Source organism: Lolium rigidum, chromosome 1 (genome assembly GCF_022539505.1).
Source record: "Lolium rigidum isolate FL_2022 chromosome 1, APGP_CSIRO_Lrig_0.1, whole genome shotgun sequence".
NCBI lineage: Eukaryota > Viridiplantae > Streptophyta > Magnoliopsida > Poales > Poaceae > Lolium > Lolium rigidum.
Genome location: NC_061508.1, coordinates 325,230,219 through 325,373,586, shown reverse-complemented (window position 1 = coordinate 325,373,586; position 143,368 = coordinate 325,230,219). Strand labels below are relative to the sequence as shown.

Here is a 143,368-nt window from a genome sequence, read left to right as displayed (position 1 = left end):
TGGAGTATTCTCCAAACTGGCCCAGCAGCCCATTGTCGCAGCCCATTGTTTTGCGCTCACTACGCACCGAATCCCTAACCAACGCTACGCACGCATTTCTCCTCCCCCACTCGCCCACCCACCACGCCGGCGCGGCCGGGCTTGCTCGCCGGAGCGCGCACGCGTGCGTGCATCGACGCGAGCGGCTCCGTCGACCTCGCCTTGCCGGCGTCGCGCGCGTGGCCGGGGCGGCTGCTGAACGCCGGTGAGGGTGCGCCGGGAACCAGGACGACGCGCCAGCGACGATGCGTGCCGCGGAGATCCGTTGCCCACCACGCGCCATCCTCATTCTCCCCGCCGGCATCGAATCACGGAAGAGCCGGCCACCAGGAAGAGATGGCGGCCAGGGGACTGCGGTGTGCTGCCGCACGCCGGCCACCAGCTCCAGGCCCTTCTCCACATCGCCGGCGGCGACATCGTCCGCGACGAGCTCGCGTCCACGGGCCAGCTTGCCCTGCAGGTAAGGACCCCTGTTTCCTCACTTCTGGTTCCTGGTTCGGTGCACTTTGGATCTGCCAAGGCTGACATTCGTTCCCTTCAGAATTTGACTCCTGCGTGTGTTCACAGCTACAAGATTAGTAGAGAACTGTAGGTGAAAAGTTCAGATTTTTAGGTGTCTATTTCCGTGTGAGAAAGATCACGCCCATACATTTTAGTTTAACATTGCTCAAAACATTGACACTTGGTGTGCAGAATTAGCTTGTCAGGGCTGTCAATATGCATGTATACACGGTGCTATTGCTACCCATTTGCTCTTGATTGCATCATAACAAATTCGAAATACTACATGTTTATATGAATCTGCTGAATAAACACTTGAGATCAATTTCTGCCGATTGCTATTTCATTCTAATTGGAAAAATGTAGTGCTATTTTAATGAATGCATCTGTTCAGAATTGTCCGGCACCAGTATTATTCTTGCCCCAGGATTGTAAGGTATCTTTATTTGTTCACTTTAGGAACTGAATTTACCTGTTATTTGTTTCCATGCCTGCAATGACCACCATGGGCACCGGGATATTATAGAACAGCTGCTGCAAGCTGGGAAGGCGGTAGTGGTATTTTACGCTTTAGTTATAGGTGTAGTGGTTTATTATTCTATTTTATATAAAAACTTACCTGTCATATACACTATCGGCAGGTTCCTTGATGGGAGCCATACGAGGTCGCAACGATGTCCATCACCTGCAAATACGAGGAGATCTAGGTGCCCCAGGTATGAACACCAATGCCTTGAATATGCTCATATCATTGATATAGTGTGTGTTTTCCATATAGCTTAATCGTAGTCGTTTCTTAGGTGCATAAGAGCATGTGGTGTGACTGCTGTTGGGCAGCCGTGGTGGTGGTAGTGTTATCTCAGTTTCGGCCACAATTCCCTCAGGTGATTCCTTGAGTTGATGCCCAGTCTCTGTCCATTAAGTCATTGAATTAATTATACGTGGAGCTTTTCTGGTACTGGTTTGTGCTGCTGGTGATGTTGTTTATATGGTCCTAATTTGTATTTTGCCTCTGATGTCTAATATGAATAACGGTCATGTTGCTGTCTTCTTAGTGCTTGTACTGATGTTCATAAATCTGGCACTACTTTCTTGATCAAGTCTTGCTCTAGTGTTTGTAATGTAATCCTGATAGTGGCATGTGATTTAATTGCAGCTATCTTGATTCATTATCAACAATATTGTACCTCTCAAGCATATGCGTCCAAGAGCCTTCAAAATCTTTAAGCCATTCATTATCAACAATATTGTAAGCAGATTATGTGGTGTGCTATTTGTGAATGTGCTCTAATATAGCAAAAACCGACGGATAGGATTGGAAATGTGTTAAGCAAGCATCTAGCGCACATGATGCAGTCCACATGTAGAGTAGTGTCTTTTTACTCAATCCATGCAGCTTATGATCTGGAGGAGTTATGTTTCTTCTCCTTCTGCCAATTGCAACTTGTAGTAGTATGTATTGCTTGATATATTGTTTATGGGATATATTCAATCATGGTAGTATTTGTGTGATTTTGATGTGCAATTTTCTGTTAACTAGCAAGAAGAGATTCTTATTCTGTAGATTCTCAGGTGCTGCCATTTTACAGTTGAAATTCTCTTCTTCTTTTGCCAAACTAAGATTCAATGACAGCAGCCATTAAATTACTTGTAGTGTGCCACTAGTAGTAATTTGGTAATGTTGCCAGGATTAGATTTGTTGGTGTTGCTCAGCAGAGCAAAGCTAGTTTATGTGGTTTGTTTGATTTAGAGCAGATCTTGTTTAGATAAACTAGTTCTTATCTTGACACTTGTGCTAATTCTGGTTATAGGATACATAAGAACAGAGTGTGCTGAACTAACCCTCAATTGTTTTTCTTCAAGGGCTAGGAGGACTAAATGACAGACAAGATGGAACCAGCAGACACAGTACTTAAGCTGGAGTACCTAGGCACAATGGTAAGCTTCCTGTAGCTTCTGAAAGACTATTTGAACCTCTGAGACATGTAGAATAACGTCTTACTCAAGCTAGACAGTTTATGATCTGGAGGAGTAATGTTTCTTCTTCTGCCAGGTGCAACTTGTAATAGTATGGATTGCTTGATATATTGTTTATGTTGATATATTCAGTCATGGTAGTGTTTGTGTGATTTTGGTGCGCAATTTTCTGGTAACTAGCAAGAAGAGATTCTTATCTTGTAGATTATTGGGCGCTGCCAATTTACAGTTGAAGTTCTCTCTTGTTTTTGGCCAAATTAAGATTCAATGACAGAAGCCATTAAATTACTTGTCGCCTGCCACTAGTATTAATTTGGTAATGTTGCCAGGTTCAAATTTGGTTGTGTTCTTCATCGTAACAAAGCTATCTCATGTGGTTTGTGATTCAGAGCAGATCTTGTTTTGATAAACTAGTTCTTATCTTGACCTCTGTACTAACTCTGGTGTGTTGTACTAACCCTGAATTGTGTTTCTTCAAGGGCTAGGAGAACTGAATGACAGACAAGCTGGAACCAGTAGGAACAACACTTAAGCTGGAGTATCCGGGACAACTGAGACATGTATCAGTTCTTCTTTTGCTTGTAAGCATCAGCTGCAAAATGGTAAGCTTCCTCTAGCTTCTGAAAGACGATTTGAACGTCTGAGACATGTTTAATGTGCATGAAATTCTTTTGTTTGGTGCAGCTACCATCTTAACCCTGGAATGCGTGTAGAATTTTGGTCTTTACTATATCCTTGTTTCTGCTTGTTCGTAATGTCAGTCCGTATAGAATCTTGATCTGTTACTGTTTCAAAAAGAAAGCCGTCTTAAAGTTTTGGTCTGTGCAAGTCTTTTCTCACTTTGTTTCTCTTTGGGACGTTTTTTATGTTCCCAACGTTGTGAATTATCAACTTTTGACGAGTTGTTGAAGACGTGTGAGACCAATCTCAAAACGAGCAACATTTTTGAATCACTATGCTAGTTTTACTGGCTGTATATATTGCATCACGGTCCTTGTTATTCACATGAAACAATCTGGTGGTGCGCATAGTACTTGTTTCCGGGACGATATTTCTGGCTATTTTGCAAACTTGCATCTCAGTGCCTCAAGGTGCCAGTAGGTACCCACATGCCGATCCATTCTAGCAGAATCTGATGCTCATTTGGTGTTTTTTACATCAATTGCACTTTTATCTTGGATAGCCATCATACCTGTTATACATCCTTTGCATGCTTTTGTTTGTGTTGTACATTTTCAATTAGCTCTAGTGAAGCCCTAATCGAGCTAAGCAGAGTGGCAGATTCCACTTGTGTAGGTACTACTTTTGATATTGCTATTGTGTCATGTTCATTTGGTTTTCCGTTGTTGTTTATGAACTGCAATCAGTCTTGAGACTGCAATTAGATCGAATCCAGAACATTTTGATACAAATCCCTCATTTTATCTGTCCATCTTTATCTGTCTGCATCTTGTTTCTGTCTACGTATGTGTGCTATACTAACCATGAATTGTTTTTCTTCAAGGGCAAGGAGAACGACTTAATGGCAGACAAGATGGAACCAGTACTTAATCCGGAGTACCCAGAGACAACTGAGACATCTATCAGTTCTTCGTTGCTTATAAGCATCAGCTGCAGAATGGTAAGCTTCCTGTAGCTTATTAATGACAACCTCTGAGACATTTTTAATCTGCACGAAATTGTTTGTTTGGTGCGGCTGCCATCTAAACCTTGGAAAGTGTTCAGAATATGGTCTTAACTAGATCCTTGCTTCTGGTTGCTAGTAATGCCAGTCTGTATAGTATCTTGATTTGTTATTGTTTCCAAAAGAAAAAGAGCTGTCTTAAAATTCTGGTCTGTACGTGTCTTTTCTCGCTTTGTTTCTCTTTGAGCCGTTTTGTTCATTCCCAAGTGTGGTGAATAAAGTTTTGCTTTATATATTATCTGTGGATTCATTCCTTTGATTGTTTTTAGCTGCCGCAGCTGATGGAGGACGAATGGCTAGCGGCTCGGCATGGTTTTGGTCACCGGCACCAGTAAACTGATAATACCAGGAACCCAGTTGCAGAGGACGGACGGCAAGCGTCGCTGGTAAGCGAGGACTAGCTGGTGTTCCTCAAACCCACGAGCAAAGGGCGGAGGAGCTGGTTGGTCTGCAGCATGGTGCACCCTTTTGTCGTTGCTGCATGTTGAGAAGCTATGCTGGATCGATTTGTGAGCGGATGATGTGTCAAGTGGGTGGTGTTATTATTATTGGTTTTGCTGTTTTTGATGTCTGACAGTGAAGTCAAGACCTCATATAGTTCCATGGTTTTGCTGTGTGACGTGGAGCTCCAAAAAAGGAGCAAAGGAAATTGGAAAATTTCAAGTTTCAAATTTCTTTATTCTTGAAAGAGAAGGACCGTTTGATGTGTGGCCCAGTTATTGAATATAATCAAAATCTGGGTGTCTTCTTTTACGGTTTGTTGTATTAGTCGTGGTAGTTGCTTGCAGAACATTGTTTAGCTCAATATATGGTATCCATGAAATGTTCGCACCGACCAAAAATCTAAGGCATCCATGAATTTGAACCGGAGGAGGAATCATCGTGACAAGGTGAGAAAAAGCATTAATCTGAGCCGGAGGAGGAATTAGGTTTAGTGCCTGAATCTGGTTCTTGGTAGAGAATGCATGTACGTTCAGTTTTCTCTTGGACCTTATCCTTCCCCGTCTAGAGTGAAGGAAGGCGATTCTTGGGCTCTCTCTGGCGCTCCACCGTGCTCGCCGGTGAATCGTGGGATTCATCTCCTCTTTCTGCTGCTCCGGTGGCGGGAGGGTGGGGGATCCCCGGCCAACAGCTAGCGCTATGGAGGCGGTGGGTAGTTTGGTGTCGACGTGTTCCCCTACTGCGGTAGCGCTCCTCGGGTTTTTGCTGCGACGCTGGGATTTCCCGGAGTTCAAGGACCGTTGGCGTGTTCGAGTTCCAGCTGAATTTGATTAGGCGGCGGATCCGGAGGTTTATGATGAAGTGGAGGATGATGCATAGGAGCTTCGTGGCGACGGCGTCGATTCCAGGGGTAGGTTGTTCGGAGTCGGTGCTCGGTGACTTGTCAGCAGCGGCGGTGGATCTAAGGCGTCGAGTGGAGACTCAGCAGCGGTGCGCCACCGACGGCGAGGTTTGGATAGGTGAATGAATTGTGTGGGCGGCATCGGAATCGGAACCAACGCATGCAGCAGGCAATTACGAGTACTAATTGATTTGCGGGTTTCCTCCGATCGACGACGCTTGGTTTCGTCCTTGCGCGCACGCTAGTGTAGTTACCGGTTTGTGACAAGGCAAGTGATTGCGCACGCTGGAGGTGGAGACTGGAGACGCGCAGGTCTCAACATGGTCAGCACATACACATATGCTCAATCAGAGGAGTCCGTGAATCCAGATGACCAGATGGACACGTGAGATCGAGTGTGGAGGAAGAAAAAAAAAAGGTACTCCATATTTACGCGGAACGGTGAAGTATCGGAAGCTCCTTCCGCGGGACCACGCGCGCTCGAATCAATTAATGCCGTCTCCATGATCGCGCGTCTCCCCTCATTCCAGCCGACGCCTCCGGACGCAGAAGCGGGGGCCACGCGCGGGAGACTCGGTCAAGGGCCCCTCGCGATGGGTTCCACTCCACTGGGCCGTCCGCGAGACCGCGACGGCCGCGTACTCCTCAACCAGCTCCAGTACCAGTAGGCAGCAACAGCAGCTCTCCTCCAGGGTTTCCGGCGGCTGGCTCCCCGGGCTGCAGCTCTTCCGCCGCCGCCGGCGTCTAGCTCCCGTTCACTCTCTCCACGCCAATGGCGACCTCCACCGCGCGCCGTCGGAGCGGTCGCAGGAAAGCGGCGACGACTCTGACGGACATCCCCGACCACCTCCTTGCGGAGATCTTCCTCCGTCTGCCCGCCGCAGAAGACCTCGCCCGCGCCTCCGCCGCTTCCGCCGCCTCCACGACCCGCGCCTCCGCCGCCTGCGTCACCTTCCCCAGGTCTCCATGGAGCTTGCGGTGTGCGACCCCTTGCACCGGGGGTACGTCCTGCTTCCCCCAGTACCTGACGACTTGCTCGCTTCGGTGGCGCACGCGGCCACAGAATACAATCCCTGGTGCGAGGCTTTCCTCGTTCCCCTGGAAGAAGAGGCGGATGCTGCATTTGGTGTGATATGGATGGTACATTTCAGTACTAGGTTGGCTGCTTTGGTCTTCTCTTCAATCAGTGGACAGTGGCAAGCTGCTGCATCCAAGCAATGGAGGGATTTGTTTCTTGAACGTGGCGAGTCGAACATTGTGTCATCGCCGATCCACCGCGACTATCACGGGCGCCATTACGCTTATGGATGCTTCTACTGGGAGTCCGCTCAGATAGAGAGGAAAGAGCTGCTTGTGTTTGACACCCGGAGTATGGAGTTCTCCATTTCTGACCTCCCACCTGGAGAATGTTTTAGGTGTGCGTCAGGTCTAGCCATTGTGGAGGCAGGGGAAGGCAGGATTGGACTGTTCGGTATACTTAATGAATTTTTTGCTAGAAAGTTTGATCTCTGTTATTACATCAAGGGAAACGCAGGTGAGAGTTCTAGCAAGTGGCAGCTACAGAAGACTGTGTCACTTTGTTCTGCATTCCGGTATGATATCAAAGCTGCAACTGGGACGTACCTGCTCCTAGGAATGATTGGATCCCTGCTACACACGCTAGAATGGGAATATATCTCAGTTGATGTCAAGACGTTGCGGCTTGAGAGGGTTTGTAGTAATTCTTCTAAGCATTCCTATTCCACGAAGTGGATATATACCAACTTCCCGCCATCCTTGTCTTCACCAAAAATATGAAGTGGTAAATTTTCTATTATTGCATATGTCCACTTGACAGTTCGCACGCAGCTTTATCTAATGCATAATAGTTCATTATTATGATTGGCAATTCTTGTTTATACGATTTAGCGCTGGTTGTTTTCTTGCGCTTGTGGGTAAGCTAATCAAGCTCGGGAACATAATTGTGATTTGCTGTTTTATTTGTTACAATCGCTGTTTGGAGGGAATCTGAGAAAACATCTTTCACATCGCTTATGTATCCATAACTTAAATGTTGTATATCACAACAATTATTTTCGATGAATACTTTATGTTCAAGGTGCTGAAGGAATAATAATATAAATCCAGTTTACTCTTTCGGTTGTTTTGCGCACCTCAAGAAAATTCCTTTCATCCAAGCGTGGTTCATCTTGTCTGCCTTTTCTTTTATACATATAAACATGCCAAAAAGAAAGCTTTATTTTAGGCTTTTAGTCATCTTAACATCTATATTCCACGTGGTTTTGAAATGAATCTGCATAATTGGTAATGTCACAAATTAGAGGCCGACTTAATGCTCTGTATAGCAAGAGTAGCTTGTGCTCACAAGCTGTTTGATTTGAATCAGCCTCGTAAGGCCAGTTATAGGGTGGGCACCCAGTCTTTATTTCATTTCCTTTTTAAGATATGTTGAACATTTCACCCGCCTCTTTCCGAGTCTCCCAGTACATGCCAAATATAAGCATTAATCTTTGTAGGATGGTAGAGAGCACAGACAGTTTGTCGGTTGTGGCTGCCAAGACCACCTGATTTGTTTTTCATTCGGTGGTATAAGTTCTAAGTTTTTTACTTAAAACCGACCTAAGTTAGAGGTCCTGCCACAAGGAGCTGCCACTTTTCCATGGTCCGAGTTTTCCAGGAGTTATTTTCGTATGCTTACATGTCTCCATATGGCTTTATGTTCCAACTTGCATTGTTAGATACAGTGCTAAACGAGTAAAAGTGTGTACTTGCAGTTACTTGTTTCAAATTCAGTTCAGATCAATAATTCAACATTATCAGTGGGACATATGCTACTCTGTTTCTGCTTGTAATATTGTTGATACTATGTAGCCCTCGATAATTTGTTCCATTTAGCTCAAACTGTTGTGTAAAATCTGTGATGAAAATTCTTATATGAATTGTCCCCCTTCTCGGCCCTAAGATTTTTTTTTTCGAAATAACAACGGAGAAAAAATTATAGATGTAAAGATGACTCAAAGTCCAAAAAGAAAAATCTCCGTCAGACACAGATTGTCGCCTTGAAGATATTTTTTTTTCCTTTTGGAGTCATATCTCTGTCAGACGGTGGAGAGCACACACCGACACACAGTTTGTTGATAGTGGCTGCCGAGACCCATGATTCAATTTTTTTCCTTCAGTTATTTTTTTTTTAGATTGACCTAGGTTAGAACTTTGTCACTTGTTAGACTCATTTATTTATGTCCACATGCCTCTGCCTGGCTGTGTATTCCAACTTGCATTGCAAAAACACTGCAAAATTAATAAAATTCAGTTACATATCTCAAATTCAGTTCAGCTCAATATTATTTCCAGCGGGACAAATGCTATTTAGCTTCTGCCTGTAATACTATTCAGCCTCTGTAGTCTGTTCCATTTTGAACTCTTGAATGAGCTGAAAATTCTTCTGCTGAATATTAATCCCTTGTCCTGTTTGCACAGATTCGACCGAGCCATATCCAGATCAGCACCTCCCATCCTCGGAGCTCCAAGTTTTTTTGTGCCATTCCGGCAGCGTGGACTTGGCGCGGATGCCATTGCCTTGCCTACAAGGCTACAAGGCGTCGTAGCTAATCTACAGTTGGCGACTCACATGTCCGTGCCCATGAATTGTGTCTGCATTGTTCTTGCTTTCATGAGCTCTACTCGTGTCTTCGGTCTGTCTAGTGTAACCCATATCGGTCATGTGGCTGCTGTCCCAGCCTAACCAATCTAGAACGTGAACACAGAAACTTGGCAGTTCTGAACAATGTGTTTCGGGAGAGTCTTGACACTTGTGTGTGGCAGGCTTGTAGTGATGAATTGAAAGGTCTGGTTCGTTAACCTTAGCCGACTTTATCTGCCTAGCTGGGATTCTGAGTACTGAATAGTGCATGGTGCGACGTGAAAGAAAGGTACATGTTGATTGCCATTCCTATCACGTAATGGCTTTGTGATGGACCGTTGGTTAGTTTATTATAACTGGATTATCTCTGGAGGTATGCTTTGGTGATCATGGAACCGATCCTTATCCCTCCCGGCCGCCGTAGCCGACGGATGGGCTTGAGCGCATAGCATTCCACTCACCTGGCGTTGGCGCAAGTTGAAACGCAGTTGCACTGACCAAATCAAGTTCCCACCAGGCCGAAGTGCCACTTGCAATGCAGTTTTATGTAAAGAAGACTTGGCATATGACGAAAAAGTTCAATTCGTCTGATGCAGATTAACAGTTACACTCTGTCCGGCTGCTCGTCTGACTGGGCGGCGTCACCGTCGCTGGTGCTGCAAAGGAAGACGCCGATCGTCACCTCCCGTCCCTCCGTCGGCCGTTGCGGCGAAAGCACACGCCGATCGTCCGTCCGTCCAGTCCGCCATACCAAACCTTTCTTTCGGGGTAGCATCAGGTTCGGCTCGCGTTCACATCGATTCATTTTTGTACACACATGCCCACCGTCTCAGCTGGGTGCTTTTGGAGCAACGGAGGAACGCGGTCGCTCCCTGTCCTTTTTGGCCTTCCTTTCGGCAGTGTGCTTTTTATCATGTCAGTTCCGCGTGAGCGTGAGTATCAGATGTTATTAGCCTCGGAAGAGAGGAAGTATCGGATGTTTGACACTGGACGTGATCTCTCCCGTATCGTATCGTATCATATCGCTGAGAGAGGGGTTGTGCTGAGGAGCACGCACGTACCTGTAGGACTAATTAACAAGGTTTATGCACTTAGTCGCGTGGCTTTCAGTCAATCATGCTAAGCAAGAGAAGAATTAGGGTAAATATGAATGAAGAAAACCAAAAGAATTCGGATAAAGGTTCCAAACCAACACCTTTTGATTTTCTTACTTAACCATGACTATTGAAGCGCCCATAATGGGCAACGATTAGCTGCTACTCCTTCTATTCCGATTTAATGAACTTCAGTCCGAACCATTATCTTCTCATTGTCTTGTCTCCCTCACGTCAATTTAAACGGAATGGAGGGAGTAGTTTATATCGCCACATTACACTCAGTTAACATCGAATCTGACAAATGGAAACACCGGTTAGAGTAGCGAGGATGTGATACAGAGTGGTGAAGTTACACGGCCAATAGGGGCCATGACATTGTACAACATGACAACTTTGGAGTTAACTATGATTTTGACAAGAATTTTAGTGCACATTAGCCTTCTTGCATGCACCCCCATCCTCCCAACAGATGATTAACATGTTTGGCCCTCGTTAACCCATAATCATGCCCTAGGTGATACCGAACATGGTAACGGGGAGGAGGTGAGCCCCATTGGCATGGAACATGGTAACGGGGAGGAGGTGATACCCAGGGGTGGACCTAGGCATAGCTAGCGGGTGTCACATGGCCCCTGGTAAGAGAATATTTCTTGTAGCATACACTTATTTGAGGACACCGGGTCAACTTTGTCCCGGGTCCGCCACTAACTATACCAATGATCACAACAATGGGGAGCACAATATCATGGACCATTGTGGTGTTCAACAAGGCGATGCCGAGCGTGGTAACGGACATGACTAAGCGTTTGATTGCTTGTTATGTTTTTATCGCACACAAGTAGTAACTCCTGATTTAGTCGGGCTCGACCCAATTTTCCAGTTTCGGTCCATCCCAACTACTTGTCCCTGTTTTCGTCTAGTTGTTGGATCAAGACTAATTTTTCCATGTCGATTTTGCTGAGCGGGAGGGTATCATCAATTGTAGAAATGAATCACGTTAATTATTATCTAATGGCGTTTGCAGGTACCAATTCTGTCGAACAACGAATTATATATATTTTTATGTATTTTGCTAGACTTGTATTGGAGTAGCTCCATTCCGAAATATAGATCTTCTTATAAGGCTATCGTCGTCGCCCATAAAATGTTGCCATGGCAGGAATACCTCGGCATGGCATGGCATTTATTTACTATTCCGTCAAAAAAAAATTTGAACAATTTCTTCGACAGCTACGTGTGACTAAGAACGTGATGCACGTCCCGTGACACCGACAGTAATAACCGAGAGAAAATTACCTCCTAGTCAGACTGAAAATACAACGGCTAGTGCTAGCTAGCTAGCACAGATACCGTTAACGGCGGCCCATGCGTGGGAGAGGGAAGATATCTAGTGCTACCACCTCTTTGCATGCTACCGTGCTACTGTAAAAAAAACATATTTTAGACATGTTAAAAAATTATACGAAAAAATGTGAGTACTCATGAAGCATGTCCCTACAACATTCCAAAATTTCATATCCAAAATCGACATGGACACTGAGAAACAAAAAAGAGAAAATCAGCATGAATAGTGCTACCTAGTGTCACAAAAAGACAAATCAGAAAATGACACTATTCATGCTGATTTTCTCTTTTTTATTTTTCAGTGTCCATGTCGTTTTTGGATATGAAATTTTAGGATGTTGTAGGGACATGCTTCATGAGTACTCACATTTTTTCGTATAATTTTTTGACACGTATAAAATACGTTTTTTTTACGGTAGCACGGTAGCACCTAAAGGGTGGTAGCACTAGATATGTTCTCGCGTGGGAGACAGCTTGCACAGCGACCGACCGTTGCCATCGTCCAGCTAGCGCGCGCGAGGACCGACCGTTAACGGCTCCCTCACGCTAAATCCCCAGACTGCCCTCCGACGTCGACCCGCACGCGCGCCCGACGACGGCGCTGCTTGCTTTCAGGCCGCCGTCGTCACTGTCCTTTTCCATCTCTCCCTATATAGCCTCGACCTGCCCCCGTCGTCTCCACGCAGCTCAGCCATACACCACCTCCACAAACACAGCCACATCGCCAGTACACACCACCAGCTTCTTGTACCTTGCTACGCCATGGACGCGGAGTCGTCGACGTCGGCCTACTCGCCCCCGACCCTGCGCCACAAGCTGCGGACCACCGTGTGCGGCTGCTTCGGCTCGCCCGGCAGCAGCGACGGCGAGAGACCGCAGACCGGCGGCGGCGGCGGCGGCAGGGCCAAGTGGAGGAGACGGGTGGCCGCCACGGGCGAGTTCAGGTACGACCCGCTCAGCTACGCGCTCAACTTCGACGACGGCGGCAGCGACGACAGCGACGAGGGCGCCGACGCCGCCGCGGCCGCGTTCCGGTACCGGGACTTCAGCTCCCGCCTGCCGAGCTCGCCGAAGCCGGCAGCCGCCCGCAGGCTCACCGCCGTCCCCATCGCCTGAACTGGGCTGCAGTGACTCTGCGTTTTTTTTTTTTGCTGTAACTCTGATTTGATTCTCTTCTCTAAGCGAGATTGACGCCCTTACTTACAAATGTAACTCTAAGAAATTTATTTTATGAGCAATTTATATAGCGGGAGGAGTATAGCAGTAGCGAATCGATATGGTTCCCCGTGTAATCGATCACTAATATACAGAGGAAGAATTGAGGACTTGATTGTCATGGAAATTTGTCTCTGCTCTGTCTGAGAAGTTCGTCTCTGTCGTTTCGATTAACTGAAGCTCTTGATTAAAATCTGCTGGGGTTTCTGGTTCGGGAGAACCTGATTACGGTTCATTCAGAGTTGAGCCGAGCTTGGATTGCGCTGCAGTGCGGCGACTGGCGGCAAAGAAAATACTGAACTTCACTCTGAGCTGCAATTCACTCTGTTCTCTGAACTTCGGAAGCACTTTGGACGATTTGGTTCTCGCGGAGGAGTAGAGCTAGGGAACTGATCAGAGCGAACGCAGCACAGAACGGCAGAAAAGGCGCGTGTGCGCGTGGGAATCCGATGCCGGAGAGGCGGCAAGTGGAGCTACCCGTTTTGGCCGTCGCTCCAAACGGTCACCTCTGTGCTAGCTGTGGGTACATTGTTACGGCTAGCAAAGGGAGAGTACTCACCATCGCAACAGCTAGCTTCGTTGACTGTAAAAATGTACATTGTTACGGCTCGGAAGAGGTGAAGCTTTCGCGCCAAATTGTTGTTCGTCTTTTAAACCTTTACCCACTAGGAATCGAAGCAAGTGGTGCAGAGAAACCATGCTAAAACACAGGTATTAGTGCAGCTAGCATTAATCAGTTAACAAGTAATGCCGAAAACCGTCTGGAAATTGCATGCTCTAGCCAGTTCAGCCAAAAAATTGATATGATGAAAGTGATTATGCAATTATATTCAACACCTCCCCTAGGTCGGTGAGTCTTTCTTTTTCTTTTAGATCTCGTACGGGCGGCCTTAGACGTGAATCATTTGATTTTTTTTTATGGATTCCGCAAATATTTATTTTTATTGTTGCGTTGGCTAGGATTTGAACCTACGACCTTATAGCTGTGATACCATGTGAAATTGCCTGCTCTAGTCAGTTCAACCAAAATATCAATCAGATGGAAGAGATTGTTGTATTGTGATCCAAATTCATATACTAAAGGGAGGCTAACTTCTGACGAGCGGAGCGAGGCCCGTCGCCGAAGGCTTGGGCCGAAGCCCCCCGCGGTACGGTACGGATCGTTGGCACCGCCTATATATACATCTTGTAAGCCGCCGGCTAGGGTTTATCAGATTATAAGATAACCCACGGCATTTGTAAACACACCCCGATATAGTGAAGTTTTGCTGGCTGGCGCCCGTGGTTTTTTCCCCTTCTGTGTTGGAAGGGGTTTTCCACGTTAAATCTCGTGTCTCCGCTGCGATTTCCTTTATCGTTCTTCGTTATTTGCTTGTCGCTTTTATAACAGAGATCAAGCAATTATATTCAACAGGATGCACGAAAAATAGCTTACAACACTACAAGAACCCATGCACACAAAAAAGTAAGAAAAAGAAACACAAATTGAAGAAGACGAAGTCCTCCGCACTCAAACGGCAAAGCAGAAAGCATACTAACAGGACACGTGTCACCTAGTAAACATGAGGGCATCACACAAAAATGGGTCCAGATGCCTAAGGAAACAGACCACCCCATCGCCAAAGAGGGAACTTAACCCCTCACCCTAGCTCGAAGGGCGTAGCCAGACGAAGGAGACTTTCACCCTAGAACTAGGATATGTGCACTGCAAGAGACCACCAAAAGATCAGACCACACACGGACCACTTTGCTGTGACGAGCACATCAGCACATCAAGTAGCTTCAGAGCCCAAGACGAAGAGGGTAAACCAGGGAGCAGGCGCCGATCACGAAGATGTAGAGAGGTCGAGCAGAGACGACAACAACAACAAGCATATGGAATGACTGCAGTGATGAGCCTAAGGAGCCATTCCAGATGCCATGGTGTTGTCACTAGGAAGGAAGACCTTGCCGCCTCCTGACGAGCAATAGCAGCAGAGAGCCCAATCGAAGGTGGACGATGCTTGAAATCCTCCGCGTTGGACGCATAGCGCTGAATTGTGGGGATGGGTCGAAGTGCCACTATCATACTCTCTCATATCCATAGTAATTATCACAGTTTTAGTTTAAATTAGTTTAAATTTAAATTAAATTTGTGACACTTATTTTAAACGGTGCTACCCCAACTCTCTGACGATATACGGGAGAGAGTTGGGGTAGCACCGATTGAAGAGAAGCTGGTCCAACATCGTCTCAGATGGTTTGGACATATCCAACAGAGGCCTCCGGAAGCGCCGAGTGCATAGCGGACGGATAAAGCGTGATGAGAATGTTAAGAGGGGTCGTGGTAGACCAAACTTGACATGGGAGGAGTCCGTTAAGAGAGACCTGAAGGTTTGGAATATCGACAAAGATTTAGCCATGGATAGGGGTGCGTGGAAGTTAGCTATCCACGTTCCGAAACCATGACTTGGTTTCGAGATTTTATGGGTTTCAACTCTAGCCTACCCCAACTTATTTGGGACTGAAAGGCTTGGTTGTTGTTGTTGGTTGTTGTATTTTAAACGGAGGGAGTAGTATAGAAACAAAATGTAAAGGCACACGAAGGTGTCAGGAACTTAGGATGTCTAGATATGGCCAATTGGACACGAAATCTACGCAGGTGGATGGCGGTCCCTTTCGGCATTGCGATGCGTCGCTCGTGGCAGATCGGCCAGATGGCGCGTGGAACGCGTGCTCCTTTCGTTTCCATGACTTGCCCAATTTAGCTTTGAGCCCATCGGCATCACCCGGCTCCGACCATTGCTGACCCGCCGCCGCCGTCCCGTCCCCGCCGTCCCTGCTATAAAACCTCACCTGCGACCAAGCTCACCCCCGCACATCGCCGACCAACCCGCACCCTACCAACCCTGCCCCACCTACCCCGGCCACCTTGGGCATGAATGGAAGCCGTCCTCAGCGCGCCAAAGCTTAGCGCCGCTCCCATCTGCGCCGCCGCCTCCGACCGCTCCCCTCTGCCGTCGCGGGTCGTCGCCCTCGCCCCCGCCGCCGCCCGTGCTCGCCCCCTCCGCTCCGGCCCCAAGGTGCGGCCTGCTCTGCCCTGCTCTGTTTATTTCTCCTGTCCCTCTGCACTGTTTTCAGAGGAAAACATCTGCAGTCTGCACTGCCCACCTGGCCGGATCTGTTTGATTTCGGTCTCCATCCCGGCTTGCTTGGATCAGTGAATTATCGGGGTACCAATTCAGAGTTCGATACGATGTTCTCTTATACGAAAAGGATTTCACCTTTATCTACAGAACACCGTTCATCAATAAAGCTCAAGGTTTCTCTAATGAGCTTTATATATGTGTTATATTATTTTATATTCCTGATTATTCAATTGTTTAATGAATAATCCATATTTGAATTATAATATATTCAATTGATGTTTGAATTTGAAATTCAAACACAACTTGTTTGAATTCAATCATGCAACTTAAGTTGAGAGGTAGGTTATCCCCCTCTCTTCTCGAAAACCCTACTTGAGTTTAGATAGGTTCAAGTTTATCGCACTCTCGAAACCCTAACCCTAAGTGGTGTCGAGAGAGAAACTTGTCCCCCCTAAGATGCAAGTTTTTTATAAAAGCGCAAAATTTTCCCAGATTTTACGATGCAATGCACATCCCTTTCTAATTTCTACCCCTCGATCGTCTCTAAACCTGGGATATTACAACGGCCCTCCGTCAGACACAACCCTCCGTGCCGTCGGCCCAGCGTGCTAGCAGACCCCCCTGGGGTGGCATGGCAGCCGCCGGGAAGGGCCGGGGCGGGTCAGTGCTGCTAGACCCAGATCGGGCCCCCTGGCCCAGATCCGGCCGGCGCGGCCGTCCAACCGCACCCCACACGCCCACCAAACCTGCTTGCTGCGCCAAGACTTCTGCGCCGTCGTCCCCCGTCGGGAGAGCCGGCCGCCGCCGGATCAGATCGCATCGGAGAAGCACCCGAGCCGCCAGCCTCCGCCTCCCCCAGAGACGGCAGCCGCAGCGCTCTCCAAGCCGCCTCGAGCAGCACGGACCTCGCCGGCCGCAGGCCGTCGGCCAGCCCACCCCGGATGCGCCGAGATCCGCGCGGGGACATCGCCTCCGGTCACGCCGCCCGCGCTTATGACCAGAGGAGCGAGGAGAGGAAGGTCCTCCGCCGCCAGCACCGGCCAGGCTTTGCCCGGCGGCTTCATAGTTTGTTGGTACTTTTGTTGTTTTGCTACTAAACTATATGTAATTGATGCCTAGTTAAAATCTTTTACTTTAGAAGTTGTTGATTACTTGTGTGCATGATGACTGCAAGTACACGTACACAGATCGATTGTAGCCAATTTCGAAATAAGAGCATCGAACCACCAGAAGCTACTAGTTACACTAGTGGAGAAGAGGCCTTTCGTGCCAAGTCCCTGGGAGCAACAGTCCCGGTTTTGAACCAAACCGGGTCGAATGAGGGGCACTGGTTCTGGTATGTGATACAAACCGGGACTAAAGGGGCAGCGGCAGGGAGCGGCAGGCTGTGTCAGGGGGTCGGACCCCTTTGGACCCGGTTTGTATCACGAACCCGGACTAAAAGTCTCCATCTGTGATGAAAATTCTTATATGAATTGTCCCCCTTCTCGACCCTAAGATTTTTGTTTTCGAAATAACAACGGAGAAAAAATTATAGATGTAAAGATGACTCAAAGTCCAAAAAGAAAAATCTCCGTCAGACACAGATTGTCGCCCTGAAGATTTTTTTTCCCTTTTGGAGTCATATCTCTGTCAGACGGTGGAGAGCACACACCGACACACAGTTTGTTGATAGTGGCTGCCGAGACCCATGATTCAATTTTTTTCCTTCAGTTATTTTTTTTTTAGATTGACCTAGGTTAGAACTTTGTCACTTGTTAGACTCATTTATTTATGTCCACATGCCTCTGCCTGGCTGTGTATTCCAACTTGCATTGCAAAAACACTGCAAAATTAATAAAATTCAGTTACATATCTCAAATTCAGTTCAGCTCAAAATTATTTCCAGTGGGACAAATGCTATTCTACTTCTGCCTGTAATACTACCATGTGCTACTCAGCGTCTATAGTCTGTTCCATTTGGCTTGTAAATGTGAACTATTGAATGAGCTGAAAATTCTACTGTATCGTCTGAATATTAATCCCTTGTCCCGTTTGCACAGATTCAATGGAGCCATATCCAGATCAGTACCTGCCATCCTCGGAGTTCCAAGCTTTTTTTGTGTGATTCCAACAGCGTGGACTTGGCAGGGATGCCATCGCATTGACTACAAGGCTACAAGCGTCATAGCTAATCTACAGTTGGCGACTCACATGTCGGTGCCCATGAGTTGTGTCTGAATTTGTTCCTGCTTTCATGAGCTCTACTCGTGTCTTCGGTCGGTGTAGTGTAACCGATATCGGTCATGTGGCTGCTGTCCTGGCCTAACCAATCTAGAACGTGAACGCTGAAACTTGACAGTTCTGAACAACGTTTGGGCAGAGGCTTGCCACTTATGTGTGGCAGTCTTGTAGTAATGAATTGAAGGGTCTGGTTGGCCGGACTTATCGGAGATATGTTGTGTTGTGCCTAGCTGGGATTGGACTTCATCAGTGCATGGTGCGACGTGAGTTGTTCATGGGGGCAGAAAAGAAGCAAGGCATTGTTAGATTGCCATTCATATCACGTAATGGCTTTGCGATGGACCGTTGGTTAGTTTAGTATAACTAGATTATCTCTGGAGGTATGCTTTGGTGATCTTTTTTTTTTTTTTTGAGAAGCACCGCGATTCATTAAAATATAACAGCAACCTTACAGAGACCACACACGCGGACACCTAGAACCCTCGAGAAGGACACGCTCCAGGCACAATTGCAGAAAAAACCTCCAAAGAAAGCAAGATTACAAATGAGAGCCTGGAGGACACGAATCCTGCAATCTCCGTCGTCTCCACGGCGCCAGATCGGAGCCAGCACCCTCGCCATCATCGGCTTTGTGAGTCGCAAGAGAAGCTCCCCACATGCGGAGGAGACAGATCCTTTGTGCTGCATCGACCGGGAACCATCCCGATGCTGAAGCTGAGATCCCAGATCCGCCGATTTGGAATCGGCCTGCCTGCCACCATCAAACCACCTCCCTGTACCTGAAACAGAGTCCTTGCACGACGATCCGCACCGCCACCCAAAGTGACGGCCACCACATCCAGACGCAGCACCCCCTTCTCCCTCTCCCCCGCCGCCACGGCCGACCAAGAAGAAGAAGATGGAACCACGAATCGAGATGCAGACCTCCTTATTATAGAAAAAGCTTCGGCCACCTCCGACCCTGCAATCGATCCACCATGGATCGGATACGCATAGAAAGGAGCGGCCTGGTTTCGGCGTAGGAGATCACCGGAAACCAGCTATGGAGGAGAGCAAAATACCGGGCATCCGCCACGAACACGCCAGATCTAGCAACTAAGGAAACATCAAAGAGAAAACCTAGACTACTAGCTACCCTATACACTCCGGCACCTCGCCTCAGCACCTCCCCGTCGGCATCGCCGTCGAGGAAGGCCTTGGGTCGGCCCGGTTCACCGGGAGCAACTCTCAAGTACTGTAGATGTCTGAGAGAGGAGAAGAATGGAGTGGGAGCCCTGGCATTTGGTGATCGTGGAATCGATCCTTATCCCTCCTGGCCGCCGTAGCCGATGATTCTGCGCAACCGGCACCAGGAAAGGAGAAAAGAAAAAGGAATTCGCGCGCGAACGGACACGCCTGGCCGGACCTTGCGATGCGAAAGAGCGTTTCTTTCTTTCCTTCCCCACCGCCTGAGCCGCGACCACCACATCCACGCCTGAGCCTTGCCATTGAACTTGCCCCTTTGTATATTCCACCTACGGCCGAATAAAAAAAGAAGAAAAATCAACCACGACGCGCCAGAGCTCCCGAATATAATCAATCGATCCACCCGCGCCTCGCCTCGCCTGACTTGCTCTTTATTGCGAATAAATCCATGGAGTTGGCCCCAAACGACGGGAGCAGGAGGAAAAACTCGTGCTAATCCAACCATCGCGCACGCTGGACTCCATCTGTGGCTTTGATCGATCCACTAATTACACGTACGGGAGACCCTCAACAAAATCAATTAAACGGAATTGAGTCCCTTTTCTTTCTACTGTACGTACGTGACCAAAAAAAACAAAGGAGTTTCTAGCCATGGAGATGAAACCAATAGAAATAGATTGAGCCAAACGTACCTGCAGCTGCATGCATCCATCAAACAGGAGGAGACCCAAAGAACGCATCCATCTCTGCCTCCTCGCCGCGCGCGCCGCCTCCGAAAAAATGATCTGGCGCGGGCTGACATCGATCCCTCCAGAAAAAAAAAATCATCCAAAGTTATATATCAATATCCAGATCTCACGCCCATGGACGGACAACGACAACAGCATATCATAATACATGAGAGAAGCATGGTTGTTACCTTACTTGCCCGCCCGATGGAAGAATGGATCAATACGAACAAGATCATCCCACTCCAAGACGACGTACGACTCCAGCGCGCGGCATCTAGGATGCAGCCTTCTTCACCATGGGTGGCGCGCGGCGGCGTCGATGACGATGATGAAGCATGGCGGCCTCCCCTCCCCTCCTCTCCTCTCCTCTCCGAGCAAGAGTCAAAGTCTAAGTCACAAATGTCACGCGCACCCGACACGCGGTATGCGTCTGAGGGCTGGTACTTATAGAGAGGAAGGCCTGATTTCAAATTTGGAGGGAGCGATAAAATAGGGCGGGAAGAGGATGGAATTTTGGTTCTGTTTTCAATCCGTGACGTGAACGATATATTAATTAGATGAGAGTGTTTTACAATGGAATATTTCCAGTGCCCCGGGAATAAATGTGATGCCTACCCTGTTTCACGGGACGGGAAGGGAAATCCTATCTCACTTTCCTTATCACCAGGCCAACAACAAATAAAACAGCATGCCCTCCTCTTAAACCCCCAGAATTCTAGGATAGGAATCCCGTGAATTACTCCCTGATTTTTTCCCTGGATTTAGGAGCACAACCAACGCGCGCCTTTGACTAGTGGTTGTGTACTTATATAGGAAAACTGTTAAGGTTTTGGAAGAGTTCAAACTTTCAGAGAGGCAAAACAGTAGGGCGGAAATAAGAGAAAATTTTGGTTCCAGTATCAAATCTATGAATGGTCAAACTCATCTAAATTATTCAAGTCTTGTTTAATTATGTTCCAATGGCATTCTTGCACGCATGCGGCGGTACTCGCTCCCAGTAATTCCCGCCTGCTCAGTTTTGCTAGCGTGTGATTATGATGTACATGCATGAACCTATTCTTCAGATCTAGGGAAAGGGACACACCATGCATATATCTATCCCTATGATTCATCCGTCGTTGCTAGGAATCAAAAAACCATCCTCCTTGTCACGTAACAAAACCAGCATGTTCTAATCATCGATTGTTTTAAATGTCTAAATGTTTATGTGGGCAACTACAAGTTGATATGTTTTTAAAACATAAATAAATTGCATTTGTAGATTCAGGAATCGCCCATCTTCAGGTATTTCCGGACAGACGGTCTTAAGGATTGGCAAACTACCAGAGGAATTGGAAAAATAGTTATGGGATGGGGTGAAATCCTAACAGCCAGTCCCCAAGTAGTAAATCACGGGCGCCTCAGTTTCCCATGCTTCCTACTATACCAGCCAAAATGAGACAACGGTAATTATACCGGTTTCTAGCTCTTGTACGTGCTTCCCTTATTTATAATACAGTAGCAATATTGACAACTTGGCGTGGTTTGGAATGCCTTTCTTTTCCCACCGCAGCTTGGAAAACCATATAACTTTCCCTATGATTTCTCAGCTGTTGCTAGGAATCAGTTATTTCAAAACCAGACGTTTGTGAGCCGATGTACGGCCTAGATGCCTGATGCTAAGGATTAGTGCCAAGGAGGACAACGAGACACACGTATAAAGTTTTTTTTTTGTAAATCATGGCTTCATTAGTTTGCGCTAGTTTCCTAAAAACGGCTTACTTCTGGAACAAATGGAGTACAAATTAGTGTTCTCGACTTTTTTTCCAAGCCATGAAATTTCTCAAAGGGTTTTCCTTGTTTGCTTTTTGAATCGTGGCATACCCTTCTGAATTTATATGCAGATTTTCCAAATTTATAGGTGCCCACACTTGATCTTCATTAATGTACATCAATGGCAGAAGAAAATAAAAGTCATGCACTCCATCCATCTTAAATTGAAGCTGTAAACCAAAGGAGGATATGCGGCTACAAATCAATTTTCCGCCCTAGCACTCCTACAGTACCATTGAACTCCCAATGTCCAGTTAATCACTCCGTGAATTTTTGCCTGGATTACGGAGGAAATTGTTCTATGCTATGTTTTTTTACTGACAGACGTAAGTATAACGTATTGGTCCTTGTTTTTCTGATGAAAGAATCAGCTGGATGTATAATGACAATTTGCAGCCGTGATCTTATAACCACAAGGCGTCAGCAGCCGAATCTTATAACCACAATGACTTACTCGAAGTCTGGAACCATCGATCGGACAACGCCCATTTCTATACTGCTATTTCTACACAGCGAGTACTGACCATGGGATTTTCTTTATAGTCAAGACACGGCTATGCTCATTGTCCAATTATTACAAGTTAATCAAAAAATAACACCTTTCAATTTAATTATTTGTACAATTTGACCACACAGCAAAATATTTGACACTAAAATTGCTTCGAGCACAACCCTTGTTATATAAATACACAAACCAACTTAGACTCGGAAGTTGGAACCAAAGACATAATGAGAACAACCATACATTATGACCGTATATTACAACTTCTGATCATTCCAATTTTCCAGCCACTGAATACCACAAGAATTTATTCAAACAATATCACACGGGAATAAGCCAACGCAGCAGTAGCAGCAGCGCGAGAGCATGCTGGGTGACGATGAACCCAAAGCGGTCGATGAGGGAGACAGTAGGCCAGGCCGCCCCATCCTACTTAAGGCTGATACACATCAGGAAATGCACCAGACTCAACCAGCTGAACCTGCAGGTCACAGGAAAAAACATATTATTATTGACATGTTTAGACAATATCTATTTAGACATGGCATCAAGGACCTCACCTGAATAGCTTGTAGCCAAGGCAGAGCATCACCACCGCGGTTGCGTCGCGGACCAAGGCGGGAGGCCAGGTAGTCGAAGCCAAGGGCCGGCTGTGGCTAGTACAGCAGCAGCCCAGTTGGAAGCCAAAACGGCTATATTCAGTAGCCATGGTTAGGTGCATGTGCCAGGACCTGCTTGAGAAAAAGGAGCATAGAGCTGTGCGCAAAAGAAATAACGCAAAATTTCTTATTTCACTTCAGTTTCATCATCTGAGCACAGCACCCCATCAAAACATATAAGCATGAAACTTTAATAATTCACAAGCCAAGGCTTAAAAGATGGAATCATAATCTGTAATCTGGAAACCCTGCATGCTGCTTATTTTAGATTTATACAAAGCCAAGTCTATATTATTTGGTAGAAAACATCTTGTAGGATAGGAATCCTAGTAATATCCTCCTAACAGCACATAAATAAGATTCCTACTCAAAACTAAATTCATAATTTTGATGAAGGACTTCACTGCAAGGATCCGTGATACTTGATAAATCAACAACAATTCGGGTTCTATCATAGAAAATCAATAGTTTTGACAGAAAAACACACAAGGACCGTCACTTGTCATCATGACACATGAACACTTTAGGACAAGCATTATTCAAGTATATTAAACGATGAACAATGACTAGCACCGATCGAAATAAAGCATACTCTGATAAATAGGCAAATCAACAACACATGAGGGGAGTAGGAGACAAGTACCACATGTTGCATTTATGGTCCTCGTTTAGAAAATACCTCGATCTTCTAAAACCAAGGCAAAACAAAATCTCATCTCTGGCCAGCCTCATCTTCTTCAGCAATCATTGTTTTGTAAACTATACTGTTGTTCAACTTGAACCGATTATGGTTCCAGGGAAAAGGCATGGTGGACAGGTAGCACTGCAATAGTTGATTTCCAAGGTGCAAGGTCAACCTCCATCTGCAACATGGCAGCATCAGACAAACCCAGATCCAAGTGAGATGTTCATGTATCGGTTGCATCAGTTTCCCTACACACAGAAGAGAAAGAGCAAATGTGGGATTCTGGAGATGGGAAAGTAATAGAATAAGGAAAACATTTACACAAAGTCAAACCTGGAATGATACGAACAAGAAGCTTCACTGATAAGGTTGTTTCTTTAGCAGAATTTGACAAAGACCTACCAGGAGAAAGAAAGAAAAAGCAACATATTAGTCATCCAACCCATCTTTCCAATTTGAGCCGTGCAACATCAGAGCAAAACAAAGAATAGGCTTGGTTACTCATTATTGAGATCATAGTTATGCAATAGAAAGACAAGGCTTCTTCACTACATGACAACGCATGATTCTGCAGTCCACAATCCAAAATAAAATAGCTTCCACTGTAAATAGTTAGAGGATAAATTTTTGCTTGTAGATATCAGGCTATTACGAGATGATGAAAACGTATTTTTATCCCACTAAAATGAGTGTACTTTCACTCAACGTGCAAAAGCCAAGGCGAGAGCTTCCTTGTACATCTTTTGTCCTATCATTTTAAGCTAGCTCAGCCATGTGAGAAGTGATAGCATGGTTTTAAAGGCATCCCTAAGGCATCGTCTAGGAGACGCTTAGGCGTCAAGGCGCCCGTCCTCCGCCTTGGAAAATCGACCGCTTAAGGCGCCTAGGCTTCCAACGCGCCCGCCTAGGCGTCGCTTAGGCGTCAGAGCACCCCCTGGCCGCTCTAAGACGCCTTAACGCCTTTAAAACCATGAGTGATAGACACTGACCGATGTTGTCACCGCTCCAGGATCATGGTAACCAGGAGAATGAATGAAGCATGAACACAGAAGGTAGGACACGAGTGACAAGTTCTCAAAAGCATTTACTTTTAAAGTCCAGCCAGCAGTAAAAAGGATGTTTCACAAAACTAGTACAAATGTTAGCCTTCAGACTGAACCAACAAAGCAACTACTGGTAAACGCTTTTCCTAGTACAGTTTAATTGTTTATACTCTAAATATCAAGCTAGGAAGATTCAGCCTTTCATGATCCATATTTCTTTCTTATTAATTGATGAAACAATTTCAATGCCAGGCAACAATTCAACAAGTATCCAATAAGGCAGCAAACTTAATTTATCCTAGGCAACATATATTGCCTTGAATCACAAAAGAGGAGTTTCCCAGCCGGCGACCTACCACCGCAAGTCCAAGAACAAGGCTCCATCGGCATCTCGTCTGTCCATCCGTCCACCACCTGCATCCACGACAACAAAACAGAAGATATCAACTAAATGAGATGAAGTTTTGGGGTGTTCCTTGGAGGTGAGCTACCCACACTGCTTTTTACATGATCATATCAAAAAATTAAATAAAATGGCAACGGAAACATCAGACTCTCCTTTCTCTCTTTCTCTCTTTACACGCATAAACATTCAGCCAACTACATGGAATTAATACCCAAGCTCTAGCATCCAACCAGTGAGCATGTCTTACAACACACAGCAGCAGCTTTACTTACACACACACAACAAATGATTGGTTTCCTTCCAAAAGGCTACAGCCAACGCCAAAAGCATTCCAAGCAACTACAAGAGAAGTGTGCTACCAGATGATAATAAAAGCAGCAAAGTTTCTTGAGCTTCTAACCAGCAACCATCCAAAGTAAAATGGTTTTGCATGTGATTATCAAGCTTTGATGCTAATTGATCAAGCCAATAGTTCTGAAATCATTCAGGAAACAGATAAAGACAACATCAACACAAAGCATTCAGGAAATAGAGAAAGACAACATCAACAATTTATACATGCTTCAAACAGAAATATGCATCGGGTCGCAATACTTGTTTGTATCTATCTACTAAGACATGGCATCAAGGACCTCACCTGAATAACTTGTAGCCGAGGCAGAGCATCACCACCAGCGCGGTTGCGGTGCAGGCGAGAGGCGAGAGGCCAGGTAGTCCAAGCCGAGGGCCGGCCATGGCTACAGCAACAGCACTCCCAGAAGCCAAAAGCCAGATCCAACAGCCATGGCTAGGTGCATATGGCAGGACCTGCTTGAGCAAAAGGAGAATAGAGCTATGAGCAAAAGAAACATCGCAAAAGACAACACTGTCAATCATGTGGTGATTTCTCTATACAACACCATCTACATGCATATAATCCTGTGACAGCATCTTGCTATTCAACAAGAGAACAATATTCATCAAGAAGCTGAATAATTAAAATGTTTAGAAGGGCAAAGAAAGTCATGGCTGCTTGATAGCTTCTAGCAAGTAGCATATATTTTTCTAGGCCAAAACTGATGTACAGCCAGAGGGAAAAGTGCGTTTTTTGTGCAGGAAAAGATTTTATCAATCCACGAGCAATCGGTTGAACTTACAGTGGAGACGCCAGCATTCTACACATAAGCAACATCATCTGGGTTGAACAGCCCTGATTCACCAACAACCTGAAAATACATAAAGATTGGGGAAACAAATCAGCAAAAAAATAATGACAAACATCTGCGGTCATAGTATCGAATGTTCCTTGCGAATTCATGAAACTTGCAATCAAGTCCAACAAAGAAAGCAGCGTTCGACTTTGAGGTGCGTGCAGCATTCAGCATCATAACTATGATAGAACTCCAGATAATATAAAGTTTATAACACCTAAAAGTTACTGTGTACAGTTTAGTTGTGAAGCATAATTTCTGGTACAAACATATGTTAATTCCTGGTAAAAAGAACCAAGTAAGAAAAGACTATAGATCAAACTGTGAGCATTCTGCCTATAATATAATTCCATGTCAAAACCTGGGAGAAGATGTGCTCAGTTCGTTTTCCTTTAGAAAATTTGCTGCCTTTTTTTGATGTTATGATGAGACATTAGCCTTTGTAGGAGGTTGTAAGGGATAAGCTGACATCTGATACTTTGTTGTTTCGTTTCTTGTGAAATGGAACGGGGCGAGGACGCCTTTCATCTAAAAAAATAATACAATTCCAATCTCTACTACTAGACCATCAACGGGAAGCATAAAAAATATATACTACCAGACCATCAAAGGGAAGCATAAAAGCAAAATGAGAACAGGACTAGCATTGAGATCATTATCATGTAGGAATAAAAAGAATATATCTGTAATCTACATTTAGTAGCCAAATTTGTTCTTATGCTATTTTCTTAACCAGAACTAGAACAATGTAAAATAATGGAGCTATACTCCCAAAACAGGACAAGATCAAAACCACACAGTACTAAACATTAGGATTGAGAGCGCTATAGAACAGCGAGCTGAGGCTACTAACACAAAATCATCAAGTCCATTAGCTCTCCAAGCACACAAGCATCAGGACTGCGAATAACCAGGCATATATATTAGCTTCCTAGCAACATAATTTATAAAGTTAGATGGCAAGGTAGCAATCAAATGCATAGTTCTAAGCCCCTGATGGCCAGAGAATAACATAGCCACGGTAAGTGCAAGGGACCCGAAGATCAAAGGGGTGAACCAAGAGCTCACCATAGTGGCTTTAACCTAGGCCAGACCACAACGTCCATGAGACCAAGCCGAAACACATCCACCTGACCAAGTGGAACCGGCAGATAACAGAAACAACATCATTAAATGTAGTTTACCAATACTATTCGGTGGCGCACAAAACGAACTAAGCAACTAAGCACGAGAACAAGAGGCAACACATTTAATAGCCAATAGCATCCAGCGATCAACAACTAAGCAACAATTGACCCCTCTAAACTAAAAAGAAAGCTCTAGGCTACAAAAGGGAACCCACTAAAACATGCTATACCAAGATGCTAAAATTTCAAATTTGCACAAACATCCCAGCCACAAGGAAATAAGTCATTCATCATGTGAAATCAACCCAGCCAACAAAGCCACTTGGCATACCAAAATAAAGCCATTAGCAACTTGAACATATAAGCAACTGTGACCAGAACCAAGTATGCATGTGGATCTAACAAAGACCAATAAGTGAAAGCGGTTCAACATCATGTAAGTGTGCTATGCAACTGATTCCTTGATTAAATGACTGAGAGTTTCCTTGTACACAACATTAAAATGAAATCTCCTGACTCGTAAATGGTAATCGCATGCAGCGATGAGGAGGTAGCAAATGCAAGTCAGTCAAAAAAACACCCTTTGCACTAAATCAGTTACTGGTGAACCATAAGAAGGTACAACAGTTGACAAAGGACTGAAAATTGGGACATCGGACAAACAACATGGAACTCTGGATGTGGGGCCCCAATTCGACAACTCATTATGTGAACCGAGATGAAAGTGCTATGATTGGTGAAACAGCAGAATAATGAACCATAATATAAAAAAGATCATGCCAAATAAGACATCATGGGTAATTGGTTTATGCTGGTAAAAAATGACACTTTTGCTTACGCGCATAATCAATGCCCCAAAATAGAGCTGAACTATCTGTGATGCAAGTACTCAAATTTGGAAAAAAAGGAAATCATGTGGCACTTCTCCCCCCGAGAGGCAGGGTAAAACATTAAAATAGAGAAGAATAAGAAACAAAAAAAGATTAACATCACAATGACCAAGCTTATCTAAAACTCACTAAAATGGCTGCAACTTAACATCATGCATAATCATCCTTTCTACCATAAAATAAATGATCTACAGGCAGAAAACAAACCTTTGCTGACATTGCGCCCAAAATTGTTGTTCTGCTTCAGTGGATCTACTAAACTGCCCTGTAAACATTTATGTACATTGTTCTCAGAATCTCATCCCGCTCAAGAAACAATCATCATGAGTGTCTGATGAGTCGGCTGTGCAAGAAAAGCTATGTGACGACCAATTACAACATGAAAAATCGATTATACACAAAGGTCAGGCTGCATTCACTTGCTATGCATGCTTTCAAGTTGGAAATTGTACACCTCAATCCGATGGTATATCTATCCTTGCACTATAATTGTTGAATGCTTCCTCAATCCTTATAAAAAAGGAAGAAAGATAAATAGAAAGTTACAGGAAAAGTAACAATACTGTGAGTTTGAATAGGAGGCATACATAACTAGGAACGAATTCTTGGGAATATTAGATGGTAAATATCCACCAAACAAGTAGTAAAAGTTAAACCTTCAGGCTGAGCTAACAAAGATACTACTAGTAACGGCTTTTCCTAGTATATTCATTGCCAATACTCTAAAAATATCAAGAGTAGGAAGATTGAGACTTTCATGACCCTGCTGGAGAAAGCATTCAACATGACTAGCTTAGCTAGAAAACTGAAGGAACTAACAAAGCATAGCATTTATTTTTTCATTGGCATTTTAACTGAGAACCAAATTTTTCCATATTTTGTCCTGCAAATTAACCATTCCAGTACGACAGGCCATGTATAGCCTAGATAGTGAACTGAAAGAAACATTTGAACATGGCAGGATTACACTTCTGCATTGAAGTAACAAAGAGAAAGAAGTTGCAAAAATCATACGGAGACACCAACAAGTACAAAATGTGAACATTGCTCAGTATGATCTAAGAAAACTATCTTACGTATTAAGTGCGTAAAGAATATGATGATCAATCTTAAATGAATAGATGCGTCAAGTCCAATCCTAAATGATGATCATTCTTTCAGCTACACTAATCATAAACAAAACTAGATAGTTATCAAAATATTAGCATGACATAATTACACCATGAAGGACCATATAGACGCACACAAGCCATAAAAAGCGAAGATAGTATAACCTTGGTACTGTATAAAAAGAGGCCACACGGGTCGTAAATCGTAATAACAAGCAGTATGTTTCCACTCTTCACCTTCACTTCCCTGGGAAGGGTTCACCTAGTTGACATGCCACCTAACAGTTAAATATATGATCTAATCAATCTTCCATAGCTGTAGATAAACTACCTCAAATCCCATTCTAGAACTCAAAAAACGTTGACCAACGGGGGAATGATCCCTCCCTTGTCTATACGTTGTTAGGTAGGATGACTCTCCCCGCGGATAGACGCTAGGATGATAACCCGGTTTAAATTCCGCCCCTCCCTGCGACCGCGAGATGGGGATTCGAACCTGGGTGGGTGGGCTAGCTGCGCACTCGCTAGCCTTGCCACTGAGCTAGGACTCAGTTCTCAAAAATTATAAATATCCAACCTACCGGATTCGAACCAGTGACCTACGGATTGATCTGCAAATACTACAGTCCTCCGCTCTACCAACTGAGCTAAGGTCGGATATTCATTCTAGAACTCAGAGTATGTAATTTAGTCACTTGAGCCTTGTTCCCCACTCACCAATACTAATGCAACAACACAATCACTGTCCCACACAGAACATACATATGTTATCCAGTGCAGAAGCGTCACATTTTTAAGTGAATAGATAAACACACCAGGAAATTAGGAGAGCGCATTAGATAATGCCAGTCAATGGATAAAGTAAACCAGTAAAAAAGTTTATCAACAATGAAATATACATAAATGAACATTCTTAATGCTGCCTTTTTGTTCCATGTTTCGATTCTCTATAGACAAACATTTCCAATCAAGCTATGCATCTAGATCGGTGCTCAGAATTATCAAACTTCGAGGTTCCAACATATACATCAGAAAAATACGGCAGAATTGCAGAAGATGCAGCAAAACATACCCTTCAACCAAATCTGAGCATGATGTCATCAGGTTCCTGGCCATCGAATCCCCTGGCCTCTTCCTCGTCAGAGTTGCATCTCCTAGACCACATGTCACCACCAAGTTTCCCGAAGGCGACAAGTTGAGTGACCTGGGAGCTCATGTGGCGGGGATGGTGCTCGACAGCTCCAGGATTATGGCTAGACACTCCATGAGCTTGTTAGTTGTTTTGATACAAAATATATTAGTAAGTGGTTCAGAAAATGAAGAATAGTTGGGTAATAATGTGCATAAAAATACTAGATTCCACCAAATTAACCAGATTCGTTAGTGTCACACAATTATCAATATCAGCAGCGATTACATATACATGAGCAAAGCATTTATTAGAACTGATTTGTTAATATGAGTATCATTACTACCTACAAAACCACGGAACTAGTAATTAAGCATGAGAACCACCAGATGGGGGGAAAGGAAAAAGCTTTTAAATTTAGCCATCAATAACCATAAGATCAAATAATACAAGCGCAAATTATCCATAAGTTCAAATTTCAGGCCACAAGATAAAACCTAACCAAGCTGGTTTGCAATTTGAGAAGAAAAATGAAACGACAAATAATTCAAAGGAAATACAGTAAACTCAAGCACCTGTACTGCAAGAAAGGTAAACAAGAGGACGATATTATCTCCTGATCTTTCAATTCCCAAAGTAAATCTAACAACGGCACAAACACACTCAATATTCACACCCCACGAAAGACTTTGACACCACAAGAGAGGGAAAATAAGTCAAAATTTTGACAAATAGAACAAAGAAATACTCAGCCATGGATCCCATAAACCAGCCATGAAAGAATACATACAATACCACAAACACATCACACATAAATCAACCTTGTGTGCAGCAAAACTTGAGGAGAATGACCAGCATAAAATCATCAGAGAAGGCATCAAGAGGCAATTACATGACACTAGAGCCTTGGCAATGTCTGAAAAGTAATTAAATTCACGTTGTGCAGAGGTCCAAAGATTGAAACTAGGGCCTCGGGAAATACCATGTATTACCGGAGACCTTATCTTGTACGATGCTTCCGTAGCAGATCAGGGCTGCAGCTACTCTTTAAGATAATCCTGCACATAACATAATTTAACTTGTAAAGATAAAGGAAGAAGATATTTATTTGGCGCTGAGATATAAAAATAAAGGTCAATATAAGAGTAGAATAAGCTAGTTTAGTTCATAAACTAATCAATTTGAGAAAAAAAACTGTCAGCAAAAGTACTTGACAGCAAACAAGCACTAATGCCAAGCAAAATAGTTGAACTTTTTCAGTCCGTGAATAGCAACTCCATAGTTAGTATTATTCAATGCATGCCTTAAACACAATAGTAATAACCTTTGTAAAGCATTAATAACTTTCTAAGCACATTATTAAGATAAGAAAGCAACCATCGTCGTAAATTACAGCCGACGAGTGAATATATACAATCAATAAAAATGTGATACTGACCTATGAGTTGTGGACATTTCATTAATTATCTGGGCAAGAAAGGGATAGCATTGTTATTTATGATGCAACCAGAAGAGCTACAGCTTATGTGATAAAGAACAATTACACCATAATATGCATTATGCATTGCCACTGACTCAAAAGGCATAACTTGAATTCTCATGCTCCTGAAATTCAAATTAGAATTCAGGGAGTAGATCTTGCTATATACAGAAAACTACATTCAGAAAAGCAAGACAAGTCTAAGCTTTCAATTAAATAGTAAACTATGTGGTGGTACAAATGACATGTCAAACTGTGCCAAAACCGTTTCAGACAATTTTTGTGTGAACCCAAGTATTTGAAAGCCAAACTTTTGTGCCACCTACATAGATGCAGATAGAGCTCCTCTTTCTAAGGATATACACAAAAGATGGAGAGAAAGAACCACCGAAACAAATCTATGACAATCTCTCATAATGCAAACCCACAAATTTAGAACTCAAAATAAAAACCATCATGTTCTTCAAACCATATTATTCACTTCCACTTCAACTCCACATGAACAAAATTAGATTGAAAAGAATGTGTAATAATTACACAAAAACCAAAAGATGTAGAGGGGATTTTGTTGCTGTTTGCCACTGGATTAATTAGAAAGCTCGGGACCAAATGCAAACACTACATAAACTGTTTTCCTGGCCCTTTCGACAAATATTCAGAGCTATAACTTTGCATCTAGCTAAGACATGGAAAAAATAGGAGCAGCGCTGATCAAAGAATGAGTGAATCACATAACGTGAAGTGTCAAACATCTGTACTAACAAAAATTACATGACTAGTTTGCAAGAATTTGGACAAAGAGAATTTACTAGAAATAAGTCACAGCAAGGCATGTATGCGTGCTACTGAATCAATGAAAAAAACAGATGAGTTAATTACTGTTTCCTCGGTTGCTAGCTAGTAACAGCAATGTATCTACTGACATAGCAGCAATTCATATACGTATCTTGTATGTTGTACAACCACAGGCCAGCGCCCAGTGGTATCATCCGAAGCAAAGAACATCTACCTATATTTTCAACTGAAACCAGTCCACCAAAATAGCCATCATCATCAAGTAGTATTTCTAGTAAGTAACGTGTCTGGCAATCATATTCAGGCCACGCACATTAGGAGAGGAACCTCTAGATATATGGCTGCAAGATACAAACTGAAACAACAAATTACGGCGACTAGCCATTATCATCGAGCCACAGACCAACCAACCAACATAGATAGCCGACGCAGCGGTAATTTAGGACAGAGAAAAAGGCGGCAGCGGACAGGATTTCACCTTCCTAACAGCAAGCCATACCTGTATCCGCTCCGTCCGTCATCGTCCGAGCGGTAGAGCAAGTTGTCGCCGCTCCCAAACCCGCCGCCGCCTCCTCAAGAAGCACCACCATCAATCCATCCATCCCAAGCTTTTCTAGGGTTTTCACCCAACACGTGCATACACTTACAGAGAAACAAAAACGCAGCACTCCATTAGCACGAGAGGAAATGCCGTGAGGTGAAGGGAACAGGATGGGCCACGTTGCGCTCACCTCACCGGCTTGTGGAGGGCGGCCGACAGGGCTCCGGTCAGCAGCCGGTCGTCGGAGTAGGATAGCAGCGCGATGGCTGGGTGAATTGAAGCGGCCTTTTTCCTTCTCCGGATGGGAGCTCGCCGATGGAGGCGTGCCCAGGGGATGGTACGTCTTCCCGGAGCGCGGCGCCGAGGGTCGGAATCCGCACGGTGAAGGACCCCCAGAGGACGGCGGAGATCGAGTTGACCTCCGGGCGACAGGACGCGAGGGTGGAGGTCGCCGGTTCTTGACGGCGCGGAGGTGGGTAGCATCCGCCGGCGAGGATCGAGGAGAAGAGATCGCGTGGGTGGTGGGGATGCGGCCGCCGTTGGGGGTTCTGGATGGAGAGGATGGGATGCGTTGGGGAGGAGGAGATGGAGGTGCGGTGGCCGGCGAGGTGCCGGGGCGACGGGATGGAGGGAGAGAGGAAGGGGGATTTGAGGGAGAGCCAAAGGAATTAAGTGAGGGCGTGCTTTGCGTGATTTTACTTTTCATTTTCATTTTCCTTTTCCTTTTCTCTTTTACACATACACGGAAGGTTTTGATTGATGATTTGCTCCAATCGAGGAGGCTGTTTATTCATCCCACGCGACCCGCTCTTTTGCGAGGCTACACACTTAATTTCGTTCCAAAATTATGCATGGAATTAAATAACTTGCCTCGTGCATGATTTTGGAATTAAATTATTGTTCATGTGTGTCACAAACGTACAAACCATGAGCACCTACTCCTTCAGCTTCATATATATACGACCATCTAAAGCTATTTTGGTATATGTACCTTTGCTCTCTCTCTCTCACTCTCACGCCAAGTTGTCGAAGACGGCGACTAACTCATCGGCGGTCGTTTAACTAATGAGTCCGCTGGCATGCACGTGTCCCGTCAACACCGCCATGCTGGCCGATGAAGAGGGATAAGCGCGCCTAGGTCTAGTGGTCATCTTCTCGCCCTCGTTAGTGGAGTATGTACAAATCATCGACATCGGCTTCCGAGTCGCCCTTGTTTTCATCAAGGCTATGGCATGCATGTCCGGTGTTGGACCGTCGTTCATGCTAGCTTGCTTGGTGCTAAACACACGCACTAATGGAAGTCCATTTGGCGGCCATCACCCGTCGTTGTCTCACACCCTCGGGGCCGCTACCTCGACAACTCACGAAGGAAACTATATTACGATGTTGACATCCTACTTGTCACCTCGACGAGAAGTATTACATCAACATTGGAGGACATCGCCAAAGTTGTTCTCGTCTCGAAGGATAGTCGGCCGTAGGATAAAAATCGTGAGAAGTTGGCCTCCGACTAGCCCAACTCTTGTAACATGTTAGCATCTTATTGTTTTATAGGTGTGGTGTAAAGATGAAAATCGAGTGCAAAGTCACGTGAAAATAACCTCTTTTAATGAAAAAAAACTAGGCTCACCGGACACATTCTCCTATATACAAGTATATAGGTGTGGTGTGAAGATCGAAATCAAAGAAACAAGTTTTAGATGACATATGCTTCACAAAAGAAGATACCTTGCACCCACTTCGAGTCCGCCGACCCAACTCTTCTAATAACTTGGCCTATTTTTTTATGTGAGGTTCCTATGACTTTTCTAACCTAAACAAATAGTAAAGTGACATGGAATCACCACTTCGATGAAAATCTAGGGGTGTACGACATGAGGCCCATGTAACATGGTGTCGCATGAAATCGCGTGAGGGAGGGTAAAAAGCACTTCCGTTTTGCATGGGTCCTAATAAGGGTATATGATGCTGTCTAAAGAGTAAAAGTCAATACACAACTTTTAAGCGTGGCACATCCTTTTTTTGACCATGGATAGCCTATTTTTCGAGTAGTAGAAAGAAAATGCTTCGCTCGCGCTCGCTCTCGCTCTCGCCCTCCGTGCGGGCGAGAGGGAGCCAACCATAAGGCCGCCGCCCGTCCTCCCTTCTCTTCGCCCTTCCCTCCGCTGCCGTCGGGCGTTGCTCGTGCGGTGCCGGCAGCGGCCGGCCATTTCCCACGCGCGTGGCAAGGAAGCGCGGAGCTCGGCGCTCGCGGCGGTTTCCCTAGGCTAGGTGTGGTACGGTGCGTCCGGGTGGCTCTCGAGGCGGCGGTGCTGCTCCTTGGCGACGGGGCAGCGAGGTGGCTTGGCGACGGATGGCCGGTCGCAGGCGGCGGGCCGGCCGCACCCTCCCGGCCCGGATCCGGGCCCTCCGGGCCCCATCTAGGTTAGGGTGGGCTACCTTAGGCCCGGTTGTTGATCCATGGAGGTGGGCGTGGGGCGTCGGCGGGGATGGGTGGTGGTGGCGCCGCACGCCGGCCAAGCTGCGGCGTGGCGGCGGAAACTTTACGGGCCGGGATAGCTCGGCCGGGCCGGTAGGGGCTCGGTGTGTTTCTTCTAGCACGTCCGGTCGCTACCGCGATGGCGATGGAGGATGTTCCCTCCCGCGTGGCGGTGGTGATGCTTGCCCCGACCTGTTGTGCCCTCCCTTCCCTCGAGGCCTCGTGTCTGGGACCATAGTGAGACAGCGAGGATGGCTTCTAGATTGTGGTGGCGCATGCTGGTTGGTGGTAGTTGGGTGGAGCACTTCGAGTTGTTTGGGGTGATGGTGGTTTAGGGGATCGGGAGAAATCCCTGTCGGCTTGTTCGACGCCGACGCGGTGACGCTCGCGGGTGTCGTCTTTCCTTCCCGAAGGGCGTCGGGGGTACCCCTAACCTATCCTCTCCACATACGTGGGGAAACCCTAGGACGAGTCCGGGCGCAGCAACGGCGACATCGCCGCTTCCTTGTTGAAGGTGTTGCTTCGTATGCGATGACTAGATGTGCTAGGAAGCGGTGGGACTTCCCGGAGGGTGCAACGAGTGCGGGCTATCTTCGTTTTCATCAATCTATCGGTGTCGGCATTAGTTTCTTTTATTATATTTTCTCTCTTCTTTATTTTGGGCTTGATGTGCTGTTTGTCCAAGCGGTGGTTGCTATCTTGTATCGGTTGGTTGCTATATTAATATAGCGGGACGAAAGCCTATTTCAAGGAGTGTGGCACATCCTTCACGAACAATACTATCTTGTAGGAAGTTTCTCGACTTATAGTCAAAAAGTCCCACTTCGAAGGAGAAGTTATTTTCATTTTTCATGCATGTTTTTGGGGTCTCGTGTAACTCCTTTGCGAATCTCTTGTTTTTACTATATGCATGAAATGACCGACCCTATCAATTCATGTGCCGGTTCAATAGGGATGGCACTCATGAAATCATGCCAAAAACCATCGAAACCCCAACTCCTTAGCATGTAGTAGGGGCAAGCCCAAAATTTGAGTATGAGTATTCAAAATTATAATATTTATTTATTATATAAAATAAAGTTTATGAAAAGAATTATATATGGACTAATGATCACACATATATTACATGTGTGAGAAACACACACAATGAAGGATACTTGTGCTTGAGAAACATATGAATTTACGAAAATTACAAGTAAAAGAAATAATATTTGAATTTTCAATAACAAAAGGACATGCAAAAAAAGATATGTTGAAAAATAAGAAAGTGAGCTAAATAATCCTTTATGACATCAAAGGAAGATTTATTTATTATCGTATATCACTATCTTTTAGAACATTCACATACGTGTGTTTTTTAAAATATTTGGGTGTTTAGATGGGTATTCTTCCGAATACAGATTGAATTGAAGTACCCCCCGCCCCCCACCGTTGTGGTAAGAACTTGGGTATAAAAGGTTGTCGTAAACAAGAAAATGCACAAATTACTTTGGCATGGAGATCTAGACCATTATTGTAGATCAATATCCTAGACTCCTAGATCTTAACCCTAATCCCGACCTTAACCCTAAACTTACACCCTAAGCCCTAGCTTAGACACTAAACCGTATAGCCAAGTAACAAAAAATCTTGCAACAAGTGACCATGGGCACACTATTGTGGAAAGGTCTTTTGACGTTCCCGTCTATTTTTTTTGGGGGCTAGAGGGAGTTGTTTTGGGATTCACTTGTTTTCATTTATGCATGAAATGACAGGTAGCTATTACCTATCATTTCATGTGTCGACCCATCGTAGTGGCGGCGTGCTAGGAATATGTGGTGTTCAAAGATTTCTCCATGAATTTCTACTTCGGCGAGCCGTAACTTGTGAATATGATCTTCGGTTGAGGCGGGTCCTCGAGGCAATGGAAACCTCTATTGGAGTTAGGGTTTCTCATACTTCTAGTTTTTGGATCTTGTTGCTCCATCGATCTCTACTTTGTCGGACGTCGTGGTCGAGGTTGACATATCGAGCCCCTCGCGACCGAGCGGAGGATATTAATATACGTGAACATGATAATGTCGACGACTATATATATAGAAGCCATTCCTACAGAAGACGAGGTTGAACCCTTCTACACCGAGTCGACGTTGTAGAGTTCCATAGCCATAAACACTAGATCACATCCCTAAACCTCATCGGGTGCATCTATGTGACCGTCGAGTCCATCTTCTAGTCTTCAAGTCGTGTATTGTTCATGATCACGTCGATAAGAAAAGTTTGAGAGAAGCTCATCATCATCATCATCATCATCATCATCATCATCATCATCATCATCATCATCATCATCATCATCATCATCATCATCATCATCATCATCATCACCGTGTCTTTGATCCAAACTTGTTGACACGAGCCCCTTGCCAAACAAATAAATATGTCTCCAACCCGCGGAGAAGAATTGACTTTGGATCATGAAAACATTCCTTCATCCGGATGTCTTGAGAAAGTGGTGGGTAAGGGAGGCATAAAATCAACTCAAAAGGCCGTGGTACACAAAAACTTATATGGACACTCGAGAAACACTCAACGATGGAGAGGATTGGCAAATATTTCGGGCGCAAAAGGGACCTCTCCATCGGCGGCGGCGGGCTCGAACACATGTCCACCATTGTAAGTGAAATTTAGGTGTATTGCTATCTCTCGATGACGTGTTATTGACACAACAAGATGAACATTAGCAATATAAACAGTAGGACCCCCCATGTGCCCTTTATCGGCCGATCTCGTCTTGATTGGGCATAGTACACGGTACGTCGATGGAATCACATCTTATAACTAAGCATAAGAAGATATTGTAAGCACATGCTAATTAATTAACTTAGTAGCGGTAGTAATAAAACTAAGTAATCCTTATAGCACATATAGTATTGGTGATGGTGTCTGATGGCTTATTTGGCGATTATATTCAAAGTGGACTCACATCGCTTACAGCTAACAATCACTCGAATTAATGTGCAGTTGCACTCGTAGTAGATGTCTTTTATCTTTATTTTGCTGAAACACACATGCTAATCTGCTTATTCATAGGCACCATGTCTACTCGCGCGGGAGGTCCAGCAGCGAAAACTCGGTCGAAATTCGTATCTGGAGTATTCTCCAAACTGGCCCAGCAGCGAAAACTCCGTCGAAATTCGTATCTGGACTGGAGTATTCTCCCAACTGGCCCAGCAGCCCATTGTCGCAGCGCCCAGCAGCCCATTGTTTTGCGCTCACTACGCACCGAATCCCTAACCAACGCTACGCACGCATTTCTCCTCCCCCACTCCCCGTTCTTTCCTCTCCTGCGATCAGAGAGGCGGCGCCATGGTCGCCCACCTACCACGCCGGCGCGGCCGGGCTTGCTCGCCGGAGCGCGCACGCGTGCGTGCATCGACGCGAGCGGCTCCGTCGACCTCGCCTAGCCGGCGTCGCGCGCGTGGCCGGGGCGGCTGCTGAACGCCGGTGAGGGTGCGCCGGCAACCAGGACGCGCCGGCGACGAACGCGTGCCAGGGAGATCCGTCGCCCACCGCGCGCCATCCTCGTTCCCTCCGCCGGCAACGAATCGCGGGAGAGCCGACCACCAGGAAGAGATGGCGGCCAGGGGACTGCGGTGTGCTGCTGCTCGCCGGCCACCAGCTCCAGGCCCTTCTCCACATCGCCGGCGGCGACATCGTCCGCGACGACCTCGCGTACAACGGCCAGCTTGCCCTGCAGGTAAGGACCCCTGTTTCGTCACTTCTGGTTCCTGGTTCGGTGCGCTGTGGATCTGCCAAGGCTGACATTCGTTTTCAGAATTTGACTCCTGCGTGTGTTCACAGCTAGAAGATTAGTACAGAACTTTTGGTGAAAAGTTCAGATTTTTAGGTGTCTATTTCCATGTGAGAAAGATCACACCATACGATTTGGTTTAGGCTTGCTATAAAACATTGACTCTTGTTGTGCAGAATTAGCCTGTGCGAGCTGTCAGGATGCATGTATACACGGTGCTATTACTGCCCATTTACTCTTGATTGCATTATAACAAATTCGAAATTCGAAATACTACATGTTTATATGAATCTGCTGAATAAACACTTGAGATAAATTTCTGCTGATTGCTATTTCATTCTAATTGGGAAAATGTAGCGCTATTTTAATGAATGATTCTGTTCAGAATTGTCGGGCACCAGTATTATTCTTGCCCCAGCATTGTAAGTTCTCTTTATCTGTTCACTTTTGGATCTGAATTTACCTGTTATTTGTTTCCATACCTGCAATGGCCACCATGGGCACTGTGATATTACAGTACAGCTGCTGCAAGCCGGGGCAGGCAGTAGTGTTATTGCGCTTTAGTTATAGGTGTAGTGGTTTATTATTCTATTTTATATAAAAACTAACCTGTCATATACACTATCGGCAGGTTCCTTGATGGGAGTGCAGCTCGCAGGGGTCTAGGCTCGCAACGATGTCCATCGCCTGCAAATACGAGGAGATCTAGGTGCCCGAGGTATGAACACCAAGGCCTTGCATCTGCTCGTATCATTGATAGTGTGTTTTTTCCATAGTAGCTTAATCGTAGTCGCTTTTCTAATATGCGATCTTCTTCTAATATGTTAGGTGCATAAGAGTATGCGGTGTGACCGCTGTTGGGCAGGCCGTGGTGGTGGTGGTGTTATCTCACTTTCGGCCACAATTCCCTCAGGTGATTCTTTGAGTTGATGCCCAGTGTCTGTCCATTAAGTCATTGAATTAATTATACATGGAGCTTCTCTGGTACTGGTTTGTGCTGCTGGTGATGTTGTTTATATGGTCCTAATTTGTATTTGCCTGTTATGTCTAATATGAATAATGGTACTGTTGCTGTCTTCTTAGCATGGTTTTTGAGTCGCCGAGTCAAGTCAAGTCGCCGAGGCTTCGACTTAGTGTATAGTCGACCAAAGTCGCTGTATAGTCGCCATAAGTCGCTGTATAGTTGCGAGTCGCCGTGATTTTTGGAAAACGACTTGGCGACTATACAGCGACTATTCACCGACTATACAGCGACTCAAAAACCATGCTTCTTAGTGCTTGTGCTGATGTTCATAAATCTGGCACTACTTTCTTGATCAAGTCTTGCTCTAGTGTTTGTAATGTAATCCTGATAGTGGCATGTGATTTAATTGCAGCTATCTTGATTCATTATCAACAATATTGTACCTCTCAAGCATATGCGTCCAAGAGCCTTCAAAATCTTTAAGCCATTCATTATCAACAATATTGTAAGCAGATTATGTGGTGTGCTATTTGTGAATGTGCTCTAATATAGCGAAAACCGACGGATAGGATTGGAAATGTGTTAAGCAACCATCTAGCGCACATGATGCAGTCCACATGTAGAGTAGTGTCTTTTTACTCAGCTGTAATAACCCAGAACATAGGAACAACGAAGGGTAGATTTAGAAATGGGATGTGCATTTCATCGCAAAACGGGGGAAATTTTCGCGCCTTATTGCAACTAAACCTAAGAGGGATCGAGATTCTCTCTCATCTTGCATTTAGGGTTAGGCAATGTGAGTTAGGGAAATTTCGACATGATCTCTTTTGTATCTTGTTGATTAGGGGAATTGATTTCATTTGACAAGTGTCATTACATTAAACAATAAACATTGAACAATACAAATGGAATTCATAATTCAAACAACTTATTAATTCAAATCACTTTGAATTTCAAAGTGAATCACAAATACAATGATTATTTCAGAATATAAATGTCACATAATCAAAAAGCTCATAAACAAAAACCTTGGGCTTTATTGATATCAACACAGATTACAAAGTCTTTACAATATTCTTGATACAAGAATCAATGAATAATAAACGAAATAAAAAGGAAGATTACAAGTGTATTCCTAAACTAAAACCTAAACTAAATGCTTGAAGAATATATTCTGGTCATATTCAACTTTAAAACTCCGCAAAACAAATCACAAACACTAGCCGAATATAAGTGTTAGCTCAAGATTCAGTTTAGACAGCTTAGCAAGTGACACAATCTTCGGCTTGGGCGAACCAAGTCACAAGACACTTGTGCTTGTCCAAAACCAGGGACAAGCACAAGATAGGATCGAGTGCGACCAAAACCGAGCAACTGCAGGGGCTCAAGTTTCAAGCATATAAGAGCACACAGCTCAAGTGTGTCGAGCAAGAATAACAGCAAGGCCATGCAAAAGCATAGTCACCAAGCATGCCAGGCTTGTGTGTCAATGCAGGAATAGAAGTAGGGATCATATAAAAGGAGCACAAACCCTAGAACCAGTGACCAGTCGACCAGATAAGATCACCAGGTAAGGGTGAAGCAAAAAAACCAGCATAGTTCATCCTGTTCTTGAGCAAGAACATAACCACACACACAACCACTCAAACCATCAGAAATCATGGTGACCTAGAAGATCATCCAAGATCTGGAGGTGAAGGGCTGTGAACAAACCACAAGTCTGCATCAACACAAAATCTCATACTAGGAGTCGGAACAAGGTATACCAAGTTCCTCGGAGCGGATCCAATGGATCTAATCCATAAAACATACATGACATAGTCATGGGGTTGAGCGAGATGCTCAACAGGGTGAATCATCACTTGGTTTTCACCAAGGATCACCGCTAGTCTAAAAAGCCACCAAAATAGAAACCACCCGGATACGGATCTTGTGCACTGAAGCAAGATCCGATGCACGAATAGCACCAGTAGATGTGTTGCAATAAATAGCGACAAGATAGACTACACGTAAAATCCTAGGCACATAACCATCGATAAAACCCTAGATTTCTTCACAGTGCAAGCATATTGGCATTCATACTTACTATGATCCCCTAATATGCAAGCAAAGATGAGTAACCACAAGATCCAACTAACTAAGTGAGCAACCAATCAGTAGCAAGGCTACTGAGGTCACATCACACTTAGCACCAAATAAGAGCAAGCCAAATAGACCACATCACTATCCGTAAATGGATTCGAGTTTGATTGCTTGTAAAAGAATCATGAACAAAGCAAACTCATATACAAGCAAGACATTTAAATCATCACCGCATAAGCAGTTCATCATAATTAAGTAATCTAAGCATGAATTTATCACGGATCCATGCTAAGCATGACAACAACGATACTCGTTAAGCAATACAACTTAATTCATAGCCACTAGAGCAAGTAAGCAACAGACACAGTGATGCTTGAGCATCGAGCATCACCAAATAAGTGAACCATATAACCACGAGTGTTAGCCAGTAAGCAATCACTGACCAACAATTGATCAAATTGATCAATCATAGCAAGCCAAGCTACACAAAGGGATTTGCCAACAAGCAAGAAATGATCCAATGGATCATTGGATTGCAGTAGTAGTACTGTATTATATCACAGGCACCTCTGGCACACACACAAGTGTCACGAGATGCATCACAAGTGCACCTAGACAAGCAAGCATAATAGTCCGAGTAAGCATAGCAAGCCCATAAGCATGAACAACAGGGTATATCAAGCCATAAGCAAGCTAGGAGTAGAAGAGAGGCAAGCATAGCATGAACGAGCAAGCAAAGAAGCATGTGCCGGTACCAGGAAACGGTAATTGAGCCATGAGCTTGCGATGAACCGAAGCACGATAAGATTGCGCAGCAGATAGCATAACTCTAGATGATCACAAGACCACCGAGAGAGCAACGAGATCATGAGGAGGAAGAAGAACAGGTGACAAGGGAGGCGCACGGTAAGAGAAGGAGGAGGAGCAAAAGACCTTACCCGCGCCCGGAGGCGTGAAACTATGGCATGGCGAGGCGAGTGCCCGCGCGGCCATAGCAGCTGCAAAGCCGGGAAGTCGCCGGCGTTACGCCGACGAACACCACCACAAGCAGACACAGCATGGAGACGACGGCACGAGCGCCGCGAGCAAGACTCGCGCCGAGGTCGGTCTCGGAGGCGCACACGTCGACGGCGAAGGCGAGAGCTTGTCGGAGACCACCGGATCGCCCATGGCGATTCTCCGAGAGATCCGGACCGAGGCGATTCGCCGGAGAGAGGACGAGAGGAGAGAAACGGCTCGGACGGATCGATAGATCCGCTCGAGGCGGTTCTAGATCGGTAGGTGACCACGGCGGAGGAGGCCGGTGATGGCCGGAGCAGGGCGGCGGCCATGGCGGCGACGCCATCGCCGTGGCGTCGCGAGAGAGATTAGGGTTAGGTCGAGCGAGTGAGAGGGCCGAGTGAGTGAGAGTGCGGTGGGCCGTTCGGCTCCACCAAGCCGCTATGGGCACGCCTTAGTGGGCTGTCCCATGGGCTTAGGTTAGTGGGGCTGGGCCCAATATGGGTCCAGGGGGTATTTTAGTATTTTCACAATTTAGAAAAGGCCATTATTTCACCAAATTTTAATAAATAAAATACAACTCTAAAAATCCATTAAAAATTGGATTGGTGAATGAAAAATTATTCTTAATAAGAATAAAATATGAAATAAAATTTGATGAACAAATTTAAATTTGTGAATTTTATGAATTTAAAATAAACATTTGGAATTTCAAATTATATTTCCTTGAATTAATAAATCAAGGAAAAATCCCAAATAAGTTCAAATACTTATTTTTAAACATTTCAAAATGAGATTCTATTATTCCAAATCATTTCTATTTGAAAAAGGTATTTTCCAAAGGAAGATATTCTATTCCTTTTTATTCTCAAAAATATAGAGACAACTCTATTATTTCAAATTATTTTGGAATAAATAATAAATCACCAACATAAAGTAGTTTACTTTGAATTATGTTACCTTGTGTGAATTAAAGTGTTTTATACATTAAAACAATTGCAAATTACTGCCAAAGGCATAAATCTTAACTCAACCCTAAATTGTAATAACTCATCGGGATAAAGGGATTCAACAAAAAAAATAATACATCCATGCATGCATCATTTGGATTTTATAACATTGTCCTTACCGGACAATGATGCTTCTTTACAGAACCCGAGGTCCAGGTTCCATCCAACGCATTGAACTGCACTATCTCGCAGTCCACAGGCAAGTTCACCCTTGCTCATGTCAAATTTGAGTATTTTCTATTAATTTAATGCAAAGCTATATGACTTATCATTCCCGCATTGAAAATGAAATGTTACTTTTCCAATTATGAATATGACTATGTGGTTGTCAATGGAACCAAGGTATGTGTTGATTGGTGGAGGTTCCATTGCATGGGTACTATTCATCTAGGACTAAGTACCAATGCCGTCCAGATGATTCTAGCGCCGTACATATCGCGTTGACCATAAGATCTATAATGGCTCTGGGAAGCCAGCTGTATCTTTTCCCTCTCGCATGCCAACGGATTGGTAATAAGGGTTGCCCGGATCGGTCTATCTTTGGTAAAGGTGGGGACATGTGGTCTCGCACGGTCTACCATTAGATACGGGAGAGGGTAGACTTATTATTGGTCTATGAAGGATTGTAAGGGTTGTCCGGATCGATCTATCTATGGTGTATAGAACGGGGCATATAAGTTGTTCGGCTCGGTCTACCTTAATGGTATAGGAGAGAACAAGTGCCTGGGTTAGTCTACCCATAAATATAGGAGAGGACAGACTTACAAAAGGGTGGGTCCGCGAGGTCGCGGAGAAGGCGGTGTGGGCTTGGATCTTTATACCCGGCCTCACACCAAGGAAGTGTGAACGGGGGCAAGTCCTCGCGGATGGCAAAAAGGGTGAGATCTCTTATGGGAAAAGTAACGCACCTCTGCAGAGTGTATTAAATTGTGGCTGTCACTCCCTGTTCGGGAAGGGAACTGCGAACGCGGCAGGAAAGGAACTCCGTGAAGTTCTAGTCAACTCGTGAAGACCGACGGGCATAGTTTTCGAATAAAATAAACCTTTTGAAGAAATGTTTTCAAAACATGCATTGACTCGCGATTTCTGATCAATGGTCGTAGCTAGTGCATCAAACACCTTTTACTCTTTTGAACTTGCCGAGTACCCCTGTACTCACTTTATTTCGACACCCTTGCTAGACCGTGATACGGAAGTGGAGGCCATGACCGATGGAGCACCGGGAGGAAGCTACGAGGCTGGTCTACGAGGAACCCGATCTTTCCGGAGGAGTTGAAGGCGTAGACTATGGGATAGTCTACGGACCCGATGACATGGAGGTGGAGGAGTAGTGATATACTCGAGTAGCATAGAGCCGAGCAGACGTAGTGGCATACTTAAATAAGTTGCTGAGCTCTTTTCATATCTAGTTGGTTTGTACTAAGTACCTTATGTTGTAGGGTGTTCTCATCGGACTCGTGAGAATACCAACTTGTTAAGACCATGATTGTAATATATTATCGAGTGTTATGACTCGCAATGTTTCTGTTGTACCACTACGAGGGATGTGATATTTGTGAAGAAGTCCCTTCATGAAGATCATATCAACGACTTGTATACTACAACATGCGGTGGTATGCTGGGTCACCGCAGCTGGTATCAGAGCAAATGTTGCGACCTTAGGTTGGAAAAACCTAGTATAGGGAAGAAACACTGTAGGAGTCTAGTAGAAATAGTAAAGGATTCTCTAGAAGTATGGTGATTATTCACTTGAGAATAGCAAAACCATATATTTTAGTGCGATAATTCTTTATTATAGCTATTATGATGCATTATCACTACTAATATTCTGTTTTTGTATACGACCATAATGGCGAACACTTTTCCCAAGAGGACTTTGAGGAAAGTTGAGGGTTGGCTCGGTGATTATGATGGACCAATAACAGCTCTCCTGTGTGGGATGTCGAAGGAACTTCATTGCGATCCACGGATACTCGTTATCAAGTATACTTACTATGATGGGGAAATCCTAGCCAAGTGCGAGTATCGGTCCAACTACGGAAAAACTGGCGATGAGTCGTATAATGCCATACGGAGAAGCCAAAACTATCACCACAGACCTTACCATATGGGCCTATTCAAGGCAATCCTTGAGATAAGGCAGACACAAGTCGAGTAGAACTCCTATGTTCGGAGTTTTCTCATATACCTCATGCCGAGGAAGATGAGGATCCCACTCTTAATCATTTGGTGTTAGCCCACGTAAGTCCCGAAGCCGCAGACACGGCACATGGATAGGCTGTAAGTCTTTATTGACCACGATGTATCTTTTACACATGAAGATGAGAGGTGAGATTGACCACATGCTAGCTGAGTTCACGGACCACGATAAAGTCCGAACTCGGATGCGTGACTTGAGGGCACAACCACAACATACTACACCCTTCTTTAACCCGAACGGTGATGTAGATTTGAGTGACCGGTGGTTCAAGAGAAATCTACCTACAAGAGACCCACTTACACCTAACTTTGTTCCGCACTATCCACATGTGTCGGCATCATATGATACTTGGATATGGGGAGACCACTCATGGAACATAAATTGCTCGGAGTCACCGATTGAAAACTCGACGGGTTGGCGTTTCGGGGAACCTTTCGGTGATGAGGAGGAGCCAATTCCATGTGATACGGGAGATGAGAGTGATGCGGTTAACCCAAATGTTAACCAACACTACGAGCGAGGAAGAGAAAGGTGCTGATTCCATTTCTTTAGATTTGGAGATGGGTATATCTAAACCATCGCGAGTACGAAGTAGGTGAGAGTTACGGAACAAAGAAAAAGAAGAAGAAGAAGATGAGGGGTCAAGTGAATAGGAATCCTCCATGGATGAGCTCGGAGAAGAGGCACTTGTATTCCATCGGGGATATGTATGAGTCTTTATCTAGTTACTTTGGAATGACGGATCTCTGTCTCGGCACTTCGTCCGATTCGGATTACATACCTACCGGAAGGACCTTTGTTCCGGACGGTGTTCGGAAGACTAGTCGCTGTCATCGGTTGGACCCCGGGGATGTACGCGGAGGCGAATGAAGACGATGAGGAGTAGAGCTCCAAGGAAGAATAAAGTAATCTAGGTGGTATTGTAATAGAACGTATTTTAAATTCCCGTTGGCTTGGGCTTGGAGCCAAATAAGTGGTTTATATGTACCACATGTAATATAAGTTTGTGAGTGTGTTATGTATTATACGGTGTATATACATAATAAATGTTTGTTTTGGATTTGCTTCTTGATTTCGTTGTGTGACTAGTTCTGGGCAATGAGTTGAGCTCAGAAAACATTTGCATGGTGTAATTATGAGTAATCGCTCTTTGTTACAGGACTAGGGGGAAATGGCGTTAGTTGAAACCGAAGATGCTCGGAGAGAGCGGGAGGCGAAAGAAAAGGAAGAAGCGGATGCCGCGGCTAGAGCGAGAGGATGCACCACCACCACCACATCCAATGATGCATCCAGATTTCCAACGAGTACATGAGGGCAATGGAAGAAGATAGGAGGAGGTACCGGGAGAGTCGAACAAGAACATGCAAGATTTCTTTACCCACGTCATCAATGATAGGGGTAATGAAGGCAGGGGAGTAACCTTATCGGACTTCCGAATGCAAGACCACTACCTTTTGCATCAGCCCCAGAACCAATGGATGCGGAAGACTCGGCTCATGGACACCGAAAGAAAGTTGAGGACCGTTGGATGCAATGATGAAGAAAAGATTCGGTATGCCACTTATTTGTTGTCGAGTCCAGCGACATCATGGTGGGAGAATCTTGTGGCGATACACCCTCCGAGAAAAGGTGTTCACTCGGGAGGAATTCAAGAAGAAGTTCCGGGATGCCCATGTTCCGGAGAGCGTGGTGGAGCTGAAGAAGAGAGAGTTTGACGAGCTGCATCAGAATCTCGCACCTATCATGCGAGTATGTCCGAGATTTTAATAGACTCGTCAAGATATGCACACGAGGAAGTGGACAACGATGAGAAAAGGAAGAAACGATTCATGAAAGGCATGAATCCATATATGAAGATGCAAGCGAGGTTGGCACGGACTCGCGAATTCCAGGAACCGATTGATTCGGCAATCACTTTCGAGGATGACTACGAGCGGGTCCGGGAGGATAGAAGGAAGAAGGCTCGTATCGAGCCAAGGAAGTACCCGGTCGATGAACCGACTCCGGATCGGAGTTTCAAACCCCGATTCCGACCTACCGGTAATCGGTATAACCGGGGAGGTCGAATCGGAACCCAAGAAATCGGATCATATGCAACGATCTGTGGGCGAGAGGGACATATTCAAAGGGATTGTCAGAAGCCCGGATCATATGCTATGGTTGTGGGAAAGAGGGACACATCAAGCCAGAGTGTCCAAACAAGGCGTCATGGAGTGGACAAAGCTCCGGAGGACGAGGCGGAGGTAACAACAACAACAACAACAACAACAACAGCAACCGGAACAACAACAACAACAAGAGGGGAAAGCCATATGGGAAGCTGAATTGCACAACTTTGGAGCAAGCAGGAGAGTCGGATCAAGCAGTCGTAGGTACGCTCAGCATCCTTACTCATCCTGGCAAAGTATTATTTGATACTCGGAGCAACTACATCATTTCTTGCACGGGAATTTGTGGAACAATTCGGGCTTAGATGTTCTAAGTTAGAAACACCTATAAGCTGTCTTATACGCAGGGGGAACGATCTTAGTAACCCACGTGAAAGAAGCACGAGTCATAACCATTTGTGACTGTGTATATTTCGCGGACTCGTTCATCATCCCCATGAAGGACATATCGGTCATCCTAGGAATGGACTCAGTTAACGGAGAATGGCGCGAGTAATCAACGCGTGGAGACAAGACAGTATCACTCCGAAACTCCATAGGAGGTCAGATAGTGTTTCAAGGAGACAAGTACACTCGGTTGGAGATAGGATTGGAGCTGAATAGTCTCGAAGGAGGTGAAGATTGAAGATATTCCTGTAGTGAATGAATTTCAAGATGTATTTCCCAAGGAACTACCGGGAATGCCACCCGATAGAGAGATCGAGTTTACCATAGATCTAATTCCAGGCACAGCACCAATAGCTCAACCACCATATAAGATGGGGCCAAAGGAGTTAGTGGAGCCGAAGGCTCGGATAGATGAGCTGGAACGAAGGGATTTATCCAAGAAAGTGTGTCACCATGGGGTACACCGGTTATCTTTGTGGATAAAAGAGATGGAGGAAGGAGAATGTGTGGAGATTACGGGAATCTTAACAATGTAACCATCAAGAACAAGTACCCTTTACCCAGAATACAAGATCTTTTTGATCAAGTTCAAGGAAGCTGGAGTCTTCTCGAAGATAGATTTAAGGTCGGGATATCACCAAATCAAGATCAAGAAGGAAGATGTGCCAAAAACGGCGTTTGTGTCAAGGTATGGACACCATGAATACTTGGTTGTACCATTTGGACTAACAAATGCACCGGCTATTTTCATGAATTTGATGAACAAGATATTCATGAAGTACTTGGACAAGTTTGTGATCGTGTTTATCGATGACATTCTGATCTATTCCAAAGATAAAGAAGAACATGCCAAGCATTTGAAGATAGTTCTGCAGATTTTAAGGGAACATCGGCTATATGCAAAGTTCGAGCAAGTGCCAGTTTTGGTTAGACAGGTGTTGAATTTCTTGGACATGTCATAACCAAAGAGGGAATAGCGATGAATCCAAGCAAGGTTCGATCGGTATTGGAATGGAAGTCACCTAAGAATGCTAAGGAGATCAGAGGATTCCTTGGTATGGCGGGCTATTATCGGAGGTTCATTGAAGGATTTTCGAAGATTGCAGGACCAATGACCAAGTTACTCAAGAAGAATACCCCATTTGTGTGGACTGATGAGTGTGAAACCGAGTTTCCAAACACTCAAAGAGAAGTTAACCACGGCACCGGTGTTAGCGATTCCGGAACCGGAAAGGATTACACGGTGTATTGTGATGCTTCCAAGAATGGACTTGGATGTGTTCTAATGCAAGATCGTAAGGTGATAGCCTACGGATCAAGACAACTAAAGCCACATGAACATAACTACCCGAGTACATGACTTAGAATTGGCGGCGGTTGTGTATGCTTTGAAGAGTTGGAGGCAATTCCTCTATGGATCCAAATGTGAGTTGTATACGAGATCACAAAAGCTTGAAGTATTTCTTCACTCGAAGGAATTAAACATGAGACAAAAGAGATGGTTAGAGTTGATTAAAGACTATGAGTCGACAATCAACTACACACCGAGGCAAGGCTAATGTAGTAGCAGATGCTTTAAGCAGGAAGAGTACTGAGAATCAACCTACAGAATGGGAGATTCCGAAGGAACTTCGGAAAGAACTTGAAGAAGCTCAGATTCTGTTTATCCAAGGTGATACAGTGGGAAGCATAGCAACCATGAGGATCATGGATGAAATGTACTCAGACCTAAAATATGAAATCATTCGGAAGCAAGTAGACGACTTATTCATCCCAGAAGAAATCAAAAGGATTGGAGAAGGGAGACCGTCAGAATTCAATCTTGGAGAGTTTGGTTCTCTATACTTTCAGAAGAGGTTATGTGTACTCGGATGATCCGAAGTGAAGTCAATCATATTGAAGGAAGCACATGAAACCCCTTACTCAATACATCCGGGAAGTACTAAGATGTATATGGATTTGAAGGAAATGTTCGGTGGAACAACATGAAAAGAGAGATAGCTCAATATGTCTCCGAATGCCATACATGTCGACGAGTAAAAGCAGAACATCAGAGTCCTGCGGGATTACTCAAACCACTAGAGATACCGGAGTGGAAATGGGATGAAATCGGGATGGATTTTGTTACTGGTCTACCAATGACTAGTAAAAAGAAGGATATGATATGGGTAATAGTGGATAGACTTACCAAGAGTTCTCATTTCATAGCCGTAAATACAAAGGATACCGCAGAAAAGCTTGTGGACATTTATGTAAAGGAAATTGTTAGCAAGCATGGAGTACCAAAGAAGATAGTCTCAGATAGAGGTTCAATTTTCACATCAGCATTTTGGAAACAACTCCAAGAAGCTTTAGGAACCAAGTTGGATTTCAGTACAGCTTATCATCCACAAACCGGAGGACAAACCGAAAGAACCAATCAGATACTTGAAGATATGCTTAGAGCTTGTGCTCTAAACTTTGGAGGCTCATGGGAGGACCATCTACCATTGGCGGAATTCTCATATAACAATAGTTATCAGAGTAGTATCCAGATGGCACCGTACGAAGCATTGTACGGAAGGAAGTGTAGATCACCAATTTGTTGGTTTGAAACCGGAGAGAACAAGGAGTTTACACCGGACTACATCAAGGAGAGACAAGGAGTCATCGAGGTGATCCGAGATAGACTCAAAATAGCCCAAAGTCGACAAAAGAGTTATGCTGACCAGAAGAGACGAGTTTGGGAACCAAAAGTAGGAGACATGGTATATTTGAAGGTTAGCCCAATGAAAGGACTCAAAAGGTTCGGAGTAAAAGGAAAACTAAGTCCTCGATACATAGGACCATTCAAGATACTCGATCGGAATCGAGAAACGAGCTTTTGAGTTGGAACTACGGAACAGTCTCAGTCTAATTCACAATGTTTTTCATGTATCACAACTCGGAAAATGTTTGAAGGCACTCGATGATCCTATTACACATGAAGAAATAGAGCTACAATCCGACTTAACTTATGTGGAGAAGCTCGAAAAGATTACGGAAGTACGAGTGGAAGAAGTTAAGGAATAGAGCAATCAAATACGCAAGATACAATGGCAACATCATCCCGAACGAGAAGCAACCCGGGAGACCGAAGAAGAGCTCGGGAAGTCCTACCCCGAGTTATTCGAGTACCAATCTTAACTTCGGGACGAAGTTTACGTTAAGGGGAGAGGCTGTAATAACCCGAACATAGGAACAACGAAGGGTAGATTTAGAAATGGGATGTGCATTTCATCGCAAAACGGGGAAATTTTCGCGCCTTATTGCAACTAAACCTAAGAGGGATCGAGATTCTCTCTCATCTTGCATTTAGGGTTAGGCAATGTGAGTTAGGGAAATTTCGACATGATCTCTTTTGTATCTTGTTGATTAGGGGAATTGATTTCATTTGACAAGTGTCATTACATTAAACAATAAACATTGAACAATACAAATGGAATTCATAATTCAAACAACTTATTAATTCAAATCACTTTGAATTTCAAAGTGAATCACAAATACAATGATTATTTCAGAATATAAATGTCACATAATCAAAAAGCTCATAAACAAAAACCTTGGGCTTTATTGATATCAACACAGATTACAAAGTCTTTACAATATTCTTGATACAAGAATCAATGAATAATAAACGAAATAAAAAGGAAGATTACAAGTGTATTCCTAAACTAAAACCTAAACTAAATGCTTGAAGAATATATTCTGGTCATATTCAACTTTAAAACACCGCAAAACAAATCACAAACACTAGCCAGAATATAAGTGTTAGCTCAAGATTCAGTTTAGACAGTTAGCAAGTGACACAATCTTCGGTTTAGGCAGAACCAAGTCATGACACACTTGTGCTTGTCCAAAACCAGGGACGAGCACAAGATAGGATCGAGCGAGACCAAAACTGAGCAGCTGCAGGGGCTCAAGTTTCAGCATATAAGAGCACACAGCTCAAGTGTGCTGGGCAGCAACAGCAAGGCCATGCAAAAGCATAGTCACCAAGCATGCCAGGCTTGTGTGTCAATGCAGGAATAGAAGTAGGGATCATATAAAAGGAGCACAAACCCTAGAACCAGTGACCAGTCGACCAGATAAGATCACCAGGTAAGGGTGAAGCAAAAAACCAGCATAGTTCATCCTGTTCTTGAGCAAGAACATAACCACACACACAACCACTCAAACCATCAGAAATCATGGTGACCTAGAAGATCATCCAAGATCTGGAGGTGAAGGGCTGTGAACAAACCACAAGTCTGCATCAACACAAAATCTCATACTAGGAGCTGGAACAAGGTATACCAAGTTCCTGGAGCAGATCCAATGGATCTAATCCATAAAACATACATGACATAGTCATGGGGTTGAGCGAGATGCTCAACAGGGTGAATCATCACTTGGTTTTCACCAAGGATCACTCGCTAGTCTAAAAAGCCACCAAAATAGAAACCACCCGGATACGGATCTTGTGCACTGAAGCAAGATCCGATGCACGAATAGCACCAGTAGATGTGTTGCAATAAATAGCAGCCAGTATAGACTACACGAGAAAATCCTAGGCACATAACCATCGAGTAAAACCCTAGATTTCTTCACGAGGCAAGCATATTGGCATTCATACTTACTATGATCCCCTAATATGCAAGCAAAGATGAGTAACCACAAGATCCAACTAACTAAGTGAGCAACCAATCGAGTAGCAAGGCTACCGAGGTCACATCACACTTAGCACCAAATAAGAGCAAGCCAAATAGACCACATCACTATCCGGAAATGGATTCGAGTTTGATTGCTTGTAAAAGAATCATGAACAAGCAAACTCATATACAAGCAAGACATTTAAATCATCACTGCATAAGCGAGTTCATCATAATTAAGTAATCTAAGCATGAATTTATCACGAGATCCATGCTAAGCATGACAACAACATACTTGTTAAGCAATACAACTTAATTCATAGCCACTAGAGCAAGTAAGCAACGAGCACGGTGATGCTTGAGCATCGAGCATCACCAAATAAGTGAACCATATAACCACGGTGTTAGCCGATAAGCAATCAACGACCAACAATTGATCAAATTGATCAATCATAGCAAGCCAAGCTACACAAAGGGATTTGCCAACAAGCAAGAAATGATCCAATGGATCATTGGATTGCGATAGTAGTCTTGTATTATATCACGGGCACCTCCGGCACACACACAAGTGTCACGAGATGCATCACAAGTGCACCTAGACAAGCAAGCATAATAGTCCAAGTAAGCATAGCAAGCCCATAAGCATGAACAACAGGGTATATCAAGCCATAAGCAAGCTAGGAGTAGAAGAGAGGCAAGCATAGCATGAACGAGCAAGCAAAGAAGCATGTGCCGGTACCGGAAACGGTAATTGAGCCATGAGCTTGCGATAACCGAAGCACGATAAGATTGCGCGAGCAGTAGCATAACTCTAGATGATCACAAGACCACCGGAGAGCAACAGATCATGAGGAGGAAGAAGAACGAGTGACAAGGGAGGCGCACGTAAGAGAAGGAGGAGGAGCAAAAGACCTTACCCGCGCTCGGAGGCGAAACTATGGCATGGCGAGGCGGTGCCCGCGCGGCCATAGCAGTCGCAAAGCCGTGGAAGTCGCCGGCGTTACGCCGACGAACACCACCACGAGCAGACACGAGCATGGAGACGACGGCACGAGGCGGCGCGAGCAGCACCCGCGCCGAGTCGGTCTCGGAGGCGCACACGTCGACGGCGAAGGCGAGAGCTTGTCGGAGACCACCGGATCGCCCATGGCGATTCTCCGAGAGATCCGGACCGAGGCGATTCGCCGAGGAGAGGACGAGAGGAGAGAAACGGCTCGGACAGATCGATAGATCTGCTCGAGGCGGTTCTAGATCGGTAGGTGACCACGGCGGAGGAGGCCGGTGATGGCCGGAGCAGGGCGGCGGCCATGGCGGCGACGCCATCGCCAGGGCGTCGCGAGAGAGATTAGGGTTAGGTCGAGCGAGTGAGAGGGCCGAGTGAGTGAGAGTGCGGTGGGCCGTTCGGCTCCACCAAGCCGCTATGGGCACGCCTTAGTGGGCTGTCCCATGGGCTTAGGTTAGTGGGCTGGGCCCAATATGGGTCCAGGGGGTATTTTAGTATTTTCACAATTTAGAAAAGGCCATTATTTCACCAAATTTTAATAAATAAAATACAACTCTAAAAATCCATTAAAAATTGGATTGGTGAATGAAAAATTATTCTTAATAAGAATAAAATATGAAATAAAATTTGATGAACAAATTTAAATTTGTGAATTTTATGAATTTAAAATAAACATTTGGAATTTCAAATTATATTTCCTTGAATTAATAAATCAAGGAAAAATCCCAAATAAGTTCAAATACTTATTTTTAAACATTTCAAAATGAGATTCTATTATTCCAAATCATTTCTATTTGAAAAAGGTATTTTCCAAAGGAAGATATTCTATTCCTTTTTATTCTCAAAAATATAGAGACAACTCTATTATTTCAAATTATTTTGGAATAAATAATAAATCACCAACATAAAGTAGTTTACTTTGAATTATGTTACCTTGTGTGAATTAAAGTGTTTTACACATTAAAACAATTGCAAATTATCGCCAAAGGCATAAATCTTAACTCAACCCTAAATTGTAATAACTCATCGGGATAAAGGGATTCAACAAAAAAAATAATACATCCATGCATGCATCATTTGGATTTTATAACATTGTCCTTACTGGACAATGATGCTTCTTTACGAGAACCCGAGGTCCAGGGTTCCATCCAACGCATTGAACCGCACTATCTCGCAGTCCACGAGCAAGTTCACCCTTGCTCATGTCAAATTTGAGTATTTTCTATTAATTTAATGCAAAGCTATATGACTTATCATTCCTGCATTGAAAATGAAATGTTACTTTTCCAATTATGAATATGACTATGTGGTTGGCAATGGAACCAAGGTATGTGTTGATTGGTGGAGGTTCCATTGCATGGGTACTATTCATCTAGGACTAAGTACCAATGCCGTCCAGTTGATTCTAGCGCCGTACATATCGCGTTGACCATAAGATCTATAATGGCTCTGGGAAGCCAGTTGTATCTTTTCCCTCTCGCATGCCAACGGATTGGTAATAAGGGTTGCCCGGATCGAGTCTATCTTTGGTAAAGGTGGGGACATGTGGTCCTGCACAGTCTACCATTAGATACAGGAGAGGGTAGACTTATTATTGGTCTATGAAGGATTGTAAGGGTTGTCCGGATCAGTCTATCTATGGTGTATAGAACAGGGCATATAAGTTGTTCGGCTCAGTCTACCTTAATGGTATAGGAGAGAACAAGTGCCTGGGTTAGTCTACCCATAAATATAGGAGAGGACAGACTTACAAAAGGGTGGGTACGCGAGGTCGCGGAGAAGGCGGTGTGGGCTTGGATCTTTATACCTGGCCTCACACCAAGGAAGTGTGAACGGGGGCAAGTCCCTGCGGATGGCAAAAAGGGTGAGATCTCTTATGGGAAAAGTAACGCACCTCTGCAGAGTGTATTAAATTGTGGCCGTCACTCCCTGTTCCGGGAAGGGAACTGCGAACGCGGCAGGAAAGGAACTCCGTGAAGTTCTAGTCAACCTGTGAAGACTGACGGGCATAGTTTTCAGAATAAAATAAACCTTTTGAAGAAATGTTTTCAAAACATGCATTGACCTGCGATTTCCTGATCAATGGTCGTAGCTAGTGCATCAAACACCTTTTACTCTTTTGAACTTGCTGAGTACCCCTGTACTCACTTTATTTCGACACCCTTGCTAGGCTGTGATACGGAAGTGGAGGCCATGACCGATGGAGCACCGAGGAGGAAGCTACGAGCTGGTCTACGAGGAACCCGATCTTTCCGGAGGAGTTGAAGGCGTAGACTATGGGATAGTCTACGGACCCGATGACATGGAGGTGGAGGAGTAGTGATATACCCGAGTAGCATAGAGCCGAGCAGCGTAGTGGCATACTTAAATAAGTTGCTGAGCTCTTTTCATATCTAGTTGGTTTGTACTAAGTACCTTATGTTGTAGGGTGTTCTCATCGGACTCGTGAGAATACCAACTTGTTAAGACCATGATTGTAATATATTATCGAGTGTTATGACCTGCAATGTTTCTGTTGTACCACTCTGAGGGATGTGATATTTGTGAAGAAGTCCCTTCATGAAGATCATATCAACGACTTGTATACTACAACATGCAGTGGTATGCTGGGTCACCGCATCAATCCATGCAGCTTATGATCTGGAGGAGTTATGTTTCTTCTCCTTCTGCCAATTGCAACTTGTAGTAGTATGTATTGCTTGATATATTGTTTATGGGATATATTCAATCATGGTAGTATTTGTGTGATTTTGATGTGCAATTTTCCGTTAACTAGCAAGAAGAGATTCTTATTCTGTAGATTCTCGAGTGCTGCCATTTTACAGATTGAAATTCTCTTCTTCTTTTGCCAAACTAAGATTCAATGACAGTGAGCCATTAAATTACTTGTAGTGTGCCACTAGTAGTAATTTGGTATGTTGCCAGGATTAGATTTGTTGGTGTTGCTCAGCAGAGCAAAGCTAGTTTATGTGGTTTGTTTGATTTAGAGCAGATCTTGCTTAGATAAACTAGTTCTTATCTTGACACCTGTGCTAATTCTGGTTATAGGATACATAAGAACAGTGTGTGCTGAACTAACCCTCAATTGTTTTTCTTCAAGGGCTAGGAGGACTAAATGACAGACAAGATGGAACCAGCAGACACAGTACTTAAGCTGGAGTACCTAGGGACATATGAGACATGTATCAGTTCTTCTTTGCTTATAAGCATTAGGTGCACAATGGTAAGCTTCCTGTAGCTTCTGAAAGACTATTTGAACCTCTGAGACATGTAGAATAAACGTCTTCTTACTCAAGCTAGACAGTTTATGATCTGGAGGAGTAATGTTTCTTCTTCTGCCAGGTGCAACTTGTAATAGTATGGATTGCTTGATATATTGTTTATGTTGATATATTCAGTCATGGTAGTGTTTGTGTGATTTTGGTGCGCAATTTTTCGGTAACTAGCAAGAAGAGATTCTTATCTTGTAGATTATTGGGCGCTGCCAATTTACAGTTGAAGTTCTCTCTTGTTTTTGGCCAAATTAAGATTCAATGACATAAGCCATTAAATTACTTGTCGCCTGCCACTAGTATTAATTTGGTAATGTTGCCAGGTTCAAATTTGGTTGTGTTGCTCATCGTAACAAAGCTATCTCATGTGGTTTGTGATTCAGAGCAGATGTTGTTTTGATAAACTAGTTCTTATCTTGACCTCTGTACTAACTCTGGTGTGTTGTACTAACCCTGAATTGTGTTTCTTCAAGGGCTAGGAGAACTGAATGACGGACAAGCTGGAACCGAGTAGGAACAACACTTAAGCTGGAGTACCGGGACAACCGAGACATGTATCGAGTTCTTCTTTTGCTTGTAAGCATCAGTCGCAAAATGGTAAGCTTCCTCTAGCTTCGAAAGACGATTTGAACGTCCGAGACATGTTTAATGTGCATGAAATTCTTTGTTTGGTGCAGCTACCATCTTAACCCCGGAATGCGTGTAGAATTTTGGTCTTTACTATATCCTTGTTTCGCTTGTTCGTAATGTCGATCCGTATAGAATCTTGATCCATTCATCGTTTCAAAAAAGAAAGCCATCTTAAAGTTTTGGTCTGTGCAAGTCTTTTCTCACTTTGTTTCTCTTTGGGACGTTTTTTATGTTCCCAACGTTGTGAATTATCAACTTTTGATGAGTTGTTGAAGACGTGTGAGACCAATCTCAAAACGAGCAACATTTTTGAATCACTATGCTAGTTTTCTTGGCTGTATATATTGCATCACGGTCCTTGTTATTCACATGAAACAATGCGGTGGTGCGCATAGTACTTGTTTCGGGACGATATTTACGGCTATTTGCAAACTTGCATCTCGGTGCCTCAAGGTGCCGAGTAGGTACCCACGTGCCGATCCATTCTAGCGAGATCGATGCTCATTTGGTGTTTTTACACCAATTGCACTTTTATCTTGGATAGCCATCATACCTGTTATACATCCTTTGCATGCTTTTGTTTGTGTTGTACATTTTCAATTAGCTCTAGTGAAGCCCTAATCGAGCTAAGCAGAGTGGCAGATTCCAATTGTGTAGGTACTACTTTTGATATTGCTACTGTGTCGTGTTCATATGGTTTTCCGTTGCTGTTTATGAACTGCAATCAGTCTCGAGTCTGCAATTAGATCGAATACAGAACATTTTGATACAATCCCTCATTTTGTCTGTGCATGTTTATCTGTCTGCATCTTGTTTCTTTCCTCAATCTTGTTTCTGTCTATGTATGTGTGCTGTACTAACCATGAATTGTTTTTTTCAAGGGCAAGGAGGATGACTTAATGGCAGACAAGATGGAACCAGTACTTAATCCGGAGTACCCAGAGACAACTGAGACATATATCACTTCTTCTTCGTTGCTTATAAGCATCAGCTGCAGAATGGTAAGCTTCCTGTGTCTTCTTAAAGACAATATGAACCTCTGGGACATTTTTAATCTGCACGATATTGTTTGTTTGGTGCAGCTGCCATCTTAACCTTGGAATGCGTTTAGAATATGGTCTTAACGAGAATCCTTGTTTCTGCTTGTTAGTATTGTCAGTTTGTATAGAATCTTGATCTGTTATTGGTTCAAAAAGTAAAAAAAGCCGTCTTAAAGTTTTGGTCTGCACGAGTCTTTTCTCGCATTTGTTTCTCTTTGAGCCGTTTGTTCATTCCCAAATGTGGCGAATAAAGTTTTGCTTTATATATTCTTCGTGGATTCATTCCTTTGATTGTTTGTAGCTGCTGCGGCTGATGGACGATGGACGGCTAGCGGCTCGGCATGGTTTTGGTCACCGGCACCAGTAAACTGATAATACCAGGAACCCAGTTGCAGAGGACGGACGGCAAGCGTCGGTGGTAAGCGAGGACTAGCTGGTGTTCCTCGAACCCACGAGCAAAGGGCGGAAGAGCTGGTTGGTCTGCAAGCATGGTGCACCCTTTTGTTGCTGCTGCATGTTGAGAAGCTATGCTGGATCGATTTGTGAGCGGATGATGAGTTAAGTGGGTGGTGTTGTTATTATTGGTTTTGCTGTTTGTGATGTCTGACAGTGAAGTCAAGACGTGATATAGTTCCATGGTTTTGCTGTGTGACGTGGAGCTCCAAAAAAGGCGCAAAGGAAATTGGAAAATGTCAAGTTTCAAGTTTCTTTATTTTTGAAAGAGAAATCTGAAAGTTTGCATGGTTTTGGGTCAGTGGTTGTCGGTGTTTTTTTTAAGTCCAAGGAGAAGGACCGTTTGATGTGTGGCCCAGTTATTGAATATAATCAAAATCTGGGTGTCTTCTTTTACGGTTTGTTGTATTAGTCGTGGTAGTTGCTTGCAGAACATTGTTTAGCTCAATATATGGTATCCATGAAATGTTCGCACCGACCAAAATCGAAGTTAGGCATCCATGAATTTGAGCCGAAGGAGGAATTATTGTTACTAGGTGAGAAGGAGCATTAATCTGAGCCGGAGGAGGAATTAGGTGAAGTGCCTGAATCTGGTTCTTGGTAGAGAATGCATGTACGTTCAGTGCTCTCTTGGACCTTATCCTTCCCCGTCTAGAGTGAAGGAAGGCGAGTCTAGAGTGAAGGAAGGCGATTCTTGGGCTCTCTCCGTCGCTCCACCGTGCTCGCCGGTGAATCGTGGGATTCATCTCCTCTTTCTGCCGCTCCGGTGGCGGGAGGGTGGGGTATCCCCGGCCAACAGCGCTATGGAGGCGGTGGGTATAGTTTGGTGTCGACGTGTTCCCCCTACCGTGGTAGGGCTCCTCGGGTTTTTGCTGCGACGACGGTAGGGTTTCTCGGAGCTCGAGGATCGTCGGCGTGTTGGAGTTCCAGCTGAATTTGATTAGGCGGCGGATCCGGAGGTTGATGATGAAGTGGAGGATGATGCAGAGGAGCTTCGTGGCGACGGCGTCGATTCCAGGGGTAGGTTGTTCGGAGTCGGTGCTTGGTGACTTGTCAGCAGCGGCGGTGGATCCAAGGCCTCGAGTGGAGACTCAGCAGCGGTGCGGCACCGACGGCTCATGGTGGACGGCGAGGTTTGGATTGGTGAATGAATTATGTCAGCCGCATCGGAATCGGAACCAACGCATGCAGCAGGCAATTACGAGTACTAATTGATTTGCGGGTTTCCTCCGATCGACGACCCTTGGTTTCGTCCTTGAGTCCAGTACCTTGCGCGCACGCTAGTGTAATTACTGGTTTGTGACGAGGCAAGTGATTGCGCACGCGCGGTCGAATCAAGGAAGGAACCAATTAATGCACGCGCTTCCCCTCTCGCGATTCCTGAAATACGCAGCGAAAAAAGACGACGCGGACGCGGACGCGCGGGACGGGAGGAAGAAAAAAGAAATATAAGGCCTCTTTCCGCAGTAGCGGGGGCCACGCGCGGGACCACGCAGGTCAGAAGCCAAGGCCCATTTCGCCAGCCAGACTCGCCAAGGGTGCGACCCGGACACTCTACAGAAGCCCGCGACGGACGCGTTCTCCATGGACCTTGCAGTGTGCGACCCCTTGCACGGTTGCACCGGGGGTACGTCCTGCTTCCCCCAGTACCTGACGACTTGGCCGCCGTAGCCGATGGATGGGCTTGAGCGCGTAGCATTCCACTCACAAGTTGCTATGCAGTTTCACTGACCAAATCAAGCACCCACCAGGCCGAAATGCCACTTGCAATGCAGTTTTTATGTAAAAATTTGGCATAAAGTGTTTCAGGTGACCGAAAAAGATCAGTTCGTCTGATGCAGATTAGCAGTTACACTCTGTCCGTCTGCTCGTCTGACTGGGCGGCGTCACCGTCGCCGCTGCGGCAAAGGAAGACGCCCATCGTCGCCTCTCGTCCGTCCGTCGGCCGTTGCGTGCGAAAGCACACGCCGATCGTCCATCCATTTACTTCCGCGCCGTACGGGGCTTTTCTTTCGGAGTAGCATCAGGTTCGGCTCGCCTTCACATCGATTCATTTTTGTACACACACATGCCCACCGTCTCCGCTGGCTGCCTTTTGGAGCAACGGAGGAACGCGGTCGTTCCCTGTCCTTTTTAGCCTTCCTTTCGGCAGTGTGCTTCTTTATCATGTCAGTTCCGCGTGAGCGTGAGTATCAGATGCTATTAGCCTCGGAAGAGAGGAAGTATCGGATGTTTGACACTGGACGTGATCTCTCCCGTATCGTATCGTATCGTATCGTATCATATCGCTGAGAGAGGGGTTGTGCTGAGGAGCACGCACGTACCTGTAGGACTAATTAACAAGGTTTATGCACTTAGTTGCGTGGCTTTCAGTCAATCATGCTAAGCAAGAGAAGAATGAGGGTAAATATGAATGAAGAAAACCAAAAGAATTCGGATAAAGGTTCCAAACCAACACCTTTTGATTTTCTTACTTAACCACGACTATTGCAGCGCCCATAATGGCCAACGATTAGCTGCTACTCCCTCTATTCCGATTTAATGAACTTCAATCCAAACCATTATCTTCTCATTGTCTTGTCTCCCTCACGTCAATTTAAACGGAATGGATGGAGTAATTTATATTGCCACATTACACTCAATTAACATCGAATCTAACGTATTGAATCTAGAACAAGAAGGATGTTGATACGAGTGGCGAAGTTAGGGGAGGTAGGGGCCATGCCATTGTACAACAGGACATCTTTTAGAGCTAAGTATGATTTTGACAAGTTTTCTATAGTGCAAATTAGCCTTCTTGCACCCCATCCTCCCAACTGATGATTAACATGTTTGGCCCTCGTTAACCTATAATCTTGTCTCCGCCCCTAGGTAATACCGAACATGGTAACGAGGAGGGGGTGAACCCCATTGGCATGGAATCGATGGACACAATACCACTGATCACAACAATGTCAATATTGTGGACCACGATGGTGTCCAAGAAGGCGATGCCGAGCATGGAAACATAGATAAGTAAGCTCTTGATTGCTTACTTGTTATGTTTTATTGCACACGAGTAGTAGTTCTTGATTTACTCGCGCTCAAGCCACATATTCAATCCCGGTCCATCCCAACTACTTGTCCCGTTTACTACTTTTGTATAGTTGCGGATCAAACAAATTTTTGTTGAGTGGGAGGGCATCATCAATTGTAGGATCATAGATGATTATTATCTAATGAAAGAATTTCAGATTGATGTTTCGCACGTTTGTAGATTCTATCATTGTCTACATCTAGGATTTTTATTTAGATTTTTTAAAACTTAAAGCTATGATTCCAAATTTTTTAAAATAAAGCAATACATATAGCTCAGCCTCCGTTTGCAATTTTAGGGTGAATTACATCTATCTATTGTGCTAGACTTGTATTGGAGTACTCTCCTTTCAAAATATAAGCCTTCTTTTATAAAGCTAGCGTAGTTGCCTATATGCCTCGCGCTAGCTGGAAATACAACGACTAGTGGTAGCACAGATACCGTTAACGGCGGCCCGTGCATGCGAGACAGCTTGCAACTCTGCACAGCGACCGACCGTTGCCATCGTCCAGCTAGCGCGCGCGAGGACCGACCGTTAACGGCTCCCTCACGCTAAATCCCCATACTACCCTCGGACGTCGACCCGCACGCGCGCCCGACGGCGGCGCTGCTCGTTTTGCTTCGCTCCGCGCCGCCTGCGCGTCTCCTCCGCTTCACGCCGCCGTCGTCACTGTCCTTATCCGTCTTTTTCCACCTCTCCCTATATAGCCTCGACCTGCCCCCGTCGTCTCCACGCAGCTCAGTCATACACACCTCCACATCGCCAGTACACCAGCTTCTTGTACCTTCAACTATGGACGCGGAGTCGTCGACGTCGGCCTACTCGCCCCCGACCCTGCGCCACAAGCTGCGGACCACCGTGTGCGGCTGCTTCGGCTCGCCCGGCAGCAGCGACGGCGACAGGCCGCAGACCGGCGGCGGTGGCAGGGCCAAGTGGCGGAGACGGGTGGCCGCCACGGGCGAGTTCAGGTACGACCCGCTCAGCTACGCGCTCAACTTCGACGACGGCGGCAGCGACGACAGCGACGAGGGCGCCGACGCCGCCGCGGCCGCGTTCCGGTACCGGGACTTCAGCTCCCGCCTGCCGAGCTCGCCGAAGCCGGCAGCTGCCCGCAGGCTCACCGCCGTCGCCATCGCCTGAACTGGGCTGCAGTGACTCTGCGTTTTTTTTTTTTGCTGTAACTCTGATTTGATTTCTTCTCTAAACGAGATTGAAGCCCTTACTTACAGATGTAATGTAACTCTAAGCAATTTATTTTACGAGCAATTTATATAGCCAGAGGAGTATAGCAGTAGCAAACCGAAATGGTTCCGCGTGTAATCGACCACTAATATACAGTGAATTGAGGACTTGATTGTCACAGAAATTTTGTCTCCGTTATGTCTGAGAAGTTCATCTCTGTTCGTTTCGATTAACTGAAGTTTTTGATTAAAATCTTCTGGGGTTTCTGGTTCGGGAGAACCTGTGCTGATTACGGTTCATTCAGAGTTGATCCGAGCTTTGATTGCGCTGCAGTGCGGCGACTGGCGGCAAACAAAATACTGAACTTCACTCTGAGCTGCAACTCACTATGTTCTCTGAACTTCTGAAGCAAACCACTTTGGACAATTTGGTTCTCGCGGAGGAACAGAGATAGGGAACTGATCAGAGTGGACGCACCATAGAACGGCAGAAAAGGCGCGTGTGTATGTGGGAATCCGATGCCGGAGAGTGCGGCCGAGCCCGTCGCTCCAAACGGTCACCTCTCTGCTAGCTGTCGGTAAGGAACAGTCAAAGGGAGTACACTCACCATCGCAACAGCTACCTTCGTTGACTGTACAAGTGTGTGCAGGGGCTACCGTACATTATTACGGCGCGGAAGAGGTGAAGCTTTCGCGCCAAATTGTGCCGTCTTGTTAAACTTTTACCCACTAGGAATCGAAACAAGTGGTGTTAAAGGTGTATACATGTGCATACATGTAGAGAAACCATGCTAAAACACAAGTATTAGTGCAGCTAGCACGAAACAGCAGCAGCAACACAACAGGAACCCCGCGGCCTCGTTAAGAGAGATGTCCTAAACCACTAGATGATGAAGGTAAGATAAAAGAAATGCAAATTGAAGAAGACCAAGTCCTCCACACTCGAAAACCAAAAGCATAAGCATACTAACATGAACATAACATGAACATATCAGTTGGTCAACATGGGGGCATCGCACAAAAAACATCTTCAGACGCCTAAGGGAACACACCACCCCCCTCCATCGCCAAAGAGGGACCCTACCCCCTCACCCTTGCTCGCGAAGGGTGTTGTATCGTCAGGCGAAGGAGACATTCACCCTAGAACCAAGAGATGTGCACTCCAAGAGAACACCAAAAGGTCATACCACACACATACCACCTTGCTGCGACGAGCACATCATGACATCAAGTAGCTTCAGAGCCCAAGACGGAGAGGGTAAACCGGGGAGCAACCACCGAGCACGAAGATGTAGAGAGGCCAAGCAGAGACGACAATGACAACAAGCGTATGTAATGACTGCAGTGATGAGCCCAAGGAGCCATTCCAGATGCCATTGTGCTGCCACTAGGAAGGAGGATCCTACCGCCCCCTAACGAGCACCAGCAGCAGAAACCCAATCGAAGACGATCAAAATCCCACTCCAAACTTTTTGGCCGCCACCAACACCACGACCACATCACCATTAGACTCCTACCAACCATGGCACCACTCGCCTGCTACACCACCGTACATACACCAGGCAACACCTCCAAGGAGAAAACGACACGTTAAAACGTCATCGCCATACAATTCCAAGCAAATTTTGGGCTTTCACCTAGGACGATGGGAAGGGTGGGGATGGGACCTCAACAACGCTTACATGAAGGTAAGCGGCTTCCAAAAAGCATCGTTGCCATTATTCATAGAGGACTAGTGATTTCTCCTGACCCAGCTCACATCACCATCTCCTCGAAGAAGGCTTTCACCCCGCTTTATTAATATATCAACCACACCGATACAAGAGTTCGAAACTAAAGAAATGTTGGGGCAACGGCAAAACATGTCCAAAAGGAAAAGAAATAAAAGAAAGGCGAAGCGTCAAGACAATGATGACCCTCAACCGCTACGCCCTCCGTCTAATGGCCACCACGGTCCAAGCACTCCAAGGCACCCCGTACCAAGCAACACCTTAAAGAAGGAAAACGCCATCCACACGGCGCTGCTGCCCAGACCAGACCGGTCCTAGGATTTCCCCTGTACGCATAGTGAAGTGAATAGCGTATTCCCACGACGCCCTCCAGGAAGGAATGGTACCACGCGAAGGTGGCACCGCGCTAGGGCCAGACAAGCTGGCAGGGATTCCTCCCACCCCGTACACAAAAACCCTGGGACCACCTAACTTCGCCACCCACGAGCATGTGCCGCCACGATCTTGTAACCGCCATCATCTAACGCTTGGCGACACTAGCCTGAAGTCTGAACAGCAAAGGCACACGACGTAATCAGGGCAATCACACCACCATCTCCCTAGAGGGCTAGTGTGAAGAAGACGTCGATAGCCAGCACCAATCGAAAGTAGAGGGCTAGTGTGAAGAGCAAGATTTGACCTCCAAGATCTGATGTCCAAGCACACAAAGCAGCCTTACACGTACACCTAGGAAAAACTCGGGCTGGCCCGAAAAGCCCCAAGCTATAAAGTCAAGCCCGAGGCCAGCCCGGCTCGACCGTCGTCCGTCGGGCCTGTAAATCAGGCCCGAACCCGTCTCGAAGAAGCAAAAGCCCGACCCAATCCTTACATAAATCGTGAAAACTGCAAGCCGAGCTCGGCCTGACCCGACGTTCGGGCTCAAATATCAGGCCCGAGCCCGGCCCTACCCGATGTTCAGGCTCAAATATCAAGCCCGAGCCTGGCCCGACGTGCAAGCCCGGCTCGGCCCGGGATTTTCAGGTCGGGTCGTCTAAGCCGGGATGCCCATGCCCACCTGTAGTCCACGCCCCGCCCTCGTCCTACTGCCCATACGACCCAGAGCACCGACCATCATTCGCGAACAGCGCCAGCCACACGTTTGACATCGACACTCTACCCAAGGTAAACGCCTCGGAGCGTGAAATCCTCTGGGCACATAGCGGTGGATCGTGGGTGTGGGTCAAAGTGCCACTACCATACTCTCTCTGATCCATAATAATTATCAATTTTAGTTTAAATTACCTCCGATCCAAATTAATGAACTCTATTTTATCTAGATATGTACTACCTCCGTTTCAAGAAATAAGGGGCTCTCGTTTTACGTGTTTTTTTTTGTTTGATCAAGAATTACTTCAAATAGATAAAGATTGTTTGTATGAAATTAATATCATTAAAAAGTGATTTTCAATACGAATCCAAAGATATTAATTACATATAAATATAATTAAGATTTTATTTCTTAATTTTTATAGTCAAAGTTCGTTTTGGAATATGCGTGCAGCTTATTCTTTGAAATGGAGGTAGTATGTATCTAGTCAATAAACGCATCTAGATACATTCGTATCTAGACAAAATGGAGTCAATTAATTTGAATCGGATGAAATAGTTTAAATTTAAATTGAACTTTTGACACTTATTTTAAATAGGAGGGAGTAGCATAGAAACAAAATGTGGGGACACGATATCTACGCAGGTGCATGACGGCCCCGCTTGTGGCAGATCGGGCAGATCGATGGCGCGTGGAACGCGTGCTGCTTTCGTTTCCATGACTTGCCCAATTTAGCTCTGAGCCCATCGGCATCACCCGGCTCCGACCGTTGCTGACCCGCCGCCGCCGCCGTCCCGTTCCCGCCGTCAGTGCTATAAAACCTCACCTGCGACGAACCTCACCCCCGCACATCGCCGACCAATCCGCACCCTACCAATCCCCCACCTACCCCCGCCACCTTGGGCGCGAATGGAAGCCGTCCTCAGCGCGCCAAAGCTTAGCGCCGCTCCCTTCCGCGCCGCCGCCGCCGCCGGCCGCTCCCCTCTGCCGTCGCGGGTCGTCGCCCTCACCCCCGCCTCCGCCCGTGCTCGCCCTCTCCGCTCTGGCCCCAAGGTGCGCCTGCCCTTCTCTGCTCTGTTTATTTCACCTGCCTCCTCTGCACCGTTTTCAGAGGAAAAGCTCTGCACTGCCCAGCCCACCTGGCCGGATCCGTTTGATCTTGGTCTCCATCCCAGCTTGCTTGGATCAGTGAATCCCCGGGGCAGGAATTCAGAGTTTGATATGATGGTCTCTTATACAAAAAGGATTTCTCCTCTGCTGTTTGCTCTCAGGGCACCATCCAGGCGCTGGCGCGGGACGAGATGCTGGGAGCGGCGGAGCCGGCGCAGTGGGATGACGCCGCGGCCAGCCAGGGGGTCCGCATCCGCCGGCACCGCCGCCCCACCGCCTCCATGAGGGAGATCGAGGAGGAGATGGGGGCGCCGCGCAACATCCTCGAGAAGATCATCTGGGACAAGGAGATCGAAGTGGCTGAGGTATGCTGTTTTATTGCTCTCTCGTACTACTCATATTTGGATTGGGTCTTACTTTACTACAGAATACAATGATGGCCCACTCTCTAGAAAAGAATACAATTATGGTCATTTTATAAGCCGAAATATGTATATCCATTGTCAGATTTCAAAGGACTTGACTGAAATCCACACAAATGCATCGCTTATTTGGTGAAGAACCCATACACTAATATGCAGCCTTAACTGAAACTACTGACAGTGTTACACCTATAACAAGAAAAATTATACGGAGTCCGGATATTCTACAAATGGGTTACTAATCAGAGGCTCCTTTTAAACATCCATGTTTTTTTTGAGATCGTTAAACTTCCATGTTAATCGTAGAAAAGAAACCTTTAACGTATGATCTTCAGTATGCACATATGATCAAATAATAGATGAACTATTATTCATGTGCACTAGTGCTTCTGAAAATCATCAATGCGGATCCCTTAATATGGTTTGATTCGGATTCTCTTCACATTAGTGCTTACCAAGGAAAAACATTAAAACACCCATACAGATGTAGAAGTAATTCGTAAATCTGGATTAGCATGTTTGGTAGGAAACATAAGAAGGTCAATTAAGTTACAATGATATTGATATGATATTCAACAACATGTTGTAGTTTAACTGTGAAGCACCAAATGGCATACACTTGTGCATGTTATAATGTTATGGGGTATGGCTTGTTATATATGATGGGTGTTAATGTTCTTTCTACAGGGGCTTGCCAGGAATCCTCTGAAGGAGGTGATTGAGTCTGCTGTAAAGGCTCCTCCTACCAGAGACTTCTATGGTGCTTTGGCAGCAGCCTACAAGCGTAATGGGGTACCAGCGTTGATTGCTGAGGTCAAGAAGGCATCACCAAGTAGGGGTGTGATCAGGGAGAACTTCGATCCTGTGAGTTCTGGTCTCCTTCAAGCTGCCATGAGCCCTGGTAATTTCAAAGATTAGTTAAATAACCAGTGCGGAAAATTGTTGTAGGTTGAAATTGCTCAAGCTTATGAAAAGCATGGAGCTGCTTGCTTGAGCATCTTGACTGATGAGAAGTACTTTCAGGTTCGTCGTTTGAAACTGTATCTGTGTCTGGCGATCTTAGATGTTGTATTTGCTGGGCAAGCTAAAAATGTATTTGATTCTACAGGGAAGTTTTGAGAATCTTCGGAAGGTGCGCAAAGCGGGAGTGAAGGTAATGATAGATGGATAAACTTTGCATGTGAAGAGGATTGTTCTCGGTTGCCATTTTTCTCATTGTACCGTTATATCTGTTGTTAATGCAGTGCCCCCTTCTATGCAAAGAGTTTGTCATTGATGAATGGCAGATCTATTATGCCCGCTCGATTGGTGCTGATGCAGTTCTACTCATTGCTGCTGTACTAACTGATATGGACTTGAAATATTTGCTCCGGATTTGCAAGGAGTTGGGATTGACAGCTCTTATTGAGGTTTGACATAACCTTCATTTTGTCTTTATTGAGGTACTCCTTCCATATGATTTGATCTTTAGTCTGCAGAAAACTAAGTTTCTGTCTGATTTTAGGTTCATGATGAAAATGAGATGGAGCGTGTCCTGAGGATAGATGATGTTCAGCTTATTGGCATTAACAACCGCAGCCTTGGTATGAGATTCCTTCTGGTGCTCATTTCGTTCAGTAGTTGAGTAAACATACTGCTATGTTAAGTATGATATTTTTATTCTAGAATTTTGATGCCACATTTGCATTTATCTGAGTCAAGAACTGTCCCTTGTATGGCTTATAATCGTTTTTCTTATTATTCGAAATTTATTTATGATGCAGAAACATTTATAGTGGATACTTCGAACACGAAGACGTTGTTGGAGAAGCATGGCAATGCCATCAGGCAGAAGGGAATATTGGTAATGTCTCATGCTAATGTGTGACTTTTTTTGTCAAGTTTTATATGCATGTATGTGCTTTGACTGAAGAAGAAAGATTAGGGAGTCCCTTAATATTTGTGCCCTAATTGGAAGGCATGACTGAATGTTCGCAGGCATACAGTAATTAACTTCTTCAAAAAACTTTATATGACATCAAAGCCCTTAAACATCTTTTTTGGTAGTCTGTTGAACCGATACACTTGCAGCCACTTGGATTACTGTCTCAAGGTATTTGGAGGACAAGTTTTGCAGTAAAAATAAAACAGGAACTATCATGCTACCCCGACCAAACTCTACACAATTATCTTGTACATGTTAAACGTTGGTATTATCTGAAGTTCTATCATTGTTTGGATGCTTAATGTTGAATGCACCTTGAAGTCAGAGACATATATCCGCTTCCTTTGTTGCAAGGGCCATTCTACTTTTGTCATCTCAAATGCTCATCGTTAGTTTTTTGCTGAATTATTTCCCCAACCTTTATGTATTTCAGGTTGTTGGTGAATCGGGGCTATTCAACCCAGATGATGTTGCTTATGTGCAGAATGCTGGCGTCTCTGCTGTAAGTCACCTGATTGCTTTTGGATTATGAAATATTTTCCTGCATGGTTTGAAAAGCATTATATTTTCCTTTCAATGTACATCAGTTTTGTTCCACAAAATATATGCTATCAGACAACCGTGAGATTTAGTCGGATGATGATACATTTACCGAAAGTACAAGTTTATTTGCTTGTCTAGTTATTTTAGTTATTTGAATGCAGTGAACCGTGTTTGACATAAGCATGCCTGTTGACTAGGTTTTGGTAGGAGAATCCTTGGTGAAGCAAGAAGACCCTGGGCGAGCCATCGCTGGGCTCTTCGGGAAAGAACTTTTGCATTGAAGCAACTAGATCGGGCTTGTTTTGGCTGTAGACTAGAAGTTAGTAGCTGCCAGGCCACCCGCGTGAAGAATAATGCTCTCTTGATTCCTTCCGGATGAGCAATAAACATGTGATTTTCTGATGCCGAAAATAAACATATGATACATTACTGTAGGTGTTGTAGGTACAAAGAAAGATGAAGTTTGTCTATTTACCTTTGGATGAACCATCTGTTCAGAGTTGTATCTGCTGCTCCAATCTTGCAATGGAGCGTCAGCTCTGCACGACTAAACATGTTTGTTTTTCAGTTTTGGTTGGGATGCGCCGGCCACTGTAGTGCAACGCAAAGGCGACGCTCGAGAAACCCAGCAGCAAGCTGCTGAGAACTCCCCCACAAAAGATTAATTTAATATCATGCACCCATAGGGTTACATATCAGATATTAAACTGATAAGAACAGATACTACACTTTATCTTAGCCAGAGGCCGAGAAAGGTATGATTTGTCCGGTGCCCTGCGTCTCTTTTTATTCACTCGTAACCGCCTCTCTTTTTATTCACTCGTAACCGCCTCTGCTGAATTACCCGAGCGATATGGGACTATTCCAACGAGCCGGTGCCGCGATTCGTTAGCCCAACCAAAGCGAACCTGGCTCTGGGTCTCCTGCCGTTTAGGGCCTGCCCAAAAGCCCATCCAGAAAGTAGCGGCCCACGGGAATCGATGACCTAGTTCGTTCAGAGTCCGACGAGATGAGAGTCCTCTGCTGAGCTAACGTCGTGTTTGTTGTGTCGCTGTAATCGTATAGAAGTAGAAATCAGAGTCTTGCTCCTAAACAGGCACCAGAGAGAACTGATGTCATTCTCATGGTTATGGTGGCATGGTGCTCTGGCAGCAGCCTACAAGCGTAATGGGGTGCCAGCGTTGATTGTGGAGGTCAAGGGGGCATCACCAAGTAGAGGCATACTCAGGGAGTCCGTAGGTCGAAATTGCTCAAGAATATGAAAGGAATGGAGCGGCGTGCTTGTGTTGGGTTTGATCTGTTAGTTTTAACAGATATAAAAGAGAAAAGTCAGAAACATAACGTTAAGATAAAAGTGGGGCCCACAGGACAAACGTCCAAGACCTTTTCTCTTTCGTGACCTTTTCTCGTACATGCCCTGATCGGGGGCATCGATAACAACATGTGGTTTTGGTCCCCTGTCACACTGACCATATATAAAGGAGAGGGGGCATGTAGCAATGGACCTGATGAGTTCACAATCTGTTAGATTTCCCCCCCCCCCAGACATTCCCTCACCCTACCGATCTAGGGAGGCCAGAAGTGACGGGAAGACCACCACCACCGGCGACCAGGAGGGTTGTGCCGGCGTGCTGCCCATGATCATCTTCTTCTCCAAGCTTTTCAGCATGTGTTCAACGATCAGGGAGAGGTCATCGCTGGCCATCTCAGGTACACAAATTATAATCTTAGGTTGGTGTTCTAATTTCAGATTAGATCCTTATGTTGATTAGATTAAGGCTAATAATGTCTATCAGCTTGAGCATCTTGACTGATCGGTGAGAAGCACTTCCAGGTTCTGTCTTTTGAAACTGTATCTATATCTGAGGCTACCGGCCATACACCATTATGTTAAGTATGATGTTCATATTCTAGAAACCTTGAAACATCACATTTTCATTTTTCTGAGCCAAGATATTCCCCCTTGTATGGTGAATGAATCGTTTCTCTTATTAGATCAAACATTATTTATGATGCAGAAACATTTACTGTGGATACTTCAAACACGAAGTCGTTGCTCTGGCGAAGCACGACAATGCCACATCAGAGAGAAGGGAATATGGTGCTAATGTGAAACCTTTCCAAGTGTTCTATTCATGCACATGTTTTAACTGTAGGAAAGCATTAGTTAGTTCCCATGACGAGAACCGCAACATAGTCAGGATGGTTAGCACGGGCATGATACATGCTAGCCTGCCTGGGTTCGAACCTCCGCGCTTGTAATTCCATTGCGTACTCAAGAGTTCCCCTATAATAAAAATAAGCTTAAGGGATTCTTCCTCTTAGTCTATTTAATTTTTTATAAAAAAATAGTTAGTCCCATAATATTTGTGCTCTAGTTGGAAGGCATAGCTGAATGGTTCCGTACATAATGTAATTAACTTCTTCAAAGAAACTTTGTACAACTTGAAAGCCCATAAACATCACACTTTTCAGTCTGTTGAATCTATAAACTTGTAGTCACGGATTACTGTCTTTACATTTGAAAGACAAGTTTCACACTACAAGTGAAACATGAACAAATTATGCTACACACACTTAACTCTGCACAATTATCTTTCCATGTTAAACTTCAGTATTATCTTGAATTCATTGATTGTTATGATGCTGAATTTTGCATTGCATTGCACCCCAAAGTCAGGGCAGGTTTCCCCTGCCTCTCTTGGACAGGATAGCAAATGACATGAATTGGCAATGGCCATTTGATTTTGTGTTACGAAGTGCTTGTCACTGGTTTTTTGCTGATTTTTTTCCCTCCAACCTTCTACGTATTTTCATGTTGTTGCTGAGCCAGGGCTAATGGGCTATTCAACCCAGATGATGTTGTTTATGTGCAGAATGTAAGTTATCTGATTGATTGTGGATCGGTCAAAAATTTTGCTAAATGATTTTAAAAAGAAAATCCCCCTTTCTATGTACATCAGTTTTGGCCCACAAAATATATGCTAGAAGAGCTGTGTTACGGTGATTGGGTAGTACTACAGAGTACTAACAAGTGCTACCGCTGTGATTAATTCTGTCCGTCCGATCTGACCAGTTAATTATGCTTTTAAATTAACGTACTAGGGGTATTATGGTACATTCGCAGGCAACCGCCCCACCCCGCACGAACTCGATCTGAATCGCGGCGGCGCCGCAATCCTCTGTCTCCTGCCTCGCGAACGTCAGCGAGAACTGGAGCTCTCCTCTCCCCGGCGCGACACTGTTGATGGTGAAGACGTCAGGCCCAGGACTTCGCCGGGAAGCGTCCCCTCCACCACGCGGATGATGACCATGGCACGCCCGATGCAATCGGCGAGGCGGAACACTGAGGACCGTGGACTGTGTTGTCGGAACTGCTCTGCGGGGACGGCGCCGGCGCCTTCAGGAGCGCATCGGTGTCTGTGTGGGATGATTGGAGCGCCGCCGCCGCTCGCCGGACGCATATTTGTGCGCCACGCCTGCCTAGCCTGCCTCACGAAGGAGCTAGGCCGCCTCGCCTAGCAGGTCGCCAGCCTCGCCTCTCGCCCATGAGCTCTCACCTGCGTCCTGAGGTAGCTCGCACCTCTCGGCAGGCGAACCGTGTCGGTGTCGTCCGTGCACTCCACCGCCACCTCCACGCCCGTGATTTCCACCTGAGTACCTGACAGTGAAGAGCACCTCAAACACAGCTAAGGTACACATTCCACCTAAATCAGCGATCTTGTGCAGTTGAATCAAATATGTTACAACCCATTGATTTAGTTGCCCTTTTTTGTTACATTCTCAGTTGAAAGGTTGTCACTTTATGCTGTTAAAAATTCACATGGTCCACGAGAATTGACTACCACTAGAAAATTTAGCTCCTCTGAATCAACAGAGACATTGATGTTTGATAACTGGTCATAGCTCCCCTGAATTCTAGTTGGTATGTTCTCCTCAAAACCATTTATGTGCGCTGATTGCTTTGTTTCAGCAAGTCAAAATAATCTAGCTTTTCAGGTCTGTTAAGTTCACTAGCTTTATGATATGGAAAATATTGTGTAGATGCTTACACGTTGAATGATTTCACAAATTATTGCTAGTTGGGATTGTTAGGTTTTACACTATGGAGAGTTTATTCTCAGTTATGGGAGACTCTTTATCCACATTTTTAGAGAAAATCTTTCGCCACATCATCAGAACTGTTGATTATTTAATAGTTTTCTTGACATTTACCATTAACTAATTTATCTTGTAGAATGATTCCGTATTATCAAGTATTTTGCATTTGAAATTTAGCACTGGTTTACCACTTGAACGACCATGCGGGAAGTAACTGATTAGTGCTATATGCTATGCTTGAGGGTTACATTTCAACTTCTACACTCATTGGCAGTTTTAAGTACCAAAAGCTCATAAAATATATGGGATGCTTTGTTTATGAGACGTATCTTTGAGTTATCACGCTGTTGCAAGTTATCAGTATATTTGCTTATAATATGACAATTATCATGTAAGGCCTGTATAAATCAAATGCTGTTTTCAATATAATTTACCCTAGGATGAGAGTTGGGCAGGACAACAATCTGGCAGAACTTTGTTAACTACGCCTCTCTACATTTTGGGCTTTGTCTTGGGATTTTTTTTAATAAACCTGGGTGTTCACTTATCTTTCAAGGTTATATGATGCTAAATTGTGTAACAGGTACTGGACGGGCAAGTTATATATGCGAACATTGCAAAGACCAAACAGGACCGTGCTGGAGAAGCAGTTCCAATAGCGAGACGCCCTCCAAAGCCAATTGGCGACAACTGATAAATGGCGTAATGTGTTCATATTTCTAGTTTATCTGCTACACTACGACGCTACCACTAGTATTAGATTGGTCTGTTTCAATAATACATAAAGTAGGTTGGGATGCTTTTAGAGGAAAGCTGACTTGTAATACACATTTGATGTTCTGCAAGAAGCCAAGAACAGAGAAAGAGTCATTTGATGACCTGGTTATATTGATGTACATGTAATACTATGCTGAATTTTGTATTTTGCAAGAATGTCACAATATTTAATCAGATAACATACGGGTTCTTTTACCTTGTCTATCATCAGGGTGATGATATAATCATGTTGCTTGAAATCCGTAATGACAATACTGTTACAGGTTAATTGCACATATATGCTAGCTACATGTATCCTTGAAGCTGGCTGGAACCATGATTTCCCCATACTGCTCTGTAGGGAACCAATGCATTTGCCGTTCATATGCTGAACTACACTTGATTGTTGCAGGTGGGTTAACAGTATATTTTGAGAGCATGGTAAGTGTTTGTTGCTGTCAATGCACTCAGCCGCAGATATCTCTTTCCCCATTTCTGTGTCATTATCACCTTTTTCTTTTTCTTTTTCTTTAGAAGAACGATGTCATTTAGGTGGTACATTGCTTGACCATATGAATTTCTGACTGCAAATGTACTTAAGATCTACCTTTACGTTCTGTGTCATTTTCACCTTCTTTTATGAGGAGGAAATCTTTGTCATTTGAAATGGCACCTTTGATGTACAATTACTAGCCATCATAGATACTGTAATTCTAAGTATGACATGTATGTGGTTGAGTTCAAGAGTTGTGATGAAATAGGCCAATACATTGGAGACACCTTCCAAATAAGAGAACGAAAAATGCATGCCAGACATAGATGTTAAGGAAATATAGCAGTTCAACTGCTCATCGAAGTTTATACCATTAGCACCCATTTTTTAAGAAATAAAAATAGCACCCACATATCATATGTAATCACACAAAAAAGAGTAGAGAATATTGCGTAGGGTAACTAAACAAAGAGGAAACCATAGTTTTTGTAAACAAGACTAGAGACTATGCACTCGTGCGCATCAACGCTGCTAAAATTCAATGCCTTCTTATGAGTGTTCAGTTCAGGTTCGCTCCGTCCGTGGTGATGAGCCATCTTCCTCCATGTCCCACTTGCCTCTATCGGTGGCCGCCCCCCATGGATCTGCGTTGAATTGATCCTTTCCAAGAGCATAAAAGAGTAGTATGATAAACATAAAAGTAATGTAGCAAAAAACTTTGTAAAATATGTAAAAAAATTGGCAACGTAACCTACCTCTTCACTCATGCCATCATAATCATAACTATCATATGAGGGTGGACCATTCCTGATAATGTACAATCACATTTCTTTCTCCCTTTAAGAGCTTGCATCAGTTGGTCTACATTCTCTGGACCTTCACTTATGGCAGCACGTTCTTTTTATGTAGTTCTTGCAAGTTTGTCTAACCTTACCGAATTTAGACAAATCTTTAACATCCTTTCATGGACGGAGGGAGTATGAAAATTTATAGCACTCAATTGAGTACTCAGCTGACCATATATATCATATCCACCTATTGTTCAAACCAACTAATCTTACCTAGCTAACTACTTATGTTCCAATAAACTCAACTTAGTTTATTTTTTAGATTCCCTTGGTTTATGTAGTACCAGCAATCTCAACAACGTAACTAATAATACGTTATCTATTTTGGTTTCTAACTTCTCTGCAAACATGCAGCATTAGCTGACCAAAAAATTAACTAGCATATGTTAAGTAGCACATGGGAGTCAAATCAGCTCTATGAGCAGTAAGCTTTGCTACACATTGCTATACTTGGGACTGAATACTAGGGAAGTATCGATGCTACACTCACTTAATCTCTCTAAGCTCAACCTAGTTACAAAATTAAGACACGGAAAAGTGGCATGCACATGATGTGAAGAAATCTGAATTACATGGTCCCTTGTCTAGAACAATACTAGGGCAATAAATAGTACTGTGATCAAAGCCACAGCAGCATGGCATCAAAGTTTCACTCCAGATGGTTCGTGTAGCACCTGCCCTTGTGGAGCTCCGGGTTGCACATGTTACCAAGTTTCCCGAGGCAGGTCAGGGCGTATGCAGAAGAAGATGTCTCCGAGCGAGCCCTCATGGCATCGGATCAACAATTCAGGCTCCAAGTGCTTGCATACATCTAGAACTAATTAAGCACAATGTGACTAATGGAGGCTCCAAGTGCTCGCATACATCTGCAGACAAACCAATCGAGGGATTCAACCAATCCCTGAACCTTGAACAAACTGTAGTTTGACCACCAACGGGAGGAGGAACAAAAACCGCAGGGCGGGAACATTACCTTGACAAACGCAAGGACGACGGGATCCCTCATGATCTCTGACAAGACAGGGCAGAGGAACTGCTCCGGCACCAAGGCCTCCGTCGCCTACCTTTTCCCACCGCGAATAGTATCCTTAGGGAGGCCCAGATCGGCGTCCCTAAGCGCGGCGAGCCGCGACTGGGACTCGTCGAAAGCGTGCCCATCCGCTCCTCCAGCTACGACGGCCGCCACCAGCCGACGCCGCATCGCCGTTGCCTCCTCTGCTGAACGCACCTCAGAGTCGGCGCAGTCCGTGGAATGTCCAAGGCAGGCGGTGGAATGTCCAAGGCAGGCGGAGCGGGCGGGGCGGCGAGGGACCGGAAGGAGGAGGAGGAGGTGGGGCAGCGTCGTCTGTGGTGGGCGCGGCAGCTACGGAGGGGGCTCCGATGGGGGTTGGGGCAAGAGTGACCTCGCGCGGCGAACCTTAAAGAGGCCGGCGCTTGAAGAAAGGAAGCTTCCTGCTCCGGGATCGCCTCCCCATGGTCGCGGCGGCGGCGGTTCACTTGTCGCCGGCGATTCGAATGAATCGAGCCAGTGTCGACTGGTTGTGAGGGAGAGGGTCAAACTCAGGAGAGAGCTAGACAGCTGGGGCCATGAAACTAAAATGACCCATGCACCCTTTTGAAAATAAAATAAAATAATACTTTCGAGTACTTTCCAGTACTTATTTTTCAGTACTTTCCAGTACTACTATTTTTTTCACCGTTGGATTGATTAGGTTGGACGGTTCCTAAAATCCCCAACCATAGTAAAACTTGTAATGCTAGAAACCATCGAGCAGCCACGTCTTTCTTTGCACGTCAGATCTCTTTTTTCGTGAAGAGATTTTTTAGTTCTTTGATGAATGCCTTAATCTATGTTTGACATAAGCGTTTCTGTTGCTTCTGGTAGAAGAGTAGTGGTGAGCCGTCGCTGGGCTTTTGGGAAAGAACTTATTGCGTTGAAACAACTAGATCAAACTTTTTTGGTGGTAGACTAGTAGTAGGCGATATTTTTGAACGAGACTACCTGCATGATGAATAATGTTCTCCTGTTTATTTTGGATGAGCAATAAACATGTGGTCTTGTGTATGCGGCAGACCGGCAGCTACAAACAAAGATGAAGCGGAATGCTGTTAAGTTGCTCAACTCTGAACCAGACACCTGAACATGAATACTCCCTCCGTCCCATTAAATCTTAACTTTTCAAATTTTTGATGTATCTATGGAACTAGGCAGTACATGATTCATATTCTTTGGCGCGCCAAGCCAGAGCTATAGTGCAATGATAAGGCAACGACTGAGGGAATCAATGGCAAGCCACTAAAACCTCTCCCATAAAAGATTTACTATCAATATCATGAACACGTAGGCTCACATATCAGATATTGAACTGATAACAGATACTACGCTTGATCTTAGCCAGATGCCGAGAAAGGTATGTTTTTTATCGCACCTCTTTGCCCCTTTTAGCTGCACGATGAACCGTCTACACTGGGCGATCCATGTGGGACTATCCCAAACAATGAGCTGATTGGTAACCTCTAACCTGGCTCTGCACCTGCTTAAAACTTAAGTGCCCATAAACAAGGCAGGCCAAGAAGGTGCACGAATGCCGACGGTAACATCTTATTATTTCCAAGCAATAAACCAAGATTCGAAGGGTATAATCTGGTGCCAGATTTGCACTTCACGTGCCAGCGGCACTTTTTGGTTTGTGAACAAGCAGCAACCCTGATTCCTTTCCTTTTGCACATGAAAGGATCTCCTCCTCCTCCTTCCCCTCCCCATCCCCCTCCCCCTCCGGTCGGAGGCGGGAAGAACGGGCGTGACGGCATGACAGCCCCGACGGCCTGGGCGACCGTACCACGTGGAGGAGCAGCCTCGCCCATGGGTTGGCCAAAAGCAGCGACGGGGACGTGAGGCCGCAACGGACCCTGATATGGGTGGCCGACAAACGACAGCCTGCGAGGTGCCCCCCCTTACGCGGGAGGACGGGCGGCCCCAATCTGGCTAACTAGTGTAACATTGAAATTAGCAGTGATTCAATTGGCAGTGGTCATGCCTATGTTGCTCTTTCTATCATGCCTAAGAGGCTAAGACTAAGCTTGTGACACTTGAACTTAACGGTCTCAATCAATGAAGGACACCTTGCCTCATGTCTTCTCAATTGCTCGAACACCTTTCCAGGTTGTTTGTTCCTCTCTATACCATGCATGTCTACACAAATCACATCAAGACTATTGAATATAAATACACTGCCTAGTCTTTTTTCCATCAGTTTGGACTTACCCTAATGGGTTGTCGTTTCCGCCACACTACTATGGTATCAGAGCCAAAAGGTATTAAGTTGAAGATTCTGCTCATGCAGTATTAAAAATAAAAGAAAAAAGATTATGTGACCTGCACCGAACCCACACTAAAATCTAAAATAGTCTAGACGTGAAGGTGAGTGTTGAATATAACTACACTGTCTAGTCTCGTTTCATCGGTTCAAACTTTTGATTAAATTGGCTAAAGTAGCAATCTTTCACACAATGCAGACCCAATAAATCTTGCGGCAGAGATCAGGTGAGAGCGAGCAGGCACAGGTGCTGCGGCCATGACCTGGCTGCGACAAGACCCGAGTGAAGACCTGAAGCTGGCCCACTGCGACCTTCTCAGTCAAAACTGCATTGTGGATTTACACTGACTCCGGTTATAGGGTCTGAAATCGCATGGTGGCAAATGTCTTGTGTGCGCGTGTGTGATGATATTTGTGGCTGTGGTCATAAACTAAAACTCGTATAAACTTTCGAAACATATAATACACCAACAGCAAGAAATAACCAGGAGCCACTTGATATCCTAACTAGAAACTAAGTTTAGCTTGCCAAATGCCACAATAGTTGCCATTGGATGGACGCTAATCTAGCAAACATGTTCCTTTAGCTTTTTTTTTGAAGGAAAACATGTTCCTTTAGCTTGTATCACGACAATGACTGTTTTTGGACATGATTTCTTTAGGAATGTGTTTGGATATTGGATATGAATTAGTTCTGACTTTAACGTGAAGCACCTATAGCCGCAGGGAGGTATTTCGGCTAGCCTAGTCCTCGGCAGGCCCTGCCAAGGCCCATTTCATCAGTACACATATACAGTAACAGCGGAAAAAAATGGGAGCTCCTCGACACCGACCTGGTCGGCGCTCGGAGGACGCCGCACACCCTCGCGCTCCCGGGTAGCTAGCTGGGCCGCGGCCCAACATCAGGTAATTCGTTTTTTCTTTTTCGTTTCTTTTTGTTTTTCTGTTGTTTGTTTTATTTTTTGAAAGAATTTTTTAAAAATCTGAACATTTGTTAAAATTAAAAAATTCGAATTAAAAATAAATAAGTTTTTAAAAATCTGAACATTTTTCAGATTTGAACATTTTTAAATTTGAACAAAAATGTAGTTTACTCTATGAACAATTTCCGAATTTGAACAAAATTTATATTTGAACAATTTTCGAATCTGAACGATTTTCATATTAGAATAATTTTCGAATTTGAACAAATTTAGAATTTGAACGGTTTTCAAATTTGAACGGTTTTCGAATTTGAACGATTTTCGGATTTGAACGGTTTTCAATTTTGAACATTTTTTAATTTAAACATTTTTCAATTTGAACAATTTTTTAAAATTGAAATTTTCGAATCTGAAAAAATATAAACAAAACCGAAAAAAGAAAAAAGAAAAAGAAAACAGAAAAAGAAACCAGAAAAAAAAAGGAAAACCGAACTACTACAGGCTAAATTGACACTAATGGGCCTGGCCCATACCCGACCAGGGGGGGTGCGGTGGCCGGTAGCCACCGACCTGGTCGGTGTATAGGTTTTCCCGAAAAAAATTCCCGAATCTGCCGCATCCTCTTCCAGTCCAGTCCAGTCTCGTCGAGGGTTCCCGGCGGCGAACTCCGCCGCCCTCCGACGCCCCGTTCCTCTGTCGACCGGGCAGGAAATGGCACTACAGCTGCCGGAGATCCCGAGCCACCTCCTGGCGCAGATTTTTCTCCGGCTGCCGGCCCCAGAAGACCTCGCCCGCACCTCCGCCGTCTGCATCACCTTCCGCCGCCTCGTCACCGACGGCTCCTTCCTCCGCCGCTTCCGCCGCCTCCACGCCCCGCCCCTCCTCGCCTTCCTCGACCTCGAGGGCTTCCACCCCGCTCTCCCGCCCCACCCCTCCGCGCCCGCCGCCGCCGCGCTCGCCGCCGCCGGCGCCGACTTCACCTTCTCCTTCCTGCCGCCCCACTGCGGCTGGATCATCCAAGAAATCCGCGACGGCCGCGTCCTCCTCGCCCGCGACCACGGGGCAGACGACCACCCCCCGGTCTTCAAGGAGCTCGTGGTCTGCGACCCCTTGCACCGCCGGTACATCGCGCTGCCCCCGCTCCCCTCCACCCTAGCCGACTCGGTACTGTTGCACCCGACACCCATCACACGCATGCCCTGGTGCGAGCCCTGCCTCGCGCCCCTCGGCGACGACGACGACGAGGCAGCATTCACAGTCATCTCCGTGGTGCACTGCGAAACCAAGCTGGCCACCTTCGTCTTCTCCTCGGCCACGGGGCAGTGGCTCCCCTCGGCGTGCAAGGGCTGGAGCGAACTCTTCCGCGGCAGGGTCCAGTCGGCCGCGAATTCGTCGGTGCGGGAGCCTACGGCATCCAATTCCCCGCTGGACCCGACATTCCTCAGACGCCACTACGCGTACGGCTGCTTCTACTGGGAGTCCACCATGGCCAAACGGAAAGACCTGCTCGTCCTCGACATCCGAACAATGGAGTTCTCGATCACCGACCTCCCATCCAAGGGGTGGGGCACGCTTGGAGTGGCCATTCTGGAGGCGGGGGGAGGCGAGCTCGGGTTGTTCGGCATACGCGACCAACCGGCAGGCGGCAAACCTGATCTCTGCTACACCGTTAGAGAAAACAAGGGCGGTCAGTGGCAGATGGTGAGGACGATCGCGCTGGGTTCTGGGTGTCTGCACTATATCAAGGCTTCGACGGAGAGGTACTTTCTCCTTGTAAGCGCAGATGCCCCGCGGTGGCTAGGCTCGTCTTTCAAGATGCCAGACTTGGAATACTTCTCCATGGATGTCAAGGAATTGCAGCTTCAGAGGGTTTCTGTGAAACCTTTCGGGGCTGCCTTGTCCAGGACGCGCATATATACCAACTTCCCGCCGTCGCTGCTGTCTTCACCGACAATATGAAATGGTAAACTTTCCACTGCATCATAGCTATGTCCTTCCTTTCAAAGTCATCACACAACTTTTTGTCTAATGATTCATAGTTCATTATTGCAACTGACCGTTCTTGTGGCTGTGGGAAAGCTAATCAAGTTGAGGAGCATAATTGTGATTCTTTCTCCTGTTTGGTCTAAATGCTCTTTTAAGAGGACCAGGCACAAGAGAGAATCTTTCACATAGCTCATGGATCCACTACTACTCTAGGACTCTTGAGATCACAAAAATTCTAGGCCGCGATATTTTTCGAGGAATAGTTTTATGGTTGGGGAAAAGGAGAAGCAATGCAATTTTTAGTTCCAGTTGTTTACCTTTGGAGTGTTTCACCTCAGCACAATTCATTACAATCAAACTCATCCATTTCAGTTTCTTTTTATAAATACAAGGATGCAGAGAATTTTTCTTCTGATCATCTTCAACTCTGCACATTCATTTTTCCTGGTGATTTTTTTTTTTGAAAAATAAATCTACCTAACTAGTACTTTCGCAAATAACAACCTGATTCACTGCTGCAGTGTGTGCTCACAAGCTTTTTGATTTGAATCAGCCACATAATATCAATTGTAGGTTTCACATCTATCATCTGTTGACTGTGCCTACTAAGAATTAAGATAGATTTTATTCTATGAAACACACCTAAGCTAAATTTGTTATACTACTAGCTAGTATACAAAGTCCTGCAACACTAAATTACCAATTTAGCATGACTTCAAAAATTCCAGGGCTCGTTCCAACTCCCGTTTTGAGAGTCTTACAAGAGAAATGACCTTTCACATAGCTCATGCATCAAGAACTATTGTAGGCTTCATGAAATCACAAAAATACAAAGTCATGGTAATTATTTTCAGGGAATAGTTCTATGGTCAGAAGGAATGTAAGTACAAATTCAGTTTACTTCTGGAGTGTCTTACCTGAAGAAAAAAGCATTACAGTCAAGCACGAGTCAATTTCCAATTTCACTTTACAAATATAAGGATGCACAAACGTTTTATTTTTGGTCATCTTCACATATATCATTTTTTTTCTCATGATATTGTTTTGAATTAAATCAAACTAGTAGGATCTTTTTCCCTTCCGTGACCCAAGTTAGAAGTTTTTTGTCCTTGAAACTAATATAATATAGAAGTTTCTCACTACTTGGTAATATATGAAGCCTCCTTAAATAGGAAATATATGAATTCCTCAACAGGAAACTACTAACTTCGCACTACCTAATAATTTCCAGTAGTTTATTTTTCTTTATTACTTTATTACATGCCTCTGTCTGGCTATGTGATCCAACTTGCATTGCAAATTACGATAATAGACACAGAAAATGTGACTTTGTACTGCATATTTCAGCTCCAGTTGACATCAATGTCACTTATGTAACAAATGATGTTCTGGTAATGCTTTAGGGTAATGTTATATCTAGCCAAACATAAGACATATAACCTTGCTTTTAGCTCTTAAGTTCTTAAATATGTGTACAAATTGGACCAAAAATTCTTCACACCATTGTTGTTGTTATCTTCACCGACAATATGAAGTGGTAAACTTTCTGATGCAACCTGGTTATGTCCTTCCCTTCATAGTTATAACAGCTCGTCTAATCCTTGATAGTTCATTATTGCCTTGGTCATTCTTGTTACATGATTTAGTATTGGTTATTTTCTTGTGCTTGTGGGAAATTTAACCAAGTTTAGGAACATAATTGTGATCTGCTGTCTTGTTTTTGCGAACTTCCATTTGAGGTCATGCAAGAGAAACAATCTTCCACATAGCTCATGCATCCACTATTATTGTAGGCCCCATGAAATCACAAAAATAATAGGTCGCAACAATTATTTTTGAGTAGTTCTATGGTCAAGGTAATGGAGGATAAATACACCTATAAATCAAATTTACCTTTGGAGTATTTACCCAGGAAAAACAATCATTACAGTCAAGCATGACTCATCCTGTCCACTTTCATTTTATAAATGTAAGGAGGCAGATAATTTTACTGTTAGCCATCTTCAGATATATCAATTTTTTCTCATGATTTTATTTTGAATAAGTCTGCCTAACTGGTAGGGTAAAAATAACAGCATGAGAGTCACTGCTCAAGATGTTAGAAGTTTCTTTATCTTGAAACTGACCTAACATAGACGTTTGTACTACTTGGTAATATATGAACTCTCCCTAAAAGGAAATATATGAAGTCCTCAACAGGGAACTACCAATTTAGCACTACCTAATATTTCCAGGACTCGTTTTTTTTTGTTAAATATTAAGACGGAACATAAAAGGGGCATGAACATAGTTTACTCATGTTATATGTCAAATTAATTCGCTTGGATGCATTTTTTTATTGGAGCTACCGATTAGAGTTGAGTCGAGAAAGGTTAAAATGGCATGTAAACATGTTCCCCTTTGCATGCCTCTGTCTGTCAGTCTGTGTGTTCCAACTTGCATTTTTGTTTGACCAACTGTTCCAACCTGCATTGCAAAATACATACAGGGCTAAATGTGGAAAAGGAAGCCTTTGCAGTCTGCATATTTCAAATCCAGTTGAGATCAATATCACGAGTTGAACAAATGCTATTCTGCTATTGCTTATCTAGCCCAAGACCCGTATACCTTGTTACTTTTAGTTCTTGAACTTTTGAATATGTGTACGGGTTGGACCATAAATTCTTCTCTGGTGACTGAAATTTTGTCTTTGTTTCTTCAGGTTCCATGGGGACGTGATCAAATCACCGTTCTTAATTCAAAGTGACTGTGATTTCAGTAGACTGGAGTTCTTGGAGAAGTGATCACCTTGCCTACATGATGGCACTTGCTTCACCTGGATGCTGTCGTGTCTATTTCGGTTAATTATGGCTGTTCCCTGCCTGAGTGTGACATTGAAGTTGACAGTGATTCACTTGGCAGTGGTCATGTCTATGTTGTTCTTCCTATCATGCCGATGAGCAACGTTCAACTTGATGGTACCAATTAATCAAGAACTGTTTGTGTCATTTATTCTCAATTTTTTTCTCAGTTGTTCGATCCTCCACCCTGCATGCCTACCTGGATCACGTTCAGAATGCAGGCCTGACAAAGCTCGTGGCGCTGGATATCAGGTAGGAGCGAGCAGGCAGAGGCGATGTAGTCAGGATGAGCTTGCTGTCATAGCGGCGATCAGATCAGGTCATGTCGAGCTCGCCGTACTTGCCCGTTCTTGGCGCGGAACATAGTTGCATGAACATTGATTCCTGTGAACCGTCAGTGGTCCGTGCGACCCCGACTCAACAGTCGATGTGCGCATCCACTTGGCGCTCCTAGTGGCGGTGAATGACACGAAAACTGGTGCGCCCGTGTGCGGTGACCAAGCTGCCCAGTGAACACTTACAGCGGTGCCTCTGCCTGCTGTGTTCCAATTTGCATTGCAAATATCTGAATACAGTGCTAAAAACTGAACTACCAAATCTCTTTTGAATAAGCAAGTAGAATTAAGTAGGGGACAACTTGAGTAGGATCTAGCTTTAGGTAGGATCTATGAGATCAATTTTTTATAATACAAGAAACATGTCCAAATATTGTCCAAAAAAGTGACGACACACATCTGTGTTATATATGCAACAACAAAAATTTGCTACCTCAAATTCGACCTACATTTAGAGATTCAAAAAAGATAAGTTTGAGAGTGAATAGTGTTAAGTACTATTCACCCAAGGTTGACACTATTCACAGAAGAATTTGTGTTTTTTGTTCCTCTAAATGGTGATAGAGTTTTGAGCTAAATTTTTTTGGAGTTGCAAATACACACTATAGGTATGTTCTAAACTTTTTTCCTAATTTTTTTCGCATTTTTTAATATAATTTTTATGAACTGATCCTACGATCTCACCTAATGAGTTGATCCTATACAAGTATTCCCCGAATTAAGTAGACTACATTTATCGGTGTGATTATGATATGGTGATATTTGCACATAGCCATCGGATGTATAATTATGAATCGAACTGATTTTTTTTAGACAAAACTGAAAATTTTGTTTTTTTGTTTTTTTTTTTTGAAGTCAACTGAAATTTTTTGAACACTTAATTCTGGAACCAAAGATGGCCTTTTACACATTCAGGCATTCTTACCCATCCAAGGCCCATTTCGGCAGCACGGAGCACGCTCACGTTCTCCCAACTCGACTCCATCTCCACGAGGGTTCGCGGCGGCTGGCTCCTCCTCCAACTGCCAGCTCTTCCGCCGCCGCCGCCGCCGGGCTTCAAGCTCGCATCATCGGCCCCTCCACGCCAATGGCGACCTCCACCGCGCGTCGCCGAAGCGGTCGCAGGAAAGCGGCGACGACTCTGACGGAGATCCCCGACCACCTCCTGGCGGAGATCTTCCTCCGTCTGCCCGCCGGAGAAGACCTCGCCCGCGCCTCCGCCGCCTGCGTCACCTTCCGCCGGATCGTCGTCGACACCGATGGATCCTTCCTCCGCCGTTTCCGCCGCCTCCACGACCCGCCCCTCCTCGCCTATTTCGACAGCGGTGGCTTCCACCACGCCCTCCCGCCTCACCCCTCCGCGCCCGCCGCCCGCGCGCTCGCGGAGGCCGCCGACTTCTCCTTCTCCTTCTTCCCCAACCACGGCAGCTGGGCCGTTCAGGACATCCGCGACGGACGCGTCCTCCTCCTCCGCCCCGGCGAGGGCCTGCAGCGCGAGGTGTCCATGGAGCTTGCGGTGTGCGATCCCTTGCACCGGGGGTACGTCCTGCTTCCCCCAGTACCTGACGACTTGCTCGCTTCGGTCACTTCGGTGGCGCACGCGGCTCCGGAACACAAACCCTGGTGCGAGCCTTTCCTCGTTCCGCTGGAAGAAGAGGCGGATGCTGCATTTAGTGTGATGTGGATGGTACATTTCAGTACTAGGTTGGCTGCTTTGGTCTTCTCTTCAATCAGTGGACAGTGGCAAGCTGCTGCATCCAAGGAATGGAGGGATTTGTTTCTTGAACGTGGCGAGTCGAACATGGTGTCATCACCGATCGACCGCGACGATCACGGGCGCCATTACGCTTATGGATGCTTCTACTGGGAGTCCGCTGAGATAGAGAGGAAAGAGCTGCTTGTGTTTGACACCCGGAGTATGGAGTTCTCCATTTCTGACCTCCCACCTGGAGAATGTTTTTGGTCTGCGCGGGGTCTAGCCATTGTGGAGGCAGGGGAAGGCAGGATTGGACTGTTCGGTATACTTAATGAACCTATTGATAGTACGTTTGATCTCAGTTATTACATCAAGGGAAACGCAGGTGAGAGTTCTAGCAAGTGGCAGCTAGAGAAGACTGTGTCACTTGGTTCTGCATTCCGGTATGATATCAAAGCTGCAACTGGAACGTACCTGCTCCTAGGAATGATTCGATCCCTGCGGATTCCATACCTGCGGTTGGTAGACTCAGATCCGCAGATGCCAGAATGGGAATATATCTCAGTTGATGTCAAGACGCTGCGGCTTGACAGGGTTTGTAGTAATTCTTCTGAGCATCCCTATTCCACGAAGTGGATATATACCAACTTCCCGCCATCCTTGTCTTCACCGAAAATATAAAGTGGTAAGTTTTCTATTGCATATGTCCACTTGACAGTTCGCACGCAGCTTCGTCTAATGCGTAATACTAGTTCATTATTTTGATTGGCAATTCTTGTTTATACGATTTAGCGCTGGTTGTTTTCTTGCGCTTGTGGGTAAGCTAATCAAGCTTGGGAACATAATTGTGATTTGCTGCTTCATTTGTTCCATTCGCTGTTTGGAGGGAATCTGAAAAAAACATCTTTCACATCGCTTATGCATCCATCACTTAAATCCTGTATATCACAACAATTATTTTGGATGAATACATTATGTTCAAGGTGCTGAAGGAATAGTAATATAGATCCAGTTTACTCTTTTGGTTGTTTCGCTCACCTCAAGAAAATTCTTTTCATCCAAGCGTGGTTCATCTTGTCTGCCTTTTCTTTTATACATATAAACATGCAGAAAAGAAAGCTTTATTTTAGGCTTTTAGTCATCTTAACATCTATATTCCATGTGGTTTTGAAATAAATCTGCATAATTGGTAATGTCACAAATTAGAGGCCGACTTCATGCTCTGTATAGCAAGAGTAGCTTGTGCTCACAAGCTGTTTGATTTGAATCAGCCTCATAAGGCCAGTTATAGGGTGGGCACCCAGTCTTTATTTCCTTTCCTTTCTAAGATATGTTGAACATTTCACCCGCCTCTTTCCGAGTCTCCCAGTACATGCCAAATATAAGCATTAATCTTTGTAGGATGGTAGAGAGCACAGACAGTTTGTCGGTTGTGGCTGCCAAGACCACCTGATTTGTTTTTCATTCGGTGGTATAAGTTCTAAGTTTTTTTTTACTTCAAACCGACCTAAGTTAGAGGTCCTGCCACATGGAGCTGCCACTTTTGCATGGTCCGAGTTTTCCAGGAGTTATTTTCGTATGCTTACGTGTCTCCATATGGCTTTGTGTTCCAACTTGCATTGTTAGATACAGTGCTAAACGAGTAAAAGTGTGTACTTGCAGTTACTTGTTTCAAATTCAGTTGAGATCAATAATTCAATATTATCAGTGGGACATATGCTACTCTGTTTGTAGCCCTCGATAATTTGTTCCATTTAGCTCAAACTGTTGTGTAAAATCTGTGATGAAAATTCTTATATGAATATGTCCCCCTTCTCGGCCCTAAGATTTTTGTTTTCGAAATAACAACGGAGAAAAAATTATAGATGTAAAGATGACTCAAAGTCCAAAAAGAAAAATCTCCGTCAGACACAGATTGTCGCCCTGAAGATTTTTTTTTTTCCTTTTGGAGTCATAATCTCTGTCAGACGGTGGAGAGCACACACCGACACACAGTTTGTTGATAGTGGCTGCCGAGACCCATGATTCAATTTTTTTTCCTTCAGTTATTTTTTTTTAGATTGACCTAGGTTTGGTGTCTTTGTTTCCCTACCTGAATGCTACTACTGCTACTGAACAGATCAATCAAATTAATTAAGGACCGATGCATGATGGAAACCGGCCACAACAAGGAGATCACAGATCGAGAGGAGCATCCAAAAAAAGATGGGGAAAACAAGAACTAGCTAGGCTAGCTCGGTAAAATCATCCCCACAATTAAGATGCAGATCGACGGAACCAGAACAAATCCTATATACACAACAAGCACGCATGGTTACCTTACTTGCTCGCTCCATGGATGGATCAATATGTTGACAAGAGCTGGCTCTAGGACAACGGCTCCAGCAGCCTTCCGGATGCAGCCTTCTTCACCGCCATGGGCGGCGTGGTCGACAACGGTGAAGCATGGCGCCCCCTTCTCCTCTCCTCTCCTCTCCGAGCAAGAGTCAAAGTCTAAGTCACAAAAGTCACGCGCACCGACACGCGGTATGCATATGAGGGCTGGTACTTATAGAGAGGAAGGCCTGATTTCAAATTTGGAGGGAGCGAGAAAATAGAGCGGGAAGAGGATGAAATTTCGGCTATTTTTTCAACCAATACTACACCCACGCCGCAGCTGGTTGTATAACTCTAGGATGAAGCTGATTGTAAATGTGCGGCCTAGATGCAAGATGCCAAGGATTGGTGACGTGGCTGCTGAACGATCAAACTCCCGGCCGTAAATCACTCATGTCCCATTTTATTACGTCCCGGATCGTAATCAGCACGAGTAATTGCAGGCCGCTCGGTTTTCCTAGTGTGTAGTTATGATGGACCTATTTTTTAGGATCTGAGGAAGGGACCTTAATAGTCGGGAGTAGTTACCGCATGTGGCGTTATTATTGGTCTTCCCCGCACGAAATTACTCCTATACTATTCCAATAAGATTCCTAAACAAACGGTGACTGATTGCATCACGTACTCCTTGAAATAAACGCGAGAGACTGGAAGTCACGTACTACCCTCCCTTTTATTTCCATTCACTAGTATTCAGCCATAGCGTTGATTTAGGGGGCTTTGGATACTATCCATCATAGTAGAACAATCAATTTCGTGTGTCTAATTGACCTTCCACATCACTGATCCGTGATATCGTGTATCTGGGCCATCCATTTTTCCCAGATTAGAGATCCTAACAGGCGACGATCAGATTAGAGAGGCTCTCAAAGATGGGACCGAAATCCACCTTGTTCCGGCTCTATTGTTTTCCCTCTAAGTTTGAACCGTTCAAAAATCTCAGAGTTTCCCCTATAACAAATGCGAGACCATTGAACGCTCGTACTACTACCCTTTTTTTCCTATTCCCTGGTAATTATTAATTACCTACAACCAAACACAACACCCATGTGAGATAGGATTTCCCTAGCTAATATTCGTAGCTTCAGTTTAAGGAGAAAAATATAAACAAACCCTGTTGAAATTTGCAGGGAAAATGCCACGCTTCAGTTTGTTGAAGAAAGAACCGTTGAAATTTGCAGGGAAATGGTCACTGATGCTAAGTATTGACTTTCCAAAGGTACCATTTTCTAAGGGGTAGCTGGAATGCATCTTCTTTTATCATACAGGGTTCAGCAGTTCAGATGGAAGAATGTCACTTTTCATCCTTCAAATTTCTAAGTCAGTGCTTGTATCCATACCCTTTTAGTATTCCCATTACCGCATATTAATTGGCTCCAACCAAACATACTCCCTCCGTCTCGGTGGGTTGGGCTTGCAAGGAAGAGCTAGGCATACACAGATTGGGCGTTAAATTCTGCTGGTAGAAAGTAGGGATCTGCTGGTGGGCCAACAAACCAACAATTAATGGAATTGATTGACTACCATGAATCAAGGCCAACAAACCCGTGATTAAGGATGACCAAGCAGCGAGATTAGTTTCCGAGCTCGTGCCCCTCATAAATCTCAAAGTTCCTCCTAATTTCTCTCCCTTAATTTCCTCTGTTAGCCACAACAAGTTCCGTTAATTAACAGGCAGGGGCGAGCGCGACGACTCCTCGATTGACTGCCCGAGGAATGGAGGGAGTGTGCGGTAGGCTGATTGGATAACAAATTGAGAGTATTTTATCTCCTTCCTCTCAAACCTACTGAGCACAAAAGGGGTGCTTGAAAAAAGAACATAAAGGCTTATAGCGGGAACCCCCAATAGATGAAAAGTCAGCGCCTAGTTTCAAAATTCGAGCCAAAACTCAATATTGCCCTCCCATGTATAAATAGGAGGGGTGGTGGAGGTACCGCGTGTCGGGTGCGCGTGACTTTTGTGACTTAGACTTTGACTCTTGCTCGGCGAGGAGAGGAGAGGCCGCCGCCATGCTTCATCGTCGTCGACCACGCCGCCCATGGTGGTGGAATAAGGCCGGGTGCATACGGAAGGCTGTGGTGGAGTCGCCGTCGTCGTGGAGCGAGCTCTTGTCGACATATTGATCCATCCATCCATCCATCCATCCATCGGGCGAGCGAGTAAGGTAACCATGCGTGCTTGTCGTGTATGTAGAATCTGTTCTGGTTCCATCCATGCATCTTAATTGTGGGGGTGATTTTAGATGCCTAGTTCTTCTTTTCCCCATCTTTTTTTGGATGCTCCTCTCGATCTGTGATCTCCTTGTTGTGGTTTCCATCATCGGTCCTTAATTAATTTGATTGATTGGGTTCAGTAGCAGTACTAGCATTCAGGTAGGAAAACAAACACACCAAATCGAGGTACGTACTCCACTAGGGATCGAGTACTTGTCATGTATCAGTGCACGCACGCCGGCGGCCGGGTGATGGCCTGCTAGGCTAGCTAGCTGGGAGCAGTTTGGTTCCAAGAGATATGAAAAAAAAAAGACTGACATGGGATTAGGTGCGTGCGTGCGTACGTGCGCGTGCGAGTGGATGGGTCGATCCGGCCGCGCGCGTATGGATCGAATGGACTGGGTCTGACGTGGGATTCCCGTCGCATTTTGCGTGGGATTTTGCGAGAGCAAGAAAAAAGAGCGACCAGCATGCAGTTCCGCGTGCGCGACTCATGTACGCAGGCGCGGCGGCGGTGTACGAGAGAACGGGCGCGCGTGGCGCCACGGCTGAGCACACCACCACCACACCCTTGCCGGACCTGGCGAAAGAGCTCTGCTTTCTTTCCTTCCCCCCCACGCGTACAGGCTGTATTGTAGGGGTGAAGGAGAAGGAATGCAATTATAGATTCAGTTTACCTTTGAAGTGTTTCACTTAGCATAATTATGTCCACTTCATTTTTTTTTGCCGTGATGTTGCTTTTGAAATAAATCTGCCTAACTGGTGCTTTAACCCCAATTCACTGATCTGAATAGCAAGAATAGCGTGTGCTCACAAGCTGTTTGATTTGAATTAGCCTCATAGGATCAGTTCTAGGCTTCACATGTATCAATTACACACTGTGGGTATTATGACTTCCTGATAAATTTCCTTTCGTGGCCTAAGTTTGATTTTTTTTTCTATGAAACACACCTAGGAGTTTGTTATGCGACTCGGCATGAAGCAACTAATTAGTTAGCATGACCTACGATTTCCAGGGCTCTTTTTCTATTGTGTACATGAGTCTGGCTATGTGTTCCAACATGGATTTCAAATTACAGTGCTAGACACAGAAAAGTGTGACTTTGCAGTCATGTACTCAATTCCAGTTGAGATCAGTATCACCTATGGGACAGAAGTTGTTCTCGTAATGCTCTTGATACTGTTATACCTAGCGGAGTAGCAGGTGTGGACAAATGGCTCCTGAAAATCTGAAAAATATTCTGTAGATAGTCAATGATGTGTCATTTTCTATTGAATGAATCGGATTCTAAAATCATTGCTTAAAGCGGAAACCCACATATAGACGTGCAAAATCTCAGTGAAAAATTCTAGGTATTTTGGGCTACACAAAAATAACAATATCTGACAAATTATGGAGTTTTGAAAATGTGTACTGTTCACTATTCTCAGATCCACACTTTTTTTCATTTTTGTGTAGCCTAGACTCCTAGAGTACATAGTATTTTGCATTGACATCAGGTTGGGTGCGAGCACGGACGGATTCAATCCGTTCGGAAACCAGAGCAGCACACATAGCACATGGCCCGTGTTTGTATGGATCTACAACCTCCCGCCCTGGCTGTGCATGAAGAGGAAGTACATACAGATGAGTATGCTAATTCAAGGGCCGACACAGCCAGGAAACGATATCAACATGTATCTCGCCCAGACTATTACTGTCCCCCCTCCGGCTTCACTTTTAGTCCAGCCGAGGTCGATCAATTTTTCAATTGCCTTCTAGGAGTCAGAGTGCCCTTCGGTTACTCCGGGCTAATAAGCAGATACATGGACCCCAAGAAACGAAACTTCAGCGGCATGAAGTCTCATGACCGTCACGTGATGATGACGCAGATTCTTCCGGTTGCAATCCGAGGTATAATGGATGACCATGTCCGTGCAACGCTGATCGGGCTCCGTAACTTCTTCGACGTCATAACTCGGAAGTCGATAAGCGTGAAGAAACTCGCAAGGCTCCAGGAAGAGATCGTGGTGATCCTATGTGAGCTTAAGATGTACTTCCCGCCTGCATTCTTTGACGTGATGGTCCATCTGTTGGTCCATATCATGGATGATATCGTCAGTCTAGGGTCGGCATTCTTACACAACATGATGCTGTTTGAAAGAATGAATGGGGTCATTAAAGGATACGTTCGTAACAGGTCACATCCGGATGGAAGCATCGTCCGAGGCCGGCTCACCGAAGAGTGCATCTCTTTACGAACGAATTATCTAGACATCGAGGACCCTGTTGGTTTGCCTCAAAAGAAGCACCTCCGCGAGGTTCGAGGGAGTAGGCCACAAAAATGGAAGGAAGGAACCGCACGTGCACATGTCCGGTCGGACTTCCGACTTTGACAGGGCCAACTTAGTAGCGCTACAACACATTGACTTGATCGATCCTTGGTTGAAAGAGCACAAAACCATGATACGTAACGCTGGCAAACCGATGATGACGGAAGCAGAAATATACGAGAGAGCACAACTCCTCTTTCGCGCGCTGGTTCAAAGACCACATTGATGCTAATCCCCCACCAATGGATTCCGACAAGGATAAACTAGTATTGGCCTTGTCACATGGCCCCGCGCCCAACATCATGACTTACCAAGCGTACGATATCAACGGGTACACATTCTACACGGAAGAAAAAGACAAGAACAAGTGTTTACCGAACTCGGGGGTAACGATGGATTCCTGGACGGGTGACGTAAAGACTAGATACTACGGAAGAATCGAGGAAATCCGGGAGCTTAGCTACGGCTGGGGAGAAAGTGCCGATGTTCCGTATCGGATGGGCTAAGAGCGTCACAAAAGAAGACCGGTATTTCACCACCATGTTTCTACCCGAAGCCAACAAATCAAAGTCCACGAACGCCACCGCGCGGAATGAGCCATGGGTACCGGCGCAACACGTGCACCAATGCTTCTTCATAACCGACCCATCCAGGGCCTAGCCGTGTTATCGTGAGGAGAGGCAAGAGGACCATCGTCGGAATGGATGGAGTCGCCAACGAGGAAGACTTCGAAGGACAAGTCGGAGACCCAATGATGGAAGAATCCGAGGATGAAGACACAACATACACCACAAGAAGAAGCGAGGACCACGCTACCGAGGTCGGTCGACCCTTCAAAAGAAGAAGTCACGACACGGGGCTAAATTATTCAACGACGAGCAAGAAAATCAAGAAGAAAGCGAAACACTCTTCTCAATCGATGATGTAAAACTTTATTTGCAAACTATAACTCATATTTTGTGTAATTCATAACTACTCATATGGTCATGGCCAATATTTTATGTATGACTAATTAATATTGTGTTGGTCAATATTTTGTGTATGTATAACTCATATTTTTTGTTTTTACATAACTCATGTATATTGCTTTGTTCTTATCTTGAAAAGATAAGAAAAATAAAATAGTATAGCATTTGGGGTAAAAAAAAGAAACATAAAATAAAGAGAAAAGAAATAAAGAAAAAGAATGGAAAAAAGAAAAGGAAATGGGCAGGCTAGCTAGGTGAATTGACATGTCCCAGGTTACAGCTGTGCCAGGCTTATTGCCGGCGCACCAGGCTTATTAATTCGCTTCCTTCCATTGGTATAGCCACAATGATTGAAAGCACCCGTCATCTATAATAATTATGATTGTGCATTTTTTAGAGTAGGTGGAGATGTGCCTTTTCATTAATTAATAGATGGAAAAATCACAAATATATAGTTGCAGATAATTGTGATTGTACACTAAAAAAAAACGATTGAAAGCACCATGCCAAATCTCAGCCACTCCGTGTACAGTTTAGTTGGTGCCCACCACATTGTTTGTTTTAGACTTGTGGTCCAATAGAACTATCGAGATCGAATACTACTTGCTATATATCTCCTGTTCACGCTTTACGTACTGCTCATCATAGACTCCACAGCTAGAAACCTCAAGAAATAAACCTCTGCACGCACGGAGGAAGTGACTGGATGGAGACCAAGCAGGCCGCCGAAGCGAAATGGTCGCACGGGAAGACCATCCCGGTGAAGAACGTTCAAGCGCTTGCCTCCGACGCGGCGGAGCTGACGGAGGAGGCCATCAAACGGTACATCAGGCCGGCGAGGACCAGCGACGTCGTTGCTCATAGCAGCCAGAGCATTCCCATAATCGACCTTGCTAGGCTTCTTGATTCCCAGACCTACCGGCTGGAGGCTGACAGGCTCAAGTCTGCATGTGAGGATTGTTTTTTTGGCTTCTCGTGGCCTGCTTGGAGATTTCGAGCAGGCGCTATTATAGGCCCAGGTTGTCGGATCCGAACTCAAACCTCAGCTGCCAAAGACTAACCGCGCGCGCGGGCGAGCTAATTCACGTATTGCAAACTGGCGCCACCGAAGCGGCCGGCCGGCCAGGTACTTGCGGTGCAAAGGGGTCGCACCCGGCCTTGACTTGACGCCGTCTCCGCGCGTGGACCACCTGCGGCTTTGCTTCTGGGCGGCCACCCACGCATGCGGCACAAAGACGTGGTCTCCGTCCCTCGCTCGTACACCGCCGCCGCCGCTGCGTACGTTTAGGGTTTAGGGTTTAGGGTTTAGGGTTTAGGGTTTAGGGTTTAGGGAAGCAGACCCAGTCCCAGTCCATTCCATACGCGCGCGCGCGGCCGGATCGATCCATCCATTCGCACGCGCACGTACGCACGCACGCACCTAATCCTCTTTTTTTTTTTTTCTCACATCTCTTAGAACCAAACTGCTCCCAGCTAGCTAGCAGGCCATCCATCACCCGGCCGCCGGCGCGCAACAAGGAGATCACAGATCGAGAGGAGCGTCCAAAAAAGATGGGGAAAACAAGAACTAGGCTAGCTCGGTAAAATCATCCCCACAATTAAGATGCAGATCGACGGAACCAGAACAAATCCTATATACACAACAAGCACGCATGGTTACCTTACTTGCTCGCTCCATGGATGGATCAATATGTTGACAAGAGCTGGCTCTAGGACAACGGCTCCAGCAGCCTTCCGGATGCAGCCTTCTTCACCGCCATGGGCGGCGTGGTCGACAACGGTGAAGCATGGCGCCCCCTTCTCCTCTCCTCTCCTCTCCGAGCAAGAGTCAAAGTCTAAGTCACAAAAGTCACGCGCACCGACACGCGGTATGCATATGAGGGCTGGTACTTATAGAGAGGAAGGCCTGATTTCAAATTTGGAGGGAGCGAGAAAATAGAGCGGGAAGAGGATGAAATTTCGGCTATTTTTTCAACCAATACTACACCCACGCCGCAGCTGGTTGTATAACTCTAGGATGAAGCTGATTGTAAATGTGCGGCCTAGATGCAAGGATTGGTGACGTGGCTGCTGAACGATCAAACTCCCGGCCGTAAATCACTCATGTCCCATTTTATTACGTCCCGGATCGTAATCAGCACGAGTAATTGCAGGCCGCTCGGTTTTCCTAGTGTGTAGTTATGATGGACCTATTTTTTAGGATCTGAGGAAGGGACCTTAATAGTCGGGAGTAGTTACCGCATGTGGCGTTATTATTGGTCTTCCCCGCACAAAATTACTCCTATACTATTCCAATAAGATTCCTAAACAAACGGTGACTGATTGCACGGCGAGAAACGAGGAGGCATTGCCTAGTAAATCAAAGAAGGATTTAATGAGAAAAAGATACTACTAGTAGTATTAGTTAGGAGCAAGATTGGAAGCTATTTCCCCTACAACGAATCCTTAACAAGCGGGCCGAAAATTTTACAACCTATTCATACGAACAGAGTGAGTAGTATTTCTCTACATGCATTTTGTCTGATGCTTTTGGGCCACGCACATACGACTGCCCAGCCTCCTGTTGGAATCAAGCGAACTAGCTAGAGGTACTCTAGCTCAAGTAGGAAACTTAATTACTGCCAAATATAGATGTTGCTTCCAACGCCAATAATTTATTCTCTCTAGATGTATACACAGGATCAGCAGAAAATTCGTTAGCAAATAAAAGTTGTTCGAATTTTTAAGTGTGCTTCGATCGGACGCTTCTCCTCTCCCAATACATTCACTGCCTGTTAGGATCTCTATAATCTTTTCGTTAGATGGAAAGGGTGGATGGCGCAGATACATGATGTGCGGGGTTAATGAATGGGATTAAAGGCAGTGTTTCCGCGGCCCCAAAAATAAATGTGGTGGCTACAATTTTTCACGGCGCAGCCCACGGAAAATCCTACTCCGTGTTCAGTTAAAGGTTATTAATACTAGGGAATGAGAATGGAAGGGTACGAGAGTTGTCGGATCCTTGTTTATTTCAGGGACATGGAAAGTTGAGGTGGGCAAAGGGAAGAGAATTAAGTAGCCAATCACCGCATATCTATTCCCTGGGGGTGATTATCGCTGATTGGGAGAGTATTGCTATTTATTTCTGTCGTTGATTGATGCCTATAATTATGGGAGTCCAACGAATCTTACGTTGAATCTTTCTCCATATTTTCTTTGCGACATAATAGCCAATAAATCATAATATTTTCGTAGGATGTTTATCTTAAGATCGATTCCCCACGCGTACTTGCCTTCACATAGCATGCACACTATGTGGTACAAGGCTGCAGGAGGAGAGCGATTAGCTATTAAGCAGAACATTTAATGCAAATACGACTTCGTTACAATTCATGCACGCAATTCCACCCGTGGCTGCTGCAATAGCCCTGTATTTATATCGAAATATAGACCGGCTCTCGTTGCACCCCTATACTTGAAAAATAAAAAATAAAAAAACTTTTTCAAACTTTTTTCTAAATCAAAGATGATAAGGTATTGTACTTGAAACAAAATATTTCCTTAGGAAATTATTTTTATTGTATCCTGGGTAAAGAAAACAAACTCGCAACGCCCCATGACCAGATACTATTCACTTTATATTCGTCATAATTTTGTCTTTTTTTTTGCCCTGGAGACCATGGGAGTCCTTGGTTTCCAGGAAGATTCATTTTTTTTAACTTTTTTAAATTACTATAATTTTTTTGGTCTATGGAGGTGCGTTGCACCCGAGAGCCAAAAGTCTGCTTCCTGTATTTATAGACTTTTTTTGGGAGGGAAAGGGGTTTGAGTTTCTAAGAGAGAATTCTAGGGCGTTTCAATCCAACGCTTCTCATCTCCTAGTCCCTGCTTCTATGGACGAAAGGGATGGGTAGCGCCACCACAGATCGCTGATGGCTGCTTCTATGTACAGGCGCGCATGTAGTTTAAGAAATTGCTTTGACCATTATTTTAATCAATAATATATAAAATATATATCACAAAAATTATATCATTGGAAAGCTTTTTTGCATACGAATCTAATGATATAGATTTTGTAGACATAAAATTTATATTTTGTTGACCAAATCTATGGTCAAACTTTATCTTAAACTGCGTGCGTGCCTGTTAATCTGAGACAGAAGGAGTACTAGATAGTAGTAATAATTACCACGAGATGGAGGAGAAATCCTAGTAGCCTGTAATCTTGGTTTTCCATCTCCACAGGTTAACTAATTATATGATGTTGCGGAATCCTAGTAGTCAGTGAAGTCAAGCAATAAATCACAGGTATCTCTGCTTTCCGCTCCACCATCCAGGCCGAAATGAGATTATGCCAAATTCTAGCTAGTCCCCTCACGGAGGAGATTATGCCAAATTGGTTTCCCTTATTTTCTCCCAGATTTTCTTGTAGTATCGACATGACCGGCCATCTATCCCCCTCTTTCCGTCAACACTGCGATTTCACGGATTGAGATTTGGCTAGCTAAGTTGCTCACAAGTTTGATTTGGAGCAGAATTTGGATAGAATGTTGCTTTCTCTCCCAGGTGCACACGACTAGCAAAGCTGGCTAGAAAACCAAGTTATTTCTTATAGCAAAAATCTATATAGAGGATCCATTTCCCTGTTTTCCAGTCATTTACATCACGGATACCTAATACTGCAAATATTGCATTTATCACCGATAATGTGGTGTTCGTTATCTCAGAGGTTCTTACTTCCTATCTGTCTGGCAACACATAAACAAAATTCTTTTTCCTATTTGTTTACAATGAAGCTAGAAACATACAAAACAACTAGCAGCTCCAACACTCTGATCCAATTCTCAAGTGCATGCTCATGTACATTCACATCAGGTAACATCCTCTGAAGCATTTAAATACCGATAAAGAATTCAACTCATGATACGGCCTGACCATCAGCAAAACTACAGTACACGGCAACATTGGTACAAAACCTTGCACTTGAGCCTGAAACAGAATGCTAGTAGTGGAAATCGGCCAGAAACTCCCTTGCCCAGCCGGACAAAGCTACTCTATCTCCCTTCCTCGAGGCGACCTCTGTTTCTCCCTCATTGTTGTTGCTACCGCCGCTGCTTCAGGGCAGCCACATGCACAACTCTCCATTCCTTCTCTCTCAGCACCCAACGCTGTTCGTCGACCGATCCATGCACCACCGATCCTCCGGCGTCGTGTCAGTCCCAACCGGCTATGTACCACCACACGTCCAAGAACAAAGCTCCGTCAGCATCTCGTTTGTCCATTCGCCACCGCCTGCATGCACGACAACAAATCAGAAGGCATCAACAAAATGAGATAACGGCTGGAGGGTGTTCCATCGAGATGAGCTACACACATTGTTTCTTACACAATCATATCAAATAAATAAATAAAATGGCAACAACAACATGACCATCCTTTCTCTCTTTCTTTACATGCATGACCATTCAGTCAAGAACATGGAATTAATATCCAAGCTAACCACTTAACATGTATCACAACACACATTAGCAGCCTTACTTACACACAAAAAATATTGGTTTCCTTCCAAAATGCTACAACCTACTCCAAACGCATTCCAAGCAACTCCAAGGGACATGTGCTACCAAATGATAATAACAAGAGAGTTTCTTCAACTTCTAATCAGCAACCATCCAAAGTAAAATGCGTTTGCATGTGATGATCAAGCTTTGATACTAATTCATCAAGCCAACAATTTTCAAATCATTCAGGATATAGAGAAAGAAAACATCAACAGTTTAGACATACTTCAAACAATAATATGCATTGGGTCGCAAAACTTGTTTATCCCTATCTATTTACACATGGCATCAAGGACCTCACCTGAATAGCTTGTAGCCCAGGCAGAGCATCACCACCGCGGTTGCGTCGTGGGCCAAGACGGAAGGCCAGGTAGTCGAAGCCAAGGGCCGGCAGTGGCTAGTACAGCAGCAGCAGCAGCAGCATTTACACAAAACAAGAGAAAGAATCACAATTACGCTCCTCAGCTTGATTAGCTTTGCCACAACCACAAGAAAAATAAGCACTAGTAAATTGTGTAAACAAGAGGGTGCACCATGCTGCAGACCAGCCAGCTCGTCCGTCCTCTGCTGGTGGGTTCGAGGAGCACCACCTCGTCCTTGCTTACCAGCGACGCTTGCCGTCCGTCCTTTGCTGGTGGGTTCCTGGAGCAGCAGGATATTGTACTGGTGCCGGTGACCAAGACCATGCCAAGCTGCTAGCCATCCGTCCTCCATCAGCCGCAGCAGCTACAAACAATCAAAGGAATGAATCCACAAAGAATATATAAAGCAAAACTATATTCACCACATTTGGGAATGAACAAAACGGCTCAAAGAGAAACAAAAGCAAGAAAAGACTCGTACAGACCAAAACTTTAAGATGGATTTTTCCTTTTTGAAACAATAACATATCAAGATACTATACAGACTGACATTACTAACAACCAAAAACAAGGATCTACTTAAGACCATATTCTGAACAAGTTCCAAGGTTAAGACAGGAGCTGCACCAAACAAACAATTTCGGGCAGATTAAAAATGTCTCAGAGGTTCAAATTGTCTTTAAGAAGCTACAGGAAGCTTACCATTCTGCAGCTGATGCTTATAAGCAACGAAGAAGAAGTGGTACATGTCTCAGTTGTCTCTGGGTACTCCGGATTAAGTACTGGCTCCATCTTGTATGTCATTTAGTCCTCCTCCTTGCCCTTGAAGAAAAACAATTCATGGTTAGTACAGCACACATACATAGACAGAAACAAGATGCAGACAGATAAACATGGACAGATAATCTGAGGGATTGTATCAAAATGTTCTGGATTCGATCTAATTGCAGTCTCAAGACTGATTGCAGTTCATAAACAACAACGGAAAACCAAATGAACATGCCACAATAGCAATATCAAAAGTAGTACCTACACAAGTGGAATCTGCCACTCTGCTTAGCTCGATTAGGGCTTCACTAGAGCTAATTCAAAATGTACAACACAAACAATAGCATGCAAAGGATGTATAACATGTATGATGGCTATTCAAGATAAAAGTGCAGTTGATATTTTAAAAAAAACACCAAATGAGCATCAGATTCTGCTAGAATGAATCGGCACGTGGGTAGCTACTGACACCTTGTGGCACAGAGATGCAAGTTTGCAAAATAGCCAGAAATATCATGCTGGAAAAGAGTACTATGTGCACTACCATATTGCTACATGTGAATAAGAAGGACCATGACGCAATGTATACAGCCAGTAAAACTAGCATAGTGATTCAAAAATGTTGCTCGTTTTGAGATTGGTCTCACACAGCTTCAACAACTAGAACGAGTTGATTATTCACCACATTGGGAACAAACAAAAACGTCCCAAAGAGAAACAAAGCGAGAAAAGACTTGTTCAGACCAAAACTTTAAGACGGCTTTCTTTTGAAACAATAACATGTCAAGATTCTATACGGACTGACATTACTAACAAGCAAAAACACGGATGTACTTGACACCAAATTCTACACGCATTCCATGGTTAAGATGGTAGCTGCACCAAACAAAGAATTTCATGGACATTAAACATGTCTCAGACTTTCAAATCGTCTTTCAGAAGCTAGAGGAAGCTTACCATTTCGCAGCTGATGCTTCCAAGCAAAGAAGAAGAACTGAAACACGTCTCATTTGTCCCTAGGTAGTCCAGCTACTACACCTACTGGTTCCATCTTGTCTATCATTTAGTCTGCCTCCTTGCCCTTGAAGAAAAACAATTCAGGGTTAGTACAACACACCCTGTTCTTATATATCTTATAACAATAATTAGCACAGAGGTCAAAAGAACTAAACAAGATCAGCTCTAAATCACACAAACCACAAAAACTAGCTTTTGCTTCATTGAGCAACACCACTAAGTTTGAACTGGCAACATTAGCAATTTATTACTAGTGGCAGACTACAAGTAATTTAATGGCTGCTGTCATTGAATCTTAGTTCCGCAAAAAAGAGAATTTCAGCTGTAAAATGGATGCACCGGAGAATCTAAAAGATAAGAATCTCTTCTCTTCTTGTTAACAGAAAAATGCACATCAAAATCACATAAACACTACCATAACTGAATATATCAACATAAACAATATATCAAGCAAACCAAACTACTGCAAGTTGCAATTGGTAGAATGAGAGGAAACATTACTCCTCCAAACCATAAATTGCATGAATTGATTAAAAAGACATTATTCTACATGTATTATGCATCATGTGAGTCAGATGCTTGCTTAACACATTACCAATCCTATCCATTGCTTCTCGCTATATTAAACGACACTGGTGTATTAATGTACAACACAAATGCAATGCTTGCTCAAATAAACGGCACTCGTGTGTTGATGTACAACATAAATACAGTGCACAACACATATTGGAAAATGCACTGCACAACACAAATAAGCTGGATTAAGCTACTGACTTGGACATGTCCAGCACCATGCACAGCACATATACATATTGGGAATTGGCAAAAACAGAAAACATGTCATCTACGAAATGATAGGAATTGGCAAAGGAAACATCTTTCAAATGGTGCAAAGGGGAAGAACAAGCAGCGAAACAAAATCACCAGTAGGACAAACTAGTACCAGAAAAGCTCCACATATAATTAATTCAATCACTTAATGGCCAGACACTGGACATCGACTCAAGGAATCACCTGAGAGAATTGTAGCCAAAACCGAGATAACACCACCACCGTGGGTGCGGCGCGATGAACTTTCCGCCACAACCTGTGCTGCAGTAGTCGCACGGCATACTCTTATGCACCTCACAAGTTAGAAGAAGATGGCATATTAGAAAAGAAACGAGTACAATTAAGCTACTATGGAAAAACACACACGTTATCAATGAGATGAGCAGATGAAAGTCTTTGGTGTCCATACCGCAGGAGGGGCATCGCTGCGACTCCTGGGAGCTGTATCAGCCATCAAAAAACCTGCCAATTGTGAACATGCTGGGTAAGGTTTTATCTAAAAAGGAATAAGAAACCACTACACATATAATCTAGACTAGAGCGCAGTAACACTACTGCCTTCCCCAGATTGCAGCAGCTGTACTCTAATATCATGGTGGCCACTGCAGGTATGGAAACAAATAACAGGTAAATTCAGATCCCAAAGTGAACAGATAAAGAGAACTTACAATCCTGGGGAAAGAATACTACCTCTGTTGAACAATTCTGAACAGATTCATCCATTAATACAGCGCTACACTTTCCCAATTGGAATGAAATAACAATCAGCGGAAATTGATCTCAAGTATTGATTCAGCAGATTCATATAAACAAGTAGCATTTCGAATTTATTTTGTTAGTATGCAATCAAGAGCAAATGGGCAGCAATAGCAATGTGTGTGTATACATGCATCCTGACAGCTCGGACAAGCTAAGTCTGCACACCATGAGTCCATGTTTAGGGCAAGACTAAACTAAAACGTACGGGCCTTATCCAGCTCACACGGAAATAGACACCTAAAAATCTGAACTTTTCACCTATAGTGCTCTACTGATCTGTTAGTTGCTAGCGCACACACACGATCGCAAATTCAGAATACAAATCTCAGCCTTGGCATATCCACAGCACACCGAACCAGGGACCAGAAGTGAGGAAACAGGGGTCCTTACCTGCAGGGCAAGCTGGCCCGTGGATGCGAGCTCGTCGGGGACGAGGTCACCGGCGGCGATGTGGGGAAGGGCCCGGTGCTGGTGGCCGGCGTGCGGCAGCACACCGCAGTCCCCTGGCCGCCATCTCTTCCTGGTGGTCGGATCTTCCGTGATTGGATGCCGGCGGAGAGAACCCAAGGATGGCGCGTGGTGGGCGACGGATCTCCGCGGCACGCATCGTCGCCGGCGCGTCCTGGTTGCCGGCGCGTCCTGGCCGGCGTTCAGCAGCCGCCGCGGCCACGCGCGCGACGCCGGCAAGGCGAGATCGACGGAGCCGCTCGCGTCCATGCACGCACGCGTGCGCGCTCCGGCGAGCAAGCCCGGCCGCGCCGGCGTGGTGGGTGGGCGACCATGGCGCCGCCTCTGTGATCGCAGGAGAGGAAAGAACGGGGAGTGGGGGAGGAGAAATGCGTGCGTAGGTTAGGGATTCGGTTCTGCTTGTGGAGGTGCGGTGGCCGGCGGTGTCGATCGAGGGAAAGGCGTGTCACGATGATTTGATGCATGATTCACGCGAGGAGGTGCATTGATGCATGATTTTAGTTTTCCTTTTTTTTTTCTTTGATTGATTGATGATACGGGAGAGTTGAGTGGGCGAATTGATTGGGTGGAGGAATTAAATGAGGACTGTTTATTGACCCGCTCTTTATTTTCCTCCCAAAATGATGTGAAACATTAATTAACTTACCTCGCGAGCCTGCCTAGTATTTATTTTCCTCCCAAAATAAAGAGCTCCGCGATTTGTGGGGATGTTGATTATGTCCTTTGATGCATGATTTTGGCTAGAGGAATCGAGGAGGAGTGTTTATTCACCGGCCCGTCCCACGCGACCCGCTTCTTCCCGAGGCTGCCATTATTTTCCTCCTAAAATGATGACTGGCATTACTTAACTTACCTTGTTATGCATGATTTTCGATTAGTACGCGTCCAAAAATTTGGTGGGCATGTGTCACGCTAGTACAAACCATCCAAAAGGTTGTGCTTCTTCGTGTACGCACCATGAACCATCTTTGGTACATGTACATTTGCGCGCGCGTGCTCTCATGTCGAGTCGTCAAAGACGGAGACTAACCTACCAACACTCTTTAGTTAATTTGCTGCCTTGCATGTGTCCCATCGACACCACCATGCTCGTCGGTCAAGAGGATAAGCGCGCCGAGGTCTAGCTAGTGGTCGTCTTGTCATACTCGTCGGTGTAGTACGTCCGGCTCATCGACACCACCGTCCGAGTCACGCCTCGTCTTCATCGAGACGATGCCATGCATGTCCGGCGTTGGGCCGTCGTGCATGCTACCTCGTCATTCAACGAGCTCACTTGGTGTCAAAACCATGCACCGGAGGAATTCCATCAAGTGTCCATTGCACGTGTCGTCTCGCATCCTCGAGGCCCGCTACCTTCACAACTAATGAGGGCAACTACATGACAGTGTCGGCTTCCTACTTCTCACCTTGACTAGAAGTGTGACATCACTGTTGGAGGACATCACCAAAGTTGAAATCATGCCAAATACCATCAGAAACACCATCTCATTACCACGTAATAGGGGTGAGCCCAAAATGTGACCCAGCTCTTCTAATAACTTGATATTTTTGTTTTGTTTTGTGAGGTTCCAATAACCTTTGCAACATAAACAATGAGTAAAGTGGCATGGAATTACCACTTCGATGAAAAAGCTAGGAGCACACGACATAGGACCCATGCATGTAACAAAGTTTCGTATGAAATCGCGCGAGAAAGGTAAAAAAGACACCCCTTCTCTGCATGGGATCCTAATAAGGATATATAATGTTGTTTAAAGACTAAATGTCAATATACAACTTTTAAGCATGGCACATGGATCCTCCACGAACAATGCTCTCTTGTAGGAAGTTTCTAGACTTATAATGAAAAGGTCTCACCTCGAAGGAAAAGTCATTTTCATGTCCGGTTTTTAGGGCTACATGTAATTGTTTTGTGAATCACTTAGTTCTTACTTTATGCATGAAATGATTGCCCCCTGTCAATTCATGTGCCAGTTTGTTATGCCGACACGCTAGGATTTCCTAGAAAACTCAACTTGGCAAATTTATGAATTGGTATTGTTCTCATGTTCCATTATAAAAATGAAAGTCACATAGAATGGCCACTTTGGGTGAAGAGCTAGGGTTTGTGTTTGGGGTGTCATAGAAGATCGAGGGGCGGCACACATGAAATCATGACAAATACCATCAGAAACACCATCTCATTAGCATGTAGTAGGGGCAAGCCCAAAATGAGTATCAAGATTGTAATATATATTTCTTTATTTTACAAAGTAAAGTTCATTAAAATACTTATATTGAACTAATGATCTCACATATATTATATGTGCATGAGAAATTCACGCAATGAAGGATACTTGTGCTTGATAAACATATGAATTTACCAAAAGTACAAGTAAAAGAAACACTATATGAGATTTCTATAACAAAAGACATGCAGACAGGATTATTTTGAAAAATAAGAAAGTGAGCTACATAATACTTTATGACATCATAGGAAGTTTTTCTTCTTATATATCACTATCACATAGAACATCCACATACCTGTATTTTTTTTAAAAAAAATTGGGTATTCAATTGGGTATTCATCTAAATACAACTGAACTGAAGTAGGCCCTCACCTGTGTGGTAATAACTAGGGCACACAAGCTTGTTGTAAATATGAAAATATGCCAATTACTTTGGCATGGAGACATAGACCCTAACTTAGATCAATATCCTATACCCCTATATCTTAACCATATTCCTGACCTAAACCCTAAACCTACAATCTAAGCCCTAGTTTAGACCGTATACCTAGTACCAAAAAATAAGTTTTGTATTGATTTTTACTCTTTAAACAACATCATATACCCTTGTTAGGACCTCGTGCAAAAGAAGTGTTTTTATCCTTCCTCGCGCGATTTCATGTGAAACCGTGTTACATGGGTGTCATGTCGTACACCCCTAACTTTTCATCGAAGTGGTGATCCCATGTCACTCTCTTCTTTGTTTATGTTGGAGAGGTCATAGGAACCTCACAAGACAAAAAATATATAGGCCAAGTTATTAGAATAGTTGGGTCGGCAGGCTCCAAGTGGGTGCAAGATATCTTCTTTTATGAAACAAAGGTCACTTTAAACTTGTGTTTTGATTTTTATCTTTACACCACACATATATACCCACATATAGGCCCGGCCTATTTTTTCTTTAGCGGAGGTGATTTCATGTGATTGTACTCTTTGAATACCCGGACTCAAAATTTTGGGCTGCCCCTACTACATGTTAAGAAGCTAGGGTTTCTGATGGCTTTTGGCACGATTTCATGGGTGCCACCCCCATTCTACGACCTCTGGGACAGAAACACCCTAGCTTTTCACCCAGAGTGGTGATTCTATGTGACTTTCAACTTTATTAGGCATATAATGGAACATAAGAATAACACCATTTCAGAAATATGCCAAGTCATGTTTTATAGGAAATCCTAGAGTGTCGACATGACGACGAACCGACACATGAATTGATAGGGACAGTCATTCCATGCATGAAGTAAAAAAACAAGGAATCCGCGAAGCAGTTACATGTAGACCAAAAAAGGCATGAAAACATGAAAATGTCATCTCCTTCGAAGTGGGACTTTTTTACTACAAGTCAAGAAACTTCCTACGAGTTAGTATTGTCCGTGATGGATGAGCCACGCTTCAAAGTTTTGTATTAGCCTTTACTTTTTAAACAACATCATATACCCTTATTAAGACCCCGTGCAAAAGAAGTGCCTTTTAATCCTTCCTCGCGCGATTTCATGTGAAACCGTGTTACATGGGCCTCATGTCATACACCCCTAGCTTTTCATCGAAGTGGTGATTCCATGTCACTTTCTTCTTTGTTTATGTTAGAAAGGTCATAGGAACCTCACAAGACAAAAAAAAATAGGCCAAGTTATTAGAAGAGTTGGGTGGGCGGCCTCAAAGTGGGTGCAAGATTATCATTTTTATAGGCCAAGATACCTTGTATAGCGCCTCCCTCTGATCGCCCACCCAACTCTTCTAATAGCTTGCCCTTTTTGTTTTGTTTTATGAGGCTCCTATGACCTTTCTAACATAAAAAAGGTGTAAAGTGACATGGAATCACCACTTCCATGAAAAACTAGGGATACACGACATGAGGCCCATGTAACACGGTTTCGCATGAACTCATGCGAGGGAATGTAGGATACATAATGTTATTTAAAGAGTAAAAGTCAATACACAACATTTAAGGGTGGCACATCATTCACGAATAATAATATGGTGTATGATGTTTCTAGCCTTATATTGTGAAAAAGTCCCACTTCGAACCAAAAGTCATTTTCATGTTCGCATGCCCCTTTTTCGGGGCTACATGTAACAACTTTAAGGATCCCTTATTTCTTTACTTTATACATGAAACAATTGCCCCTATCAATTCATGTGTCGGTTCGTCATCATGCCGACACGCTTGGTTTTCCTAACAAACTCGACTTGGCATGTTTTCTGAATTGGTGTTGTTCTTATGTTCCATTATATGCCTAATAAAGATCAAAGTCACATATAATCACCACTTTGGGTGAAAAGCTAGGGTGATTGTGTTCCGGGGGGGGGGTCGTAGAAGAGGGGGCGACACACATGAAATCGTCCAAATATCATCACAAACCCCATATCCTTAGCATGTAGTAGGGGCGGGCCCAATTTTTTTAGTATGAGTATCTAAAACTATAATATTTCTTTATTTTATAAAATAAATTATGTGAAAATAATTATATATGAACTAATTAACACACATGTATTATATGTGCTTGAGAAACCCACGCAATGAAGGATATATACTTGTGTTAAGTGCCCTATATGGTAGTCGAAATAGTCATTTTACAAATTTCTTGTTTTTTGTGAATGTTTATGTGTACCATAGCCTTTTGAGTTAATTTTGTGCCTCTCTTACCCGCCACTTTCTAAAGACATCTTGACGAAGGAATATTTTCATGATCCAAAGTCAAATCCGCTCCACGGGTAGGAGACACGTTTATTTGTTTGGCAAGGGGCTCGAGTCAACATGTTTGGCTTTCGCAAAAAAAAATGTTTGGATCAAAGACACGATGATGCTCATGAAGGAATTCTCTCAAACTTTATTGCCAGTGTGTTCACAAGACAATACAAAACAAAATAGACGAGAAGATGGACTTGATGGGCTCATAGATGCAACCGACGAGGGTTAGGGATGGGATCTAGGGTTTATGGATATGGAGCTCTACATCGTTGACTTGGCTTAGAAGGGTTCAACATCCTCTTTTGTATGAATGGCTTATGCATATATGCTCATGTGCATTGTCATGTTCCCTATATAAATATCCCCCGCTTAGTCGCGAGGGGTACGCTCTGTCAGCCTCGACCATGACATTTGACAAAGTAGAGATCGACGGAGCAACAAGATCCAAAAAAAAGTAGAAGTATGAGAAACCCTAACTCCAAGGGAGTTTCCCATTGCCTCTAGGACCGCCTCAACTAGAGATCATATTCACAAGTTATGGCTCGCCGAGAAAGAAATGCATGGAGAAATATCCAAAACACCCAGAATTCCTACCACGCCGCCACTATAATGGGACGGCACATGAAATGATAGGTGTTGGCTAGTTGTCATTTCATGCATAAATGAAAACAAGTTAATCCAAAAAAATCCCTCTAGCCCCCGAAAACGGGTGGGAAAAACATCAAAAGACTTTTTCATAATATCGTGCCTACAGTCACTTGTTGCGAGATATTTTTCTTTTTTTCTTTTACTATGTACTGTAGATTTAGTGTCTAATCTAGGGCTTAGGGTGTAGGCTTAGGGTTTAGGTCAGAATTACGGCTAAGATGTAGGGGCTAGGATACTGATCTATAGTTAGGGTCTAGGTCTACATGCCAAAGTAATTGTTGTATTTTCCTATTTAAAACCAGCTTATATACCCAAGTTATTACCACATAGGGGCGGGCCTACTTCAATTTAGTTGTATTAAGATGAATACCCAACTGAATACCCAAATTTTAAAATCTACAAGTAGGTGAATGTTCTATGTGATAGTGATATATAATGTAAAAAAATCATGTGATGTCATAAAGGATTATGTAGCTCACTTTCGTATTTTTCAAAATAATATTTTTTGCATGTATTTTATATAGAAAATCCATATAGTGTTTCTTTCACTTGTAATTTTTTTGTAAATTCATATGTTTATCAGGCACAAGTATCCTTTATTGTGTGGGTTTCTCAAGCACATCGAATATATGTGTGATCATTAGTTCATGTATAGTTCTTTTCATAAACTTTACTTTATAAAATTTTGAAAACTCATTTTGGGTTTCTGATGGTTTTTGGCACAATTTCATGTGCGCCCCTCTTCTACGGGCCTCAAAACACAAAACCCTAACTTTTCACCCAACGCGGTGATTCTATGTGACTTTCATCTTTATTAGGCATATAGTGCAACATAAGAACAATACCAATTTAGAAATATGCCAAGTCAATATTTTAAAGAAATACTAGCGTGTCGACGACGAACGAGCACATGAATTGATAGGGGTAGTCATTTCATGCATAAAGTAAAAAAACAAGGGATCAACAAAGCACATGAATTGATAGGGGTAGTCATTTCATGCATAAAGTAAAAAAAACAAGGGATCAACAAAGCAGTTACATGTAGCCCCCAAAAAATGGCATAAAAACATGAAGATGACTTTCCTTCGAAGTGGGACTTTTTCACAATAAGATCAGAAATTTCCTACAAGATAGATGTGCCGTGCTTAAAGGTTGTGTGTTGGCTTGTACTTTTTAAAGAACATTATACACCCCTTATTAGGACCCCATGCGAAAGGGAACTGTTTAAACCGTGTTACATGGGCCCCATGTCGTCTATCTCTAGATTTTCATCGAAGTGGCCGGTGATTCCATGTTATTTTACTCTTTGTCTATGTTAGAAAGGTCATAGGAACCTCATAAAAACCCAAGTTATTAGAAGAACTATGTTGACGACCTCAAAGTGGGTGCAAGATATCTATTTTTGTGAAGCAAAGGTCATTTAAACGTGTGTCTTTGATTTTCATCTTTACACCAAATTAAACATATATACCCACATATATGGTCAATGCCCGGTGGGTCCCACGACGTCCACCCCTAGGTTTTCCCGAAAAGAGGTGATTTCATGTGACTTTGCTCTTTGATTTTCATCTCTACACCACACCTACCCACCAACAAAGAGGCCAACATACTACAATAGTTAATAATTGGGTTGGTAGGAGGCCAACTACTTCTCACGATTTTATCATATATACTATGGCTGACTAGCCGTCGAGATGGTGACAACTTTGGTGGCGTCCTCCAACGGCGATGTCACACTTGTCGTCGAGGTGACAAGCAGGACGTCGACACCACCGCATAGTTGCCCTCATTAGCTGTCGAGGTAGCGGACCTCGAGGGTGCGAGCCGACGCGGGCGATGGCTGTTCGATGGACTTCCGCTGGTTCGTGTTTTCGACACGGAGCGAGCTCGATGAATGACGAGGTAGCATGCAGGACGGTCCAACGTCGGGCATGCATGCCATCATATTGATGAAGACGAGGCGTGACTTGAATGCTGGTGTCGGTGAGCCATACGTACTACACCAACGAGGGCGACAAGACACCCATTAGACCTCGGCGCGCTTATCCCTCTCCACTTCCGAACACCGATAGGTTAGTCGTCGGCTTGGATGGGTTGGTGAGAGAGAGAGCGCGCGCGCGAATGTACCAAAGATGAAGCAAGCTGAACATACAAGCAATACCTTTTGGATTGTTTGTACTAGTAATACCTAATAATTTTTGGAGGCATACTAATCCAAAATCATGCATAACAAGGCAAGTTAATTACTATGATGTATCATTTTGGGAGGAAAATAAATGGGCAGCCTTGGGAAAGAGCAGGTCGCGTGGGGTGACTCCTCAATTCCGGCTAAACTCACGCAACGCATCCAGCCAAAGAGAAAAAAAAAAGAGAAAAGGAAATCACGCCCTCACTTAACGCCTTGCCTCTCTCCCTCGAATCCCCATTCCTCTCTCCCTCGATCGCCGCCGCCCCGGCACCTCGCCGGCCACCGCACCTCCAGCTCCTCCTCCCCCCAGCACCCCATCCTCTCCATCCAGATCCCACAAGGGCGGCCGCATCCCCCACTACCGACGTGATCTCTTCTCCTCGACCCTCACCGGCGCATGCGACCCACCTCCGCGCCGTCAAGAACCGGCGACCTCCACCATCGCGTCCTGTCGCCCGGAGGTCAACTCCATCTCCGCTGTCCTCTACCGATCCTTCACCGTGCGGATTCCGACCCTCGGCGTCGCGCGCTCCGGGAAGACGTACATCCCCTGGGCACGCCTCCATCGGCGAGCTCCCATCCGGAGAAGGAAAAAGGCCGCTTCAATTCGCCCAGCCATCGCGCTGCTATCCTCCCCCGAAGACCGGCTACTGACCGGAGCCCTGCCGGCAGCCTCCACAAGCCGGTGAGGTGAGCACCACGGTGGACCATCCTAGTGATCCCTTCACCTCACCGCATTTCCTCTCGTGCTAATGGAATGCTGCGTTAAGTGTATGCATGTGTGGGGTGAAAACCCTAGAAAAGCTTGGGATGGATGGATTGATGGTGGTGCTGCTGGAAGAGGCGGCGGAGGGTTTGGGAGCGGCGACAGCTTGCTCTACTGCTCGGACGACGACGGCTGGAACGGATACAGGTATGGCTTGCTGTTAGGAAGGTCAAACCCTGTCCGCTGCCGCCTTTTTATCTGTCCTAAATTACTGCTGCGTCGGCTATCTATGTTGGTTGGTTGGTCTGTGGCTCGATGATAATGGATAGTCATTGTTCGGATTTGTTGTTTCGGTTTGTATCTTGCAGCCATATATCTAGTGGTTCCTCTCCTAACGTGCGTGGCCTGAATATAATTGCCAGGCGCGGTACTTACTAGACATACTACTTGATTATGATGGCTATTTGGTGGAATGTGGTTTCAATTATGTATAGGTGTTGTTTGCTTCGGATGATACCGCTGGCCGGTGATTGTACAACATAATAGATACGTATGCATTGCTGCTAGGTATGTAGATACGTTGCTGTTACTAGCTAGCAACCTAGCAGACAGCAATTAACTCCTCTGCTTTTTCATTGATTCAGTAAGATGCGTACACTGTGACTTCTTTCTAGTCCATTCTCTTTGTCCAAAGTATTGCAAAACGTCATGTATTTTTTGTTAGTACAGATTCTTGACACTTCACGTTATGTGATTCATCCATTCTTTAATCAACCGTGCTCCTTTCTTGACATGTATTTGGCCTCGAGTTTTCTAATTAATCCAGTGGCAAATAGTAACAAAATCCTCTCTAAATGTTTTGGTTTTCGTGTATTTTCAATGTAATTTATATCAAGTGGGAGTTGAAGTGAAAGTGAAGTAATATGGTTCGAAGAACATGAGGTTTTTCTTTTAGTTCTATATCTTAGAAGTGTTCATACCTGCCTTTTTGTAGTCTGGTGCTTTTTTTAGTTCAAATGCGCCAATGGTTGCTTAGTTGTTGATGGTTGGATGCTATTGGCTACTAAATGTGTTGCCTTTTGGTCTCGTGCTTAGTTTCTTAGTTCGTTCTGTGCCCAATCGGTTAGTATTGGCAATGAACATCTTAATGATGTCGTTTTTGTTATATGCAGGTTCCGCTTGGTTTGGTGTAGGTGGAGGGGCTTCAACTCTGCCTCGAGGACATTGTGGCCCGGGTTAAAACCTTTATGGTGAGCTCCTAGTTCACACCTTTGATCTTCGGGTCCCTTGTCCTCGACCCTCGCCGGCGGATGCGACCCACCTCCGCGCCGTCAAGAACCGGCGACCTCCACCCTCACGTCCTGTCGCCCGGAGGCCAACTCCATCTTCGGCGTCCGCTGGAGGTTCTTCACCGCGCAGATTCTGACCCTCGGCACCGCGCTCCGGGAATCTTCGGCGTCCGCTGGAGGTCCTTCACCGCGCAGATTCCGACCCTCGGCGCCGCGCTCCGGGAAGACGTTCATCACCGGACCTGCTACTGACCGGACCACTGCCGGCCGCCTCCACAAGCCGCTGAGGTGAGCGCCACGGTGGCCCATCCTAGTGATCCCTTCACCTCACGCCCCTTCCTATCGTGCTAATGGAGTGTTGCATTTTTGTTTCTCTCTAAGTGTATGCATGTATGGGGTGAAAACCCAAGAAAAGCTTGGGATGGATGGATTGATGGTGGTGCTACTGGAGGAGGCGGCGGCGGTTTGGGAGCGGCGACAGCTTGCTCTACCGCTCGGACGACGGCAGGAGCGGATACAGGTACGGCTTGCTGTTAGGAAGGTGAAGTCCTGTCCGCTGCCGCCTTTTTCTCTGTTCCTAAATTACCGCTGCGTCGGCTATGTATGGTTGGTTGGTTGGTCTGTGCCTCGATGATAATGGCTAGTCGTCGTTGTTGTTTGGATTTGTTGTTTCAGTTTGTATCTTGCAGCAGTATATCTAGTGGTTCGTCTCCTAACGTGCGTGGCCTGAATAGGACTGCCAGGCACCGTACTTACTAGACATACTACTTGATTATGATGGCTGTTTGGTGGAGTGTGGTTTCAGTTAAATTATAGATACGTGCTGTTTGCTTCGGATGATACCGCTGGCCGGTGATTGTACAACATAATAGATACGTATATGCATTGCTGCTAGGTAGGTAGATACGTTGCTGTTACTGGCTAGCAACCATGTGAGCTAGATGTAGATCCAGATTCGTTTCAGTCTAGGTTTGCTATAAACATTAACCCATGATGTGCACAACTAGTTATTCCGAGCTGCTCAAGATGCATCAGTTCAACAGGTTGTTGCTGCGCCTCTCCTCTTCATTGCAGATTTCAGATTAATAATTTACTGAATACTAAATGTTTATATGAATCTTCTGGTTCAAGATTTGAGATCATTTTTTTTCTTCTGTTGATTGCTATTTCATTCCAATTGAGAAAATATGATAAAATAGCAACCAAAGAACTACGATAGATTTGTTAGCAGCAATAAGAATGTCTTGGATTAATCGTGCTCGCACCTTTCCATTCGATTTAAACTATGCCATATCAAGTAATTGATTTTGCTTATTTGCACTTTTTAGTTAGAAATAGAGTGTGCGTACAGCCCTAGTGGCGGAAAGCCAGCCACTAAGGTTGTTTATGAATTTATTCATCTTGGTATCATATATATGCATGAACCTCGACTGCTACTGTGAGTGCCTCCTATTCGTTGTATGCATTATTATTTGCTTTTGTATCAACTTTGTTGTCTCAGCCTCACATGATATAAATTGTTGTTTGAAGTCAAAAATTTATGTAATGGTGTGGCCTCGTTTGATTTTGTGAGCACACAAAACTTTATGGAAGCAAGAGTTTGATACACACCCAGCATTTTGGCAGGTTGTTTCTGGGAGGCACTAAAATAGGTACGAACCATGCCATGAACCCTTCACGACCACAGATCGAAGCGCTGCTACATGGCAAACTGTCGGTGCTAATGGGAGGAGCTCGACCTGGCATATGGGAGGCACATAGAACGAGCTAATGCCGGCAACCACGCCCTCGAGCTTCTCCTTCGGCCACAGTTTTGACCACCTGCTCCTGCTAGAGACTACGTCCCTGAGTTGCTGCTAAGGTCCACCACTTCGAGCTGCTTCTGATGCCTGATGAGGTCTCTCTCCTCCATCTGTTGTTTCTAAAAATTGTATCTTTTCTCCTGTTTAATGTGTAACCAGTAAAGAAAATCATATGTATTTGTGGGTAGTAAGTTGTGTCAGTCAATACAACATTGGTCTGCATGTTTTAGATTCTAATCATTTCATAGGTGTTCAATGGTTTAGTTTTTTTTATTTAGGTATCGGCTAATTTGTTAGAGTTTCTCGAATATTCAAATTCTGAACCCACAAGCTCAGCCTGCTTCATACATACCTGTTGTTATTCTGACTTTATGTTATTATTCTGACTGCTACAGGTTCAGAGTTTCTTAATTTTTTGAATATCCTTGTTATTCTGACTTTCTGTTGCACTTTTGCAGTTGATACTGGAGCTTGGACGATACATTGAGGAGCTCAAGAAAACACATGGTGCTATTTCTGAATTTGGAAATCCGAAGTAATTATTCTGTGCATTTGCTCCAAGGATTTCCTTTTTACACTGCTATTATTTTTTTGAATGGAAATATTGCTAATAGTGCGACAAGTATGTGTCTAATTATTATTCCCGCTGTGGAAGTTGTTGGATTGTTTCTAAATTGTTTATATCAGTGGTCATTGGAGGTTGAGACAATGAAGTTGCTCTTGGATTTGCTATGATTTTTATCCCAATTTACTTCGTGAATGCTTGTCTCTTTAATTTTACTTTATGTACCACTTGTGATAATAATAGTTCCTCTTGTTGTTATTGACTCCAATTGGTGTACACAAAGTCTAGAAAAAGGTGTACATATAGTTATTTTATCTGCCCATTAACATGTGTTTTATAGTATCTTCCAGGATGCATAATGTTTCTTTGTACAGGATGTGTAATTGATTAGGAGGTTACAGCTAATAAAATAAGCTCTATTTGTAATAAACTCATGATATTTTTCACTATCTACAGTAAATTATGTGTGCTCAATTAACTACAGATTACTACTTGTTTATAGGAAACCTTTTTATTTGCTTGCTGCTTATGTATAGCCAATGCTGAAACCTGTATATTTTCAGGTTCAAAGCATATTGGTTGCTCGACTTGGCCAAAACAACGAGGAGTTCCTCATCTTATTGTTCACTTGCATACCCTGTGTTCTACTCACACTCCACCAAGCCACATACATGTCATGCTACACTAGATACTGATACCATTGGTAAAAAAATTCCTTGCCTCGCGAAAACCTGGACTGGAATAGTTACAACTTACATTACAACGAGGGCCGAGCGGTTCCCTTCTTCTCGGCTCCCTCTTCTTGCTTCATAGTTGCCTGCTACCGGTTACCGAGAGATAGATGATGCGGCCGCCCATGCTCTAAAGCCACTGCCGTAGAGCGTAGAAGCAGGTGCAGGTGAATTCTTTTCAGATGTTTACACCTGAACCCTTATATATTCTTGTATTTTTTAGTTTGTGAGGGACAGTAAGTAGTTACTGTACTATGACATGTTGTTAAGTGCTTTCCAGTTCTAAGGGGGATACAGTCCGTCTTCCCAAATCATTCTAGATATTCTTATTTTTCGTGCAATTTTCACCTTCTGTAGTCATAGTAGGAATAGGGTCTTATGAGTAGTCAAATTACTGCTTTATACTGTGCTGGCATTATTTTCAATGACTTCTATTTTCTAGCCCATTGTTTTCTGCTATGTTTGAAGACTGTAATAAGAGTGTAGATGAAGAGATTCTTTACCATTTGTTAACAACGGTTTGTGTGGATTTAATTGCTCACACTTTAGATTTTTGGATGCGAGCCCTGTGGTATTTATGATTGGTATATGATGACTGAAGTGTGGCCAACTATCCCTGGCAGTTCATCGATGGAGATGTGCACGGGGCAGTAAAATGTTTAGATTCCTTAGTTCTTCTATTTGTAGAATGGTCTGTATAAGGAATCATTCATACTTAAATTTGAAGTAGAGAAGCAATTTGTGAGAAAAAATGGCGAGAAAAATTATGGATTGAACCAAACTATAGCCGGAGCCAAATAGCGAAATTCACCATCCGTGGTTCTATGTGCGTTATATGGCGACGGTACATGTATCATTTTGCGGTTTCCTGTAACTTTAGGCTTTCTTCTTATGTTTGTCTTGAGGATTGTCTTTCTCAAGGGATACTTTTGCTTAGTCACTTGTTAACTCCATATTATGTTTAAGGATTGTTCAATTTATTCCAAAACTTGGCTGTGAATATCATATTTAGCTGATGTACAGAAACAAAAGAACATCTTTGATGAGCATGTTCATCTTACACAGTAGCATTGATAGGCTGGTTGGATATCATGTTTTAGCTGCTAATGGCTTTATTTTGGTATGCCAAGTGGCTTTGTTGGCTGGATTGATTTCACATGATGATCGGCAGGAAATGACATCATTGCCTTGTGGCTGGGCTGTTTGTCCAAATTCGAATGTTTAGCATCTTGGCATAGCATATTTTAGTGGGTTCCCTTTTTGTAGTCTGGAGCTTTCTTTTTAGTTTTGACGGGCCAATGTTCGCTTAGTTGTTGATGGTTGGATGCTATATATTGGCTACTAAATGTGTTGCCTCTTGGTCTCGTGCTTAGTTGCTTAGTTCGTTTTGTGCCCAATCAAATAGTACTGGTAATGAACATTTTAATGATTTCGTTTTCTATTATATGCAGGTTCCGCTTGGTTTGGTGCTGGTGGAGGTGCTTCAGCTTGGCCTCGAGGACGTAGTGACCCAGCCTTGGTTAAAACCTTGGTGACCTCCTGGTTCACCCTTTTGATCTTCGGCTCCCTTGTACTCACCATGGCTATATTCGGATGTGCTGACCCGCTGCGAGGCTTCAAAGGCTTGGAATTATGTATGTGATGGCTATCTTGCCATCTAAATTCTGTTGCTAGGAATATAATATATATGCCTCGTTGTTTCAGGTCATGATGCGTCTATGCTTGGAAAGCTAATGGACCTGATGATTTTGTGTTGTAGCCTGAGCTTGCTGTTCTATAGTTCTCCTCTCAATCCTCGTGTTTAGTATTGTGTGGTTTTTGATCAGGTCCTGTTTTGGGAGTATAGCTCAGTTGTTTTACACTGTTCTAGTTCTGGTTAAGCAAATAGCATAAGAACAAAATTGGCTATGACGTTCTCACTTTGTTTTTATGCTTCCCTTTGATGGTCTGGGAGTATAGATTTTTTATGCTTCATTTTGATGGTCTAGCAGTATAGATTGGAATTGAACTGAAGGAAGAATGCTCCCAGTTTGATCTATATAGTCTTTTGTTACTTGTTTACTTTTATCAGGAATTAACATATGGTTATCCAATTGTGCAGTTTGGTTATTCCTAGGAGCGGTGTCCGTCTTCTTCAACTCTTGTGTTTGGTTGAGTTTCAGTACCAACTAAACATTTCAGTAATAATATCTTTCCCCTGTGACCTGCAGGTTCCGCCACTTGGGTCTGGTGCATTTCCTGATGTATCGGCGTTGAGGAGGACGGAGGACGATGCGGCCTGTCCTACCGTTGTCACCCAGCATGCTCTCGCAGTGCTCCTGCGCTGGCTTTTGCATGTGTGATATTGTTTGAATGAATTCTTGCAGTATTCAGTGGCTATAAAGTTGGAATGATCAGAAGTTGTAATATACAATCAAAATATATAGTTAATACATCATTCTGTCCTTAATTCAACTTGAGAGACCGAGTTGAATTGTGTGTTTGGATGTCACATGGGCTGTGCTCTATGCAAATTTAATGACAAATATTTTTGATGATCAAAATTTCCATATAATATGGAAAGGTTCTGTCAAAATTTCAACTTTTTTGATTAAACGTGTAATAATTGGTTAGTGAGCTTAGCCATGTCTTGAATATAAAGAAAAATCCCCTGGCACTCACTGTGTGTAAATACTCAAGTACGTGGAGTCGGATGTGTTCTAGCTGTTGACGCCTTGTGGCACTGAGATCATGGCTGCAAATCGCCATTGGTCATGTAGCATAGAACAATTTCCTCCAGAGTACAGGAAAGGAGTGATTCACTGGATTTATATCATAGAATTCTAGGATTTTAACAGGAACGACCACAAGTGCATGATGTTTCCGTTGTTGGTTGGCAGAGAAAGCAATGTCACTATGTCAGCGTGTTTGACAATGTTAAGGAAGGGAAATGAGAGTTTAATAGTAGTAGTTTGCTGGGATTACAAATTGATTTGTAGTCTCATTTTCCTCGTTTGGTTTACAGCAGCAATTGCTACTCCCTCCGATACGGTGTAACCGGCACCGGAGAAGCATGCAGTTTCAAAACACACTCAATATAAGGCATATTTGCATAATGTGCATGCTATGTGAAGGCAACTGTGCGTGCATGATCGATCTTGAAAGAAAGGTTCTTGCGAAAATATTAAAATTTATTGGCAATGTCACAAAGAAAATCTAGAGAAAGGTTCAGCGATGGTGGAGAGGTGGCCTAACTTATCGATCTTGAAAGAAAGGTTCTTGCGAAAATATTAAGATTTATTGGCAATGTCACAAAGAAAATCTAGAGAAAGGTTCAGCGATGGTGGAGAGGTGGCCTAACTTATTGAGCTTAGCCACGGATTGAATAGTTGTCCTTTTTCTTAAGGAACTAGCAACAAAGATATTGCATAGAACAATTTCCTCCGAAATACAGGCAAGGAGTGACACACGGGATTCCTATCCTATAATTCTAGGATTTTAACAGGGGACCGACCACCAGTGCATGATGGCTAATAGTAGGAGTTTGGTGGATTAATCAAGGCAAATTGATTCGTTGTCACATTCCCTCGTCTGGTTTACAATGACAATTGCTACTCTTTTAGATACGGGCCGGGTTAACCAACATGCTGGAAAAGGCATGCAGTTTTAAAACCCAGTCGGCATGAGGCGCATTTGCGTTAATTGTTCGTTTAAGTAGGAGCTAACCGCTCTCCTCCCGCAATCTTCTCTCGCGTTTGCATGCTACTATATGTGAACGCAAGTGCATGCATGATATAAACAGTCATAATATATAGTTCATAACTTGCTTTCTGTCCTTGATTCAACTTCCGAGTCTGAGTTGAACTGTGTATTTGGATATCATAATTGCTGTGCTCTAAGATTTTCACTGTCAAGTTTTTTTTGCGTGGTCAAAATGTCCAAAGAACGAGGGAAGGAGCTGTCAAAATTTCAACTTTTGTGTTGATTAACATGTAGTAATTGGTTAATGAGCTCAGTTATGTTTTGACTATAAAGAAATCATGTGGCCAGTACTCGCTGTGTGTAAATAGCAACATTGAAATGGGCTTGACCGGCCGATGGTTCCAGTACGCGGAGTCAGCTGTGTTGTAGCTGCTAATGCCTTGTGGTACCAAGATCACACGGCTGCAAATTGCAATTGCTCCCATGCTTCTATCTGGTTGTTTCATCATAAAAACAAGGATCAAGATGTCTTTTCTTTGTCAGTAAAACAACATAGCATAGAACACTTTTGCTCCAAAATCCTAGGAAAAATCAGGGAGTGATTTACCGGATTCCTATCCTAGAATTCCAGGATTTGAACAGGTCAACAGGGAACAACCACCTGTGCATGAAATTTCGTTGCTAAGGAAGGGGAATGGGAGTTCAATGGTAGGAGTTTAACTGCACTAAATGTTTCGCTTAATTAGGGGCTAACCGCACTCCTCCCGCAGCCTTCTGCCGCATAATATGCATGCTTGCATCGTGCATGCACAGAAATATCGTGATTTATTGACATTCTGCCACAAAAGATCCATGGAACGGTTTAACATTGGTGGAGAGGTTGGCCTAACAACTAGAGTAGAATCAACGCAACTCTCCAAATCAACGATTGCCTAGGTTCCAAAGTTTGCGCAAAAAAAAAATCAAAGGGAAAAAATTAGGAGTGAGTCGGTTAATATGTACAGGAGAGACTAGGGCCAACGAAGGATTTTTTCAATATTTTTTCTAGCACTTCCAAATCTAGACTTGAATCACGGAATCCTACTACCAATACAACTTAATTCCATTCCCTTTGCTCACCTCAACCTCCCATCCTTGAAACAAACGCGAGAAACTTAAGTCTCGATACTACCCTTTTACTATTTCCATTCCCTAGTAAGTATTAATTACCTCCAACGAATCACACCTATGTGAGATATAGTATTTCCCTAGAATTCAGCCATCTAGTAGTATGGTAGACCAATCAATTTTCGTGTGATTAATTGACCTTCCACGTCACCGATCCGTGGTATCACGTATCTAGGCCGTCCATTCTTCCCAGATTAGATATCCTAACAAGCGACGACCAGATTAGAGAGGCTCTCACCAACGATAGGGTCGAAAATTTTCATCTTCCCGCCGTACGGTTTTGCCTCTCTGAAAATTCGAACTGTTCCAAAACCCCAGGCTTCTTTCTCTATAAGTACAAGCCCCCTCGCTACACACCGCGTGTCGGTGCGCGTGACTTTTGTGACTTAGACTTTGACTCTTGCTCGGAGAGGAGAGGAGAGAAGAGGAGGCCGCCATGCTGCATCATCGCTGCCGGCCATGGTGGTGGATGAAGGCCGGCTGCATCCAGAAGGCTGCTAAAGTCGCCGTCGTCGTGGAGCGAGCGAGCTCTTGCCAACATATTGATCCATCCATCGGGCGGGCGGGCGGGTGGGCAAGTAAGGTAACCATGCTCGTGTCATGTACGTAGGATCTAATGTGGTTCCGCCCGTCCATGCATGAGTGGAGATATCCATGGTCGTGAGATCTGCTGGATTGATGCATCTTAATTGGGGGGCGATTTTACCGAGCAGCCTAGTTCTTCTTTTCCCCATATCTTTTTTGGATGCTCCTTGTTGTGGCCGGTTTCCACCATCGGGGGTCCTTAATTAATTTGATTCGGTTCAGTAGCAGTAGTAGGATTCAGGTAGGAAAACAAACACACCAAATCGTACGTATGTATACTAGGGATGGAGTAGTTGTCGTGTGATGGCCTGCTAGGTGCTAGGTAGCTAGGATCAGTTTGGCTCCAAGAGATGCAAAAAAGAGAGGATTAGCTGCGTGGCGTACGTGCGCGTGCGAATGGATGAATCGATCCGGCCGCGCGCGTATGAATGGACTGGGTTGATCTCCTTTTTTTCTCCGTGAGATGAGATTGACGTGGGATTTGGCGAGAGCAAACAAAAAGTGCGAACAGCAGTTCCGCGTGCGTGCGCGCGGGCCTACAGCCTGGCGCCACGCGACCGATCCAGCGCGCGCGCCTCACGCATGTATCCGGACTCGGAAAAAAAAAAGGAAGGCACGGCGGCGGTGTACGAGAGACGGAGACGCAACAAATGGGCGAAACTAGCCACGTTGCCCAAGTTGGCGCGCGTGGCGCCACGGCTGAGCCCACTACCACCACACCCTTGCCGGACCTGGCGAAAGAGCTCTGCTTTCTTTCCTTCCACCCCCACACGCGTACAGGCTCCAGCTCCAGCGCACTGCTCCGGTTGCCGCTCACATGGAGCTCGCGGTGAGAGCGGCGGCAGCTTCCTGCTCCTCCTACCCGTCGTTCCAGCGCGCCCGTGTCCCCCGCCGCCTCCGCCGCGGCCCAGGCCTGCCGCCGCTGCCCGCTCGCCGGGTGGCCGTCTCCGCGACCATCGCCGTCGACCCGGTACGTATCCCTCTAGCCGCTTCCAGAATCTGTTGTGAATTTGTGATTGCTTGAAAACGGGAGAACGAGTTCTTGCACACCAGCTGTTTGGTTTTTTGCTGAGGTGGGAGAGACTGGCATGAACGAAGATTAGTATATTCAGTACAGTAATCAGTCGACTCGAGCTTGTCGAAGTGTAGCAGAGCTTGGTGGGAGATGATGCGAGTCATCGTTTGCAGTGCTGATCTATAGACGTCAGATGTGAACATTCAACCTCTCATGGTAGATTAGTGAAAATGTTAGCTTTTGATCGATGTCTGAGACTCTGTTGCCATTACATGTATACGGTGCCTGAAAACTGCGAGGCAGCTTGTAGTAACAACACTCAGCAGCTTAACTCGCTAACAAGATGCTCATGGTGAGCTGCCGATGTTTGAATTTATAATGATTTATATTGCATGACAAGGTGCTCGTGTTGGGACAGGAAGCAGCTTGTTTAATAGCATAGTTACTGGAAGGGTTCCGTTAAGCGTTAAGCGTAAATGAATGTTTTGAGTGCTAGCTGATTGATGTTATCCTTTTGTGTAAAACTGGTGCTCTTTACGTAAAAAGATTCAGGATATCAAAACTGAGCAGAATGACGTTTCGAAGACTGAGGTGTTCGCGTGTCCTGTTTGCTATGAACCACTGATAAGGAAAGGGCCTCCAGGCATGAACTTGTATGTCTAACTCCACGACCTTCATCTCTCATGCATATGTAGACTGGAACTTATGTGGCTTCTGATTTATGCACGTCTCAGGTCCGCAATTTATAGGTCTGGATTCAAGTGTTTGAAATGCAACAAGTCATACACCAGCAAAGACATCTTCTTGGATCTCACTGTCACTTCAGGAGCAAAAGAATACAGCGAGCTAAAGCCAGCTAGAACTGAGCTGTTTAGGAGCCCGCTCGTCTCGTTTCTTTACGAGAGAGGATGGCGTCAGAACTTCAACCGGAGTGGCTTCCCTGGTCGCGATGAAGAGGTACATTTCTAGGCCGCCTCATTCATTCTTCAATTCTGTAGCGTTAAGCCTTTACTGCTCAGTGAATTCTTACTTACCTGCCCTGCAAAATCATACCTCTGTCGCTCACAGGTATTTGATGCTTGATGTTTTTGTGTTGCAACAAAAAATTCTCATCATCTTTCTTGCCGAGAAAATATTCATATTTACATGTATATAACTTTGAGCTTTTGTTGCCTTTATCAGTTCCAAATGGCTCAAGATTATTTCCAATCAGTTGTTGGTGGTATACTCGTTGATGTCAGCTGTGGCAGTGGCTTGTTCGCAAGGAAGTTCGCAACCTCTGGGGCATACTCATCCGTGATTGCTCTGGACTTTTCTGAGAATATGCTCCGCCAATGCTATGATTACATCAAGCAAGACGATACCCCCCTAAACACGTGAGCTTTCGTTCTTGTTTCTTTTAAGATTTTCCTGTATAACTTGAAAATTGTCTTGCATGTTCCAACATCCAATAAATTGTTTGTGGCAGCTAGTGGTAGTCAACTACCCAAAAAAAACTATGATCTATGTGTTCAAATCTAATTGAACAACATTTGATTGTCTATTCTATTATTTCTATCTTGTACAACTTCAGAACGTTGTTCTTTTCTAAGTACAGTACAATATAATCATGAACATGCAGAGAAGTATTCTCTGATGCTTCGAGCAAACACTTTTTTTTCTTTTGGTTCTGCAGGAACCTCGCACTTGTAAGGGCTGATATTTCAAGACTCCCCTTTGCTTCATGTTCAATTGATGCCATTCACGCTGGAGCCGCTATACACTGTTGGCCATCCCCTTCAAATGCGGTACCGTACATGGCTTGTTTGCAGCTTTTAGTCAAGTGACTATGTAACATGGTTCATAATTGTATATAGAAAAACTGATGTCTGTGGGTTTTTGATTTTATTCCACAAGTCCACCAAACAATGAGCCAATCCGTAATGTTTAAACCACTTTGGGCATTACATGAAAATAGTGCGCTGTATTTCTTTGAATTCTTTAACGTTCAATGATTTTGGGGAGTCAACAGAGATAGTTTAGTGTTTAGTACTATGCTTGGACAGCTTTGATCAGATTGCGTTGAATGTCTTAGTTTGAATAAACTTGAAACTGGGGCATTACGTGATTGCTTGTGCCTCCATAGACCCCAAAATCTCAAAACAGTGTATCTGAAAAGTAGTTTTTTCAGATTCTTTGATTGTATGTATTGTTTAACAATGATAACATAGTTTCTACATGTTTCTCGTGCTGGTTAGTTTTTTCAAAACCTTTATATTTGTGTTTCATCTGAACATGTCATTTCTATTAACATTGGCACTGTATAATGGATCGAGGAACTAGTCATTCTGAAGCATTACAGATATCAAATTACTATGCTTTGGCCAACTCGTCAAACTAATCCTTTACATTAGATCCTGTTAATCAGCACTCGGTCCATTATCCTTTTTGTCATATGAGCACATTCATCATGGTAACAATATTAACATCTCCTGCTCCTCTTTAAAATTCAGGTAGCTGAAATAAGCCGAGTGCTGAGGCCGGGCGGCGTCTTTGTGGGGACGACCTTCTTATCCTCCCCCACTAACAGCGGTCCGTTCTCTGCCGGCGCGTTGAGACCACTAAGACAGGTAAAAAGAGAAGTCGTCGATTGTTTAGTGCTACTTGATTTATTTTCAGCCTAGCTAAGGTCACCTAGCCTGATGATGTAACTATTCGGTTTCGTGCTACAGCTAGCCTGATGCGGCTTTTCTGCTTTGTGCTGCAGATTGTTGGACCGGTGAACAGCAGCTACAATTTCTTCACGGAAGGAGAGCTGGAAGACCTGTGCAGATCATGTGGTCTGGTTAACTACAGCAGCAAGGTGCAGAGATCGTTCATCATGTTCTCCGGGCAGAAGCCATAGCCCAAGAATAGCATTCGAACTTACTCAGTGTAGCCACAGTATATAAATGTATATATTTTCTTTTCTGAAATAGTATACAAATCTATATATATTGATGTTATCTGTTAAAATTCAGTTGGCCGAAGTGTAACTTCTATATATACCTACCAGAGAACTAAAACAAGTGATGATCACCCTCATTACGGACTGAATTCCAATCGGTCTCCAATTTATATACGCATACCAGATTGCCAGCCCTCGACGAACAGCAAGCCGCTGCACCATGGAACACATCCTGTCTTGGAAATGCAGAGGATGTAGGGAAAGAAGCAGTACCAACTTAATATAAATATAAAAATATAAACCATAGCCCATTCTACATACGTGTAGGTCCTCTGTACCAAATTAAAACAACTAATCGGTAATTCATCTCGTTGTCATAAAGATTTCATATCATAATCTGTTAACTTCGCATTGTCCCCTTCTTAGCATACCATTCTTCATTGTCAATATCCATTACAGTTACTAGACGATCTTGTCCAATTACGAACCTATTAGATACAACATCATTAGCAACTTCAGTACTAGTATATATTTGTGATAATAATAATAACAATAATAATAATAATAATATTCACATTTGTTTCACGCAGTATAGAGAGTATGGACGGGTATGAAGTTTACATGACAATTTTAGTAGTCTTGGCAACAGGGCTGGCCCACAGCGTTATGTCATCCATACGGTGCCTCCTGGATTGGGTTCGGCCTAGAACGACCAGATAATAAGTTGGGCCGCTCCGGCGCCAAAACAAAAAATGAGGGCTGCGGCTGGAAGTGTTTCTTCACGCTGACACCCCATTTTCACGTTTCTGGGTCTATGGGGGGTGGGGCGATTGGAGATGCTCTTACATGCACCACATGTTGCACTAAGCGACCATTGAAATAGCCACAATGATTGAAAGCACCCGTCATCTACAGTTTGTACATTTTTAGAGAAATTTGTAGTAAATGTGACTTTTCATTAATTAAGAGATGGAAAAACCACAAACAGTTATTGTGATTGTAACCCTCAAAAAAAATGATTGAAAGCACCAAGATGATTGAGAGCACCAAGCCAAAGTTCACCCATGCGGTGGACAATGTCGGTTGCTTCCCACCAACATTGCTTATGATAGAACTACATAGATTACTATATACATGTTCATGGCCAGGTGCAGCTCATCAAGGACTCCACAACTACAAATTTCAAGTAATACCTTAGCACAGCCACGGATGGAGACCATAAAGACCGAAGGTAATACGGGTAGCATTTTTAGATTATCAAAAAAGTTTGAAGACTAGAGAGACCGGGCCGAACAAACGAAACAGGCCGAACACCCAGACTTACATGCACCACATCTTGCGCTTCCTCCCATTGGTATGGCCACAATGATTGAAAGCCCTGTTAGTGATTATGATTGTACACTTTTTATCACATGCATCACATCTTGCGCTTCCTTCCATTGGTATAGCCACAATGATTAAAAGCACCCGTCATCTATAATAATTATGATTGTGCATTTTTTAGAGTAGGTGGAGATGTGCATTTTCATTAATTAATAGATGGAAAAATCACAAATAGTTGCAGATAATTGTGATTGTACACTAAAAAAAATGATTGAAAGCACCATGCCAAATCTCACCCACTCCGTGTACAGTTTAGTTGGTGCCCACCACATTGTTTGTTTTAGACTTGTGGTCCAATAGAACTATCGAGATCCCCCCCAGAAAAAAAAAAGAACTATCGAGATCGAATACTAATTGCTATATATCTCCTGTTCACGCCTACGTACGGCTCGTCATAGACTCCACAGCTAGAAACCTCAAGAAATAAACCTCTGCACGCACGGAGGAAGTGACTGGATGGAGACCAAGCAGGCCGCCGAAGCAAAATGGTCGCACGGGAAGACCGTCCCGGTGAAGAACGTTCAAGCGCTTGCCTCCGACGCGGCGGAGCTGACGGAGGAGGCCATCAAACGGTACATCAGGCCGGCGAGGACCAGCGACGTCATTGCTCATAGCAGCCAGAGCATCTAAAGGTATAATAGATGCCCCCCATAGGGGAATTCACAGCGATTACCGCTTTTGAGCCGTCAGATCTACTCATCTGTCTATCTGAATCGTTCATTCTGGGCAGCATCCCACTAGGTAAAGCCATGAAATGGTCGTTTTTTACCCACCAATGGCTGCACGCGGGGTCCCACGTATGGCTGGGTCCACTCATCAGTCGATGCGGGTGGGTTTCTGATTGGTCACGTGTGGCTTCCTGCGTAGTGGTCGTCCGCCCACCCAATCCCCGCTCCCTTCCTCTGCCCCAATCCCTCAGCAGCTCATCTCCCCCAATCCCTCAGCTCGTCTCCCCAATCCCTTCAAACCCTAGGCTAATCCATGTCCTGCTAGCTCCTGCCCCTCCCTCTTCCTTGGTTCCAATGGCGTGAAGCCGCCGATGCAGCGCCCTTCTCCTTTCCACAGTTCCCGCCTCCCATCGTGCCGCTGGATCTTCGCCCCCTCCCGCGCGCAAAGGGCGTCCTTGAAGGTCGGCGACCTGGCCGAAAAGGCCGGAGCGGCGAGGGCGCTGCCGTCGCGATCTAGCGCGCGGCGGGCTGGCAACCAAGGCGGAGGGTCAGCGGGAGACAGTGACGAGGGCCCATGGCAGGCCTCGATCGGTTTTCCCGCTGTCGCGGGTCTCCTCCGTATCACACCCGCCGGTGAGGGATCCTCCCCATATCATTTCCCTCTTCTTTGTCCATGATGGATGCCCAGGCTCCGCCTCCATCATCCTCTATTTTTTTCCTAGGCACGGGAGAAGAAGGTGGCGCGTTCAACCTCGAGGTCGAGCCGGACCTGATGCGCAGATCCCTGTGACGCTGGATCCAGTGGTAAACATGGCTGCGGTTGTTGTCATTGCCTTGTCTTCCTCTGCCTTCCTAACATTGTCTATATTTCTTTGTTTTAGGCATATGCATACTTGTGGCAACAGATGACAAAATTGCTGAGTGATGTAGATGATTTGGAGCTGATGTTATAATGGCATTCATTATTGAGGTATCTTTTCATCATTGCCTGGTGGCCTCATTAAGTCATTATTACATTTTGGATGTGTTACAAACTGCCACGGCACTAAAACCAGAAGATGCATTTTACACAAATCAAATGAAGTGTATTGGGAATAACCAGGGTTATGCAATATACTTCTCGAGAGGGCTGGTCAATTTAACAAGTGAGATACTAAAAATTTATTTTAACTCTTTCGGTGACCTGGTTCTGACTTACAATTCCTAAATTTTGAACATTTTAGATCAGGGAAAGTAAATCCTAAGTTTCCATATCTTCATCTTGGGATTTCGGTAAATTATGAACCCTTCCTTTGGATAATTGCTATTGCATATTATTCATTTGTTCTGAAGCTTTCTCAGAATTAATGATTTGCCCTTTCATATGTAGTGTTTTGATTCGAAGTTTCTGAAGATCTATCCAGAGCTTGCACCAACTCCATTGCAACTAGCAGAGGACCTGGAGAAACTTAACGTTCTTCAAAATGGCTACAGGATAAAGGTAGTTATAGGTTTTACGTTTTGTAGAGAAAAATAAGTTCCTATCCATTGCTGCTACTCTGCACATTTATAGCTGCTGGAAACTTTAGGTTACTGAATCTTATTTGCAAGTCCTGCTTTAAAATACTCTATACCACTTATAAAGAAAGTTGCTACTGACAACAACAGTAGAATGGAATGTGTAAAGTTGCATTGCTCAATTTACTAAGTACCTGTATACTAATATTAAGTCATGATTACATACTCGGTTTCTTTCACCTTTGTATGGTGTAGTACATATACACTGCTACAATCTGCTTTGTCCCTCCTTGTTGGCATGCAGGTTATCATAATTGTTGTTTTGCTGTCATTCCCAGGGTAATAAGAAACTACAAAAGAAGTTACTAGAGAAATCTTGCAGTATTGAGGTACAAGATTTTCTCGGACCTTAGGTAGTTGTATATTTGCAACCGCAAAAAATGCAGTATCATGTTTGGTTTAGCGAAATTGTCAATTTACCTGAAAATAAGGTGCAATCCATTATTATCTTACCTACAAATTGCAAGTGCAGTATGAAAAAGAGTAAACATTAAAAATCTATAGCAGTTTTTGATTTTCCTCAAATAAGAAGTACGTTTGGCCTGTTAAAAATGGGTCAGTTAGGCACAAGCTTGATGTCGTTCAAGATAATTACCGCTATCACTAGAAGGTCTGTAAGCTGGTGAGAGTGTCATTTACCAATGTGAAAATGCCAACCGATGGAGATGTTTGGGGAATAGACCTGAAGTTTCTCAGGAACAAGGTTTGCATGTGGATCGAACGGTGACTTTCGATTTTTGCTCTGTAAAGTGAAAACCATGCAACGTTTTAAACCCCGTTGAATTTATTCTTTACTTTCACAGGTTCCGTGGATCATACTGCAGACGGGATGTAGCCATTAAAGTAGCGAGACATGAGCACATCATAGGAGGTATGTACTGAGATTTTGCGCTGGAAGTGTACATTCTGGTTGTGTTTAGGTTTTCCTACAATTGTTTGTTTCTGTCTTATGTTGATTAGTTGGTGAGGAAGTAATTAGTATCCAGATAATATGTTCATATACGAGGATTCTAAGGAAGTGCTTCTATTCTAACTGCTAGAAAAGTTGTAAAGCTAAGTGTGGCTGGCATGCAAATATGTAAGGGTCTATTTGATCTATTCTACAAGTTATATAGATCTTGGTGAATTGTACATGCTCATCACGCAGCTGCTTGACAAACAATAAGATGAATCAGAGTAGGTACACTGTATGATAGTAGCTTTGACTGTAAGTGATGAGCCTCTAGCTATGGAGCGGATTTTACACCTTAGAGAGATATAATAAAGTTCCATTTAAATTGCTCGTGTAGTTTATTATGTGCTTGAGGTTTCACTGTTGTGAGCTAACAAATGCAATTATGTTTGTGTTGATGATTATTCCTGTGTAATTGCCCGTTGTGCTTGATTCTGTTTGGTTAGACGGCTACATTACTAATTTTGGGTGACATTCCTGACATGATATGTGCATGATATCTGAAAAGTTAAATTATCTATCTGTATATGCCATGGTGTTAACATGGTGTATATCATGTTGGACCTTTCATGCAGAAAGTAAGGCACCCTCACTGTTGACTTCCAAACTAAATTCCTCCTATAATTAAAAATTGGTAGTATTCCTAATTTCATCCATGCAATGATTTTGCCTCATGTAGCCAACTGGCGTCCGACAACCGATGGAGTGGAGGGTGGTCGTCGCCACTCCACCTCTCATGATTCTCTCACTACTGGTCGGTATGGTTGCACTTAATGGTAAAAACCTTTCATAAAAAGGAAATGGCAAGAAAATGGTTTCTTCTGATTGGTTGCTTTATTCATTCATACATCATTTAGTTTTTCATGAGCTTGGAGTATTAAAACTCAATATTGCAGATCTTGGAATTCTCTTAACTGCAAATTAACATCCATGTATTTTGAGCTGATGATGGTTATTACTGAACATTTTTTCTGCATTTTCAGGTCCTGAACAGATAAGGATGAGATAATGCGTGGTGTGTATTTTAGTTTACAAGGAGAAAGATGAGAGCAGAGGTTTGCTTAGTTTTGTAGGTGAAAGGTGTGATACATATTTTAGTTTTCAAACATAAGCATAATATATGACAGTTTAGAAATTTCTTTCTGATTTTGCATGTACATTCTCGCAAACTTATGTCCAGAAGAGTGGATGGAAATGCACTAAGAAATGAATTCGTAATTGATGTTTGGGGTATAAGTGCACTTGGATTCAGTGATTTAGTTTTTTTATAAGCTGTTGAGGAGAATATTCCTAATTTAGTTTTGGTGCAATTCAGTGATATGAATCAGTTTATGTTGTGGCAATGCAAGGAGTCGGGTTTGAGCAGTAGCTTGGTTCGTTGCAGGTGTTAGAAAATAACCTTCAAGTTAAGTGCCTGATTTTTGTAGCAGATATGCTCATGAGGCTGGAGGTACAATCTATACTTATCTTTTCCATTTATTTTTCTTTCTTTGCATTCACGTGGTTCATCAAGCTGAGATGTTGAGTGAGCTCACTATTATGTTCGATTCTGACGGTGTCTGTATGTCGAGGCATTACTGCACTGATATGAAGGTCGATGGGGTCAGTTTCCCCATGTGTGTATAGATTTTAGAGGTCGACCATCCTGGAAAATAAAAATTTCCTTTTTTTCATTTTACCCTATTTATCTATCGTCATAACTCGTGACAGAAAATAAGCTGAAAAAATATGCTTTATTATATCTCCCTTCCTTGATCCTTATCTTCTTTACCCTATGATTATTTCATTCCCAGTACATGCTTTTATTCCTATGAAACGTTTTCTTAGGGTGTAGTTGACGTCATTCCTAGGATCTATGCTTTTGAGAGTGTTTTTTCCATATATTGTAAATCTTATCTTAAATCTTATATATTCTTAGTACTTATGGGTGTTGTGCTCTACAGGAACTTCATTATTGGGTCCATCACAAGACTGAATAATTCCTTTTCAGCAAATGAACTTCCTGAGATGTATGTTAGTGCTGCTACTCTGCCTCAACAAAGGAACTGTGTACATGTGCAGACTGATGTTAATAGAGAAATAACTGACTATGGATGATCTGCGAGCTCATGTCTGTATGTATGTATCTAATGGTAGGCATCATTTTATTCTTGCTGTTTGCAGAACTTCGTAGGCAATTGATCATATAAGCCAACACCAATGGTCGCAACCCTGTATTGGATATTCTTCATCAGTAGGTACCTTCACTACTAAAAATGATCTTACAAAAGGAGTATAAACCATATAGTATAAAGTTCAACAATCATCAATAGTCGACTTCAGATAAATTATCATTAGTTTGTCAAATCTATTACGTGGTACCTAGCTCACTAGCTGTACGTAATTGATTTAGCACCAAAACTTGCAATCTGTTTTGTGTTTGGCTGTATATATATCCAGGGTTGTTCTATTTATGCTACTTGTTTCATGCAGCCTACCATTCTAAGTTACCATACTAATGTTCTATTTTTGGCAGGTTCCATAATAGTATAGCTGAATCCGGTGTTTATTTATATATGTATTGTTCCATAATAGTATAGCTGCAAGTTGTTTCCACTGCAGGAAAAATGTTAGTCAATTCATATTGTTTCCTTACTATATATTTTTATCACTTAACTGATATGCATGTATTTACATCAATCATCACATTTCATACGTGCGGTGCACATACATGATGTGATGCATAATCAAGTATCTGTTTCTAGCCCAAGGGTTCATGCCAATGCTTCCTCTACTGCAGGCAAACACAAGTAAATGTTGGATATTTTCTTACTTTAGCTTTTTTCACTTAAATATGTATTCACAGGGCTCATCATGTCTCCTATGTAGTGATCAATTGGCTCTTTTTTTATCTCTCCCTGCTAACCCAGTTCCATCTCAAGAACTACCCTTTTCCATTTTATTCCATATATATATCAGTGTTCATGTGTCCACCTCCCAGAGCTGCTGGTGATATGATAAAACTAATTTTCCATTCAGTGAAAAAATATTCCACGATTTTACATAACTGTTGACTGCCAAAACCCACCGGCGGGCAGCGGCCTTGTCAACACCGTAGAGCCGGGAAGAGCCTAGAGCTGCGGCTGGCTGAGACCCCTCCGAGCGACGGCCCGCAATGCTCTTCTGGTCACACGCGGCGTTGCGAAGTGCAAGGGCGTGCCACCCGACCTATACCCGGTCGGAGAAGGTGATGGGGATGCCTCGCTTAGTTTCTGCGCAGGGCATACATGTAAACATTAAATACGAGCCTCGATCGGCTCTCAGGTTATCCCGTGAATCGGCTCAAAGAGCCGATCCACCCATGATCCGTGCGGGGTGCACGAATACTTGGTGGTCCTGCTTGATCAAGATAGAGCTAATGAGATCTACGACGATTTAGGGTTTTCACCGCATAATCGGATCATCCTACTCCAGGTTGGGCCTCGCGGCCACGCACGGTGCTCGTAAGCCGATCCTAAACAAGGCCACAAAACCAACATGATGTTGATCCTCGGAACATCCCGTTTAGGACTTGCGAACGCCACCCTACGTGCCACTGGATCCTCCCCCTTTGTAAGGCCTAACTATTGCAGATATTAAACTAATCCTTGTAGAACAAGGAGCAATCGTAACGGATCAGATCTACTAAATAATGATCAAGCGGGGTGCCGCCCCCACGCCTGAGATAGACGTGAGGGCGGCTAGATATGCAAGGGCTGCACTACGTAAGCATGCTTAAACGAAGAACAATGCTAACCCTAACACATCTAATGATAACTACGTTGCTCGCCATCAAAAGCGCTTCAGTACGAGCAACGCATGAACAACGTGGGGCTTGTGCTGCCTAGATCGCAAGATGCGATCTAGGCAGCATGTCGCTTACCCGATAGAAACCCTCGAGACGAAGGAGTTGGCGATGCGCCGAGATTGGTTTGTTTTGGGGTTGAACGTGAGTTGTTGTTTATTCCATAAACCCTAGGTACATATTTATAGTCCAGGGGACTTTCTAATGAGGGCGTGCACTAAACCGTGCACGAGTAAGTTTCTATCTCTAAACTAAAATAGATCTAATATGTTACAGATACACGGGCAACTAAGCCCAACTTGGTATAACAGGCCGATTCGTGTAATTCTCCATGTATATTTCCTTAAGCCCATCTTGACTGCGGCCCACCTCCGACTCGGTCAAATCTTGGTGATAACACATGCCCCCCTGGTTTTGGAATTGGTAATTCCAAAATCACTCTGCTTTCCTTCGTCGGGTCATGTCGTGGCAGAACCGTCGCAGTATCCCTTATGATGATGCCTTGCCTTCTCAACTTCTCCGCGTGACTCGGCAGTTTTTTTTTCTTTTTAGGCACCACTTCCTCGGAAACTGCCGTGGCATTGAATTTCCACTATATCCTCCTTCGATTTAACCGCTCCGAACAGTTCTTCTTTGTATCTCCTCCGCATTAGCACTCCAAAACCCTCCCAGCCACCATGTCTTCCTCCTCCTCTCGCCCCATCGGATCTTGCCAGCCCAATCCTCCACGCCCCGTGAGCCAACGCCGGAGTACAACGCGGCGGCGGTCCACGCGGCCAACACCCGCCGCGCCATTGCGGCCGGGGAGGAGTCAGACCACGACTTCTCCATCTGGTCCGAGGACGACCAGTCCTCGACGGACGGGGAGAGCGACGACGACAGCTTCTCCTGCGACTTCACCTCTTCCGGGGAGGAGGAGGAGCAGGAAGAGGAGGAGGAGGACGATGACGAGAGCCCCTCCGACGAGCCGCCGGCCAAGCGGTTCTGCCCTTGGCCGGGCAATCTTAGCGACTTCGACGGCCGACGAGGACGACGCCGACGAAGAAGATGAAGACAACGAGGGCCCGGTCGGCGGCCATTGGAGCGACGACGAGCCCGCCGGGAGCGGCCGCTGATAGTGGCGACGACGGCGGCGACGAGGGCAGCGATGGCCCATAGATAGGACCTCTAGAATAGGGCCAGTAGTAGTAGATGGGGCCATGGATCCCCTAGTATTTCCCTTTTGAGAGCAATTAGCTCTTTATGTAAGAAATCTCATCTTAATCAATGAAGAACTTTTCCCCAATCTTGATTTTGCCGATTCCTTTTAATTGAGCCGATTCTCTCTTCTACTGACCTTGCCGATTCGTCCCCTTTGCCAATGCGTAATGAGCCGATCGCACCGCATCGGCCCTTTGAAATTCACCCTTCTCTTCTTCAGCTGATGATTTTCTAAATTTGGTGGAAGATGCCGGATTTTCAGGAAAACCTTCGAACTTTTCCAACCAAACCCAAGTAATCCTTTCAGTACCCATCATTGTGAAGAAGGTTGCAATGAAGGATCAGCCGATGGTATCCTCATCGGTTCTTTAAACAGAGCATCCACTAGGCCTCGCTGCCCCCGAGCCTTACTCGAGGCGAGAATGTCAGAGAGAATGCGCCACAGCCGATCCTCTTTCTTCCTCCGACAGCCGATAATCTTCCGTTTCAGCTGAACTAGCCCCAAAGATTGGAAATCCTTGACAACAAAAAGGTTCACCACCGTTTCCATTGTTTTACTCCCTCGAGGCAACAGAAGGCACCACCGTTGGTCTGGATTTGGTGGAGACTCGATAAACATTGCATAATTCCGCTAAAGTCGATGGCTGCGCATCAGCTGCTGGCTGCGCATCGGCTGCCTCTCAATTCTAAAGTCGATGCCCTCGCATCGGCTGTAACAAAATTTTTTTTATTTATTTTGGCCGATTTTTCTTAATCGGCCCCCAATGTTTCATTGCACGTATGTTCTCACATGTTTATCTGCACATGTTCATCTGATTATATGCCCCCGAGTCGATACCGCCGAATGATCGCAGATATCGGCTTGTATGGTTAGCCAGTGGCATTGCACTTGTACATCGGCTCCGTAAAAATCCGCGCCGACTCTCGTATGCCGACGTGGGTACCTGTCCGATGAGATCGGTGCTGAACGCAAGCGAGAGCATGTGGTGGAAGTAATTTTGGCCGATTGCTGGAATCGGCCTCCATATTCATTGGAGAGCCGATCGAAGGTCCTGTAATGTCCCTTCATAAACTTTTTGGGGCCGATCACAAGGATCAGCCTCGCCCGGTTTGCTCATTGGTTTGATCTTGCTACTTGGTCGAGCTGGATAAAACCAACCCGACCTCCGACTTGATGCGCTTGTCGTCGTCCACCTTGAGTGCTCCGTAGAGTCGTGGAGCGGTAAGCTCGTCGGCAAGACGAGTACCATGTTTGTGCCGGCCGATGTCTCATCATCGGCTTTCCTCCGTTTAGGCGCCACTCCATTTTCCGTGGACGACCCTCTTCATCCGGGGTTCGCCGAACCTTTGCGGCCGGATCAGGCCGTGCCTTCCTTAGCGTATGCAGGTACACCCTCTCGGCTTCCTCCGGGCCGCGCAATCGTTGAACCCTGCGCTTTTGGGAACGGCTGAGTCCGTCGAGGCACCACCTTGGCCGGTGGTACCTATCTTCTTCCACTTCTCCCTCGTCTTCCGAATCCTCAAGATCTGCCCAACGAGGTGACTCGAGCGCGTTTGCTTTGTGGCGGGAGAGGCCCCGGGCGCTCGAACACGGACACATTGGCTGCCTCCTTCTTTTTCCGATTGCATTCTCGGGCAATTGCCGATTGTGGGCAATCGGCTCATTCCTGAATCCCAGCGAGTGTACCGAAGAAAGGGCGGTCCCAATGCCCGGCGTTGTCATCTTGCTCCCTTGATGCTTCCGTGGCACAGCGCTCGTGCTCCTCCTCATCGCGATTCTGCCGACGATATCTTCTGGCTTCTCTAGCCAAACGATCTCCTCTATCATCATAATTGTGCCGTCGGCGTTGGTCATACTGACTCACATATTTGTTGAGGAGGTGATCAGAGAGGGGTCGCTGATATCTTATATTCTTCACCTCTCCCTCGGTGACATAGCGCTTGCCATCATGACGGAGCCGATCGCGTGGAGCGGCCTCCTCTCGTATCCTTGCTATGAGAGCAGCTGCCCTCATCTCCATCTTTGCCGAGTGGTTTCCAAGTCCTACCATGTTGATGCTCGAACGAGGGACCTGGCTGGCAACCTTCGGGGTAGGTGATTTCTACCATGTTAACGGCGGGGAAGGGTTGGGTGTCGACCTTCATGGCGTACTGGTTGAAAATTAGCCGCCCCTTCTCTATCGCCGCTTGGATGTGCCGACGCCACACCCGGCGGTCGTTGGTGGCATGGGAAAGCGAGTTGTGGAATTTGCGGTACGGCTTTCCGTTTAGCTCTTTCGCCGTGGGGAACTTGAGACCTTCAGGAATCGTCAACTCGTTTCTCCTTGAGCAGGAGGTCGAAGATTTGTTCAGTCTTGGTTATGTCAAAATCAAATCCCCGGGCGGCCCCGGTGGCTTTACCCATTTGCAGTGCCACGGGGTTCCCCCTGAGTCCACTCAGCCACTCGCTATCTCTTGGCCTCCCGCAGCACTTCGTCTTCCTCCGTATCGACCATAACCATCGCACGCTTGAACTTGTCTTGGTACAGGTCGGGGTGGCGCTGTTCATATGTCGATAGTTTCGAACCATGTGCGCCAACGAGGGATAATCCGCTTGGGAGGCCATGTCCTTGAGCTGTGTTGCAAGGCTCGCTATCGCCAACTCGATCGCTTCCTTTTCAGCTTATACGAACCGAATAACATCGGTTCCTAAGATTCCTGAAGCGCTGGATGTATTCCGTCACCGTTTCCCCGCGCTTCGACGTAGTTGTGCTAGATCGGCAATGCCGGACTCGGAAGCTTCGAATGGTATTGCATATGGAACTGTTCTTCCAATTGCTTCCAAGACTCGGATGGAGTTTGCTGGCAAAGAGGTGTACCATCCAAAGCCGATCCCGTGAGGGACCGTGAAAAGAGCCTCACGCGTAGCTGATCCGACACCGAAGCCGGTCCTAATTGAGCCAAATATCGGCCGACGTGCTCGATGGAGCCGGAGCCATCTCGATCCACCGAATTTGGAGAAGTCGGGGAGCCGATATTTAGGTGGCAACGGGATCATCTCGTAATCGTCGGGGTACGGCTTGGAATAGCCGATCGCCCTTCTTTTCGGCATCATGCCGAACTCGGTCTCTCAGCATGGTACTCGATCTGATCCGCCGTGCTGGCCGTAGGAGTTGTACTCCGAAGATTCGCCGGGGTGGCGTACTTGGCCTGCCATGTTTGCTTTTCCAGCTCCGAGCCATCCGCAGGAGCTGGGCTCGGGAGTTTCGTCGGTGTGGCGTATTTAGTTAGCCACGTCCGCTCTGTCGCCGACGTTCCTCCTCGTCTTCGCCGGAGTCCCCGATGTTGTGGCCTGGTTTGTGAGTGCCCGAGTCACCACAATCCGGCACATACATGCACGCGTATCCATGAGGGATCTCCTTAGGCGCCTCCATTAAGAACTCGGTAGTCACTAGGGTCGCCACCAATCCTCGTAGACGAGGAATGCCGGTGTAGTCGGCACTTCGACGAGGTGCCGCCAACGCATATGGCAGCGGTGGACGGGACCGGAATGGCAACTCTCCTTGATGGGTCCCGAGAGCTGGTCCCGACGGCGAGTACCGGTGGCTCATGATCTCCGGATCACGCGCGGAGCGACACGCTCCAACACGTTGACCAAGTTCTCGAGTGGCGGTGTAGTGAGTGAGCCACCGTGTAGTTGATCTCTCGCCGCTGCACCCCGGTGCGTTCCTCCGACGGGGTAGAGAGGTCTATCCCATCGAGCGCACCTTGCGGTGAGAACCCCTTCCATCTGATGCCACGGGAACGGGTTCTCTGAAAAGAGCCGATGAGGTCGGCTTCGAGGGTGGCCTTGATCTCGTCGTATTGCTTCTTGAGGTCATCAGGCAGATCCTCGTAGGTGATCGGGCGTGCCGTCCGCCATCTCGGATGTAGATGGCGATGTGGTTGATGTAGACGATTGTCCCACCGGGCGTGCCGCAATGTGTTGATTGCCAAAACCCACCGGCGGGCAGCGGCCTTGTCAACACCGTAGAGCCGGGAAGAGCCTAGAGCCGCGGCTGGCCGAGACCCTCTCGAGCGACGGCCCGCAATGCTCTTCCTGGTCACACGCGGCGTTGCGAAGTGCAAGGGCGTGCCACCTGACCTATACCTGGTCGGGAAGGTGATGGGGATGCCTCGCTTAGTTTCTCGCAGGGCATACATGTAAACATTAAATACGAGCCTCGATCGGCTCTCGAGGTTATCCCGTGAATCGGCTCAAAGAGCCGATCCACCCATGATCCGTGCGGGGTGCACGAATACTTGGTGGTCCCGCTTGATCAAGATAGAGCTAATGAGATCTACGACGATTTAGGGTTTTCACCGCATAATCGGATCATCCTACTCCAGGTTGGGCCTCGCGGCCACGCACGGTGCTCGTAAGCCGATCCTAAACAAGGCCACAAAACCAACATGATGTTGATCCTCGGAACATCCCGTTTAGGACTTGCGAACGCCACCCTACGTGCCACTGGATCCTCCCCCCCTTTGTAAGGCCTAACTATTGCAGATATTAAACTAATCCTTGTAGAACAAGGAGCAATCGTAACGGATCAGATCTACTAAATAATGATCAAGCGGGTGCCGCCCCACGCCTGAGATAGACGTGAGGGCGGCTAGATATGCAAGGGCTGCACTACGTAAGCATGCTTAAACGAAGAACAATGCTAACCCTAACACATCTAATGATAACTACGTTGCTCGCCATCAAAAGCGCTTCAGTACGAGCAACGCATGAACAACGTGGGGCTTGTGCTGCCTAGATCGCAAGATGCGATCTAGGCAGCATGTCGCTTACTCCGATAGAAACCCTCGAGACGAAGGAGTTGGCGATGCGCCGAGATTGGTTTGTTTTGGGGTTGAACGTGAGTTGTTGTTTATTCCATAAACCCTAGGTACATATTTATAGTCCAGGGG

The 143,368-nt window shown here is 44.7% G+C and overlaps 6 protein-coding genes, 6 long non-coding RNA genes, 2 other non-coding genes and 1 pseudogene across 20 annotated transcripts; 8 read left to right on the top strand and 7 right to left on the bottom strand.

The window, feature by feature from the left end:
* The first annotated feature begins 1,210 nt into the window (after nt 1–1,210).
* Nucleotides 1,211–4,876, top strand: LOC124699129. The gene is made up of 5 exons (XR_007001284.1): nt 1,211–1,256; nt 1,341–1,424; nt 2,997–3,119; nt 4,022–4,138; nt 4,471–4,876. It is a non-coding gene; the product is annotated as an uncharacterized LOC124699129 (long non-coding RNA).
* A 7,447-nt stretch (nt 4,877–12,323) lies between these two features.
* On the top strand, nt 12,324–12,868 carry LOC124699087. The gene has a single exon (XM_047231458.1). It carries the CDS (start codon nt 12,390–12,392, stop codon nt 12,741–12,743), a length of 354 nt encoding a protein of 117 aa, XP_047087414.1. The 5' UTR covers nt 12,324–12,389; the 3' UTR covers nt 12,744–12,868.
* Nucleotides 12,869–22,986: 10,118 nt separating this feature from the next.
* Nucleotides 22,987–26,017, bottom strand: LOC124699119. 2 transcript variants are annotated; one of them, XR_007001282.1, is made up of 5 exons: nt 25,854–26,017; nt 25,167–25,224; nt 24,101–24,165; nt 23,726–24,015; nt 22,987–23,154 (listed from the first exon to the last, which is right to left on the bottom strand). It is a non-coding gene; the product is annotated as an uncharacterized LOC124699119 (long non-coding RNA). The 2 variants fall into 2 exon arrangements; XR_007001281.1 differs by having other exon boundaries at nt 23,762–24,015.
* A 363-nt stretch (nt 26,018–26,380) lies between these two features.
* LOC124699144 lies at nt 26,381–30,808 on the bottom strand. 2 transcript variants are annotated; one of them, XR_007001291.1, is made up of 5 exons: nt 30,605–30,808; nt 28,631–28,688; nt 27,475–27,536; nt 27,260–27,337; nt 26,381–26,421 (listed from the first exon to the last, which is right to left on the bottom strand). It is a non-coding gene; the product is annotated as an uncharacterized LOC124699144 (long non-coding RNA). The 2 variants fall into 2 exon arrangements; XR_007001292.1 differs by lacking the exon at nt 30,605–30,808 and adding an exon at nt 28,878–29,688.
* TRNAY-GUA lies at nt 30,104–30,189 on the bottom strand. Its single transcript is given in 2 exon segments — nt 30,104–30,139; nt 30,153–30,189. It is a non-coding gene; the product is annotated as a tRNA-Tyr (tRNA).
* An 835-nt stretch (nt 30,809–31,643) lies between the features above and the next one.
* Nucleotides 31,644–34,036, bottom strand: LOC124699156. Its single transcript, XR_007001295.1, has 3 exons — nt 33,668–34,036; nt 33,436–33,578; nt 31,644–31,719 (listed from the first exon to the last, which is right to left on the bottom strand). It is a non-coding gene; the product is annotated as an uncharacterized LOC124699156 (long non-coding RNA).
* Nucleotides 34,037–40,611: 6,575 nt separating this feature from the next.
* LOC124699137 lies at nt 40,612–58,973 on the top strand. Its single transcript, XR_007001286.1, has 4 exons — nt 40,612–40,659; nt 41,123–41,215; nt 58,309–58,431; nt 58,954–58,973. It is a non-coding gene; the product is annotated as an uncharacterized LOC124699137 (long non-coding RNA).
* A 5,459-nt stretch (nt 58,974–64,432) lies between these two features.
* On the top strand, nt 64,433–65,046 carry LOC124699049. The gene has a single exon (XM_047231424.1). The coding sequence runs from the start codon at nt 64,473–64,475 to the stop codon at nt 64,818–64,820; it is 348 nt and encodes a 115-aa protein (XP_047087380.1). The 5' UTR covers nt 64,433–64,472; the 3' UTR covers nt 64,821–65,046.
* A 3,455-nt stretch (nt 65,047–68,501) lies between these two features.
* On the top strand, nt 68,502–72,151 carry LOC124699007 (indole-3-glycerol phosphate synthase, chloroplastic-like). The gene is made up of 10 exons (XM_047231387.1): nt 68,502–68,731; nt 68,950–69,153; nt 69,898–70,074; nt 70,159–70,233; nt 70,319–70,363; nt 70,455–70,619; nt 70,715–70,793; nt 70,974–71,053; nt 71,568–71,636; nt 71,875–72,151. Exons 1-10 carry the CDS (start codon nt 68,588–68,590, stop codon nt 71,956–71,958), a joined length of 1,122 nt encoding a protein of 373 aa, XP_047087343.1. The 5' UTR covers nt 68,502–68,587; the 3' UTR covers nt 71,959–72,151.
* Nucleotides 72,152–72,251: 100 nt separating this feature from the next.
* LOC124685613 lies at nt 72,252–72,436 on the bottom strand (annotated as a pseudogene).
* A 7,666-nt stretch (nt 72,437–80,102) lies between these two features.
* On the bottom strand, nt 80,103–80,290 carry LOC124685617. Its single transcript, XR_006997591.1, has one exon. It is a non-coding gene; the product is annotated as a U2 spliceosomal RNA (small nuclear RNA).
* Nucleotides 80,291–88,913: 8,623 nt separating this feature from the next.
* On the top strand, nt 88,914–91,164 carry LOC124699026. The gene is made up of 2 exons (XM_047231401.1): nt 88,914–89,657; nt 91,092–91,164. Exon 1 carries the CDS (start codon nt 88,955–88,957, stop codon nt 89,651–89,653), a length of 699 nt encoding a protein of 232 aa, XP_047087357.1. The 5' UTR covers nt 88,914–88,954; the 3' UTR covers nt 89,654–89,657; nt 91,092–91,164.
* A 10,376-nt stretch (nt 91,165–101,540) lies between these two features.
* Nucleotides 101,541–106,414, bottom strand: LOC124699037. 2 transcript variants are annotated; one of them, XR_007001239.1, is made up of 6 exons: nt 105,545–106,414; nt 104,471–104,594; nt 103,448–103,567; nt 102,917–103,109; nt 102,685–102,780; nt 101,541–102,114 (listed from the first exon to the last, which is right to left on the bottom strand). XR_007001239.1 is itself a non-coding variant. In XM_047231411.1 (5 exons), the coding sequence occupies exons 3-5, from the start codon at nt 103,547–103,549 to the stop codon at nt 102,036–102,038; spliced, it is 606 nt and encodes a 201-aa protein (XP_047087367.1). In that variant the 5' UTR covers nt 103,550–103,567; nt 104,471–104,594; nt 105,545–106,414; the 3' UTR covers nt 101,541–102,035. The 2 variants fall into 2 exon arrangements, 1 of the variants encoding a protein (XP_047087367.1); XM_047231411.1 differs by having other exon boundaries at nt 102,685–103,109.
* A 9,878-nt stretch (nt 106,415–116,292) lies between these two features.
* On the top strand, nt 116,293–121,952 carry LOC124699059. 4 transcript variants are annotated; one of them, XR_007001250.1, is made up of 7 exons: nt 116,293–116,666; nt 116,760–116,898; nt 118,005–118,275; nt 118,639–118,715; nt 119,309–119,643; nt 120,928–121,110; nt 121,181–121,952. It is a non-coding gene; the product is annotated as an uncharacterized LOC124699059 (long non-coding RNA). The 4 variants fall into 4 exon arrangements; XR_007001247.1 differs by having other exon boundaries at nt 119,309–119,637; nt 120,928–121,952; XR_007001246.1 differs by having other exon boundaries at nt 120,928–121,952.
* A 3,759-nt stretch (nt 121,953–125,711) lies between these two features.
* Nucleotides 125,712–128,932, top strand: LOC124699015 (uncharacterized methyltransferase At2g41040, chloroplastic-like). The gene is made up of 7 exons (XM_047231395.1): nt 125,712–125,879; nt 126,471–126,577; nt 126,659–126,881; nt 127,107–127,300; nt 127,600–127,711; nt 128,417–128,533; nt 128,671–128,932. The coding sequence occupies exons 1-7, from the start codon at nt 125,727–125,729 to the stop codon at nt 128,806–128,808; spliced, it is 1,044 nt and encodes a 347-aa protein (XP_047087351.1). The 5' UTR covers nt 125,712–125,726; the 3' UTR covers nt 128,809–128,932.
* The last annotated feature ends 14,436 nt before the right edge of the window (nt 128,933–143,368 follow it).

Excerpts from the sequence above, each read along its gene's own strand:
- LOC124699087 (XM_047231458.1), top strand. The coding sequence starts at position 12,390 with ATGGACGCGGAGTCGTCGACGTCGGCCTACTCGCCCCCGACCCTGCGC.
- LOC124699049 (XM_047231424.1), top strand. The coding sequence starts at position 64,473 with ATGGACGCGGAGTCGTCGACGTCGGCCTACTCGCCCCCGACCCTGCGC.
- LOC124699007 (XM_047231387.1), top strand. The coding sequence starts at position 68,588 with ATGGAAGCCGTCCTCAGCGCGCCAAAGCTTAGCGCCGCTCCCTTCCGC. Across the intron at positions 68,732-68,949 it reads CTCTCCGCTCTGGCCCCAAG|GGCACCATCCAGGCGCTGGC; the intron begins GTGCGCCTGCCC and ends GTTTGCTCTCAG. Across the intron at positions 70,234-70,318 it reads CTGATGAGAAGTACTTTCAG|GGAAGTTTTGAGAATCTTCG; the intron begins GTTCGTCGTTTG and ends TTGATTCTACAG.
- LOC124699026 (XM_047231401.1), top strand. The coding sequence starts at position 88,955 with ATGTGGATGGTACATTTCAGTACTAGGTTGGCTGCTTTGGTCTTCTCT.
- LOC124699037 (XM_047231411.1), bottom strand. The coding sequence starts at position 103,549 with ATGACATACAAGATGGAGCCAGTACTTAATCCGGAGTACCCAGAGACA. Across the intron at positions 103,110-103,447 it reads TAAGCATCAGCTGCAGAATG|CTGCTGCGGCTGATGGAGGA; the intron begins GTAAGCTTCCTG and ends GATTGTTTGTAG. Across the intron at positions 102,115-102,684 it reads CTGGGCTACAAGCTATTCAG|GCGGTGGCGAATGGACAAAC; the intron begins GTGAGGTCCTTG and ends TCGTGCATGCAG.
- LOC124699015 (XM_047231395.1), top strand. The coding sequence starts at position 125,727 with ATGGAGCTCGCGGTGAGAGCGGCGGCAGCTTCCTGCTCCTCCTACCCG. Across the intron at positions 126,578-126,658 it reads GGGCCTCCAGGCATGAACTT|GTCCGCAATTTATAGGTCTG; the intron begins GTATGTCTAACT and ends TGCACGTCTCAG. Across the intron at positions 127,712-128,416 it reads GGCCATCCCCTTCAAATGCG|GTAGCTGAAATAAGCCGAGT; the intron begins GTACCGTACATG and ends TTTAAAATTCAG.